This window comes from Ruditapes philippinarum, unplaced genomic scaffold, assembly GCF_026571515.1.
Source record: "Ruditapes philippinarum isolate M1 unplaced genomic scaffold, ASM2657151v2 ctg1553_1_1_1_1, whole genome shotgun sequence".
NCBI classification, from domain to species: domain Eukaryota; kingdom Metazoa; phylum Mollusca; class Bivalvia; order Venerida; family Veneridae; genus Ruditapes; species Ruditapes philippinarum.
The window spans coordinates 1-144,179 of NW_026855977.1; the positions used below are offsets into that span (position 1 = coordinate 1).

The window sequence follows — 144,179 nt, forward strand, 5'->3', positions numbered from 1 at the left end:
AAAAGAATGCCCAAAAAAAATTTTTGTAAGGAGGCAACACAGTTTGGTAAAATGGCACAAAGTGTTTTAAAAAAGGTGAAAGTCTGGTAAGTGGCATAAAGTCTTGTAAGGAGGCAAACAGTTTGGTAAAATAGCACAAAGCGTTTTAAAAAGGCGTAAAGTCTGGTAAGTGGCATAAAGTCTTGTAAGAAGGCAAACAGTTTGGTAAAATGGCACAAAGTGTTTTAAAAAGGCAAAAAGTCTGGTAAGTGGCATAAGGTCTTGTAAGAAGGCATACAGTTGAATTAAATGGCACAAAGTGTTTTAAAAAGGCAAAAAGTCTGGTAAGTGGCATAAAGTCTTGTAAGAAGGCAATACACAGTTCACAATTAAATGGCAAAAAGCGTTTTAAAAAGGCGTAAAGTCTGGTAAGTGGCATAAAGTCTTGTAAGGAGGCAAACAGTTTGGTAAAATGGCACAAAGTGTTTTAAAAAGGTGAAAGTCTGGTAAGTGGCAATAAAGTCTTGTAAGAAGGCATACAGTTGAATTAAATGGCACAAAGTGTTTTTTACAGGCATAAAGTCTGGTAAGTGCCAAAAGTCTTGTAAGGAGGCATACAGTTTGGTAAAATGGCAAAAAAGCGTTTTAAAAAGGTGTAAAGTCTGGTAAGTGCCAAAAAGTCTTGTAAGGAGGCATACAGTTTGGTAAAATGGCAAAAAGCGTTTTAAAAAAAAAAGGTGTAAAGTCTGGTAAGTGGCATAAAGTCTTGTAAGGAGGCAAACAGTTTGGTAAAATGGCACAAAGTGTTTTAAAAAGGCAAAAGTCTTGTAAGTGGCATAAAGTCTTGTAAGAAGGCATACAGTTGAATTAAAAGGCACAAAGTGTTTTAAAAAGGCATAAAGTCTGGTAAGTTGCATTAAGTCTTGTCATGAGGCAAACAGTTTGGTAAAATGGCACAAAGTGTTTTAAAAAGGCATAAAGTCTGTTAAGTGGCATAAAGTTTTGTAAGGAAGAAAACAGTTTGGTAAAATGGCACAAAGTGTTTTAAAAAGATGAAAGTCTGGTAAGTGGCATAAAGTCTTGTAAGGAGGCAAACAGTTTGGTAAAATGGCACAAAGTGTTTTAAAAAGGTGAAAGTCTGGTAAGTGGCATAAAGTCTTGTAAGGAGGCAAACAGTTTGGTAAAATAGCACAAAGCGTTTTAAAAAGGCGTAAAGTCTGGTAAGTGGCATAAAGTCTTGTAAGAAGGCAAACAGTTTGGTAAAATGGCACAAAGTGTTTTAAAAAGGCAAAAAGTCTGGTAAGTGGCATAAAGTCTTGTAAGAAGGCATACAGTTCAATTAAATGGCAAAAGCGTTTTAAAAAGGCGTAAAGTCTGGTAAGTGGCATAAAGTCCTGTAAGGAGGCAAACAGTTTGGTAAAATGGCACAAAGTGTTTTAAAAAGGTGAAAGTCTGGTAAGTGGCATAAAGTCTTGTAAGGAGGCAAACAGTTTGGTAAAATGGCACAAAGTGTTTTAAAAAGGTGAAAGTCTGGTAAGTGGCATAAAGTCTTGTAAGGAGGCAAACAGTTTGGTAAAATAGCACAAAGCGTTTTAAAAAGGCGTAAAGTCTGGTAAGTGGCATAAAGTCTTGTAAGAAGGCAAACAGTTTGGTAAAATGGCACAAAGTGTTTTAAAAAGGCAAAAAGTCTGGTAAGTGGCATAAAGTCTTGTAAGAAGGCATACAGTTGAATTAAATGGCACAAAGTGTTTTAAAAAGGCAAAAAGTCTGGTAAGTGGCATAAAGTCTTGTAAGAAGGCATACAGTTCAATTAAATGGCAAAAAGCGTTTTAAAAAGGCGTAAAGTCTGGTAAGTGGCATAAAGTCTTGTAAGGAGGCAAACAGTTTGGTAAAATGGCACAAAGTGTTTTAAAAAGGTGAAAGTCTGGTAAGTGGCATAAAGTCTTGTAAGAAGGCATACAGTTGAATTAAATGGCACAAAGTGTTTTTACAGGCATAAAGTCTGGTAAGTGCCAAAAAGTCTTGTAAGGAGGCATACAGTTTGGTAAAATGGCAAAAAGCGTTTTAAAAAGGTGTAAAGTCTGGTAAGTGCCAAAAAGTCTTGTAAGGAGGCATACAGTTTGGTAAAATGGCAAAAAGCGTTTTAAAAAGGTGTAAAGTCTGGTAAGTGGCATAAAGTCTTGTAAGGAGGCAAACAGTTTGGTAAAATGGCACAAAGTGTTTTAAAAAGGCAAAAAGTCTTGTAAGTGGCATAAAGTCTTGTAAGAAGGCATACAGTTGAATTAAAAGGCACAAAGTGTTTTAAAAAGGCATAAAGTCTGGTAAGTTGCATTAAGTCTTGTCATGAGGCAAACAGTTTGGTAAAATGGCACAAAGTGTTTTAAAAAGGCATAAAGTCTGTTAAGTGGCATAAAGTCTTGTAAGGAAGAAAACAGTTTGGTAAAATGGCACAAAGTGTTTTAAAAAGGTGAAAGTCTGGTAAGTGGCATAAAGTCTTGTAAGGAGGCAAACAGTTTGGTAAAATGGCACAAAGTGTTTTAAAAAGGTGAAAGTCTGGTAAGTGGCATAAAGTCTTGTAAGGAGGCAAACAGTTTGGTAAAATAGCACAAAGCGTTTTAAAAAGGCGTAAAGTCTGGTAAGTGGCATAAAGTCTTGTAAGAAGGCAAACAGTTTGGTAAAATGGCACAAAGTGTTTTAAAAAGGCAAAAAGTCTGGTAAGTGGCATAAAGTCTTGTAAGAAGGCATACAGTTCAATTAAATGGCAAAAAGCGTTTTAAAAAGGCGTAAAGTCTGGTAAGTGGCATAAAGTCCTGTAAGGAGGCAAACAGTTTGGTAAAATGGCACAAAGTGTTTTAAAAGGTGAAAGTCTGGTAAGTGGCATAAAGTCTTGTAAGAAGGCATACAGTTGAATTAAATGGCACAAAAGTGTTTTTACAGGCATAAAGTCTGGTAAGTGCCAAAAAGTCTTGTAAGGAGGCATACAGTTTGGTAAAATGGCAAAAAGCGTTTTAAAAAGGTGTAAAGTCTGGTAAGTGCCAAAAAGTCTTGTAAGGAGGCATACAGTTTGGTAAAATGGCAAAAAGCGTTTTAAAAGGCGTAAAGTCTGGTAAGTGGCATAAAGTCTTGTAAGGAGGCAAACAGTTTGGTAAAATGGCACAAAGTGTTTTAAAAAGGTGAAAGTCTGGTAAGTGGCATAAAGTCTTGTAAAGAGGCAAACAGTTTGGTAAAATGGCACAAAGTGTTTTAAAAAGGTGAAAGTCTGGTAAGTGGCATACAGTCTTGTAAGAAGGCAAACAGTTTGGTAAAATGGCACAAAGTGTTTTAAAAAGGCATAAAGTCTGGTAAGTGGCATCAAGTCTTGAAAGGAGGCAAACATTCTGGTAAAATGGCACAAAGTGTTTTAAAAAGGCGTAAAGTCTGGTAAGTGCCAAAAAGTCTTGTTAGGAGGCATGCAGTTTGGTAAAAGGGCAAAAAGTGTTTTAAAAAGGCATAAAGTCTGATAATTTGACATAAAGCCTTGTAAGAAGGCATACAGTTTGGTCAATGAAACAAAGTTTAAAAAGGCATAAAGACTGGTAAAGTGACATTATGTCTTGTGAGAAGACATACTGTGAGTTAAATAAAATTGCACAAAGTGTTTTAAAAAGGCGAACAGTCTAGTAAAGTGGCACAAGAGCCACTGTCGGGCAGGTGCAACCCTCGACTTTTTAGTTTTTTTCTATAGGAAACAAAGAAATGTTTGAACAAATCTTAATGTTTCCTTTTTATAAATTTAATCGGTCTGTCTTGTCACATAAGTTTTGTCTATATAATTTGTATATATAGCATAGTATACGCATTTATATATATACACATTTATATTATGTTCAAGTTTGAAGACAATCTATTCAAAAATAACAAAGTTACAGCCAATAATAGCCAAAAAAATGACAATTTCAATAATTTGACCTTCAAAGTCCAGTTCATTTATGATTGAAGGTCAAGGTCTGAATGGTTATATTAAAGGGCTATCCTTGAAGAATTATCAGCAAAGAACAAGCAAAATTTGGGCTTTTGACCTTGAAGGTCAAGATCATTTATGGATGAAGGTCAAGGTTAGTGTGGTCTACTGAAAGGTCTTGTCCCAAGGGTTGTTGTGGCCAAGTTTGAAGACAATACACCAAGAACTAAAAAAGTTATGATCCAGGTACAAGTTTGCGGACGGCAATGGCAAAGCCACCAAGACTATAGCAATACCACTACTTTTTTTTCAAAAAAAGTCAAGCTGAAAAAACCAAAGGGCAATAACCCAAAATTAGGCAAGGTAGAGTTATGGTTTGGTTCTTTTGCACAGCACTTCTGCTTAATGAGATCTTTCTACCTTCAAAATTTTAAGTTGAAATCTCTTGTAGTTTCAAAGTTATGTCCTGGACAAGAAATCTGCAACGGACCGACCACCAGCTCATGCAGCTGACTCCAGTATACCCATAAAACATCGTTTGCCGGGGGTATAAAAATTACAAGGTATAAAAAACAACAAGATATTCTAAAATTTCTTCATACTTTAATCACAATTTGACAAGACCAGTTCAAATACAATGTCACAGTATTCGCTTTACACAATCAAAACAACATTATTTAACAATAAAGTGTAGTAGATTCTGACTTTTGATTAACTTATATCTATAGTGATGGCTGCCCAGACCATGAATTTAGTGGTGCCTGCCCAGTATTTAGAACTGATGTTCAAAATAAAACGGAAGATGTCCGTCTTCTGCATCTTGGTCTCTTACAGGGCCTATGTAAGCTTCCCATAATTCTTCAAACATTCAACCTATCCCTATCTGTTACTGTACTTAAAACTTGTGTCAAACAGGGAATGTAAAAAGTGAACACAATCTAATATTTATCATAACATTAGACACATAAATATGACCAGCTTGCAGCAACACATAAAAGGCACAATAACAATGTACTGCCAGAAAAACAAAATATAGGATCATTTCTCACTGTGTTTTTATATGCAAAAAAAAACATGATGTTGTTATGGTATATTTTCAAAACAAATTTCATAGACACATCAAATGAGAACAACATGATTATGAAATAACATTGTCTAATGAAATGATTGTCAAAATCTGATCCGAACAATAACAATATATATACATAAACAAATCAGTTGATAAAATGATATGTAATGTCAATGTATGAATGCTAGCCTGCAACCTTATTGCTAATATTTTGATTTTGGGCTTTACGTCACACCAACATAGTATAGGTCATATGAAATGTTTCCAACTTTACTGATGGAGGAAGACCTCTGGTGCCCTTTTCTGCATTTTTTCAGGCATGAACAGGCATTTAAGTAGAACCACAGTAAGCTGGCTGGAAAGTTTTCAAACAAAGAATGCAAAAGCCCTGTCTGGATTCAAGCCAACAGCTGTGAGGGGCAAGTGGTTAACAACCTTAACCACTCGGCCATGGACACACCTAGAACCTTTTAGATATTATTATTACTGCGCCCCCAAGGATTAAACAACCATGGATTACAATTTATTCTCCATACAGACAGGTGCAATAAGTTAATATAAAAGAAAAAGGCTATAAACTTATCAACAAGAGATATGTATGGTGATAACCATAGCCTTTCAATATATTTTAATGTAAATTAGCCGCGTCATGACAAAAGCAACATAATGGGTTTGCGACCAGCATGGATCCTGCGCAGTCTGATCAGGATCCATGCTTTTTGCTATCAGTTTCTCTACTTGTTATAGAGTTTGTAAGGGAATAGCATGGGTCCTGATCAGACTGCGTTGATGCGCAGGCTGGTTTTGATCCATGCTGGTCACAAACCAACTATGTTGGTTTTGTCATGATGCGGCTCAAATGTAGCTGACTGTTTAATGTAGACCTACAAAACAATTATAATGTTGTCAAAAACAAAAAAGATGTTATCATATTTCAGACATTTAAATTGTTTACAGTACGACATTGAAAATGAGTATTAAAACTAACAACCTTTTTTTAAAATCTTGTGATAGAAATGCATTCAATTATTTCCATGTTCAATGAATTGATGATGATTATGTTTCAAATTGTGAATCTTGATGATGAAAAGATGATGATGACAACTAATATTTGAAATATAAAAAACAATGATGATGATAGAAATGATGACGATTATGATGATAATGATTATGATATACAAAATGATTATCTTAAAAATATGGTGATGAATATAATATTGAGCAATATAAATACAACAAATGGACTAGATTAGATAAAATTAGATACAACAACATATCACAAAACATAATTAAAACATTTAGCTGCACTTACATACAAAAATATCTTCTTCTCTGAAACACTTATTCATATAGAATTTAACACATCAACAAAATTAACTACAAAAATGCCTCTATAAATATTTTGAAACAAAAAATATGTTAATTTTCGATCACTATACCCCAAAGGGAATTATTCCACACAAAAAAGACCCAGCTTTTCCTTATTTCTATTATTTGATTTTAATTAAAATCAAAATATCTTAGTGCTTTTTGTTGTTGTTTTTTTTTTGTTGTTGTTGTTTTTTAGGAAGTTGTTGCTTAGCTACAATTAAAATTTTAGTAAAAAGGTCTAAAACGTAAGTTTGTAGACACATTAATTTAAAAAAAAATCTCTAGCCAACCAGCTGCACAGAGATTTCAACACTTGTATTAAATGGATATGAACAAAATGGACAACAGATGATGAAAAGTTACAAAAAAAAACAACAAAGCCTTCAGAAAAAAAGTTCTATAAAAAATATATTCTTCAAAAAAAAAGTCTGATTTGATAAATAGTATTTTTCATAACTCTTTTAAACTCAATGTAATTTAATACAATACAGAATCCTCTAGAACCTTGTTTCCTTGTGTGTGATTATCAAATATTCATAACCTTAAATTTTCTGTATATTTCAATTCTTATTTGAGATAGAGAAATTTGAGATAGAGAAATTTGAGATAGAGAATGTAAAATCTATCATTGTGAGATTATTCATTATTGTTTTTAACTGTCTAATTATATAAAGCTTTTATTAAGAATAGAACCATCAATAAATTATGCAACAAATATCTCAATTAATGACACAGACAGATTGAATAAACTGTTTCATTGGGTAATAAAACTAACTTTATTTAGGACTTCAAGAACATGCTGAGAAAGTAGATTGACACTTTTTATATTTAGCACTGTTATTTCAATTTTGCCACACTGCAAAATGTTTTCCTCTTTATTGATGTAACATCTTTAATAATTGAGAGACCATAAGTTTTTTTGTCATGCTCGGAGTGGCAACTTCCTGGCACAGGCAACCTTGTGTGCCCAGGCATCCAGACAAACATGCCGAACTTCTTCCCACGTTTGTTGCCTACAAATGCTCCAAGATCTGAAATGCAAGTAAATTTTCATTTTATTTATTGATTATCTTTTTCGTGAGATTGAAAATCTAAATGTATTAAAAAACTTTTGTAGAAATTTTCAGTTTTCATGTCATTTTGGCAACTTGCCGGGTTTTTTTCAATGTAATGGGTGCTTCTTACAGACTGACAAAATTTCAACTTATGCAATGTTACTTGAAAGACTTTTTTTGGACACCTGAAAGTTTGTACAAGACTTTCATCAAGCCAAATATATTTCAAACCTAAATTTAAAACTGACTAATCAAATTGCTTTTTTTTTAACTAGTGTTCAAACATTCAGTGGTCTATGGCTGAATGCTACTTGACAACTATAACTCTTTATGTAACAAGAATATTAGTAAATAATTGATTCTCCAAGCCTTTGATTTGACAATATTACAAGCACGGCCTGTTAGAAAAAAAAGGAGGAAGATTTATTTTTACCCTTAGTGACCTTGACCCAATAAATATGGAAGCCCTTTCATGTGGTGGGATATTGCCCAACACCCAATTTATACAGATGCTATGAGAAATGGTAATTATGAAGAATGGGAGAGTAAACAAGAGCTGTCAGAAGGACAGCGCGCTCGACTTTTTTAGTGCTTGCCTATAAAACAAAACTTTGACAGTTAAGGGCACACAAGACTTTAACTAGGAATTTCTAAGTACAAATCAAGAAACATTTTCACAGAGTTATCTTCTCTTGCTTACAGATAGGTCTCATGATGGCACATAAGAACTCCAACTTCCAAAGTAATATCTCAAATGGTTAGGTCAACAAGTGGACAAGAATGAAAATTTTAACTGAGTTTCTAAGTCAAAAAGGGCCATAATTCAAATAAAATCCTTAACAGAATTACCTTCTCCTGCCCATGTTTGGGACCATGATGGTAAACAAGTATTCCAACTTTCAATTTAATATCTCAACCAGTTCAGTCAAAAAGTTGACTGGTACAAAAAACTTAACCAAGATTCTAAGTCGATAAAAGGCCTTAATTTTTAAAACAAATCCCTGACAGAGTTACCTTCTCTTGCGTACAGATGGGGGTAATGATGTGAAATAGCATTAAAAGTTTCAAAGCAATATCTCAAAGGGTTAAGGCAATAAGTGGATTTTACCCATATTCAATGTATTTTCTAAGTCAAAAAGGGGCATAATTCTGTCAAAAACCTTGACAGAGTTATGTCCTCTTGTCTGTTGATGAAGGTCGTGATGGTAAACAAGTATGGTCAGTTTCAAAGCAATACCTCCAATGGTTTTGAAATAAAGTGAGGTGGTACAAAAAACTTAACCAAGCTCAATACACTTTCTAAGTCAAAAAAGGGCCATAATTCTGTCAAAAACCTTGACAGAGTTATGTACTCTTGTCTGTAGATGGAGGTTATGATGGTGAACAAGTATGGTAAGTTTCAAAGCCATACTTGTAATACTTCTGAAATAAAGTGGGGTGGTACGAAAAACTTAACCAAGGTGTGACGCCAACGCTAACGCCGACGCCGACGCCGACGCCGGGGCGAGTAGGATAGCTCCCCTTTTCATAGAAAAGTCGAGCTAAAAAAATCAGTTACTAAAAGCTACATAGTTTGGTGAAAAAAACTAAATATGAAATTTATAATAAACTGCTGCCCCATGATAACACTAATCTCAGTATAACCCTCATAGACCTTGGCCTCCCCCCCCCCCCAAAAAAAAAATAAAATATAATATTGTATCTTATACAGATTATATTTTTTTTTCATGTAGATTTATAAATCACCATATCCGCTATAATGCTTGTTCAATGTGACAGTCAAGTACAATAAACAATTAGGACACTTATGAACGCTGAAGTATAAATACCTTTGCCTTGTTGTACAAGTTTGTTCTTCACTTCCATCATTAGATTGTAGCACTCCTTGGGGACCTTTATTTGCTCAACGATAGGGATAAGGGGGTATCCACGCCAAAAAAACACAATTTGGCTTTCTCCTTTTGTACTCCGTTTTGGTGCCTTCCTCTATAAAGAAATTCTTGAATGGCATATCTTTTTAACACTGTGGCAAAGTTTCGCCTATTTTAAAAAAAAGGGAACAAACATTAATGGACTTTCTGTAAGCCAACACAACAGATCTTTCTGTATTACCATTACTGAGTAACTTACAGTAGTGAATACATTTATAAAGAAATATTTTCAAAATTATATATTACTAATTATAACTGGAAGGCAACACCATTGCAAAGTGACAATGTTCTTAGAAAGAAAACCTCTTTTCAAAAAGTTATGAAACCTAATACCTGTTTAGAAAAGTTTATACATCAACTGGGTTCACTTAAACCAAAAACAAGCCGAAATTTTTTACAGTATTCCCTTATGACCTTCAAACACATTAAATTAGTACAAGATTCTTTCAATAATCTACTTAGATCACTTACTTAATGTATTCCCCGTTGGGATCCATCTTTCGGCCATATCTCACAGGACAAAAGCATTTAGGACAGCTAAGCACTTTCTCGAAGGCGGAGCTTGACATCCACATCCAGTTACCAGAGCAAACTGACCAATCAGCATCAAGAAGGTACTTGTCAAACACCTGAAAATAAAATAATCATTCAATTATCATTGAATCATTTTACAGTTTTTGGAAAAAATATGTAGTCTAAATAAAGCTAACGGTCACTTCAAAGTAGTGGTCACTTGCCAAAAAGTGAAAAACAATTAAGTTGTTTCCATCCTGATAAAAATCCCTAGATATAAATAGCCAAGAAAAGCTGTCTGCACCCTGCAGCCTCTAGAAAAGTCTTTCCTGTGGCCATTTTGAACCAAAACAATGGTCAGTTTCACCTTCTTTACAATACATCAAACAAAAGGTGTGAAATTACAAAAAACACCATGTTGCGCATCATTAATTACCGTTGATTGTTTAGACACCTTGATTGTAACACATCGAAAATGACCTTTATAACTTTATAACTTGTCCCTTTTAATTAATAAGACACTTGCTTGTGTGAAAATAAATTCACATTTAGCACTACTTTCTTCAGGTGATAAGCTTTTAACATGCTCTTGAACCATTACTTATACCTTTTAATTTAAAACATATGTTTGACCTTTCAAAATAGGAAAAAAAAATTTGTTTCTGAGGCATAATTTGCCTTAAAAAGTATTTGTCATGACAAAACTAACATAACGGGTTTGCGACCAGCATGGATCCAGACCAGCCTGCGCATCCGCGCAGTCTGATCAGGATCCATGCTGTTCGCTATCAGTTTCTCTACTTGTAATAGGGTTGGTAAGCAAACAGCATGGATCCTGATCAGACTGCGCGGATGCAAAGGCTGGTCTTGATCCATGCTGGTCGCAAACGCACTATGTTGGTTTTGTCATGACTCGGCTCAATTACTTCTGCCCCGAATATTTACCTTCAGTCCATCTTCCCAACTTATCCAGAGATCACCTCTTGTGAGGAATGTTGACACAGCGTGTCTTGCCACATGATGAATCCATCCTTCATGCTTCAGTTGTTTCATGATGGCATCAATCCAAGGATACCCTGTCTCACCCTGAATAATACACACAAAACATTTAGTGGTGGCTGAGTGGTGAACCCATCAAACTGGTAGTTAAAGAATTGCCTGCCGCATGGGTTCAAACCATGTCAGATGCATGCAGTTGTTTTCTTAAGCACTTATGGCTTAGTACCAATTGGTTCCAGGAACAGATTTATGAACATGTCTTAAAGCTTTAGCTTTCTACACAACCATACTTAAAATTCAGTATAAGCTAACACAAGCTAACTGGTTCAGTCCAAATTCTTTATCAAAGTTAATATCTTGGTAAGTAAAACCGTTAACTTTTACAAAGTCCAAGATTCAACTCATTGTAAGGCTAACACACATTTTATTTGGTTTGGTTATACTGACTGCTTTAAAATGAATGATACTTATACAGGGATTTACAATGATCAAACTTCTTAAAAGGGGGAGCGGTGGCCTAGTGGTTAATCCCTCTCAACCGGGATCATTGGTTCGAGCCCTACTCGGGTCATGACCATGTTTCTTCATATGACACCAGTACTGGTTGGTTCAAGGAAGCAGACTCGAAAGAGATAAATATAAGTTGCAAGAACTTGTTTCACAATCAAGCTTTAAAAAATATGTTTAAACCAATGATCAAACTTCCCAGATTTGAATCTTGAACAGTTTACAGGCCTCTTTTTCAGTATTTTGGGAAAGCCACCAATACTGTTTGAGTTGTCAAGTTTAAGAAAGCACAACAACTTACATCTTCCCATTTCTTGAGTTTTTCTTCATCTTTGTACCATGGGATATTCAGACATATAGGGTTGTCTGCCATTTTGTTATAATTAATGTTGTTGACGGACATCGTGTAGAAATATTCCCGCCACATCACTTGACCTACCACTGACACTGTGAAAGGTCTATCAGCGTTGATCTAAAATGAAAAAAAGATATAATTCTGGTATGTTTAACTTTTATCTTTTAATTTAATCTAGCCGTTAACAAAACTTTGAAAAGTGATAACTACAATCTATCAGCATAGATCTTGGTTGGACCATATAGCTCATTTGCTTGTCTTTTTATAAGTAGCAAAGGTTTATAATGTTTGGTTCCAGGTTTTAAAAAGATGACTTTCTACTTGTCATCTTAAAAAAGAGCCAATAAGAGCTTGGTGTGAACAAAATGCATACAGAATTCTTGCTTGCAACAAAAGCATTTCATTTTGATACAAGCTATTCAAATCTGGGTGCACCATGAATCTCATAAGGAATTCATAAGGTTTGTATCAGAACAGTGTTACTTGGGGAAATAATCCTGTCGCCAAAGTAATTGTTGGGGAAATAATACTGTAGTCAAAGTAATAACATTATAGGAAATGGCTTAAACAGCTTATGGCAGAGTGAGCACTGGATATGGTAGCATATGTTTAAAACCAAGACTTGGTTACACCAAGCAAAGTTTTGTTCATGATGACATCCATACATTCTAGCTAACAGGTACAATGCATGTAAGATAAGGAAAAACAAGAGGGCCATGATGGCCCTAAGGTCGCTCACCTGTATGTAGGCCCCCGGAGCGGGGCCAGTTTAAACCCCAGGGCTTTTATTTGAACAAACTTGGAAGACACCTATAAGAAGACGTTTCATGATGTACACACTTATAATGAAAAACAATGATCTGCCCTCCCCTACCCCCGGCAGGGCCAATTTTAACCAAGGGCTTTTATTTGAACAAACTTTGTAGACACCCATTAGAACAAGTTTCAATGCTAAACATCTAAGCTGTAGCTCATTGTGTTTTTTTAAAGAAGATTTTTTAAGTTTTTACTATACACATATAGTTAAAAACAATGACACCCCTGGGGCGGGGCCAGTTTTGACCCCAGGGCTTTTATTTGAACAAACTTTGTAGACACTTACTAGAACATGTTTCATGCTTAATATCTAAACTCTAGCTATTTGGGTTTTTTCAAAGATGTTTTTTAAGTTTTTCCTATACACATTTAAGGAAAATCAATGACCCCCGGGGCAGGGCCAATTTTGACCCCAGGGCTTTTATTTGAACAAACTTTGTAGACACTCACTAGAAGATGTTTCATGCTTAATATCTTAACTCTAGCTATTTAGATTTTTTCAAAGAATTAAGTTTTTGCTATACACATAGATAAGGAAAATCAATGACCCCCTGGGGCGGGGCCAATTTTGACCCCAGGGCTCTTATTTGAACAAACTTGGTAGACACCCATTAGAACATGTTTCATGCTAAATATCTTAGCTCTAGCTCTTTGAGTTCTTTAAAAGAAGATTTTTTAAGTTTTTACTATATACATATAGGGAAAATCAATGACCTCCTGGGGCGGGGCCAATTTTGACCCCAGGGCTTTTATTTGAACAAACTTGGTAGACACCCATTAGAATATGTTTCATGCTAAATATCTTAGCTCTAGCTCTTTCAGTTCTTTAAAAGAAGATTTTTTAAGTTTTTACTATATACATATAAGGAAAATCAATGACCCCCATGGGCGGGGCAATTTTGACCCAAGGGCTTTTATTTGAACAAACTTGGTAGACACCCATTAGAAAATGTTTCATGCTAAATATCTTAGCTCTAGCTCCATGAGTTCTTTAAAAGAAGATTTTTAAAATTTTACTATATGCATATAGGGAAAATCAATGACCCCCTGGGGCGGGGCCAATTTTGACCCCAGGGCTTTTATTTGTACAATCTTGGTAGACACTCACTAGAAGATGTTTCATGCCAAATATCTAAGCTCTAGCTCTTTGGGTTCTTTAAAAGGAGATTTTTTAAGTTTTTACTATATGCATATCGGGAAAATCAATGACCCCCTGGGGCAGGGCCAATTTTGACCCCAGGGCTTTTATTTGAACAAACTTCGTAGACACTCGTTAGAAGATGTTTCATGCTAAATATCTTAGCTCTAGCTCTTTGGGTTCTTTAAAAGAAGATTTTTTAAGTTTTTACTATATGCATATAGGGAAAATCAATGACCCCCTGGGGCGGGGCCAATTTTGACCCCAGGGCTTTTATTTGAACAAACTTGATAGACACCTATTAGAACATGTTTGATGCTCAATATCTTAGCCATAGCTCTTTGAGTTCTTTAAAAGAAGATTTTTTAAGTTTTTACTATATGCATATAGGGAAAATCAATGACCCCCTGGGGCGGGGCCAATTTTGACCCCAGGGCTTTTATTTGAACAAACTTGGTAGACACCCATTAGAACATGTTTCATGCTAAATATCTTAGCTCTAGCTCTTTGGGTTCTTTAAAAGAAGATTTTTTAAGTTTTTACTATATGCATATAGGGAAAATCAATGACCCCCCGGGGCGGGGCCAATTTTGACCCCAGGGCTTTTATTTGAACAAACTTGGTAGACACTCACTAGAAGATGTTTCATGCAAAATATCTAAGCTCTAGCTCTTATGGTTTTTTAAAAGAAGATATTTAAAGTTTTTTCTTTCGGTTGCCATGGCAACCAGAGTTCTGCATGGAATTAAATTCTTTGAACAATTTTTAAAGGTGACCACCAAAGGAACATTCCTGTGAAGTTTGGATGAAATTGGCTTAGTGGTTTATGAGGAGATGTCATTTAAAGTAAAAGTTTACGGACAGACGGACGGACGGACGGACGGACGACGGACGGACGCCGGACGAAAAGCGATCACAAAAGCTCACCCTGTCACTTTGTGACAGGTGAGCTAACAAGAGCTGTCATTAAGGTGTGCTTGACTATTCTCAGTGCTTGATAGTTAAACAAGAGCCTAAATGATGCAAAATTTTCTAACTTAAAAACAAAAGGGTCATAATTCTGTCAAAATCCATATTGGAGATATAGGCTTTGATCAGTGACCTCCTATTATGCTCTCAAATAAGCATGTGAAGTTTCAACCAATTTCCTTTGTAGTTTTAGAGATACCAACTTGCATGCAAAAACTTTACCATAGCGTGATGCACCAGCCTATTCCTGGTGAGTACAGAAGCGTTCCCAATTCTTCAAATAGTCAAGCTAACTAAAACTCAAATACTTACTTTTGTAAAGGCATCTCTGAGGGCCCAGTACAGTTTACGAATGGACAGGCAGCCAAACCTCAGGTGAGCGCTCATACTGAGTGGAGGGCCTAAAAGATCGGGATAACTCTGGTTGGGCATTACGCTGCCACAACTAAACGCCTGTAAAAAAAAATGCATAGGTCTATATCTTAATATCAAAAATAACATTAATTTGAATAGAACTTACAGCATTGATAAAGATTAACTGGAAACTACAAGTAAATATTTTAAATAGGAGCATCTTGTATTAAGCATGCCTTTTTATCAAGTTGTTTATCATTTTGCTTGACATATGACCCAATTGATTGTAAGGGTCATTTATTCACAAAAGGCCAAATATCATAGTTTAACCATTTTCTAATTATTTAATGTAAAATTCCCTATAGTGTGGCTTAATCAACTTTTAAGTTTCAAGGTTTTCAGGCAAAACTTTTTTGAAAAAATATGTATAGAAAAATAAAAATTTAATAACCAAAACTGTCAAATGATACTTTTAATTGTGAAATACATCAAATTTGGTTTAAACCCTACCATTTCCTCCACTTTTAATCTGTGCTCAAACAGCCTCAGCGCTTGAGTCTCGCCTCCTTTCCAATTGTTTATCCTGTCATTTTGCTCCACACACTCTGGCATTACTCCTATTAAAGATCAAATTTAAATACTAATAGAGATAAGACTTAAGAGTTCCAGTTTGAAACACAAAACGCCACTTATATTTTACCAAATGTGACTTACAGCTCTAATCACTTGCATTGAAATGTTCAAGACTCTGATTGATTCAGGATTAAAAGCTAATGTTCAACTTGAAGAAATAGTCTGGGCTACAACAAAGCACATTTTTTATCTAACTTTCAACCTTAATAGAAAATTAAAATTGCAGCTGGTGAAACATAGTGCTATATGTCATGCCCTAGAATGCACTTACAGATTTGTGATCTAAGATATCAACTTGTGTGCAAAATTTCCAATTATTTGTTCACCCTGTTTTTCTAGGAAAATAATTTTTTTTGTGCAAAATAACCCAAATCTAATTTATTGATTTTAACTAAATGACACAAAAAAGATTTTCAATTTGATTCTATTTGTTTTTTTTTATCTGTTGTATATGTAATCTTTAGCAACAGTTGGTCTATATATGTCAAATTTTATGTTTTTAATAGCCTTTTAGACCTTTGGAGGCTCCAAATAAAAGTTGAAAATTGTCACATTAATTTTCCTTCTTTATCTTCATCAGTTTACCTAGTTTCTCCAGCGATGGTATACCAAATTTATCATTATGATTGTCACTCATTGGCATGGTGACCTTGGTGAAGTCTGGATCAGCACAGGTCCGGGGCGGATCCCCGACCATCTTGGCCACTTGATTGAACAGCATGTAAGTCAGGGGAGGACATCCACCATTGTTCTCAATGATACTGTGTAATAGTAATAAATAGTGTTGTTTTTATAACTGGTCTAATTTGAAAAAACTATCGTTAATTTGGACATGCATTACAGGGATGAAAAACTCAACTTGCTGTTCTTAACTTTATTTAAATTAAGAATTTGCACCAAGTTGTTTTTCAGAAACCGATTTTTCAAGAAATATTAAAATTTTGTATTTAGACTTAAATTGATAATTCACAATTGAATGTAAATACTTTTTCTTATCCCCTACTCTATTACAAAAATATTTTGAATCAAATTTAAAAAATTAAATGTGTGCTTCAACTTCATTTAATTTATGATGTCATTACTTTACTTCATATCTGACAGTTTCATTGTTTAAGGGATGACAAATATTACTTATAACTTTGATATTTTTTTCTAAAAAGTAGTGTCTACTAATAGTATTAAAGGCATATGCTAAGGTTATGTAACAAATAGACACAAAGTAGAATGAAAACTACCAAAAAAATATTTATCTAAACTTTGCATGATCTTAGAATATGGGAACAGAAACAGTTTAAGCGAAAAAACAAAACACAACAAAAAAACACTTTTTTGAGTTTTCTGCCCTTACAGGCTTTCTGGTAATGTAGTAAAAATAAAAGCATTTGCTCAAACTTACGCTTTAGGGTCCCAGAGTGTGTGGGAAATTTTCTCTACACAGTCAACATCAGAGTCTTCACACAACTTCTTCACCGCATTGTCTCTTGATGTCCAGACTGGCTCAGGGTCCTGCTCAAATGTCAGTTTTCCCACTGACCACTCCTGTTTATAAACAGTCAATCAATCATCAGTCAAGAAACATTAATTATTGATGTTTGTTTGTAAGTCCTAACTTACTGAAGACTGAATTTTAGTTACAATTTAAACAAACAATCATTGAAGAAACATTAATTATTGATGTTTATTTTGCTGCAAGTCCTAGATTCCTAGATTTTTAAAGATTGAATATTAATTACAACTTTAAACATTTTATTCAGCATAAAAGCCAAACAAATAAAGAAGCGTAACTTACTTTGAAAAGTTTAGACAAAATTTTGATAGGATCTCCATGGAATATGTACAAACGTCCACCATGTTTTTTCAAACTCTCATCTAAATCCTCGAGACTTTCTATCAAAAATCTCATCCTGTTGTAAGCAGCTGTCTTTGTCCCTGGAGAAAGAATAATGTATGTATACATGAACATGTACAAAAATGAGCTGTGTCACGACAAAACCAAGATAATGGGTTTGCGACCAGCATGGATCCAGACCAGCCTGCGCATCCGCGCAGTCTGATCAGGATTCATGCTGTTCGCAATCAGTTCCTCTACTTGTAATAGTGAACAACATGGATCCTTGTCAGACTGCGTGGATGCGCAGGCTGGTCTGAATCCATGCTGATCGCAAACGCACTATGTTAGTTTTGTTGTGACACAGCTCAAATGTAGATAATATCACGGATAAATAGCACAAACTGATGAAATGTTATTATTAAACAGTTTATACAGTGTTATATCAATTATGCAATGAATGGTTCTGTAACAATTTAACAATATCACTTATTTTTCAGTTTTCAAATACAACTGTATTTTTTTTCTTCTGATTATCAATGTCTGTCAGCAGGACGGTTACATACAATTTTCACAAATTTTATACAATTCAACGAAGAAAAATCTAATATTTGATTTTTGTTTTATTTTCTTGCAATCAGTTACTGAATTAAAAAGTAAATTTAAAACAAAGAATTTCATATTGGTCATACAATTACATGTGTTGGAGATAATCAATTTTGATTGTTGCAAGTACATGGACCTGTCAACAAGCAATTGAATGCTCTTCGAAGGTAAAAAAAACCAACAAATATATAAAAAATACCAGCAACTTCGCCATCAAATATGAAGATTGGGTAGAAATCTCCCCCAAATTCTAGAGCTTCAATCAAAGCTGGATTGTCATGAAGTCTAAGGCCATGCCGGAACCAGTGTATTGATGCTGGACGGCCACTGCTTTCAACTGTGGAACTTGCTGGCGGCATGCTTTTTGATGATTCCCCCTGAAAAGTATGAGACATGGTATTTGCTAGTACTTTGCCATAAATATTGTCTACATATTAAAAATTTCTTTTTGTTCTTACTTTTAATAAAAAACCATAAGAAAAAATTAAATACATTAATATACTTCAACCATTTGAAAGACATGTAAGTATACATGTTACAAGCTAGTTTTCCACAAAATAAAATACATGTAGAAATATATATTGTATTTTTAGGAAATCAAAACATAAATTTTGAAATATTACACTTTTAACACCTCTTTTCATCATGCTTGCATTTTGATATACAAGAGTATTGTTATTTTGTTGTTCATACTGTGACGCATGATTTATGAAACTGATTTTTCCATACTGTGAATTTTATGCTGATACACATGTTATTTGGAGCTCTGTTATACAATCTAAATTACCAGTTAAATATATGGGCCGAGTTGATCAGTGTCTGATCTAGTTTGGATAAGCTAGTCCATAGATGACTCCAGGCAAGTTAGTGCGTAAGTGCCTACTTGAGGGGGGAACCATCAACCGGACACTTTTTGAACGTTTTTCCATACATTACATATTGCACAATTTTAAAGATTGATACATGTACCTGGAAATTTTACACAGTGATTGTTACACAGCCAATAGGTGGCATAATAGCTCAGTTGGTTAGACCACTGGCTGTCACTCCTGAGGTCCCTGGTTCGATCCTGGGTAACACCCATGGGATATTTCACAAACACTTTCAGTGTTAACTGTGTTTCTCACCTAACTAGAGGTGTACTGGTAAATTAAAATATCGAGCTAATCCTCGCATGTATCAGTGTAATAAACTGGGCATGTAAGAGATCAAAGCGGTCCATTCAATAAGAGCTAGGGTCTGGTTCTCGGATTCCCTTGTATCTCAAAGCTTTCTCTGAATGTCAGACGTTTCACTCCCAAGACATTTCACTATTGAGACGTTTCACTCCCAAGACGGTTCACACCTAGATGTTTCACTCCCATTTTGTCAATTGTATGGACGTTTCACTCCCAATTTTTAGAGATGTTTACTAGGATTTTTTGTAAGTCTTAAACAATGAAATGCGAAACATGTGTATAAAATAAATTATTTTTTAAAATTATTTTCTTCATCAATTTATTAAACAGTAGGTGTTATCTCATTAGTTGTGTAAACACTAAGACAATCAACTAACAGTTTGACACCACTATCAGTTGTATAAACACTGCACTTAAGCATCAACATTCTGCTAATCAGTTGTTTATTGGACCATTAAAATATTTTTGACAACAGTTAATTTAAACACAGAAACTTCTCCATAAGTTTTGTTTATATAATAATAAATTTTAGTCACAAAAAAATGATTATGCATGACAAATATTGAAAAAATCCCATTGCATTTAATATAATTTAAAAATATTTCTGATTTCAATGGCTATTAAAATTTTTGACATATAATAAATTATATTGCAAAAGCACTATACTAGCATTAAATAATTTAACAATTTTTTATCCCATGTTTAAAATTAACAACAAAAAAACAGGTTACTCAAAGTTAATTGTTGTCACAAGATTGTTATGCTTTAAATTAAAATTGCCTATTGAGTCCATGCACGGATGTATATTACATAAATCCGTGGTCCATGTTTACAAAAGATCAAATAGTTAGTTATATTAAAGTGTTATTTTAATCAAAAATTTTTTTTATTTAAGTGAAATAATGTGATAATTGCACATATGGATCAAAGAATAGAAAAACACCTTAAACAATAAAGTAGATAAGATAACTGAAAATTCAAATGATAGAAATTAAAGTACTGAGTTTGAAGTCATTGACAAAAAGTGAAATCCCCTTTTATTAGTCCCCTACCGGTTTACCGGAGGGGACTTTAGGTTTACCCTCCGTCCGTCTGTCCGTCAGTCCGTCTGTCAGTCCGTCCGTCCACAAAACTGGATCCCGTGATAACACAAAAAGTACTGAAAATATTTTAATGAAACTTGGTATATGGATAGATGGCAGTATGGAGATTATGCACGTCTTTTTTTTTCTTCCTATGTTGAAAATTCTGGTTGCTATGGCAACAAATAGACTGAAAATATGGCAAATTTTACACATAACCTGGATCCCGCAATAACGCAAAAAGTACTGAAAATTTTTTTATGAAACTTGATATATGGATAGATGGCAGTATGGAGATTATGCACGTCTTTTTCTTTTTTTCCTATGCTGAAAATTCTGGTTGCTATGGCAACAAATAGACTGAAAATATGGCAGATTTTACACATAACCTGGATCCAGTGATAACGCAAAAAGTATTGAAAATATTTTTATGAAACTTGACATATGGGTAGATGGCAGTATGGAAATTATGCACATCCTTTTCTTATCTTCCTGTGTTGAAAATTCTGGTTGCTATGGCAACAAATAGACTGAATTTCAAGATTTCTTATTCTAGTTTTTAAGTTTTTTCACTATAAGTTCTTTATTTCTTAAGGTATTTTCTTCAAACTTTAAAAATAAGTTGCTAGTCATCAACCACATCATATGTGACATTGTTTACAACTCTAGCACAAAATTTATCAGAATTACCTCCCTTGAACTTAAAATTTTCATGAAAAAAAAACATTGTTTTTTTTAATAACTTTTTTTTTTCTGAACGTATCTACTTCAAACTTCATATAAATGTTTCTTATTATCACTCAACATTTGTGAGTGTTGCAAGACTATTTCCAGAATTATGCCATTTTTGAACTTAGACTTTTTTTTGAGAAATTGGTAATTTTTACTCCAACTTCTTCAATCATGATAGAATTTTCTTCAAACTCCCACATCATTATAATATGACAAGGTTTATAAATCTAGCATCCATATTTCCAGAATTATCTCCTCCTTAAACTTTTAATTTTTCCTATTTGTTCTTTTAACTTTCATTTACTTCAATTTCAAAATAAATATTCAATATTCATACCTTCATTACTAATTGTTCTTTGTTACAATCACATCATGTATGACATCGTTATCTCCTTTTTTTTAAATTTTGCTTTTAAAATGTTATATTTTGATAACAGGGATGTTTAAAAAATAACTTTAGACTGTCCTTCAGTCCGTCTGTCTGTCTGTTCACTGTGATCACTTTTAAAGAACTTTTTCAACAAATTTACTTAAAATAGAAACATAAGTGAATGGCCCTTCAGAATGTTGCTTGGGCTCTTACCGGTAGGGGACTTATGGATTGCTTGCAATACTATGATAATTGCTTGTTTTTATTAAATTTAAGTCAATTCAATTCAATTCAAAATTTTAGGTCTATTTTAGTATATCATAAGTATCAAAATAATTTTGGTATAAGTAAGGGAGTGAAACGTCTTCAAGACGTTTCACTACCATCTGGGAGTGAAACGTCTTGGTGTGAACCGTCTTGGTGTGAACCGTCTCAATAGTGAAACGTCTGTCTACCGCTTTCTCTGAGTCTGAAGATGAAGCCTAGAGGGGTTTGACTTTAATAGAAGATTAATCCTCGCATGATAGATAGTAAAATTACTATAAATTGCTCAACTCCTTTCACATCTTAAAGAAACATACCATTTCATTTGTTGATTTCCTGGTAATAGATCCAGATTACGTATAATTTACAGCATAAATTTTTATTTAAGATTTCTCAGGTAAATGACCTGGCGGCCTTTTTCATACATATGCGATATTTGCAGACTTTAGATCGGATAATTTCGTTGAAGAAAACTTTATTCAACAATACTCATGACTCAAACGTTTTGATTAGAGCCACATTTTCACGTAAATATTGATTTTTTTCTTTTAAAAAACAACACTTTTCACCGGAAGTAAATAACCACATTGCTAAATTCTGTATCGACACCGTACCAATTTTTACGTAATGTAACGATTCGCCCCTTAACAGTTCGTCCCAAATCCATTCACATCACTTTACATTAACATTTTGTATACATTTTGATAAAGAATCGGTTTCAGTGACATTATAATTACTTATCTTATTTGTTTATTCTTTTTAATTTTTTTTAACTTTCAGTGTCATGTTTTTTTAATAAATTGAATTGATGTCATTATTTAATAACTTATACACCAATGACTACAAAGCTTCAATTCTGCCAGTTTACAATCACAGCCGCTTTTTAATCATCCATAGAAATGCTTTACTTACGGCCCTATTTTTATGTAACCAAACTGCAAGCTAATATTATGTTTACCTTGACTGCATTAAACGCCAACAATGTCAATTACACATGGACTCGACACAGGGTTGGGATACTGTAAAAAGTAATTCTAGAAAATATATATTATATATAATATATACTGGTCGGAGAGATAACTCAGACGCATAGATAACCCCGACACTTCATAAATATAATTGTTATAACTTTGTTTTTCAACAAATAAGCATATGTTCATATAGGACAGAATGTGATGACTTTTTGAAAGTTGGTAAACTTTTTAATATTTTTCAAATAACCTAATTTTTTTTGTTGCAAAAACTGCTTCAAAATGGAGTTATCTCTCCAACCAGTAGACTATATATTATATATACATTTTTTTTCTAGAATTACTTTTTACCCTATCCCAACACTGTGTCGAGTCCCTGTAGTCAATTATAGAGATAAAAGGGCAAAATATAAATATTTTAGTCCAAAATAAGTAAAATATACGTTTCTCACTAATCCTTAATTTTCTGAATTAAATTTTTGTAAAAAGATTTGATTTACGGACTCATTTTTTGTCAGTCTGCAAAAATGTATATTATTCCAGGGTACTTTTGTAATAATGTATACTGTACTACAAAAGCTTCGCTTTATATATGTACATGCATATATTTTACTGTACAATATTTGATTGGAAACTGACAAGGTCAGTAAAGTTAAAGCGTCTAAATCTTAGAAAGCTGTCACAAGTAGGGGTCTATTAGAAAGACCTAAAAATCACAAGAACATGTTTTTTATCTGTTATGCAAATTGAGATGTACATCTATGCTCCTATATTGTGACAGCTTAACTACTGCAAATAAATATCAAAATTGAAAAATGAACTTATTAATAAGTTAAAATTGATTATTACCAATTATCTGAAGTTGATTTATTCAATTTTCTTCAAAATACATAACTGGTCATATTTAAACATTGTATGAAATTTTATGTGGTAATGTACATGTATATATTTTGTTAACTGATTCTGGGACATAAGATAATTTTATGTCCCAGACTGATTGAAAAGTGGCTGTGAAATTTTGAAAAACAGAAAAACAGAAAAAAAGTTAGTAATGGTTTGGCTATGATGAATATGAATACCTCAGGTAAATTTTCAAAAAGTTGTTGCATTTATAAGCTGGAATGATGAGATAAAGAGAAAAATAATTTTAATAATTTCACTGTCAGTTATTGCTGAAATATCTGGGACAAAGTTATTGTGTGTCTAAGATTAAATTAATCAACTATTCGTTACTAAAATCAGATTGTTATATATAGTTGACAATTGTATTTTGTAGTAATTCTTTAAACTAACAAATATTACGGCATTTTCTTAATCAAGAACATAATATTTATGAAGTACACTTTAATCGATTATTTTGAAGCGGAGCGAATCGTCACTGGGACAGATACCTAATGTAAAGTCCCTTTTTAGACCGGTTTCGCGCGCTTAATCGATGAGCATTGCTTCGGATTTTGGTATTTTTGATTCCTGATATTTAATCTGTTTTAGTTGGGTGGTTCTACTTGAATATTGTACAATCACCCTAAAGATATGTTGCCTGCTTTTTAAATCATACATGTGATATGCATGCTTCATAACCTCTGATCCCCTTTCAAAATTTCACTTTATTTAGTTCCGCCCTTTGTTTTCTCATTTTGGGCACACTCATTCATTTACTTGTGAACCACAATCCGCCACTAATAGAGTGGCACGACGTGTCACATTGAAGGTTCCATGACCACCGCCGAATAAACACATCTACATATGTTTCTAAATTAAACATTTTCTCCATTACATGCTTAAATGTTTAATACTACTTAAGCCGGTGGTAGGGTGCGTGGATGGTATAGCCTGCAAATTTTTTTACCGTCCAAGAACAGGCTTAATCGAGCCGAGCCTACAACGATTTCATTTTTCCATTTTGGGCGTTTTTAAGGGATTCTGTTTACCGGTACCTCTGTTTCATTAAATGTTTTAAGTTAAATATATTCATTTTAATATGAGTCTATAGCGAGTTTATCGATTGCTCTAGAGTCTATTTTCTGTACTTATACTAGCTTTACGACTTAAGCTATGTTTTGAGAGACAGGCGCCTTATTACTACAATGTATAGGACATTGCCCTTTGTACAAATAAAATATATTAGGAAATTCATAAAGATAGCACCCACTTAATCATCATTATCGTCGTCATCATCATCATCATCATCATCATCATCATCATCATCAGTGTATAATTTCTATGGAGCATTTGTTGCATTAGATTTATTTAAAACACGTAAAACTGGTTTTTAAACAGGGTTTTTAAAAAAATCGTTATTTTAGAAAGAAATATTAAGGAAACAATATTGACTTTAAATCAGGAATGAGCAAAGTTTGAATACATAACATTACTACTAACTTTGGACGGAGAAATAGACAGAAGAAAAATGTGAAAATGTACAATGTTATTACCGACTTGTTGATTATAATCAGTGTGACGTTGTAGAGGCGTAAGGTTTCAGAGTTTGAATAGATCACACACGCAAATAGACGAAACCTTCGTAAATTTTCAAAAAACCACCCCATGTGAGGTCAAAAATGATTACTTCCAGTACGTTAATGACTTAATAATTCTTTGACCAAATTCTGAAATATTTGATTAACATCAACAATAATAGTAACTCTTATCAAATTTGTAAGATTTTCACAGACTGCATTAGCTTAAGGAGTATCTACCAGTACTCTAACATGTCGAAACCAATTTGTCTTACTTCTATTTGACAGATATCTTTGTAAGACAGTGACTTGCGGTTACCACCTTTTAGAAAAGGACAGCCAATATCAAGCGTCGTACCAGGTTAGATTCTACACTTTGAGTTCGAATGTAATCCGCTATATACACTATGGTATGAGGAAAATCATCAATTAACAGTGACGGCATTTAAACGGTATTTCACGGACATATCTGGAAACGGAATCAAGTACGGCTTGCGTGCTAATCGGGTAGACCTCCCATATGTGCGTGCGGTAATTTTACAATAATTTTAATGTCGATCATTATTATGAATGACTTATAGATCCCAATCTGAGGCTTTAATTAGGATCCTCTATCGGCGGTTTACCATAATTTTCAGCAATGAAAAGAGATCGGTTGTGAAAATGATTTACTAGGTCTTATAATTTGGTTTTCGTTTAATCTCTTTTGTGTTATATAGCATGTCTTTTTTGTGTTTAAAATGCGCCTATAACCGTCTTATTAACCACAGAATAATGGAAGAGCGATAGAAAATTAGTCCTCTATTTCTATCAGATTATAGCTCGTTGAAAATATTTCTGTTATTTACATTATAAAGCATTAGAATCGAAAAAAAATCGTAATATTTATCAAAGAACGTTTATATCTTAAGCATTAATTATGATCTGATATTTAGCCCTTCAGTGGAAGAAAAAACACTCAATTTCCCTAGAGTACCTTCAAACGTATAAATGCCGTCTCGTGCACTTGAAATAATAGATTACGGTTAACATTCTGACTTTTTTGACATATACCCATCTTTCATACATAAAATAGATTCTGACGTAATTCAATCAAAGCAGTCGATTCTTCAGATGTATGGCGGGTCTTTGATCTTGTTCAAAACATTTCTAAAATATCAACACTATCGGCCGTCTAAGTGACTAGGAATCCGGCAAGTGTCATGAACAGTGCTTGCCAAAGGCACTAAAGTAATTCCTTTGATGTTGAAAAAGTTTAATTTCACATTCGCATTTTCACCGTCTCGGGTCTAGGTGTTACACCACTAAAACAGCGTAAAATCGTTCCGTGTTAGAGGGAGTACAATCAAATATAATTGCGGAATTTCGCGGAACTATTTCAATCAATTACCGCGCTGGAAATACAGTAAGATAAAGGGTTACATTAAGGTGTCTGAGAATTTCAAATACCCCAAACATCTTCTTCGGGGAAACGAACAGGACTTTTAAGATTGAAGAAATAAAAAAAAGTATGTTAAAATATGACATTCTCATCTAGGCCAAAATAAGACATGTAATTCTTCCTTCTTTTCAGCTTTACACACATTACACTAACTAATATACATAATATCATATGGTATAATAATGTGAATTTAATATATGTATTTTTTAAACAATTAAACATCGTTTTTCAGGAAAAGGCGTATTAAACACAAAACAAAAATGTATGATGAGTTTGTATAAAATCACTTATTTGTTGTCCCATTTCAAATTATTTAAAATAAAATCTTGTTAGTTTTCTAATTGGAAATGGTCATTAAAATATCTATAAACTGTCTATGGAAATTTTCATAAAATGTTGTGTGTTTTTTTACATTTCTTTTTTAATATTACCAGCTCAGTTATATAAAAGATACACACGTACAATTTATATCTTCCCCATATTTTTTCTTGTAACATTTGTTGAAATGAATGATACACCTAATTTAACAGAAAAGCCACTACAATAGTAGAAACTAAACCATATCTCATTTACAGAACTCATTTTTGATTGATGTAATTCTTCAAATAACAATATTGGTACCCTGGATAGGATCGTAGACGCCGCTAATTGGGCACCATGAAGTGCATGTTTAGCTACTGTTATTTTTCCTATATGTGTGGTATGGTGTAGGATTTTACAGGTATGAATATCATGCATCGAAAGGATTAAAGGAAACTTATTATAAACCACAACTACTATTTAGATGACTAATGAGTGAATCTTCGGGGCGGGATATGTCAATCAGCGCTATCAAAACACATAAAAACAAAAACACACATCATCGGGATTAGAGAGGTGCTTTAGTTATATTAACTTGAGGTATAAGGATCAATTAACATCAAAGGGGAGGATCGTTAATACGCTATAGGGCGGTACGTTTCATACCTACGAGTGACTTCCACATAAATACTCTTCATAAAAGAAAACCCAAGAAGTTGATCTGTTTAGTTTAAACTTTGACCCGTTCTCTCTTCTTTGAATTTAAGGCCAAATCACTCAAAATCAAAGTCGGAATGCGAATGTAAGAGTTGGCACCGAGCTCGGCTCTAATTAATGTAGATCAGTCATGTCGGTTTCTCTTTGATCTTGTTAAGGATGATGTTTGAGTAGTAATGTTGTTAAAACAATTACTTGGGATAGTGGCCAGGCTTCGTGTAACCCTACCTCATATCAAAGCAGCTAATGGTTGGTCAGAACATACATACATAGATGGGGAATCGGTGGTTACCTTTCATCTACAAAGTGCGCTTGATTTCTCCGTCAAATATTAATGTACAAATAATCATCAAAGCGGAGTGTTTACGATAGGAGCATGTAGTCAACATGTACTTACATTTAAGTTTGCCTTAAGGTTACCGATTATCCTTGTTAAAAATTTAGGATAAATGGAAAACATACATGCAACACACATTTTTTTCACTTTTTTTACACCGAATGCTGTGTTGTATTTCGCCTGTCACAATATTTGGTCACAAAGTTATCTACGTTCTCAAATGTATACAGGAACAGTTTGTTTTAAAGACTTTCCCTCGAGTTACCATGGAACTCTTTTAAATTTGAATGTTATGAAAGTAAAAAAAAAACAACTTCGACTTAAATTCGTTTGCCACAATTGACATATAGAATGGATGCTACCTTAATTACTACATGTTATTCACGGATATATTCATAGATTAATTTTAAGTAATCTATACTAGAATACCGTTGCTTTGTTGTTGTTGGTTTTTTTAATTACAAATAGCTGGCTATCTTGTAATGTAAGATCTGTTTTATACGTCGTACCAACACAGTATAAAAGTCATATGGCGACCTTTCAGCTTTACTTGCGTATGAAGACCTGGGATGTGCCCTCCGAGCATTATTTCTGGCACGAACGGGTCCATGAGTAAAAGTACCGACGTTCCGTAAGCTATAGCTGGATAGCTTCCTCAGATGAAAGCATCTATTAAAGTCTTTTGCGGGATTCGAACCCGCAGCGGTGAGGTGCAAGTGGTTTGAAGCCACTCGGCTACGGACTTGAAGAATTATAAACACACATAACTTTGCAATTTATGAATAATTTGTTCAATGAGTTTTAAATCGATAATAAGATTCATTTTCCGTTCCAACTATGCTATCACATTGAATTAGTTTCTATCTAGTTATTTTATCTTGGAAAATTGATTTTGTCTAGGACTAAAGACAGATTTTGCACAAACCTTATTAAAACCTTATTAAAACATTTTTTCCTGCAATTATTGCGTGTTCAGTGCCGGATTTCTTATAAATTAAAATTTCATAAAATCGGTCGGGGGGACCACCGCAACAAAACATTTAAAATGCGGCTACATGTATTTGTGTTATTCAAACTTGCAAGTCGTCTTGTACTATCTTCTTGTGTCTAACGACTTACGTAACAGCGTTGCCTTGGTAACATGTCTTGACACTGCTTGAGTAATACATAGACACTATCAAATGAACGCCATTCTATGTTCTAGTAGAATTTAGCTCTGCGTGATGGCTTATTCATTTTAGTAGCTAGCAACAACAACAACAACAACAACAAAAAAGACAACACTAACCCGAGTCGTGTTGTTGCCAGTGAAAAGGGGACAACAAACCAAAGTCAGTTGTTGTCGTCTTATCGCAAAGTATGTTTTCGCCAGATAAAAATAGGCAACACACTTAAATCAATAGTTTCGTTTTGTCGCGGGGCGTTTTGTCGCCAGTGAAATAACGGCAACAAACCAAATCTTGTTGCCGGGCGTTTTGTCGCTATCGTAATGACTCAACGAACCAAATTCAATTAAGTAAATGAGTTAGTCGCTAGCGAAAAAGAGACAAACAAGACAAGCACCGTGCAACAATATGTAAAGACGACGTTCAGGCGACAATTATAACAGCGCTTTTAATTAAATGACCACTAGTCGGGCGGCGCTAGCGAAAGACGAAAGGACGACAAAACGCATGCAGTGGGAATGCACTGTGTGCTTGAGAAGAATCACTTGCCCCCTCTTCCTTCTATAAAAAAATAATAGTAATAAAAATCAATTAATGAATAAATAAAACAGTACCATATTCATATTCTCGATTCTCTGAATTAAAAAAAATTAAAGATTTGGGTATGAAAATACTTGTAAGTCGAAATTCTGAATGCTTAAAAGTGGAGGTAAACGAAAAAGAATAAAATCTATTCTGTTGTTACTGTATTTTAACTGTTTTGTCACAATATGTGTACATATTAATGTTTTCTCCAATTTTAGAGAGGATGGCATTTAAAACGTTTGTAAAAAAAAAATTGAGTTACAACTTTCCGCGCTGCACATTTTTCAAATGAAGCCTTAAACTTGTAATTATTCAGATATTCATTCAACTACGGACGAAACTTCAAAGTATCTACGAACGGCAATTTCAAATACCATATAATTACAGCACAATATAGCTGCAATGGTCCTTCACAAGTCGCGCGCCCGTAATAAGCTGCACGTGGCAGATCTTTATCAAACTTTATCGAAAAACGTTAATCTTATCAAGATTGAACATTTGTTTCAAACATCGAAAAACCTCTTGTTCGACAAGTCAAGTGTTAAGATTAATTGTTCGGCGATCATTTTAGAGGTCTTCAATGATTTCCAACCTAGCTAAAAGGTTATAATTACCATTCTAGACCCGGGTGTATCACCTGACAATCGTTTATATGGTTCAGAAATAACATGTTAGAGGTCACTTTATCGCTGTATTCCCTATCCAAATTTTGGTTAATCAAAGTATAGTGGGAGATTTACGACCTGTGGTATTTTTTAAGCTTGTCTTTCAGTCACGATATAGTGTCTTTAACCAGGTGCAACTTGTTACAATGTTTAGTGTAATCTAGTTTATTGCACTAAATACCAAATAAAAAAGATTATAAAAATAGATTTTTTCTTATATTCAAATTAAAGAAATTATAAAGTATGTATTGGCTGCCATAACGGTTAGTTAAAATTATTTTCAATTTTGATATATGTATATTTATAATAGTTTTTTATATACAATTTATTCCTATACTGTAAAACCATCATTATTCGTGTAGCTTATTTAACGGATTCCTTGGAACAAAGATCTGCGGATTTAAGATCCGAACGAAATATAATTTCTAATTATAGTGAGTGCAAAATATTTACTGACTAAATATACTAAGTAAGTAGCGAACAGTGTAGGCTGATCTTGGTGTGCATTGGTCATTTGGGTAGTATCTGTTGCCCCCCCCCCCCCCAAGCAGGCTAAGGGTACGAATAACTAACTATTCAAATGTTATGGTATCACGGCTGTTATTTCAAGTATTTGTAATTGTAAATAAAGCCGTGGTGGTATCTATAAAAAATCAAAGCACAGAAGGCGCTGAATTTGTTTGGGTCTCAGAATGTAAGAAAGGTGCAGGTTGTGAGATTATATGTTTAGTGCCACCAATGCTTTCCAGCGTTTTAATTGTAGTAAATTGGCTATAAGACTAATTGCAACACTGATATTCAATCCAATGTTTATTTGACTTTAACAATTTAAAAAAATGAGTTACCTTTACTGGGATTTGAACTCCAGACCTCTCGCTTCCTAAGCGAGCCCGAAAACCCTTCAGCCACGGTTAAATTTATATGTGAACGGCCTGAAGAAAACCATATTATTCTAAATTAGGGCTTGTAACGACTTTTAACTGTTGTTTAACACAGATGTAAATAATCCTGAAGCTTACTATAAGCATGTATATTTATAAAGAATCAAAGGGCTTGAAGTTCTTTGGTATTTTCTGATCTTTGCAATCTAAATCGTACTGTATATCTGTATGCATTTTCCTGTATAAGTTTATTTTTATGTATTATAATTCATTTTGTAAGGCACATACGGAATTCTGCATAACTAGAGTTGCATCAAAAAATCATTTATGTACTTTTTTTACGACAGCCACACTTTATCCCTGTAAATCATGGCTACTTCCTTAACAAGAACAATTAAAAGAAGAATTTAACAAAAAAAATATTTGCTCGACTGGGATTCGAACTCGAGACCTCTCACTCTCTAAGCGAGCGCGTTACTACTGTACCACGGAGAAGTTATATAAGAATGTCTGAATAATATCAAGTCATTCTAAATTTAGAACTTCCATTGCATTCAGGTTTGTAATCCTTATTAATTTCGAGGTATTTTGTTCAGGGTAAACCTGTTGTTTAAAATTGAAGTAAATATTTTAGCGAAAATCCTCTCGCCCAAACAGTCCGACATGTAGAATCTATATATTCCACTACTCGGTTTGTGTAGTATTCGGTAATCTACATGGCTAAAAATAGTATTTTCATTGATAAAATCATATTCATCCGCGTAATTTGTGATTGTGCATTTATTGACAATTCTATAAGCCAACGCTATTGTTTAACTTTAAATGCGTTGTAATTTGTTGGATACTTGTAACAAAATAAAATATTTCTTTCTTTTAAATCGCTAGTTTTAAGCTGTTTTGAGAACTACTTGTTGTTAGGTTTGTCATAAACTTCTGTGTCAGAGATTGAATGTCCGCTTTGTATTTAGTTATTTTCGATCAGAAAATACCAGAAAACAATATTAGAAATCTTCGACCATTCGGGAATTACTTTGCTTGAAAATTGATGCGCCTGTCTTTGACCATCTTTACGCAGTGATCTCCCCTGAATTTTTCGGCTTTAGTGTACATACAAAAGGGAAGTAACCGCTTCAAAAAAGTGGACTACTTTCGGCATTTGCAATTAAGAACATTAGACTCTGAAATTTCGCTACCATTATTTGTTTGGTCTGACGACCCAAACAAATAAAAATTGCACTTAAAATGTTTCGAATAGAAAACCGATTTCATCTTAAATTAATTTTGTGAATTAATTTTATATATGATCGCAAAACAATAGAGAACTATCTATATCTATATAGTAAATACTGTTAAAATTGACACACTGCTTGAGTTAAGTGAAACATAGATTTTGTAATTATTTTAATTGAATCATTATCTTTTCTACGGCCAGTACCATATGAGCCGCGTCACGACAAAACCAACATAATGGGTTTGCGACCAGCATGGATCCAGACCAGCCTGCGCATCCGCGATCCATGCTGTTCGCTTACAAACCCTAAAACAAGTAGAGAAACTGATAGCGAACAGCATGAATCCTGATCAGACTGTGGGGATGCGCAGGCTGGTCTGGATCCATGCTGGTCGCAAACCCATTATGTTGGTTTGTCGTGACGCGGCTCATATTAAGTATTCAGTTGTTGACGTGCCTTTATTACCCTTGAAATGGTTATAATAGTGTCTTGTAAAACATTTAAAAAAAACTGTTTTAAAGTTAAAAATGTAGCTGCTGTGCCCCAAGAGATAAAAAAAACAACGTGGCTAATGTTGGATTCCAGGGGAAGACTCAGATAACAATAATTCATGTTTTTGTATACATTGCATTGTTACGTGAACGCTGGTTTTAGAGGCCAAATTCATGTATTTTAACTCTTAAAAGTAATGTTCGTTGAGCTGGACAATGCAATGAACTTTGATGAAAACAAAACAAACGCTGGGTCCAAATATTTAAAACTTAAAAGTAATTTCAAATGAAATTTAACTGGTAAGGAAGAGCATTAGTGTCAGGTGTATGTTTTTTATTAACTCGAAATTTCGAGTTTCTAACTCGAAATTTCGAGTTTTTCGAGTTACTATCTCGACATTTACAGTTACTGAGTCGAAATTGCGAGATAAGTAACTCGAAATTTCGAGTAAGTATGTCGAAATTTCGAGTTAGTAAGTCGAAATTTCGAGTAAGTAAGTCGAAATTTCGAGTTAATAAAAACACACACACACTTGATACAAATGCTCTTCCGTAAACTGGTCTTTCTTAAGCCATGGTTAGTATATTTTTATTACATATTGGTTTTAAGATCCGCTACAACCTGGATAACAATATCAAAGGTCAAGGTTTTATCCCATAACAGAGCAAACCTTAAAAAAAGAAATCAAAAGAGAACCTAAATACCTTTATATCTTAAGAATGTGTAACCTGCTTTGATTAAAATATCTAACACCTGTAATGTAATGAAACTGGTTGCAAATGTATCAAACATATGTCTTTACATTTTTGCATCATGTTTTACTAAAGGTCATGGCTAACGTATCTATATCTGGGACGTAAAACGTATCTACATTTGAGCCGGGTCACGACAAAACCAACATAATGCGTTTGCGACCAGCATGGATCCAGACCAGCCTGCGCATCCGCGCAGTCTGATCAGGATCCATGCTGTTCGCTTACCAACTCTTTTACAAGTAGATAAACTGATAGCGAACAGCATGGATCCTGATCAGACTGCGTGGATGCGCAGGCTGGTCTGGATCCATGCTGGTCGCAATCGCACTATGTTGGTTTTGTCGTGACGCGGCTCATATCTTTTTTTATTTTCTAATGTATGTTTAGAGGCTCATATATATTTCGGTATTCGTTGATATCCATTCAATGGCTGCATGTAATTAAACGTAATTGCAAAGGTGTCACCTTTTGTCTTCCGTAATCATTTATGTACCAAATTTGGGTATGGTCCCAACATTGAAAGATATATATACATAATACAGGATGTATTATCTATCTTTTCATTAACACATTATCTAAGCCACGTGTTTATTGTATGAATGGACATTCCAGCAGCATCGGGCAATGTCGGCAGCCGCTATTCGGGATACTTCTGATTTTTCCGCAATTTGTTATCATTTTTCAACCCATCAAACAACTTTGCTTTGAAGCGTATATCATCACAGAAGAACATCAAAGGTTTTCCATAACAAAGGGAAATTTCACATTTATTTTCGTAGCCTCTCATTAACAGCAAAAATAACCATCTTTTAGAGATTTTACGAAAAGTAATTGCTAAGACCTGCGTGTACTATTTAGGAATGCCTTTTGTTGAACTCTCGTTTGTTTCGCTTTGTTGTAGATTAAAATGTTTTGCATACAAAATTTCTTTCTAAAGTTGGCGACGGTTTGGAAATGACTTCATTGAAATATGAAAAAATAATTGTGGGCGGAAAAGGAACTTACGAACTTTGTCATTTTTAAAAACATTAACTATTCTGATATGGTAGACTAAATACTTCATATACACACGATGAAAGGGTAGCCTATCGTTAAATTCCTTTTTTAATTAGGAAAAAATACTAATTGCAATTTGTTTTACTTTAATATAAACTTTTCTACATTTGTTTAAGGATTTGTTACCTACTAATTTCTCCTTTAATTCATGCACATTATACTTTAACTTGATACTCATATATTATACATTTGTACTTTCAAGCAATTGTTCTGTACTCACTTTTCTGATATAAAATAGCAAATGTTTGCTTTACACGAGAACACACGAGAACACGTTACCTAAACAGTGCTCAAACACATTTGAGCCACCGCGCCATGACAAAACCAACATATTGGGTTTGCGACCAGCATGGATCCAAACCAGCCTGCGCATCCGCGCAGCCTGATCAGGATCCGTGTTGTTCGCTATCAGTTTCTCTACTTGTAATTAAGTTGGTAAGCGAACAACATGGATCCTGATCAGACTGCGGGGATGCTGGTCGCACACGTACTATGTTGGTTTTGTCATAGCGCGGTTCATTTTATGAACAGAATCTGGACTTCCTACAGATACCATACGGCTATTACAAGACAGAAAAAGTATCAATTATTTATTTATTTATGCTATCTATAGTCACCATGCTCAAAACAGCTTTGAGAAACTACTAAATACAACAACAAAAATCAATTTTCATCTTTTGTTTGGTGAATTTTTAAAATACATTTTTGTAGATGAATATTATATTGCATGAATATCTAGATAAAACATCTTTTAGGTCTAAACAATACGACCAGCATCTTTGGCATTTACAAAATATCACTTCAATGTAAATCCAACTACAACATGATTTGTAGTCGCGATTTTAACAGAAACAAAGACTTTAAAAAATGAATTGTATATTATACGCTTAACAACGCAACTACCCAAAGTCTGATAAACTCACTTCTCACCGCTGAAACACAAAACACATACGTTCCTCTTTCTTCCAAAACCAATTCACTTCCAGTATATATCTGGAGATAATAGGTAATCGCAATCAGTATTTTATGTATTTTTGCTTTTACAGACACCGAGGCTTCAATCAATTATTCGGCCCATTAATCCATCAAGCATAATGTTGTTAACAAGAGAGCCGAGAAGAGACACCAAAAACATGAACCCAAGAACAGAGACTTCCTTTTAACTACCGTATCATTACTAGTGTATTCATCTACAATTAAAATAACGTTTGATGTTTTTTTTTTCTTTTTTGGGGATTTTTTGTTGTTGTTTTGATTTGTGTTTTTGTTGAGGCAGATTTTTTTCAACCATTCATTTCATTGTTTACAAGAAGCAATATTGTTTGTTTGTTTTTGTTGATGATATTGTTGTTGTTGTTGTTGTTGATGGTGATGGTGATGATGATGATGACGATGACGATGATGATAATGATGATGATGATGATTTGTTAACTTGTATTAAAATTTGGACGGGACATCTTTTTTCTATTTAATGGAGATAGTGTTATATTTATAAACTTGGCTATAATAATTTAAGTTTCCTACACTTTTACATTTTAGATTGTTTATCTGAAGTATAATGTAAACCGGAACTATAGAAAAAATAAATATCCTTCTTTTGAAGCGCATAATTTACTTAATAAGTTTCTTAGAGACAATTATGCATTTCTGAGCTTTTATATTCCATAAAGAAAACCTCAGATGATAAGTGAAGGGGGCATAGAAATAAAGCAAATGTTTTGATAATCAATGTTGATTCATTTATTAAAACCATCAAACACTTTGGATAAGTCAACACAATGTTTAGAAAGAAATAAACACTCTTGAAACTGCCTCTTACCCGCCCTATTAATAAGCCACACACAGAGAGTTTGATTTGAGCCGCGTCACGACAAAACCAACATAATGGGTTTGCGACCAGCATGGCTCCAGACCAGCCTGCGCATCCGCGCAGTCTGATCAGGATCCATGCTGTTCGCTATCAGTTTCTCTACTTGTAATAGAGTTGGTAAGCGAACAGCATGGATCCTGATCAGACTGCGCGGATGCGCAGGCGGGTCTGGATCCATGCTGGTCGCAAACCCATTATGTTGGTTTTGTCGTGACGCGGCTCATTTATTTTTACTATCAATTAAACAAAGCTTGCCATACCACCATATAATCCGCCAATGATATAATACTTTTTACTATTCTTTTTTTCTCCCTGCAAACTCTCGTAAAATCTCGCCTTTATCTAGCCAGGTGTGCAATGGAATAATCTCTGGAGTGCTTTTGTTGTTCTTTAAGATTAATAGGTAATCAGTCATGAAATTATTATTGCCCTATGTATTTTTTATCCCATACAGTATCTTTTATTTTTATATAAACCTGTATATACTGAGAGATTTGTGATGATATTTACATTAACAAAATCCTTTTCAAAAACACTGACGCCAAGCAGGGTTTCAAGAACGTTGGAATTGTTAACAACATAATGCGTTCATACGCTGCTACAATCGTAACAACTCGGCAATCTCCGTCAAGTTCGCTTGAAGTCGCCCGAGGTGTTCCGATTGACGCTGCTAGTGTATTGAGTTAGTAGAGACTTCCGGCTTAGTATGCCTTTATCAGGGATGCACATATACTCACAAAACAGCATAGCATTTCTTTACTTGAGTATACATGTAGTACGAAATATATAAATATTTACTTTTTATTTCTCAGACCATATATACATGTTTCAATTTTCAATATACCAACGTATTTCAAATATTCTTAGAAAATAAGATTAGAATGGAAGACAAAATGACTTATTAAATTCTTCTAAAATGTGCGTAGTTATATATATGATAGGCGCTTAAATTATAACATATTGAATAATCTGAGAAGGATATAAAACAAATAAGAAATGAGTGAGTTTATATTTGAAAAAGAAAACACAGAATGTGTATTTAATGCTTCAAGAAACACAGTGTATACGTTCCATCTAATACATTTAGAATGAACGCATTTTTGGCTCGAATAATGGCAAGATGATTTGAGCCGTGTCATGACAAAACCAACATAGTGCGTTTGCGACCAGCATGGATCCAGACCAGCCTGCGCATCCGCGCAGTCTGATCAGGATCCATGCTGTTCGCTTACCAACTCTATGACAAGTATAGAAAGTGATAGAGAACAGCATGGATCCTGATCAGACTGCGGGGATGCGCAGGCTGGTCTGGATCCATGCTGGTCACAAAACCATTATGTTGGTTTTGTCGTGACGCGGCTCATTTCTTTTCAATTGGCATACGAGAGAAAACAGAATAATGTTTGACGGATTGTAATATTCATTATATGTATTTTAATGTAGAGCATGTAACAAGATATATTAATATAAAGATACAGAATAGAATAGGGATTTGAAAAGAACACAGAAAGATGTTAAGGTAGTAAATATGGGGGAAATATTAATAATAAGGTGTCTCAATATAATTAAGAAATATATAGAAATATAATGGATGTGTTTGAATGTTAAACGAATCTTTTTGTCTCTTGGATGTTAGTGTGTATATGTGAAAAATTATGATATTAATTTGGTCAAGTAGCTTTCGTCGAGCTGCGTCAGTGTGTAAAATAGAAGTTATTTTCTACTTCTTGGTCATAAAGACGATTCTGATATGTTTTAAAAAAAAACAAGATATGTTTTTAAAAAGAATAGTAGTTTAAAGAGCTAAACTTTGTTCGAAGTCTTTTATGAAGTCAGACTTCAAGAACTTGAACTTGGAAGGTTGCGGACATCGTGTGGAAAATTATTCCATTCCCTTATTGCAGAAACAGAGTTAAAAAATATAAGTGTTATTCTTGCATATATTTCCGGAACGTTGTCAATATTTCCTAGGTTATACCTATCATAAGTTGTTGTTGTTGTTGTTGTTGTTGTTGGAAGATTTGAGAAAAGACCAAAAGATAACGTGGATTTTGGCCGTTTTAAATTTTATAGAGTAAAATCATTCAGTCAAATATTTTACCTGCATATATTAAACATATAATGTATTTATTTGTACAATATACTTTTTTCTAAAAAGAAGCAAGGCAATGGAAGCATAATGCCGATCTTTTGCGTTATTCTACCTATAAGAAGTTAGAAATATTTTAAGCGAAGAAACAAAATACGAGTACATATGTAATTAGACAATCCTTAGAGACTAAAATGATTACATAATTTGTACAAATAGAGTAAAGAAACTGAACATGATATCTTCGAATGGAATTTAAGACTTTTGATGTCACAATACCATATATAGATGTTACCTCAATGACACACAGGATAGTCTTAGTTTCCTGAAAGCATGCTATCTGTAATTATTGATAAAATAACCCATATTTAAGTCTTCTCGTATGAGCAGATATGACCTTCACACACGTCCTCGTTAACTTAAAATGAGAATAAACACACTGTTAACATGTATTTTGGAAAGCCAGTGTAAGTCATCTAAAAAGGCTATCGCAGAAAACAAACAAACATATTTGCAAATGCGGGGCGGTCTTCTCAATCGTTTCTCTTTTTTTTCTGTCTCCGGTTTATTTTGTTTATTTTCGCTGCATGTTTGTTTCGAATTGATATTAATAAGGAGAATATTTTAATAAAAAAAACCAACATGATCAATGACATATATATCTTCGTATTTCGGTTATAACCAAAAAGTGCTTGACTACATATATCAAAACCATATATGGGCTAAAAGTATCAGTGTTGTTGTATATGCTTGGTTTTTATTTATTAGTGATTCCAGTAAATGTAGCGAGACTTGTATACGTCCAGGCGGTGCCGGGGAGGGGAGAGCAAGAGGTGTTGCACTTTTCATTATTTCTTATCTAAAGACTTAATAAATAATCGATTCTGCGATATTCAACTATTTCATGTTGTTGATGTTGCTCTCAACATACGTTCTATTTCAAGAATCTAGTAATACTACTGCTTTCACTATATATAATAGTGTAATATAAGTTATAATCACAAACACATACCCATCCTAGTTACATGCAAAGACTACAAAAATGTCTGCAAATTGATTTTTTTTCTGACACAGATCCGAGACATTATAAATAACAACAAAGTAGCACAACGACCAAAGCTGATATAAATATAGACGATGAAACTTTGAATTTTAATAGTCCTATTTTAATATCAAAAAGAATATTGTACTGAACATAATCAGATGTTGACTTACATTTCTCTGTGGAGTCAATAATTATTAGGTTTCTTTATATCATATTTTGACCTGACCTGGTTTTTGGGGTGTTTTTTTAATGCACTCCTTATATGTAAGTTTATAAAGGTTTTATTAACCACGGTCTTTTTTTTCTTCTTCTAACAAGACTTTGTTGTTAGCTTGACATACTAAGTAAACTTGTACGTGCCTGTAATCATATGGCATGACTTTTCTATCTGTAATGTAACAATGATTATAGCCATAGTTCTGTTTTTGCTTCTGCTTACACAAAACACTCCTTATGTATTTTAAGACTATATGTAGGCGCTGATGACAAAAAAACAAAAACAAAAAAACTTGTAAGTGGATTTGTCTTAGACTTCGTATTTTTAAAAAAAGGAAAATTGTATGACAATTGCCTCAACAGCTTTTGTTTGGTGTGTTATGGGTGTGTTGTAGTTTATTGTAATGCGTATCATGTTAGTAAAACATTCCGATATTTTAGGGTAATAGTACTCTTCAAACGATTAACTGGAGACAACATTGATGAAATATGAAGATAATTTGGAAATACATGCAGTAATATTTGACTAAGACCCTGCTCTGATTTGCTTTAAAGGTTTTTTATGAAAAATATTAGAGAATTTTTAACCTGACCTTATCGTTCGTGATAGATCTTGTTCGCTAGATTTTTTTATTTAATGTCGGTAATAATGATTTGATTCCTTGATATTTTTTGTCTCAAATTATACGTGTTTTTTCGCAAATAAAGACATAAAATACAACAACAACAAAAACAATAAATAAGCGATCATATCCTTTAAAGTCACATTAAGCTTCAGAAAAGAAATACATTTCTTTCTTTAGAAAGGACAAACATGTTTCTATTTTGTTCAAATATTGTATTTAGTGAATGTTTGTTGCTTATCCCTGGAAGAAAGTAGCACTGAATGTAAATAATGTGTTGAAAAGGAAGTACATGTTTACAACGTAAAAAAATGGTATTTTATCTTCCGTGCAAAACACTAAATCCGGGTAACTGTACTAAATGTCAAAGCGCAAAAGAAGCAAAGAATGGTCCAGTTTTATGTCCAATCAACTGTTACAGGACACCGAAGTTAAAAGGTTTTGAGAAATTAAGATATTTTTGGGGCTTAATGGGACTTAAATAAATTAAAAATTGCATTTAAAGTATATGCATCAGCGGTATTGTTCACTATGTATCAATACAGGAAATGTGTGAGTGAGGAAAATGTGTAAAATTAAAACGGCGATTTTCCTAAGAATATCTTAAACGATAGGTTAATGCAAAACTAGATGTAGATTGCCGTAAACATTGACAAGACTATAACAAAAGCCGCCGGAGTTCATACAAAAATAAAACACATTTCATATTACTAACCAAAAGCATAACATCTTTGATTTGAAATCAAAATATTAGTTGATATGTATTAAGTAATGTTGCTTTTAAAGATTTTCTACTTTAAGACGACTGAACACCGCTTAAGCCGGTGCTGTGGGGGTTAATAGACGTTGCACTTACAATTATCTTTGGTAAACAGACTCAATAAAACGGAGGCTGTGATTTCTAACTTTTGTCTTTTGTTTCACCAATTTCAATGTATCTACCTTTTTCAGAACTTTACGTAATTGTCATTTGTATGTATAGAGATCGTTTAAGCTTGTAATAAAAACATACTCTCCTCATAAAATGAATGTAGTTAAAGAAATCAATAAAAGAATCACTGTCATGTTTAATTCATTTAAATGCTGTCAAAGCAAATGAAACATCAGCAAGCCATAATATTAGAAATAGCCTTTATAATCTATGCAAATTTTCCTTTCTTGTGACTCGTATAAAACAATATTTTTGAAAATCATAACATGTTTGTGTTGTTTAACTATTTTGTTTCCTTTCCAGTGATTCACCTGTATATTTTCCTATAATAATTATTATAAAACAAAATAAAATCATACTTATCATCAAGTTCCCAAATTTACAACATTTAACTTTTATAGATATGCACGCCTGTGTATGTGGTTGATGCTTAATCTATCAATTCTGTGTTGATAAAAAAATATAGATATATAAAGAAAAAACTCTTACCGTATATTGCTGTATCAGAAACTCGGTTTTCTTTTGTTACTTCGCACGTTAATTGATTTTCTCTTCTGTGATATTTTCTTTTCTTGCGTTGTTATGAGTTCCCGATACAACTTGCGGAGACTGTGACAAACGGCGAACTGCTACAGAAATCACTTCTGCGCGTGCTATTTAAGCAGTTCTTACAAAGAGATATAGATTTTTTAATTAGCGAATAAAAAGACCTGCGTAAACTATGACATCTTTCACAATTCTAATTTATCTCTTGCAAAGAAAAGTCAAGTTCAGTACCTGTGTAACGGCCAACTGTGATTAAAAACAACATTTTACAAAATGCGTCAGTAAAACCATTTTTACATACATCTTATATTTATTCAATAAATATTTCATATGGATTCATTTAAAAGAAAGTCATAAACTTTTACATTGTTTGTAAGATGTACTTTAACTATTTGCACATGTTTGCTTTACAATTGGCATTCTTCTTATGTTATAATGAGAAGGTCAATGTCAATGTACCTAAATGGTATAGAAAACAACACATGGTGCAAAACATGTGTGCTACAGAGCCGGATTCTTTACTAGCGGCATACAGTTGCCTCTATTCCAAAGACATTCCTCAAAGAGTTAAAGGAACATGTAAAGGTGAATATGGTAATGATAGAAAATTTGTCGATTATTGTCATACATATGCCATTTCGAGCATGCGAATGTTATTGCCATATAGATATATACACTTTTGTCCTTGAATGCTCATTTGAACATTTTGCCACAAACTTACCAGTACAGTTATGGTTCTCCTTAAAGGAATACATGTTTATATAGAATATTTTATTAAATCAAAATATAATTTTAACTGTTGTTTGTAGGCATGTGAATAATGGTGCTTATTTGCGCACACGAAAACAAATACTAAATTAACCTTATATGATTTTATATATATAAGAAACAAGGAGTACCTATAAACACTGTCGGAATAGGAAAGACAATAGGAAAATATTAAAACATAATAATGAAAAATCAATTATTAACAATGTGGTTTTTCCTGTTACAAGTTATATTCTTTGATACACCCAAAACATTCTTGAAATAAAAGATCAATATAGAGAGTGAAATGTTGTTAATAATCTTTGCTTCTTTGAAAATGTTTTCTTTACATTAATCAAGAATGTCTCCGAGTTCATGTATATTTAAGATATCAATTTCATTTATTGAAGTTGCAATGATTTTTATCATCATTATCATAAACGCCATCTTGACATACGTAATTGCCACGTGCTGCGTTACTATATTTAGATTCTAATACAGCATTCATACGTTACATAGCAACATTTAGTAAGAAATGAATTATGTAAAATTCTGATCAAACTTAGATACTTCAAAAGTAATATTTGAATTATTTAATCCTAAATTAAATGTCTTTTTTGTTTTTTTTTTTCATATGGTACTTTGTCTGAGTTTTGCAGCATTAATTAAGGTACCAACGCATCATGGAGTTGAATATTGTTTATATATCTGTGCAACGCATTCATTCTTCATAACATTACAATAAGCAGTAATACACAAAGAAATATTCTTTATATAAACAACAAAAAACATGAAATGAGTCTACCTAGTAGAAAAAAGTAGATTTTTTTAAAGATTAGCTTTAACCGAGTTGGTATGAAAAACATTTGTAGCTTTAACAACAGCTTTGTTTGTCGTCAAGGTTACATTCTGGAATCGCTTTTATAGTCTAACTAAGAACAAAACCTGATAATAGAAATTCGTATAAAGACTTGTCTGATGGCACGCTATTTAACAGTTTTAGTATTTGTCTCTTTGAAATTGAGAGTATATAGATAAGAGAATGAATATTATTTTTGTGTAACCATTTAACGTACAATAAAATCATAAAGCTTCAATAATATTACACAAAATATGTCTTTAATATAATTCACTTTTAAATATAATATTCCATTTTATTGTTTTACCATTTAATACAAAGAAAATCGTACAGTTTCATATAAGTATAATGCAACATATTTTAAGCTTATCAAAACACGGTCAAAAAAACATATTGACATACATTCGCACTATTGGATTATATTATTAAAATGACAAGTTTGAATGTAAAATATTCGTGTGGCAGATCAATAAAATGTTCACTTTCATATTTTTCTGGTATTTCGGGATCATTAATTCAACCATATTTAAGTGTCGAAAATGAATACCGCTCAAGTCGGTGCTAGGGACATGAGGGATGTCGCACGTTTTCATTATCCCTCATGTACAGACTCAATTAAACCGAGTCTGCAATTATCATGTAATTTTGTTGTGATTAATGCTGACAAAGGATCACTTATTCTCCAGATTTTCAAATACTTCATGGAAAAAAGCATCATTAAATTTGAGCCGCGTCACGACAAAACCAACATAGTGTGTTTGCGACCAGCATGGATCCAGACCAGCCTGTGCATCCCCGCAGTCTGATCAGGACCCATGCTGTAAGCCTACAAACCCTATAAAAAGTAGAGAAACTACCAGTTTCTCTTCTCTACTTATCATAGGGTTTGTAAGCGAACAACATGGATCCTGATCAGACTGCGCAGATGCGCAGGCTGGTCTGGAACCATGCTGGTCGCAAACGCACTATGAGCGGATGCGCAGTCTGATCAGGATCCATGCTGTTCGCTATCAGTTTCTCTACTTGTTAAAGGGTTTGTAAGCCCTGATCAGACTGCGGTGATGCGCAGGCTGGTCTGGATCCATGCTGGTCGCAAACCAACTATGTTGGTTTGTCATGACACGGCTTAATTTTATTTAATCTGTATTTGCAAATTGCAACAGATTCACAAACTTTATGTAAAGATTGATTTGTGTTAATGGTCAAAAGCATGGTGAGATATTTATAACATAATTTTATAACATAATTGAAAAAGGATAATTTAGTAAAATATTTCCTGATGGGGGCTTTAACGGACTTCTTTATACTAATCGAGTGTTGATAATATTTGTTTATTCGGACTTAGGCAGGATTACACATTATCAGCCCTAATATTCCTGGAATCCAACATCAAGTGGTAAGGTTTTGTCTAAAGTTTATGGTTAAACTCGAAAATTGACGATATAATTACAAAATGAATTAAATTGTTAAACAAAGAGTGATAAGAAATCTAACATTATATGCTAATTTTGCTGATAAGGATAATACTGTTAAAAGTTAAAAGATGTCAGGATCGTTTTATAGAGAGCCTTGGTGATAATTACCATCATAGAGTATCTTTGACTTTGACAGTTGCTGAAATATTTTTCAAAGTTCATGAATCTTGTTTATACATATGGCTATAATAACTGTCATAAATAAGTAAATCATGATTTTGTATATTAACAAAATAAACATCTTTTAATTGTAAACCAGTGTATCAATATAATTTATCTTTCAAATATAAATATGATTATCATGAACATAACATATCACGCACATATCAAACATCTTACAATCTTTTTCATAAGAAAAAAAATGTTTATTTCAGCACAAGTTGTTTCTTCAAATAAAGACAATTATCAATTTTCAGGGTTTATATTAATCAAATCTAATGCTTCTTACATACTTCTTAAATACTATATAAATACATGTATATTACAATGATATGGTTAACTTTAGTTTGCTACATTAGAATATTACACGTTTTGAACATTAATATCAATGTTAAGTTTGACTTAAAACTACTAAAATGTTAATAAAAAAAGTCAAACAGTTTATGCTTTTTATTAATCCAAATTTAACATTACTCCCATTCTAGTATAATTCATTATCATTTTTCTTTTCATCAATAATAATTTCTTTAGTGAACCACTATAGTCACTTTTGTTGTTACCCTTAAAGCTAACAAAAACATTTTTAGTGTAATTCGTTTTGATAGAAAAGTAATTATTAAACGAGAACAGAAAAATTATAAATAAAGAAATTCCATCAGCACTTAGGTCATTCCAAAAGTTAATCGACTTTGTATTATTCGTAATAGAACAGTGATTTGTAAAGAAAGGTTTTTTTGTTTGATTTCTCATAATGCTAACGACCCAGGAGAAATTCTTTTCAGATGAAACTTAATGTAAAATATTTCAGAAAGTAACAATACAACATCATTCGGCTGTTCCCTTTGGGATTTTAGAACCGTTTGAAGTTTTATAACAATACGAGAAACAAGAAATTACTGACTTGCTATCCTCAGAACGTTTGCCAGATCTGTTGTTATTTTTGACATGGGTTTCTCCTGATCAAACAGGCCGCCTTTGATGATATCAAATGTAAATTGTCTATACTTTATCTATACTGTCATCTTTGTTGTTTCATTGTGCCATACATTATTTCGCGTTTGTATTGTGTAGTCTTTAATTAATCTTACTTTCTAGTTTGAGCGTCTGACAACCAGGAACTTATGATCAATAGAAATATATTCGTTTTAGAGTCTTAGGTATTCCGTTACGTAACAAAGGTACTTTTACATTTTACAACAGTACATTCAAACAACAACATCAACAACAAAAGCAGGATTTACTTACATCACAACGAGACGATATGTGGCAAAGTTAATCACTTGCTGAAAAAAATAGTAATAACTGGTTAGTCATCTAGAAAATTAGATGAGCCGCGTCACGACAAAACCAACATAATGGGTTTGCGACCAGCATGGATCCAGACCAGCCTGCGCATCCGCGCAGTCTGATCAGGATCCATGCTGTTCGCTATCAGTTTCTCTACTTGTTATAGGGTTCGTAAGCGAACATCATGGATCCTGATGAGACTGCGCGGATGCGCAGGCTGGTCTGGATCCATGCTGGTCGCAAACCCATTATGTTGGTTTTGCAATAACGCGGCTCATATCATAACTACAGATGCACAGAGTAGCATCTGGGGTCGACCTCCACCAGTTAAGCTGAGGAGTCGTCATATTACCAGTACTGTGCTGGTTGGTGCGGCGTAAAACCTTATCAAAATACTCTATATACATCAGTCTCACTTTTAATGAAATGGCATCAACGTGCCATATTAATTATAACCACCGTATAAAGCCATCTGCACATGTTTCTACATTGAAAACTACACAATTTTCATGTTAAAACGTTAAATTATCTTAAAGCCGGTGCTAGGGGGTGTTGACGATAATTTACACAACTCACCATTACTGTACTTAATATAACTGAATAACAGAGAGGGATACATTGCCTATCCTCCTGACATTGTCTGAAAAGTAATTGTGGTTAGTGTTATCTTCATTCTTCTGACATTTAATAATTATCATTGCTGTTCTGAAAGTATCCGAAAATATTTTTCAGGTTTTGAACCACTGTTGATCTAAGTATTTCAACGTTTATCGAACAATAGCTTTTTGCGATTCGTTTGGCAGTTAACTGTCAATGCAGACTTCAAATCTATGAATTATCACCCGTTGTGTTCCACAGTTTCTATTCAATGTATGGACATTATTGACAAATTTTTCTGTTGACTGCAAATTTAATGATCTCGTTTTTCGCAACCGAATGTAAGACATTTGCACTTCGTTTCACAGTATATGTACATGTACAAAAAATTTCACAATGGAATTCATGCTTGATGCACTCAGGGTATTTCAAATAGAATGGTCTGGAAACAGGCTTTGTAAACCCGTCTCGCTTAATTTAAACTTGTCTCGGTATATCTCGGTATAGTTTGCTATATGCAAATTATGTAAGTGCTCAAGAAAAGGGTGAAAATTAAATACAAGAGTAATCAAAGCACAGAAGGCGCTGAATTTGTTTGGGTCTCAGAATGTAAGAAAGGTGCAGGTTGTGAGATTATATGTATAGTGCCACCAATGCTTTCCAGCGTTTTAATTGTAGTAAATTGGCTATAAGACTAATTGCAACACTGATATTCAATCCAATGTTTATTTGACTTTAACAATTTGAAAAATTTACTGTTACCTTTACTGGGATTTGAACTCCAGACCTCTCGCTTCCTAAGCGAGCCCGAAAACCCTTCAGCCACGGTGAATTTATATGTGAACGGCCTGAAGAAAACCATATTATTCTAAATTAGGGCTTGTAACGACTTTAACTGTTGTTTAACACAGATGTAAATAATCCTGGAGCTTACTATAAGCATGTATATTTATAAAGAATCAAAGGGCTGCAAGTTCTGTGGTATTTTCTGATCTTTGCAATCTAAATCGTACTGTATATCTGTATGCATTTTCCTGTATTATTTTATTTTTATGTATTATAACTCATTTTGCAAGGCACCAGAGTTTGATACATACGGAATTCTGCATAACTAGAGATGCATCAAAAAATCATTTATGTTCATTTTTTACGACAGCCACACTTTATCCTTGCATATCATGGCTACTTTCTTAACAAAGACACTTAAAAAAGAATTAAAAAAAAAAAGTTTCCTCGACTGGGATTCGAACTCGAGACCTCTCACTCACAAAGCGAGCGCGTTACCACTGTACCACGGAGAAGTTATTTAAACATAGTGTGATTAACATCAAGTGATTCTAAATTTAGAACTTATGGACATTGCATTTCGGGTTTGTAATCCTTATTAATTTCGAGGTATTTTGTTCAGGATAAACTTGTTGTTTAAAATTGAAGTAAATATTTTAGCGAAAATCTTCTCGCCCAAACAGTCCGACATGTAGAATCTATATATTCCACTACTCGGTTTGTGTAGTATTCGGTAATGGACATCGCTAAAAATAGTATTTTCATTGATAAAATCATATTCATCCGCGTAATTTGTGATTGTGCATTTATTGACAATTCTATAAGCCAACGCTATTGTTTAACTTTGAATGCGTTGTAATTTGTTGGATACTTGTAACAAAATAAAATATTTCTTTCTTTTAAATCACTAGTTTTAAGCTGTTTTGAGAACTACTTGTTGTTAGGTTTGTCGTAAACTTCTGTGTCAGAGATTGAATGTCCGCTTGGTATTTACTTATTTCCGATCAGAAAATACAATAAAACAATATTAGAAATCTTCGACCATTCGGGAATTACTTTGCTTAAAAATTAATGCGCCTGTCTTTGACCATCTTTACGCAGTGATCTCCCCTGAATTTTTCGGCGTTACTGTACATACAAAAGGGAAGTAACCGCTTCAAAAAAGTGGACTACTTTCGGCATTTGCAATTAACAATATTAGACTCTGAAATTTCGCTACCATTATTTGTTTGGTCTGACGACCCAAACAAATAAAAACGAAAGTTCTAATAACATGATGTTCTTTTAAAATCTTTAAACGTGTGAAAAATATATAAATATTTCAGAAAATAATGTTTTTAGGCCATTATCTGTTGAAAAATATAGATTGCTCGCTCGGAATATTTGCCGAAAAACGGCGCCATTTTGAAAATACACAAAATTAAACATAAAATATTAGTAAATAACATCGTGCAATATTATAAAATCTTTACATGATACGATTCAATAACATTTTTTCTATGTAAAATCAATTTCTATTTTGTCATTGAACAATGCATAAAATTAAAAAAAGCCTATGAAACTCGGACCTATTTTCAAATATGAGCAGTAGATTTTTACCTTGACACCGGGAACGATAAATTTCTTATTTCATTGCAAATCTGTAAAATTGTTAGTGATAGTGTAATGCATCCAGGAATAGTTTTCAGTATTTTTTTATTGATTTAACAAAACATTAGCTTATTTCTATTTTAAAGACCCTGATGCACTCAAATGATCAAAGACACTAGACTTGCCTTATAGATTATTTAGCCTTAAATGTTTACTAAACTTTGATGACTTTCATTGGTCACAGACTCACAGCGTTCTATGAGTCCCGATATCATTATTAGATTTTTTTGTAATGCCAGATATCATAGATGACATATAAATGTTACCTTGTACATGAATAGGTATTAATAACTATAGTTTTTCTCCTGCTTATGGCCACTTAAATATTAAAACACGTCACATCCTTCAGCCCATAGCTGTAGCTGAATGCCCCTCACCATGGAAAAGAAAAAAAGAATATTAAAGATAACATAAAACCCTCTAAAATTGAGAAAATAATATCAATAATAGAAAAACCATCTTAGATGTCAGTTATCAAATCTTATTCAAGCATTATCACTTGATGACGTGTTATGCAATGCATTAAATCATTTATGCTTGTATATCAAAATTTTAAAATTATTCTTATATTAAAATTATCATGAACAATACTTTCTTACTTAGTTTCTTTATAAAATGGCATAATATAATCTTGAAAAGGAAGGAAACATAACTTGTGGCAAAAGTTTGTATTTGATAGAAATAGAAATGTAATAACTAAAAAAATCGGGTGGCCCATTTTCTTATAGACCACACACTACCGGTCTATACATCAAGTCATGAAAAAGCTGTAATGCAAATCTCTGGTAAATTTGTGAAACAAACAAAAATCTGTAAGTAAAACGAAGTAAAAAATGACAAGGATATTGTCATAAAACCAATTAATTCAAGTATATCTAAAAATGCTAGATCAATGCTACGACTTCATTATCATCGCAAAAAATCGTTCGTTTTGTTATAGACGAAAATCGTGTGACAGAATGATATCATTACATTTCCTAAAGAAGAAATCAATTTTAAAAAATTAACACAGAAATCTTTACATATCTCACAAGTAAAACAATCGTTATTACCTCACCAGTGATACATTCGTTACCGTATCTCACCAGTGAAACAATCGTTATCATATCTCACCAGCGAAACAATCGTTACCGTATCTCACCAGTGAAACAGTTCGTTACCGTATCTCACCAGCGAAACAATCGTTACCGTATCTCACCAGCGAAACATTCGTTACCGTATCTCACCAGCGAAAAAATCGTTACCGTATCTCACCAGCGAAACAATCGTTACCGTATCTCACCAGTGAAACAATCGTTATCATATCTCACCAGCGAAACAATCGTTATCATATCTCACCACTGAAACAATCGTTATCAAACCTCACCAGCAAAACAATCGTTATCATATCTCACCAGTGATACAATCGTTATCATATTTCAACAGCGAAACAATCGTTATCATATCTGACCAGCGAAACAATCGTTATCATATATCACCAGTGATACAATTGTTATCATATTTCACCTGCGAAACAATCGTTATCATATCTGACCAGCGAAACAATCGTTATCATATCTCACCAGTGATACAATCGTTATCATATCTCACCTGCGAAACAATCGTTATCATATCTGACCAGCAAAACAATCACATTATATCTCACCAGTGAAACAATCATTATCATATCTCACCAGCGAAACATTCGTTACTATATCTCACGAGTGATACAATAATATTATATCTCACCAGTGAAACAATCGTTTTTATATCTCACCAGGGAAACATTCGTTACTATATCTCACGAGTGATACAATCGTTTTTATATCTCACCAGTGAAACAATCGTTATTATATCTCACCAGTGAAACATTCGTTATCATATCTCAGCAGTGAAACAGTTGTTATCATATTTCACCAGTGAAGAAATTGTAATCATATCTCACCGATGAAGCAATATTTATCATATATCTCAACCAGCGAAACAATCGTTATCATATCTCACCACTGAAACAATCGTTATCAAACCTCACAGCAAAACAATCGTTATCATATCTCACTAGGGATACAATCGTTATCATATTTCACCAGCGAAACAATCGTTATCATATCTGACCAGCGAAACAATCGTTATCATATCTCACCAGTGATACAAATCGTTATCAATATCTCACCTGCGAAACAATCGTTATCATATCTGACCAGCGAAACAATCATTATCATATCTCACCAGTGATACAATTGTTATCATATCTCACCAGTGAAACAATCGTTATTATATCTCACCAGCGAAACATTCGTTATCATATCTCACCAGTGAAACAATCGTTATTATATTTTACTAGTGAAACATTCTTTATCATATCTCACCAGTGAAGCATTCGTTATCATATCTCACTATTGAAACATTCGTTATCATATCTCAGCAGTAAAACATTCGTTATCATTTCTCACTAGTGAAACATTCGTTTTCATATTAAACCAGTGAAACATTCGTTATCATATCACTAGTGAAACAATCGTTATAATATTCTACCAGTGAAGCAATCGTTATCATATCTCACCAGCGAAACATTTGTTACTATATCTCACCAGTGATACAATCGTTAATCTATCTCACCAGTGAAACAATCGTTATTATATCACAACAGTGATACAATCGTTATCATATTTCACCAGCGAAACAATCGTTATCATATCTCACCAGTGATACAATCGTTATCATATCTCACCTGCGAAACAATCGTTATCATATCTGACCAGCGAAACAATCGTTATCATATCTCACCACTGAAACAATAGTTATCAAACCTCACCAGCAAAACAATCGTTATCGTATCTCACCAGTGAAACAAACGTTATCATATTTCACCAGCGAAACAATCGTTATCATAATCTCACCAGTGATACAATCGTTATCATATCTCACCTGCGAAACAATCGTTATCATATCTCACCAGCGAAACAATTGTTATCATATCTCACCACTGAAACAATCGTTATCATATCTGACCAGCGAAACAATCGTTACTATATCTCACCACTGAAACAATCGTTATCATATCTCACCAGCGAAACATTCGTTACTATATCTCAACCCTGAAACAATCGTTATCATATATCACCAATGAAACAATCGTAATCATATCTCACCAGCAAAACAATCGTTATCATATCTCACCAGTGATACAATCGTTATCTTATCTCACCAGCAAAACAATCGTTATCATATCTCTCAAGTGATACAATCGTTATCATATCTCAACGGTGAAATAATCGTCATCATATCACCTGTTAAACAATCGTTATCATATCTCACCAGTGAAACAATCGTTTTTATCATATCTCACCAGTGAAACAATCGTAATCATATCTCACTAGTGATACAAACGATTGTCATATCTCACTGGTGAAATAATCGTTATCATATCACTCAAGTTAAACAATCGTTTTCATATATCATTAGTGAAACAATCGTTATCATATATCAACAATGAAGCAATCGTTACGATATCTCATCATTGAAACAATCGTTATCAGATATCACCAGTGAAACAATCGTTATCATATCTCACAAGTGTAACAATCGTTATCATATCTCGCCAGTGATACAAAAGTTATCATATCTGACCAGCGAAACAATCGTTATCATATCTCACCAACGAAATAATCGTTATCATATCACTCCAGTTAAACAATCATTTTCATATATCATCAGTGAAACAATCGTTATCATATATCAACAATGAAGCAATCGTTACGATATCTCATCATTGAAACAATCATTATCATATCTGACCAGCGAAACAATCGTTATCATATCTCACCGGTGAAATAATTGTCATCATATCTCTCCAGTTAAAATCGTTATTATATATCACCAGTGAAACAATCGTTATCATATATAACCAATGAAACCATCGTTTTTATATCTCACCAGTGAAGTAATCGTTATCATATCTCACCAGTGAAATAATCGTTATCATATCTCACCAGTGAAGTAATCGTTATCATATCTCACCAGTGAAATAATCGTTATCATATCTCACCAGTGAAACAATCGTTATCATATCTCACCAATGAAACATTCGTTATCATATCTCACCAGTGAAACAATCGTTATCATATCTCACCAGTGAAACAATCGTTATCATATCTCACCAGTGAAACAATCGTTATCATATCTCACCAGTGAAACAATCGTTTTCATATCTCACCAGTGAAATAATCGTTATCATATCTCACCAGTGAAACAATCGTTATCATATCTCACCAGTGAAACATTCGTTATTCATATTTCACCAGTGAAACAATCGTTATTATACATCACCAGTGAAACAATCGTTATCATATCTCACCAGTGAAACATTCGTTATCATAGTTCACCAGTGAAACAATCGTTATTATACATCACTAGTGAAACAATAGTTATTATCCCTCACCAGTGATACAATCGTTATCATATCTCACCAGTGATTCGTTATCATATTTCACCAGTGAAAAAATCATTATTATACATCACCAGTGAAACAATCGTTATTATACATCACCAGTGAAACAATAGTTATTATCCCTCACCAGTGATACATTCGTAATCATATCTCACCAGTGATTCGTTATCATATTTCACCAGTGAAACAATCGTTATCATATCTCACCAGGGAAAACATTCGTTACTATCAGGGAAAATATTCGTTACTATATCTCATCAATGTAACAATCGTTATCATATATCACCAATGAAACATGCGTTACTATCTCTCATCAATGAAACAATCGTTATCATATCTCACCAGTGAAATAATCGTTATCATATATCACAAAAGAAATGCTCAAAGATAAATTTACGCTAATATCTGTGTAAATGGTATCATCATACGATTTGACGAAATCAACCTTTTATTTTTATGAATTGTTTAATGTAAAACTCTTAATAGATTAAACAAGATACTGGGAAAATAGGACATTTTGGCCTGTAATTGACATAAACAGTATCGAAAATTGAGGTAGCTAACTCTGAATCCATGTTAGTTAAAATTACAGGTATACGTATAGAAATATTGGCAGAATGAAAATTTCATGAGAGAATTTATGAAAATGTTGCATTGTCTTAGAATATGATAACAAAAACATTTTAAGGAAAGACAAAGGAAGGAAGGAAGGAACGAACGAACGAACGAATATTTTATTCATGGTGATTAGAATGTTTTTAAATAACAAGTGTTTTCAAACTGAACAGTTTGGTGTAAAATAATCATGTTTTTCTGAAAAGATTTCTATTACAATTTCAGATAGCCTTTTCACAGTATTGAAGTTCTAATTTTGCACGTAATTTAAGATCTAGTTAGCACGAGCCTTAACGTGTACAGTTAAAGACTTTTGTTTCACACAGATATAAAATAAAAAGTTAATTTGAAAACGTGAAATTTAATTGATATAAGTTGGGCGTCAAAGGTATAGATAAAAGTTATATAGACATCAAGATTTTATTGTCGTTTGACAGTTGTGGCTTGAGTTTAAAACAAAATATTGTATCCGCAAAAAAGACACTGCTTTCATCTAAATACTTGAAGCTCGCAAAAAATAAGAATATTTTTTTACACGAAGACGTTTGATTGTAGTTTTATCTTAAGTTCGCAACACTTAGCCATATGTCATTAAGTGATAGTTCAACCTTTTGACTTTTTTACTGACTTAATTGATGTTTAAATATTCATAGAAATGTTGTGATTTTCCAACTAACAGAAAAATAATTACTGATCTTTCATGCTTTTCATTTTATGACGGTGGGGGAGGGAGGTAAAAAGTTTTAATTAAATGATAATAATTGATAAAAAGGTTAATACGGCGAGTGCAAATGTCAGAGTTTAGGGTATGTATACATTTGTGAATGACTTTTCTACGTATCCGAATGTACGAGTTAAAAGTCTGATTACTATCTCGAAGCTCTTTAATCTGCCTTGTTACAGGTAAATTCGCCTTTGATGTACCGCCAGTTGTGTGTATAAAATACTCGCGCTCTATATCGGCCCTAATAACTACAGAGGACCACAAAATGTGTTTAACTTAACTTTTGAACGTACGTTTAACACCGGCAGAACAGGAGAGATGTGTGAAGTGTCTTTAATTTAGGGTGTGACTTAACTTAAAAGGCGGTGCTAAGGGGTTTAAGCTTAAATACAATTTAAACTGATTGAAGACGGAAAGGACGAAAAAATCGAAAAAGTTAAGCATTTAATCTCTACACTGATACTATTATTGGAATAAAAGAGAAGAATTAAGCTTAATGTTCTTACACAAATTAATATTGAATGAATAAAAAAACACGCACACCGGAAAAAAATACAAGGGAATTTATTACATATTTCAAAACATACGTTATTTATACTCTTCAATAAAATATAGCGGATTTTGTACAATTTTTTATATTTTTTTTTAATATTATAACTTAAATTAGGAAGGATCAATATAAAGATGACAATTTAAAATATTGAAGACAAAAAAATGAAAACATTTTGGAAGTAATGCAATGTGAAATACTAACAAAGTGGACATAACATATCTGGGATAAAATAAATCGTACAACTTTAATTGACCAACCAAAAGGGTAATGATAAAAACACGGAATTATATAGGTGTTATAGTAAATAGAAAAAAGCATGGATACATTTGCAAAAGACACTAAAACATTTCTACTATATCTGTGTTCTAACACGTGGACGTAATTCTCATCTCAGAAAAGCAAATTGTAACCTGAAATTACATTCAATCTGTGGACATCTAAAAGCTCTCAGCTGATGGTCAATTTGTTAACAGGGCTTAAAAGCTGACGCGAGCAAAATGACAATAGGTTCTGTGTCATAACAGACATTTTAATAAGAAGATGACTGTCGTAGTGCTACTTTTATGGATATATGGGGCTTGTGTTACGGTCATGGCATTCTCATACTCAAATAACGACCACAGGGCTTCTAATGATATAAGTTTGGATTTTGAGCATTTGGAACGCTTAGGACAGACGGACAGTCTTATCAAAGCGTTGAAAGATATTGCACGGAGTTCACACGATTGTGGTGTACGGGATGTACCGAAATTACGGCGTAAATTCCTTACTAACGATAGTGTCACGTGCAATGATGGCTCGCCTGCAGGGTAAGCGACGTTTTCATTGATGTTTTTGTTTTTTGTTTCCTTTAATTGTCTTATTAAGGTTGTTGTACACCGTGTTTTTAAATGTATAACTGTTATATATATATATATATATACACCAGTGTTTAAATTTTAGAATTTATTTCACTAGTTGTGATGCTGCCTTAATAAATTCTTTCCAAACAATAAGCAATGACAATTTTTAACAATTTTAAACAGACAACTTAACAAGAATTTTTTGCGGTGCTTAACTTGGATGAAAAAAGTTGACAAAGCTCTTAAATCGTACTTGAATTATTCTTAATTACTCTTACATCTTATTTTTTTTGTAAATAAAAGAAAGATAATGATTTAAATTAAAAGATAAAGTCTGTGAACTTGTTATAAGCAGAGCTTTAATCATTGTCGTGATTGAAGAATGTAGAGTAATAGCAATAATGATAGGAAAGATTTATTTCAGTCTTATATTCTATATAAAAAATATACGGCCTAATTGCACCCCTTATCATTTTGATAAACAAATAAGTGTTAATCTTAAATACGTCACCGGAGTAGCGAAACTATACATTTAATATATTTTGACCACTGGTCAGATTATCCCTAATCTTGAAAACTCTTGAAAATTAATTATTATTGTTGGAAATTGACCATCGCTGCCACGATTAAAAGACAACAACAACAACAACAAATGATGCGATTTTCTTTGACCACTGCTTCAGTACACGTGCGATTAAAAACAATTGTTGTTATTTGATCACTGCTATGTCTGGTCATCTCTGTATAAAAGTAATTGGCGTGACTTGACCTTTGTCCTGTCCTGTCTCTCCATTGGTTATTAAGTACTGGTATTATGACGACCAGTATTCTTTAATTGAATAATCAAATTTGATAATTAATTGTTTAAACACTTATGTTTATTTCCTAACCGTAACAAATGTCATTTTTCTGTCCGTAGTATATGTATATGTCATATACATGTATTATGATAATATGTCCATTTGATATATGACCAGTATGGTGTACGTAAATTGACCACAATCACAAAATATTATCATGGAAAACAAAAAGTTGTACGAGTTGACCAATGTGCACTAGACCATCCCAGCACTATCTTAAATGACAAATTGGTACTGAGAAATTTTCTCTGCGATATATCTAAAAGTAGCGCGTTTGAACTAAATTTACGTTCCCTTTGATGTTGAACGGTGTATGTCAGTTTTACTGGTGGTTGTAGGAAAAACAAGTCATAGTATGAAATACCAGAAAGATGCCTGATTAACTAACTATCAGCTGCCTTCTGTTTCGATACAGGTAACCTGTAAATAAGCGAAATTGTAACAATAATTTGTAACTGTTTCCAACATATATTGGAAATAAATCAAATTCTCTGTTTGATTGAAATAGGGCTTTTGAATTATAAATTCGAGAAGATTTAGTGTTTAAAGGCCCAGGTCGACGTAGAATCTTAATGCATAATGTCGGGTGATGTTTAAAGATACAGTGTAACCGCTGTATAGCAACACCTCTTGGGAGTCAAAGAGATATATATAAGACTTACGTTTGTGACATGTTCGATATAGAAATATTTCGTCATTTGCCTTACGTCAGTATGTTTAGAAAAACAAACGAAATTTATTTCATTCTGTATACATATCGAGGGTTGACAGCAAACTGCAGTAAGTTATATGAAATAAATAAGGACTTACAGCTGTTTTGCGTTCATCCATCGATATATAAAACAACGTCTGCGTATTACAGCATTAATTTACGCAAAAACGTTTCATATTTGTTTTCAAATGCACGTTTAACATCACATATTTAAACGCAAAAAGAAATTTTGTTCGCATATTTTGCATACACACTGTATTGGTATGTTTAGACAACGAATCGAATTATTTTATCACATTATTTTAAGGTCCGGAAATAATTCGGTCAGTGTCCTGATACGGGTCAGTGGCACATTTAATGCGTATAAATTTATTCCTTTAAGTATAAACTTGGTTAAACATTGGTTAATTTTGATATGGTAAAAATCAGCAAATTTTTCGATGTTAACATTGGAAAGCAACTGTACCAGTTTTTAGCTGTGCCTCAATCAACCCACTTTTGATAATTTGACATAATAAACATCAATAATTAAAAACCGTTATATCCTTAGTTTGATGCATCAATCTAAAAAGGTTTGTCACGTTCTAAAAGGTTTGTCACGTCTTTATAAATGGATTTTTAACGGGTTTTTCTAAATTGGATAGGTAACTTTTCTCACTTAAAAGGGTTTGTCACGTGCTCTTCTGATAACATTTGCCCTCTATATTTCTGAAAAGATGTGCCGCATATGTCTTTCTAGGGTTTGTCACGTTTTTATTATAAAGGTTTGTCATGTTTTTTTACATATAAGAGATTGTGACGTTTTTTATATTTTAGGGTTTGTCACGTTTTTTATAAATGAGGGTTTGTCACGTTCCTCTTAAATATAAGGGTTTGGGACCTTCTTTTATATAAAGGGTTTCTCACGTTCCTTATATGTTAGTGTTTGTCACGTTCCTTTAAATATAAGGATTTGTCACGTTTCTTTATGTAGAAAGGTTTGTCACGTTCTCTTATATATAAAGGTTTGACACGTTCTTTTATATATAAGGGTTTGTCACGGTCTCTATCTGAAAGAGCTTATAACGTTCCTCTTTCTTAACGGGATCGCCATATCTTTTTCCTAATAGGTTTTGTCACAATGCAAATGTTATAAAAAATAGTTCTCCAGTTATTTTCAAATTTCATCATCAGTAAACATTTTAATCTCTGGTGCATATCGCAAATTTGCAACATTTAACATAAAATAAAAATCCAAACGCTTTGTTGTTCTTATCTTGTGATGAATTCATTTTACTTCAGTATGTTTTTCGACAATGATTAAACGCCAGACATATTTCTATGACAGATATAATAATTTATATATAATACAAACGTGAAATGACCTTTGTTTAAAGCCATGCAAGAATTCATATAATATTTACGTATGAACCTTTACATGAAAGAACGCAGCGATGAACATCAATGAATACTATGCGTGTATAATTTGTTTATTTGTTTGTTTTTGTTCTAATCTTTTGATGAGGGCCAGATATTTCAAATAAATTTTTTCTACCTACATAGCACGTTACTGGAATCTGATTTAGACTTTGAACCACTTCGAGCAACTCTGAGTAAAAATCATGCCAGGGACCTTGAATGCGTTCTTCGAATCTATACGTTCAACCTTATATTTTTGTATAACTTTGATTATAAGTACTCTTTATACAAGCAATGTAGCTATAACTTAGCCTGAGTAAGCAATTAAAGTTATTGTACTCTTTATGCAAGCCTGGGAAAGCAATCAAAGTTAATATTTTCTTTATGCAAGCCAGGTGTTTATTATTCAGCCTGATAAAAAATACTCTTTATACAAGCAATGTAGCTATAACTTAGCCTGAGTAAGCAATTAAAGTTAATGTACTCTTTATGCAAGCAAGATAGCTATATATAAGCCTGGGGAAGGAATCAAAGTTAATATTTTCTTTATGCAAGCAAGGCGTTCATTAATCAGCCTGAGCAAGCAATTCAAATTAATGTACTCTTTATATAAGGCAGCTCTAAATAAGCCTGAGTAAGAAATTCAAGATAAATACTCTTCATGCAAGCAAGGTATCTATAAATATGCTTGAGTAAGCAATAAAGTTAATATACTCTTAACACAAGCAAGGTATGTCTAAATACGCCTTATCAAGCAATCAAATTTAATATGCACTTTATGCAAGCAAGGTATGCCTTAATAAGCCTAGGTAAGCAATCAAAGTTAATGTTCACTTTACGCAAGCAAGGTATCTATAAATTCCCCTGATTAAACAATAAAAAGTATATCGACTCTTTATACAGGCAACTTTATACAGGCAAGGTATGTCTAAATAAGCCTGAGTAAGCAATTCACGTTAATTACTTTTTATGCAAGCAGTGTATCTCTAAATTAGCCTAGAGTAAGCAATTCAAGTATACATTTTCCTATATTTTGTACGAAGAACAATTATAAAAAAGATATGTTATTAATATGCAATTAAAAGAACACAATTCAAAGAACGAAACAGAATGTAAATCAATAGTTTATTGTACAAGTAAGTTAATAAACAAAAATGTTATGTATGTCAGTCAATGTACAAATGTCTTATGTACAAGATACCTGATACTCAATACTCAATATTCACGGGTGCTATGTATAAAGCATTCAATGTACAACTAGGCTATGGCATTCAATGTACAAATAGGCTATTGCATTTAATGTACAAATAGGCTATGGCATTCAATGTACAAATAGGCTTTGCAATTACAAATAAAACATTGTACAAATGGGATATGTAAAAGAGTACAGGTAACAATGTACAAATGTCCAATGTACAAGTAAGTCAATTCATGGCCAGGCTTTGTACAAAAAAGACGATGTACAAATGGGCTATGTACGAGCAAGAACATGTACAAATGTGATATGGGAAAAAATATGTACAATATACAAATGACCTATGAACAAGTAAGGCCATGAACAATTGTACTTAATTTGGTCAGTCACCTTTGTGAAGGCTTTTATTGTATAAAGTCGTAATACATTTTGCTTAATTCGTTGTTTACAGATTCTATATATGAGAAGTACTAGTACCTATGGTGGCATATTTCCTGCCACCAGATAACCATATAACTAACTAGTTAATTAAGAGGTTAATTAGTTACGTAACTAGTTAACCTCTAAATTAACTAGTTAGTTATGTGGTTAACTAGTTACGTAACTAGTTATTTTTTCAATAGATAAAAGATCATAACGGGAAATAAATGCATGTTAGTGCCTACAACTGCCATCCTTTCATTATTTTACAAGCTTAATATTAAGTGGTTAACTAGTTACGTAACTAGTTAACCTCTTAATTAACTAGTTAGTTATATGGTTATCTATAAATATAAATATATATTTACGACACGAGATACCAATATTAAATATATTGCTGTGAATAGTTGTATGGTTACAAGTATATTCCATGTAATGATAAATTTTACTAAAGTAAAATCCTATTAATGATATTATTACTGAATAAAGCAGTCATTGAGGTTACCTAAAGTGCACTGTTTGCATATGTAATAAGGTCACTTTAATGTCAATTAAGACCATTTCAATATACAATGCAGTAGTAGATTTTTTTTTATAATTTTGATCGTATACTTGAATGTTTATAACAGTTGAATGAGAAAAAATACCACTGGGCGTATGCCACACATTTGCAGAATCATATACTAGTATTGGTAATCAGCATGCTCTTAAGTCTCCCCTAGGTTAATGAATCTATTATAAATTTAGGCAAACATACAAAAAAATATGTTATTTGCAACCGTATCTATAAGGCCAATTAGTTTGGTACACCATTGTTGTGGTGTTGTTAAGAAATGGTGCGTAAGTGGCTGCTTAATAAAGGTGGTATCATACCGCGCCTTGTGGACAAGTGGTTTTTTGGCAATATTAAAAATTTACTTCATTCAAAAAACCAAAGTCTTATTTATTTTGGCGCCAAAATCAAGTAGATTAGGAACTGTAAAAGCGCCGACAATTGTCCAGATTTACAAACAATCCGAATCTTAAACATAACAGTAATCGTTTTAATGCTGAACCATTTAACTTTCACGCCATAGCTTTGTAAGCATTAATTTTTGGCTAAATTACAAATTTGATTACATTTGGGTTAGCATAACGCCATTTCATGTATTCAGCGCTGCTTGTGTCACATATACAAGTAAATCACTTATACAAGTAATATGTGTATGGAACTATTATTAACGTCGTATATACCTTGAATACCTATATTTCGCACTCATAGGTATTAAGTATTGCCAATACTTAGATCAATGTACCTTTTGTTTCGTTAACAAAACTTGCTTACATTGACACTGCTTTCCGCCATATGTTCAAATAATTATTCTATAAATGAAGGACAAACTCGTGGATACTAGTTATGTTTTGTCTTAGCTGATTAAGTGAGGGATAATATTAAAATTTACATTGCATGTTATTTTATTACGTTTATAACGTAAAAAAAATCTACATTATAGAACAAGTGTTGATAAGATAATAATCATTTACACAAAAGAATAAATTCAAAATACACGTCAGAGGAAAGCCGTTGTTTCCTTGGGCAAAAACTTTACATTCGTTGCTTAGAACTATTTGGTTCCAGGAACGGATTCGAGAGTGTTTCAATAAGCTTATAGCTTCCAACATAATCGAACTAAAATAAATTCATGTAAACTTAACTAACAACTTAAAGTTTATGTGAAAATCTATGATGATTTCCACCAAAAAATACTTTGTACGTATCCTCCTAGAGGCCATAGGACCGCCAATCGCTGAGGACAATGAGTCGCAAATCTAAGAGGTAAAAGAAGTGCCAATCCTTAAGGCCAAAGAACCGCCAATCGCACAGACAACAAGCAACGTTAATACATGTTTTCTTGTTTATTTACAAGCTACAAATGCGTATGAAGTTTGATCAAACTAGCATTGCGAGGAGATATTTACTACACTAACATTGTTAAAATGATTAAACGAAGGTACATAACATTCTCGTATTCAGTGCAAACAAATAGTATAGTAAACATAAAGGTGAAAATAGAGGCGACAATGAAGTACTCAACTTCAAAAAGTAAACACAGCTTTGATGTCCAGATTAGATAGATAGTGTACCATCTTTGATGATAAACCGTGAAATAATGGAAATCGAGTGTACAATTAATGTGTTCATTTATATAGGACCCCGTTAGTATATATACAATCTAGTTTGTGATATCAGGTCTTGTCAAACAGCGTTTGAAGACACTGTTATATTCAAACATATGGTAAACTAAATATCACTTAATATGCAAAACGTTCTAAATTTCACAGAGAATATTTACATTATGATTAAATAATTAAAAATTAAACCAGGGTAGGGTGTAGAAATTGAAATTAATTAGCCACTTTCTTATATATCAAAAGGGATGGCGATTTCTTTGATGATATTTTTATCAGGACTTTCTGTTGTTGTTGTTTTTTTTAACCAATGTATTAATTATTTTACTGCCTTCGACTTGAAGTATATACATGTAGTGAAAATACAAGGCTTAAATAAAACTTAGGGAACTGGTAAGCTGAAATGAAACTTTACCGGACACAGTGGTGGAGGCTGATGTCAAAAGGGTAGCATTGTCCTACAGATAAATGAGCCGCGCCATGCATAACCAACATAATGCGTTTGCGACCAGCATGGATCCAGACCAGCCTGCGCATCCGCGCAGTCTGATCAGGATCCATGCTGTTCGCTTACAAACCCTATAACAAGTAGTGAAACTGATAGCGAACAGCATGGATCCTGTTCAGACTGCGCGGATGTGCAGGCTGGTCTTGATCCATGCTGGTCACAAACCAATTATGTTGGTTTTGTCGTGACGCGGCTCTAATGTTTCTGCCTCTGAACCCATGAATCTTGTGTCCAGTCGTGTTTCCTCATATGGTACCATCACTAGTTAGTTCCGAGACGTGAACTTGTGAGTGGTTTGAAAAAAAATAGAAATTGTCGAGCTTAGAAAAATAATGTTTCAATAAACTTCAAAACCACCTCTTCAAAGGGGACACGTTTTCACGCACTGCTTCATTTTATTGAGATCATTTGTTAACCGTACAGGATTACACATATAAAACAATATAAGTAAGGTACTGTAATGGTAAATATTCAATAGTTTTGTTTATTGTCCAGTCTTTTTCAATTCAAAAATAAAATTATTTCTTCCATTCCATTAGTCTTGTTGTCGTTTGAAATTCAAATATGAAGAAGCTTTAGAAATAGGTAACATAGGTTTGCAGTTCAGCTCAGGCCTTTTATACATAATGAACAGTTGGACATCCGAGATCTTTTGCAGCGCTACACATAAAAAGTGTCCGCACGTCCCTAATAGTGGTTGTTGTTGCTTCAACCCCAAGAAAAGGAAGAGAGATTGTCAATATGCGAGCCTATGCATAAACACTTACACCCCAGTTACACAGAGCCATCGGTGATTGATCGGTAGTTTTTTTAGCCAAATTATGGAGTGAACCGATGACAACGTATTTAACACCGATATCACCTATTGGTCACCTGTTTTCCACCTATCAACTGCTATTGGGGAAAGATAAGTTTCATCGGTGAAAAATTACCGATTGGGATTTTTAAACACGTTTAAAATTCTCGATCGGTGAAAATATTTTAAAAATAACCGACGGCAACCTATATCACGAGATATGCAAGCTCTTAATCACCGATATCGCCGATCGGACAAAGATAACCAAATATGAATCACCGGCCATATCTGACGGAAAGTGTTTAACCACTGATGACTAGCTATCAAACACCGATTAATCAGCGTTACGCCCGATTTAGCTCCGATTTACAAACGATAAAAACCAAAAGTATTTCAGCATTTAATCATCGACCCATTCCCGTTTGAGTTTGCTTTCTGTCACCGATGGCCGTTTACACAGAAAACCAGAAATAAAATCACGCATGACAACCGATCATAACAGCGAGTAAATTTAAAATTAAATGACCGATTGGGGACCGACCGTCTGTGTAACTGGGCCCTTAACAATACTATTATATTTGTTATGTAAGAATCTGATATAGAAAATTGCACCAATATGGCAGGGGCCTGCTTGCTTGCTTGTTTGTTTGTTAGAAAAAAAATTGTTTACGTGTATTTTGTTGTTGTTTACATTCAATAACTTTTCAGTTCTGGAACCAAACAACTTAAAATAACTTATATTTGACCAAAGGATAGTTGAGACCTTGACATGTTACCGCACAAGAGAAGGGATAGTTGTTTATTTCAAAGACGTTGGTTCTCGATAATTGAAATTATCGTAGAATGGTCTTATTATCACATTTCGTCTCAATTGATCTTGAACTTGTAAAACTTGACAAGATTGATTAGCGAATGAGCAATGTGTGCGTGTTCGCTACATTAGTACGGAACTCATATTCATAAAATATCATAGGTTAAAGTTTCTTCGTGTATTGATACATCAATAGGTTACTTAAAATTTATATAACTGATATATAAATGTAGATAAAGCGTGTATCATTACAACGTGCTTGTTTTCCTTCCTTTGGAATGTACATGTAACACTTATGACAGAGTCCGATTTTGGGCACATTCCGGTGAGCAATCTTGATTGGTAAATTTACATTTTCTAGCACGAACGCTCGTACTAATTTGTTTAATATTTTTGGAAAAAAACTAAATTTGGCGATAAATGTTATAGCTCTACATTCACAGTGTTTCTATAATATGTTTCTATAGTCTGAAAAGAAAATATTTTAGCGAAAGGTTAACGCACAAGGTTTTAATGAGATTACAATATAAATTAAATTATAAAACGTTACGTACCAATATATTCAGTGTAAGTACGTGTGTACTTTGGTATGATAAAATCACCACAACGGTTTTCACCAAATTTTACTTGTTGGTTACTATGTTCAAATAGCTCATTGTGGTTGAAGTGTTGCCTTTTAAGGCTTAGGGTATCAGAAGTGTAGCCACCGTTTATCCCTGCGTGATCGTAAGAGGCGACTAGAATTACTGGAGTCTATGGATCTCTTAGCTTCAGTAGGTGGGTGGATTTGACCCCTGGTATTGCTTTAAGTTTGTAACACCCGAGGTTAGCCTGCTTCGGCGCCACATGATCTAAATTGTGTTAATGCGCCGTAAAACCAAACAAAAAGAAACAAATGTTCAAAAAGTCCAATAAGCGACAAATTATGGGAAACTGTGACAAACTTGGAACTCTAAAGTAAGGACGACGTGTTCATTCTTTTGCAAACATACTTATCGACCAATACATCTGCCTTTAGCGGCTCGGCTCCCTCGATAACATCTTAGTTTGATAACGACGGACGAAGGTGTTTCCCCTTCACAACATGATGGTATGTAAGTGTTACAAACAACACATTCTGGTGCTTTCACTCTCAAGACACATACATGTACATAGGATAATAAACATCTCAAATGTATTTCAAAATTGTCTGATGCATATCACCGGGTAAAAATACCTAATTTTATTGCTACTTGTAATAATATCGCCTTTTTTTAATTTCATCTCCATTTTAATCAAACAGATTGCATGTTTCGGTCTAATTTTTTTCTCACTGACTTGTTTTTCTAAATTTGTTTCCATTCTTTTTTAACTACAGCACGGATTGTGATCGGACGGACTCAGTTCGTATCCATTCATCTTACACTTAAATCTGTTTTTTTTTTCTTCATATGAATGGACTGTTTTCACATGAACTCTAATTAAAAATTACCTATGGTAGAAAAAAATATCCCGATTTTATTTTTTTGAATGAAGAAACATAGTATGATTTTACTTTTGTAAAAGTTCTTAATCTACGAACTAAAGTCTGAATGGCCTAAAGGGCAAATAATGATTTACTTAACTTTAAATGTTATAATATAAAAGGGTTATTCGACACAGTAATTATCTATTTACGAAACTAGGAAGGGTACATATTTACAAAAACTGTCAGGAGTATCCCGAATGAATCGCGTGCTTATTATAATCAATTCAGACATACTCCACTCTTAATTGGAAAAATTAAGATTTAATATATTGTGAACAAAGGGTTATTTACGTGGCTAAGTACCTTAAACGGAATAAAATTCAAAATAAACACTTTCGTATTTACTGAAACCTGATCTTAAATTAAATACATTAAACCTTTCATTAGACAATTTCTTAAAACCGCACCCATGAAAATGAATTGCACGAGCTATTTATAAAGGGTCTTAAGAGCCTTTGTTTCAGATAATGTTGCTTCGAGTACTTCATATATTGAAAATTACTAAGAGTAAATTACATATAGTAATAATCATTGAAAAAAACAGGCTGTACCCTTACAAATGATCGAGCAAAATATATCATATGTAAATAAATAAAAGGGAAATAATAGACCTTTGTCCTAAAGTGGTGTCAGTAGTGATAGAAGATGAAAAAAATTGCTTAATAAGCATTTTAATATGTAAAGAAAGAAAGTAAAATAGAATAACAGTTCAAAGAGGACGCGCCCAATGAGAAGTTCATTGAAAACAGCAGGTTTCGCTCTTATTCGGGATTATTTGTTTTGCACTAAAGTAGTCCTAGGGTTAAATATCCTAGACGGCATTGTCCTAGAAACATGAATTCGATCACGTTTACAGGAAGAAATAGGAAACATTATTTTTTCCTGTTGGAACAGATTTTGTCACAAGCATTCTTGTAGTCTGACAAGTGGCCATCCTAGGGCATTGTTTTGTTGGGTTTTTTTGTTGTTGCTTTGATGTTGTTGTTTTTGGTTTTTGTGTGTGCTTTTTTGTTGCTGTTGGTGGTGGTGGTTGTGGTCGTCGTCGTCGATTGTCGATCATTACTTCAAGTTTTCCTCAAAGTTTGTTAAAAAATCTTTCACAAGAAGAGCGAACGTGATTTCAGAGATTGTCGACATTATTACGACAACGTTCACGAATTTAGGCAACAAAAACACAAACGTATATAACAGAAACATATGGTTTACTTTCACCTCGAAACAATTACAAAAAACGAGATCAAAGGAAGACATGAAGACTGCTGCATTCTAAAATGACATTATCCGTTTGCTTTGGCACACAAATTAATAAAAGTATATTTCATGTTTTGAATAAATTAAACCACATACACACTGTTACAATGTATCACTGCCTTATTTATGTTACGTGGTGCGAGCATGCGCATTTATCACTTGCTTTGTACAATGTAACCTATTGACTCTTCTTTCATTTGTTACATCAAAATTGTCTTAAATATGACAGTACTAACGCTTTTGTATTTTCATTTCGCTCTTCTTATCTATTTATTTTGATACCTTTCCGTTAAAAGCGGCACTTTCCACTCAAGATGAAGTGAAGGTGACATGAGAGGACTGAACGGTTGTAAATTTATGTAATGTGCTGAATCCTTTCATTTTAAAAGAATTGGTCACTTGATGGAAATAAATCTTTGTAGCCTTTTGTAATCAAAAGAAATGGGACTATGCAATTTAATCATAAATGAAAAACCTTTTTGGTGTCATAAAACCATTGTGTACGTAGTTCTTTGGCTCAATCAAACTAAATCTGCAACATTTTCAATTTCGTCGTTCATATAGTTGATAACGGATTCCGTTTCCCTTCAAACTTTAAATATACATATGGCTCTTCCTTGGCGATTTGTCCCCCCCCCCCCACCTCCGCTCCCCGCCCCATCCCCAGCATTTTATCACGTGATTTATAGAATCTAACATTCGCTGTTAATTCATTAAATACTTACCTAGAATTATTCTCAGAATTGTCACTAACCTCGCTAGAGGCTCGCTTAACAACCCTTTCAGACTCGTTTAAAATACCAAAATTTAAGTAAAATGAAATCTTGTGAAATATCTTATACTAGCTATTACAGGTTTGTTGGCCAACAACATTGAATATAAATGCATTACTTATATAGTTACATTACCAAAACTGTACATTATATATTATGAGTACTGTTTAACAGTGAAACCAAACCAATAAAGAATAAATAAAAAAAAAATAAAAAAGCAGATCTAAATATAAGATATGAAAACATAATTTAATTTAGGATCCAGTCTTATATGAATTAAGTACTTATTCTAGGCCATTTATACTACATGTATTCCATTTTTTAGATATTCTTTTTTACGTTTTTCAAGTATTCTATATTTCTATGATTAAAACTTTTCGTCTTCTTCTTCGCATGTATTTTTATTTAGATTGTAATGAGTTGAAAGTTTTAATGGTTTTATCATCTATTTATCTATCTTCATCAACATCATTATCATCATCATCATCAACACCACCATCATCATCATCATCATCACCACCATCATCATATTTTTTATTATTATCATCATCATCAGCAGCAGCAGCAGCGGCATCACACGCATCTTCATCATCAAGATATTGTTTAACTGATATAATAATGTTTTATTCTGGACTTACAAAATAACACAGGTGTTATGCAAGGAAGTGATCTTTAACTAATGTTGTTGTCATACATAGTGTTATCTTAATTTTCGTTATGCATTTGCGTTTAAATTTCAGAAATAAATAAATGAAATAAAATAAAATAAAATAAAATAAAAATAAAATAAAAAATAAAATAAAATAAAATAAATAAATAAATAAATAAATAAATAAATAAATAAATAAATAAATAAATAAATAAACAATAACACGTTATCTTATATTTCTATCCCTAAAACAAAATTTAACAGTCAGCGCTATAATATTATTCTTCCGTATCGTACCGGATCGGGCGGATGTCATACGTGCGTGTATATCATATTTGGTCTTCATTCATAAATTAGAAGTCAAGAGCCAAAAAGCGTTTAATGTACTTTGACAGAGAATGACTGAAAACATTAAAACAATCTTTTGAACTGTTGATATCAAAGTAATCATATGTTTCCAGGACCTTTGAGTGTAATATTAGATTACACTAATACATTTGGATAAACATATTCCCTTTAGTATTCACAAATAGACGTATTTAAGTTTCGCATTTGATTATACATTAACAAGTTAAATCTTTAATCCCCCTCTTTAAACTCCTTTGATATTTCTTTGCAGGTACTTCATTCGAAAATCATATGGAAGCAAAAAGTGGATTATTTTTCTCGAAGGTGAGTGGCCTGATTTAACGATCTGTTAGGAGATCGGCTTTACAAAATTAGAGGGTAATGTGCTATTTAAAGAGAACAATAAGTTCTCTTTTTTCATAAAGAAATCAAGGCCTTCTGGCTAGTTTGTGATTGGTTGATTTGTAGTTATTTTTTTCAATTACTCCATACGCTGAGCTGACTTAAACGAAGTTTCGCAACTGAAGTTTGAATCTCAGAAGCGGCACTGGCACTAGAATTCTTATATTTGTTTCCTAAAAGACACAACCCCCCCCCCCCCTCGACTTAAAAAGCATTATTTACCTCTTCATGTAAAAATATGGACATATTTTATTTTGCGAGGGCCTCGAAATAGCATGGCATTGCAACACTTTGTTTCTCTGAGGATCAAATTTTGCAACATTTTTTTTAGTAGAACAGAACTGAAAGGACTGAAACTAACCTATTCAGCGATTCACTTATTAATAGTATTTGCCTTTGAATATATGGTTGGAAGCAACAAAATATTTTGAAAATTAATTAAGACTCCTTGTTAGTGGGTGATTGTTTTAAAATTTGAAAGTTATTTATATACAACATCATCAGCATTTGATTTATTTCTTTAAACCGTTATCAATGTCGCAAAATGTCACGTGATCATTAAAAAGCATTCAACTGTCAGTACGTCAAATCAAATAGGAATACAAATACATAGGAACATTATTTAATACATGGCAAAAATTAAGAGGCAAGAATTTAGAATGACTGTCATATACTTCAGTAATGCATAATGAACTTTCGCAGTCAGATCACTTAGAATCGTGCACATTTTATTTTAGCAATGTATCAGGAATACTTCATAATGCTTAATCAAACATAGAGCAACATTTTTTTTATTTTGTTATAGCGATCCTTTCATTAAATATGAACTCTTAACCTGCAACGAAGTAAAATGTCAGACCAGCCTGCGCATCCGTGCAATCTTACCTGGCTCTAATACATTTCTTCTTAAGCCGGTGCTGGGGGGATGTGCTAACCTCTTCCGTCCATAAACTGGCCCAATCAAACCGAGTATGCAATATTTTCGATGTTTACCGTTTTGCGCGTTGTTTAGGATCTTCGTTTGTTTCTATATTATTAGACTGTCGGTAGCTCCTTGTTTGTAGTCTCATCTGAAACCTGTAATAATGAACTGTTACGAAAGAAATTTAGGAGATTTAGGGTTAACAACTTAACAGGATCCTAGTGTGTGGTCTTATCTGCAGCTATAGAATGACTATATATTATATAAATTAACATGCATTTAACATATTTATTTCGTTTACAGGTGGATGGTACTGTTTTGATAATGTCAGTTGTCAAATGAGATGGGCTAGCAATATGAAGAAATTTATGAGCTCAAAAGGCTGGCCGAAGAAGAGAAAAGGTTATTTTCTAATATACATTTGTATATATTATGGATCAATGAGTTTATTTGTATTGTGTACTGATAATAGTATTTTTTGGGGTAAAACAATTTTAAAAAAGATAAAATCTTAAAAGTATGTGACGGAAAGTTGTGCAATAAATATGTGATAAACGATTTTATACATACATACTAGGGTATTTGCCGTTTGATATTATATTAAAATAAAAAAAAATAATAAGATAAAATAAAAAACACATTTTTTTTTATGAAATATCTAGGAGCATGCGATACAGTTCCAGTGAAAATCTGCCTGTGGTTTAACAAAATCCAAGTCATTTAAAGTGTTTTGACATATGCAAAAGTGCAGGCGTTTCGTAGAACTTGATCATGTTTTAATTTGATCAGTAATACTTTTGCATATATCTTATAACGTATGATTTATATAATACAACATAATGTTAAGTATACCTTATGCAATAAACATGTAATTTTGGATTTTAATTAGGATCAATACTATATTAAAACACTGTCTTTTCTGTTAAAAAAATATGACAAAGGGGGTAATAATTAAAACATTATTTATGTTAATGTCTATAAACCCTTCAAAAATTAAAATATCAAACTATTTAATTGTATCGACTGCTTTTATCTTTTGCCGATACGGCGAGATCAAAGAAAATGTCGGTGTATTTTAATTTTGTTGCAATCATGTCTAAAAGGTTAAAACAGTAAATCGCGTTATTCAAAAAAATCTTTGGCCCTTCGTATAATTCTATTTGACGAATTAACTGAAATCAAATAAATTCTTTAATTGTTGTAACCTATATAAAAATCTTCACGGCAGCTGATAATCCGCACTGGCTTTTTGGATTTTTTTCACTTCAAAAGTACCATCAAAGGGCCACTGAAACAAGTGGGGTACGATCTGATGTGAGCAGTTCACAGACGCTTTGATCTCTAAGTAATCATAAAACTATTAGTTGATGGCAGACAAATCAATTTATCGATAGGGAAAAAAAAGAGAGAAAGAAGAAATCACACACGATACATACATTCTTAGATGAAACACCACATTGAGTGGGATATATGATATGTAAAAATACTCAAAAGATAGTATTTCTTTGATATACAAATTGACTACCTGTTCCATCAAACGATTTTCAGATATATCTCAGAATATCATAATTATAAAATTCTTGCTGGTGCATTTTCTTTTGCTCTTTTCAAGAGAGACGACTTTTTACTATAGACCAATTTCCAAATTTTTGGTTCCATTCCTCTTTGATAAGATTCAAAGGATCCGCCAGATTGCTTGGAAACATTAACGTATCGTTAAATGAGCCGCGTCACGACAAAACCAACATAATGCGTTTGCGACCAGCATGGATCCAGACCAGCCTGCGCATCCGCGCAGTCTGATCAGGATCCATGCTGTTCGCTATCAGTTTCTCTACTTGAAATAGGGTTTGTAGGCTGGTCTGGATCCATGCTGGTCGCAAACGCATTACGTTGGTTTTGTCGTGACGCGGCTCAAATTACACAAAAAGGCACATTCAGTACTTCACAAGTATTTACGGAACATAACGAAAAAAGCTCATTTTCCGGGTCAGTTATCTAACAGTAGAATCTGATTACAGTAAATCATATGTTTAAAGGTTGTGGTGCCTGTCGTAAATGATATAATGAACAGAACAGAACTGAACAGAAGTTTATTTGTGATATGTATATAATACATATAGCATATCATGACATGCAAATATGATGATTTCAACGCAATTTTATCTTATATACTAAAACAATCGCTTATTCGAAGCACTGCTAAAACGAACTATTACATGTACCCAATGTTGTTAAGTTTTATTATTATTATTATTATTATTATTTTTATTATTATTATTATTTTTATTATCATTATTATTATTATTATTATTGTTGTTGTTGTTGTTTTGTATATCACGTATTGTTCGTTATAACCGGTGTGAAATTTAAATATAACAAATTATAATACGTGTACAAAGACGTTGTGATATTATTATTGAAAAATTCTTTTTTACATCAAGCAGGAATAAAATCCTCGGCCTGTACATTTTCTAATTTCGTATTCTGACCAGGTCAGAATCAAACCTGGAGCTAGTATTTGACCGGGGGTGAAAGATTGGTTTGGTGTTTGCTGGGGGCAAAACACTAGATTATTTTTTAAACCATGTATTGTAAAACGAGACACTGTATATCTATTCGGAAGCATTTTACTTATGTTATAAAATGGCAAGAACGTGTTGATATTGAAAACAGTTCATGTTTTGGTTTGGATTTTATAAAGTTTATATGTGATTTACTACAAAAGAATGTCATAAAATAAGCTTTCCCATTCCATTCTTCACTTTAAATGTGTATTGACTGCAAATTGATAGAGCGGGGGCCTCGGTCGCCCTTTTGATAAGTACCCCATAGAGCGCCGTATAATATCTTCGGAGCGCCGTACAATATGTTCAGCCATTACTACGGGCTTTTCGCAGTAGGCGCATGCTTAACGAACGCTTAGTAGACTTACAGCTCTCTCTGAAGTCTTAACTCATGGGGAGTTTCTATATAAGCTTATCATGTTAAAATTCAATCTGATTTAATATGATCTAATTAATTCCTTTGATCCTTTCTCCGCCTTTGCAATTGTTAACCAACTACCGCGGCACGATCTGGTATGTTGTCAATTAAAATTTGGCTTATTTTGTCGGCATTGAAATGTTGCGCGAATTGTTCCGATTCCACGGTCTTTATCGCGTAAGAGGCTTAATTCCGTCTTGTGACGGTATATGATACCGTACATAATCAAGAGTCAATTTACGAAATTTAAACAAATTAAATCTGTTTGATAGATTAATCACGTGGGTTGGAAACCAATGATTTAGATTCATGCTGCGTTGGATATATAAATAAAGAAAGCAATATTAAAGGCGGTTTTAAGTATAAACCCAAAAATCTGCAACTGATAAAGAAAGAATGCACTTTTCCCACACGTGAAAACAGTGATTCAGCTAAATTTAAATATTTTTTTTCTGTAATAGTTATAAAACACAATAGTTTATAGAAAAAGAAGGAAAACAATCCTCATGCATTTATGAATTAACCTATTTTATAAATTCATATAAAGGTATCAATATCCCAATGACAGTTTTCTGATAGATTGGCTGATCAATACAGTTGAGTTTCATCTAGTTATAAGTTCCAACTAGATACTCGTTTACTACTTGTTTAAAATCACATGCAAGTTACTTCTTTTATTAACATCTTTTCTTAAACATATCTTTGAATGCCATATCTTTCAATTTTTCTTTTATGTTCTGTCCACATCAGCAAAGGATTTACAAATAATTTCTAACAAATATTCTCTTATTCCACTAATGTATTTGAGTAGTAAATAATACATTTTACATTCGAAAAGGTAGATCGGTATGCGCCTTTAATCCCTGTTTTGTACTTTTGCGTTACTAACGTTTTTCTCCTGTTTAAAATGCAGACGACTATTCTGCTGCTAACTGACGACACTTTCTCTTATTAATAGCAGACGACAATTTCAGTTGCGTACGCAAATATATTATATATTTTTTACAACCGGAAGTAAAATTAGGCTGATAAAACCTATTTTACACCTGATACACTTTAGAAGTAACAAGTGTGTAATTAACCCGTTAACAGACATTGAGAAACGCTTTCATGTTTAATTAACTAATTGAATGTATTTCAACATCTTATTATTTTATTGCTTTTTTAAGATTGCGGTAGTTTATTGGACGGATCTCAACAAAAGCGTCTTCTTCTCTCAAATAGATACAAAATAGATACATTTTGATAATGACGAATCTTGTATGTGTTTTTCCTCATATTTTAAATTAAGGATAGTTCAAAGATAGATGGAATCTCTGAGGATATGTGTGGATCTAAGTAATTGCTCTCTCCATGTTCGGCTTCTTGTTTGTGTTTACTAAATATTTCGAAAATAACAATTATCACTTTAATCCCTTTTTCTTATATAACAATAATTTTTGTTTGTCCGCAAAGTTGTGATTGAACTTTTTAAAAAAAAAATGCGTCCAAATTCGAGGTCACGCGAACAGATATCTATTCTGAATCGGAAAAGTAATCAGTGTTTGGTTTGGGTTGAGGGGGAAAAGCAAGACTTTTCGTAAAACTCATTGCACTAACCAACATGTATATAAAACTATTGCGTTTCATAGAGGGTCAAGGTCAATAAGGGGTTTCTATCATATTCGATGTGTGAAGATTATGGTTCTCGTGGAGACGAACGTTGTACCTAATTATAACCCTTAACCTGCCGGAACCGGAAGTGGTGAACCTTCGCCAAACTGATCTGCGCATCTCTGCAGTCTGGCCGGCTTAATACTGTTGAAGGATCAAGTTTTGTACACCCTAAAACTTTGAATGGTTGTTCGAAAATTAAGGCAGGGTAAAAAATTATATCAACTCAGTTGAAGGGTTATTAACTTAAAGCATGAAAACGTTATTGCCAAGATTAAAGCTGTATACAGAGAGATGGATGAAAGACAATAAAATACTACGACAAAAAACATTAAAGGGACTCCACTGAGTATTTTGTTTTTGTTTTTTGTTGTTGTTTTTTACGTGATGGGACTTGAAATATTTTTTCGATATTTACGTACCATTTGTTGTAGGTCTAGATCGATAATGTGTGTGCAATTTTTCAGATCATTTGCTTACTCCATTCTTTCAGAATAATTATTTTAATCATGAAAACTAAGCCAAATAATGAAACCGCTACAACGCTTTTCACTCATGTCGGGCTGAGTATAACACAAAATAATACGATTTTTCAATTTATTACTGGGTATGTTTCTATATCATATTTTGCATTTCTTCTGCTTTAAGTGCCCAAGCTAGTCTATGTAAGAATTTCAATTTTTTATGATTTTAGTCTGTTTTACCTCAGCGATGTCCCTTTAAAATGATTTGGTGCGCATTGTCTCTTTACATTTATTGTATATATTTTAATTTTCTTACGAACGCAGCTTAAAGTTTAAATTTTGTCTAATTATCCATTTATCTGCATTATCAAATCGTGCGCTATGTCAGTCATTTTAAATATAGTCCTTAAATAACTTAAATGGTCTCAATATATACAGAATATGACCATTATTTTATATACAGTTTGAATAGAAAATTAAACGAAATTATATTTAATTTATTTTTAGGACAACGGTTTTGACGTAAGTTTTTTTTAATTGCTGAATTCAAGCGTAAATTTTAAACTAAATAAAGGCTGTCTGGTTTCTAAAATCATATGTATCACTGCAATTAAGTTAATCAAATTAATTGAGCATATAACATAAAGCAATAAATGAACAGATAAAAATCAATCATTCAATCAATTAATCAATCAATCAATCAATCGATCGATCAATCAATCAGTTAATCAATCAAAAGAAAGCATACTTGTCTAAAGTTCAGATTTTTTATAGTAATTTTTACAGTTTGTATGAGGTATTTAATTATGTTTGCATCTTTAGGTTTTAGGAAGCATTATATTTAAGTACATTTAAGTTTGAATTTCAGATTTTTGAAAATATCATTTTTATTATTTTTATTGATGACTTTAAATATCCGTAGTTCTAAAGTTATTTAAAAGTACTTAAATCCTTTTTAGAGTCTCTATTCATTATGGGTCACGTGTGTATTCGGGACTTATCGTCATTTTCCGTAAACATCAATGAGTGAGACGGAGCATCACACTAAATACCGTATTCCGTTATATACCGGACAAGGCGCTGGAATGATTAAATACTAAAATCTCGCCTTTTCACCCTCCGAAATTCAGTTTAAAACGTCTAATTCATCTATATACGACAATGAATGTTAAAAGTATGAATCTGCAGGAAAAAAGAAATGTTGCTACTTTGTTATCATGATTTCTACAAGCGTCTCTAAAACACGACATGATCATTAAATTCATGGTCATTAATTAAAGCGCTGAATTATTGAATATTTATTGAATTATAATCAAATCGACTGTATCAGAATAAACTGTTTGCTAATTAGGGCGATTATCTTGCTATACATTTTAAGCGGCTTTGTAAGTGATATGGAGATTGATGTATACATTATTAAATTAAAACAACATACACTGCATTCCATACACGCTGGAATGATAGGTAGCTGTGTTCCAGGTGGTAAATTTATATTATTAACACATGAAAGTGATTTACAAAATACCAATTCTGACCTACAACCATAAAATGAGCATCTTCACAGCAAACGTGCCGCTATCATTGTCTATGTAGTTATTCTAACAAGCTTCATACACGGGCAATATCGCAAAGGTGGCGACATTTATGTTTTGTTGGCAATACCGTCATTCCGCAATACGTGTAATTAACATCACCGGTGCGTTTTAACGTAAATGAGATCAAAGGCACGTGCTAATTAGCGACATCTCCAAATTTACACCTTTACTACGGTAGTTAGTTGTTATCACCGACATATTCTAACATGAATGCTGACACAAAATGCGCTTCCTCAAGTGAACCACTAGTTAAACTTAGAGGACTTCAAAGAAAATAGTCCGCCACGTCTATATTCATACGTCAAACAGTTTCTTTTACTACGATAAAGTAAGACAATAATATTACTTTTATTGTCTTTGATGGACAGCCGATTAGTTAGCTTTTCAGATGTATGAGAGCAATGAAATAAAAGTATCTTTTTGTAATAAGAAAAAATGAGCCGCGTCACGACAAAACCAACATAGTGCGTTTGCGACCAGCATGGATTCAGACCAGACTGCGCATCCGCGCAGTCTGATCAGGATCCATGCTGTTCGCTTACCAACCCTATTACAAGTAGAGAAACTGATAGCGAACAGCATGGATCCTGATCAGACTGCGCGGATGCGCAGGCTGGTCTGGATCCATGCTGGTCGCAAACCCATTATGTTGGTTTTGTCGTGACGCGGCTCATATATCTTTGAAATAATTAAAACTGCTATTAAGCCGACGTATTTGTTTCATAGTATTTTATTTATATTTTATACAAATATTTATATATTTTCATCAAATATACAAAAGTTATTAGCTTAAAATTTTTGAAAGATTATGGATTGGGTAGGGAATGGGTTAAGCTAGGTTGCCCCCTGCAAATACTGAATGTCCATTTCTTTCAAAAAAGTGTTCGTTTTGGTGTAAAATACGCAAGTGAAATTTCTTTTCATTCAAAAAGAAAGAATATTCACTAGTTAAACATCACGACTATGTCCTGTTTATATTCATATGACTAAGTTCCATCAGATTTATGTTCATTTTCTGTACATGAGCGAGCCATTAAAAACAAATGTTCAGTTCAGTTCTGTTCTGTTCTGTTCATATTTCCGTTTCTCTCAGTAAACAGATATATGTTAAATGCTGTTGAAGTCACAAACTTCAAAATTCAATTGACATATATTTAAGATAAATATTGCAAGTAAATGCAAGTAACAACAAAAAAATCTGAAAATGGGAATAGATACATCACGATATCAATTTATAAATAATAGAAATACATGTATAAGTAATGATTTGCATTTTTATTAATAGTGAAACAATCGTCGGTGAAGTAATTATTGTTTAGTGCCAAATATTACGTTCTGTGACATATTACATTGACCTCAATCTCATTAACTGTAAGCAAGCAGTTTTAGTTTTCTTTCTAACTACATGTTGCTTGCTTGCGAGACTTTGCTTTTTGTTTAGATTTTAAGCAACACCGACAATGTCAATCCGATTTTCAGCTTTAATCGTGAAGGAAGACTTCATTTGCCCCTTCGTGCATTATTTCAGACACGAGCGGGTATTTGAGTATAACCACCAATTGTCCTTAAGCAAACTTGATAGCTTCCCCATATGACCCTGGTGGAATTCGAACCCATGGCTGTGAGGGACAAGCAATTTGAAGTCGATGACCACACGGCTACTAAAGGAAGGTCCTACCCAAGAAACAAGTCTTGCCTTAACAATCCGTGCAGGCAAATCTGGCGGTTTAGACCTTTCCAATTTAATATTGTTGCTTGTTAGCACTTGCCTATTGGTAAGAGTGTCTATATCTCAAACAAGAACTCATCGTGTGTTCGAGCACTTGTCGGGTAACGACTTTGTGTCCTCCCGTCACATCAATACTTTATTGTCTTATAAGTTCCAGGAAGTGGACTGTTGGTTGCAAGAACGTGCTTCCCAATCAAGCTTTTTTTTATTTTTTTTACAACATTCACTAGTTAAATATCAAAACAATCATCCCCGTGTGCTTTAAAAGCCAAATAATATGAAGCGAACCATCCAACTCAATGCATATCTTTGTGCGGATAACGTTACGTCGGAGACATTACTGAAATAAAACTGAGCATTTATTGGTTTTTAATCCATTTAAAACGGACAAGTATTAATTGTATTCACATATCTTAGTTAACCTTATGTACATAAAAGAATATCAATCAAAAGATGAAAGAAAATATTTTTAGCATTTATGATCTTTTTGTTTCTTTACTAATTGTGAATATGCAATTCTTAAGTGACATTCATGTTAAGTTCGTCTTATATATGCTTAAGTGGAGATAGGTATAAAACGTTTCGGTATAACTTAAAACGATAAAGTATAATACATACAAACATGGACAGCATATATGTACAAGAAGAAAAGAAGAACATTTATAATTATTTATTATTATGACATGCTTTACATGTATACAGTATATACGAATATAGAACGAACACAAAACAAACAATCGCCCGGCCCCATGTACTTATAAGTCATTGCTAATACAAAAAATTATGTGTATCAATCTAGTAGATTAATTTGGTTCAATTTCGAGAACAAGTATGAATGGTTTTAATATTAATATTGTTATTACAATGTAAAGAATGTCATCAGAAAACATTATTTTTCTTAAAAATACTGGAAATTAAATTAAGTAACACAAATTCAAACATTTATATATTTCTATAAATGGCATAAGTAGCTATAAACGCGAAAGCGGAGATCCTAAAATACATGTACAAAAATATTCATAATCATGCGCAATGGCAAATTTTCGATCAATGATTGACAATAAGCACGACTCCCAAAAAAGTGTCATAGTGTGTAAAACCATATCATATCTGCAGGAATATATTCTATGTTAGTTGAAGCACAGTTTATAGTCCAGCCTCCAAAATATGTACAGCTTATAGGCCAGCCTCCAAAATATGTACAGTTTATAGGCCAGCCTCCAAAATATGTACAGTTTATAGGCCAGCCTCCAAAATATGTACAGTTTATAGTCCAGCCTCCAAAATATGTACAGCTTATAGGCCAGCCTCAAAAATATGTACAGTTGATAGGCCAGCCTCCAAAATATGTACAGTTGATAGACCAGCCTCCAAAATATGAACAGTTTATAGGTCAGCCTCCAAAATATGTACAGTTTATAGGCCAGCCTCCAAAATATGTACAGTTGATAGGCCAGCCTCCAAAATATGTACAGTTGATAGACCAGCCTCCAAAATATGAACAGTTTATAGGTCAGCCTCCAAAATATGTACAGTTTATAGGTCAGCCTCCAAAATGTGCACAGTATATAGGTCAGCCTCAAAAATATACATAGTTTATAGGCCAGCCTTCAAAATGTGCACAGTTACCCATACTATCTTTTTCAAATGGATCAAAATTACAAGTGCCATAATAGGCAATAAGATAAAGGCATTTTTAATAGGATATCATTTAAAGAACGCTTCATTTTGATATAACAGTTTTTCTTTTCAATATTCATTATCTAAACTATAAGCAATGTATCTTTTATATAGTTACAGGTATATTGTCCTGGAACCCAGAAGAAAACCCATATTACTTTCATTCCAACATTGTGTAAGTAATCGAAATATTTTTCTCTGTTTTAAGAAACACGATATTTGAGTTTTTGTTTTAAAAAAAGTAAAATGTCATGTACTTCACGAATATTTACTTCAGATATGTTAAAACTTTAATTTTTTTGGACTATACTAAACACGTAATGAAAAGATTGACATGATTTAAATCCAGAGACATCTACCCCATTTGAAATAATTTTAGCTTAATGGGCAATCGTAGGATTCACAAACTCGTGCATAAAACATACTAATTAATCTTGTAATTATTTTTGTTGCATTTTTGTGTGTTTATATATGCATGCTGATATATGTGACAATATTTTATGTGTTTATGTATATTTCCCTGAATAAATGGATACGATGCATCTCTGATAATTGTAAATTCGTTGGCTCTCTTCACATGCACAGATTACTGAATACAACATAATAGAAATAATTAATATGAATGTATTTTCTTATAGACTGTTGTTCCGGAAATACAAACTAAATTTAAGTGATTTCTTCAGTAAGAATTTGAAGTGACCTAAAACCACGTACTACTTTTCATTAGAAATTAAATCTTTAATAAATAATCTCAATAAATTATCAATTAATATTGTATATCATAAATAAACCATGCTTGTTTGTATCTGAATATATTTTATATATTATTTATAACAGATATATTCCATATTGTTCAAGTGACACATGGAGTGGCACTGCATCGATGGGAACCAACGGAAATGGTGAGTTTCGAATTACGTCATTGATATCGTTCTAAAAATAGATTGATATGCTTCTAAACCATTGAAATTTTTAATACATTTTTCACAAATCAAATGATGCAGAAAATGTCGTTATTTACACCAAATTATTGCATTAAACATCATAATGACAATATTTCAATAATATATGTACCAGAAAAAAATCCATTCCAAATTTCTTTATTTTGATTTTGTCTCTGTTTCAGAATTTGCTTTCATGGGTTCCCTAATTTTAGAAGAAGTGATTAAAGATCTCATTCCACGTGGTCTTAAACACGCCACAAAATTAATACTCACTGGCAGCAGGTAATCATTTCACTTATACACTACAGTTCGTGAAAATTGGTACATTTCGTCATTTGTCACGTCTAATTAGTATCAAATGAGCGCCTATATGATCCAGAGCAACAAAAAGATGTCACATGACTACTTTCAAACGGATGTTAACGAAGTTTGCCGAAATAACAACGGAAACTGATGGATCAAATATTACATTTAATAAACTGTGCCATGCATGTAAAATGTAACTGGACTTGTAAAACTGTCTTTTTTGGGGAAAAAATTGTACCAAGACTGTTTTTGGCTTAAAAAGGTCACGTGATATATCTTCTGGAGCATAATTATGTCTTTTTAATTAGAGAAATATACTATTTCCCTACTTTGTCTGCCAATGACAATTGTAGTAATTTATTTATACATATAATCATTGTTTTTTATTAATTTACTTTATTTCTTTCAATTTTGATGTTAATAACAATATTTCCATTACCACATTGAAAGTGCAGCTGTCTTTTTTTGTAAAGTATCTTTAAGGCAAACAACTTCACTCACTAATTACTTTTTTCTACAAATCTAAATCAATGAGTATATATCTTTCAGTGCGGGCGGTACGGGTGTTCTTATCAATTTAGATCGTGTAGCCAATCAGATGGCAAAGCTGGCACCGGAAGTTGAGGTGCGCGGTATTGCAGACTCAGGCTGGTTCCTAGATTATCCACAATACAGATATAAAGACTGTGTTGAGGCACTGTCATGCGCACCAACGGATGGAATAAAGCGGGGAATCAAGCAAGTATATACTCATAGTAATTAAAAAGGACTAAATCTCAAACTTTGTTCAAAGTTATGAATTAATAAAAAACAAGATAATGTGTTACTAGTTTTGCTGGTACTAGAAAACGAACTTTGATTGACATCTGATATTAAACAGTTCAGAGTTGATGTTACAAGGGCTCAAAGCGATAAATGCAAATATACACTGAAGAGTTCATTGTAAAATTGCATTTATAAGGTGAAAGACGGTTAATTTGATGCACATGTGTAATTTTTTATATCTTTTTTTTATTTATTTTATTTTTATTTTTTTGGGAGGGAGCATTGACACATTACCTTATCTGTTTTTAAAAACGAACCCGAAATAAATACATGCCACATAATTTCATTTCGTGGAAAGTTTTTAAAAAATAGCCCTGTGTTTGTTCATTATTTACAAACTCGTGCATTAATCAGCAAAAGTACGAAGCATACTACTGCCGATCTAACTATTTAAATGAATATATGACTATATTCGAAACCGTGGCAAAAAAAAAAAAAGAACGAAACGAACAGCTTTTGAAGTAGCACACGTTTTTCGTTTTTTGTTGTTGTTGTTTTTTTTTGTGAAATTAGATAAATAAGACGTATTAGAATGACTTGACATATTCACTGAGGGTTACTTTACGTCTGATTGATACCGTGTAAAGTATATATTGCTTATAAATGACATTTCGTTAATTACTGGTCCAGTTCGCTTAAATAATGTTAAATGATATTTGTGGTGTAATTAGTCAATTTATTAGTTGTTATGTAGAAAATTAACCGATTCATTATGGCTAAATGTTTTTTTTCTACCGATCAAGACTTAGGTAAGATTAATCGAACGTATTGGCCTTAATTTGAGCTTTTGATAATTTTGATTTTTTCCCCTTTGATGTGCCGATAATGAATTCGATTGCAATGTTTATAACAAAACAGGGCAATAACATCAAACTCTTTCACGAAGTATATGAAAAGAAATGTATCCAAGTCAGACGTAAACTGGTGAAACGTTTAAATAATAACGTTGATATTTGCGATAGTTTTAAAAAACACAATACATAATTGTTAATATATAGAAGACCACCTGCGAGCTATAAAGGTAAAGTTAAAGCGCACGGCCTCTTTGATGTGAACGACCATTGTTAAATTTGAGATTTTGCGACTTAAATTAGCTTCGTGTATCACACCTGTTACTTTAGTTGATGACTATGATCAATTGACCAGTGGAGTTGTCGCAAGTTTCATATCTATAGTATCCGAACTTGAATATTTCTGTGCGAATTTATGAAGAAAATCAGATAAAATAACTCAAATATCTATACTGCTTTATAGGGACCTTGCATTTTTCAAATATTTGCGCGGAAAAGTGAAAAATGAGACTATTTTATGATGTAATAATGTTTGTGTTATGTTAATTGATTTAAACATGAAAGTAATATATGCAAAATAACGTTTTGATATTTTTGAAATATTTACATAAAGCATTTAGTTAACAGTCCATATTCTGAAAGGTGAGCAATTACATGAACATGAAAATAGAAGGTGAAATATGACTGAAATCGTATGTTACAAATACAAATATTCTAAAGTCGTTCAGACAATAACACGAACGTATTCCTGTCTTAGATACCAGAAAAAACTTCTAATTAAATATTTTAGATGTTGCTCTTTCTTCTTCTAATTCTTCTTCTTTTTCTTCTTCTTTTTCTTCCTCTTCTTCTTCAACGTCATCTTCTTCGTCTTTTTCTTCTTCTTCTTGTCGGTGTTTTTGGTGTTTTCTTGCTCTAACGAGCTGTCTTTTATTCAATCACGATTAAATATAACTGATTTAGATCTAACAGGAGGAAAAATCCATTTTTGGAAGAAAGAAATGCACTTACTATAAGTATACTATCAATCACACCAGTTTCTGCAATTTACAGTGCCTCTGGCCCATTTATTTTCAGACTGTGGTTTCTATTTGATTGTGTAAGGGTTAAATTACACCGTCCCCGTCTAACACTTTTACAAAATGTGGAATGGGCGGGTACCAGCAACTTGTATACATGGTTCCCGTCTAACACTTATATCTTTCTTTTACAGAATGTGGAATGGGCGGGTACCAGCAACTTGTATACATGGTTCCCGTCTAACACTTACATCTTTCTTTTACAGAATGTGGAATGGGCGGGTACCAGAAACATGTATGGAAGAATATACAGAGTCTGAACATTGGAGATGTTATTTTGGTTACAGGCTCTACAAAACTTTAAAAAGTGAGCTTTAAACTTTTGAGTTATTGCCCTTTACTTAGACTGTGATGTTTTCCTTAAATTAGACATAATTTAATATTTGTTATTTTGTCATAAGAATGTGTGCTCAAAAGATTTTTTCCCTTCATAGAATGAAGCCATGATCAGCATCTTGTCCAATATATATGTATTTTGACAATATAGATTAAATAATACTAGTATGCAGAAAATCATGTTCGAAATAATCTATGCACTATAAATCTATTTTTTTATATAGAATTACAACCTGACCGCGGGTGTATTTTTGATAACTTTGATTGTATTTTGTTTTTGTTTTTTTGTTGTTGTTATTTGTGTGGTTTTTTTTTCAATACAATAAAAAACATGAACATACGTGAAAATATTGTTCGTGACGTCATACATTTTCTTATAGACCCCTGCTTCTTTGGCACAAACAATTAAAAGGTTCGAGTTATAAAAAAAACAAAAATGATTGAAACAAGTATAGGTTAGAGTGCATATTGGGTGTTCTTCGTAAATAAGAAAGCTAAAAAGGAGCGGAGCTTGCGAAGCGACTGTAGCTTTCTTATTTACGAAGAACATCCTATATGCACTCTAACTGGCTAAGTGCTCCGCCCACTTGCGTTTTATAATAAAAAAACGTCCAGTTTATATAAAATCTGTTCTATTAAGATTTGTAACCTGAAAATTTGAAAAATTGATTACTACATGTAGAAATTCACCTTTAGTCGCTACTGGTCACTCATATAAGCTACTATATTTGGATGAGCGTTATATTGTATCATATATTAAATTATCAAACAGTCATTTTTCACTCCATCCACTGTGTATGATCAGGCAATATAACGTGCACGTGTATACCTTATTATACACGTAACCTCTGTATAAAGTTTCGCCCATATAACTAAGGATAACCATTCGGGATAGGCAGGGATGTTGCGTTCTTGGATAAGTAGTTTTCCCATTTTTCCAGTGTCATATACATCAACGGATATCATATTTTGTGCTGTTTTCTATTCCAATTACGATTATATAATTATGTACATAAACGACATCAACTAGTGAAACATGTGCCTCAACAGGCAGTCCCAAGTTTACTTAAAATTTTCCCAACTATTAATCATATGTACTCTTTGTATGTTACACAGTTATATAACAATGTCACAGGGGGTTTCTCCACGTTTAACACATTGATTGTATAACTGTAAAAATTTTGCTTATATAACTTGTTTATTAGAAAATATTTTCATAATATTTAAAGGGATTGTTGACCTGCGAAAATATTTCAGCGCTATGTCTTTAAACGGTGCTTTTATGATAATTTAATATGTATGAAGATTTTTGAAACACACAATATCTCACGTATACATTCAGTGTCCATGGAAACCCGCTTTTTTGTTAAAGACTGTACTAAATTTCAATACATGTATATCAAAGTTCATGTTTTAACAATGAAAATCAAGTGATTTCTAATTATCCTTTCATCCACAGAAAAAGAAGTACATGTAGATTAAAGTTTTCCTTGTCAATAACTTGATGTTTTATACACCTGACAAAATATTTGGAAAATATGATGTCACCAAATACCTATTTCCGATTTTACTTGTTGGCAAATCATCATGCATAAATCATGACACAATAAGAAACGCCAAAAACAGTCACTTCTTAGCGTCTTTTAATTTGAAAAGTTCTTTTAGAGCAATGACTGCCGAATATGCGAATTACTTACGTTTCCGGTCTCGCTAAAATACAGCTGTATCACTAGTAAAACGTTAATATCACGTGACATTATAAGTGCACATCTAGGTGATTTTAAATAGTAATTTAATGATCAGACAAATAACCGACCGTAAACTTGCCTTATGCCACTGTAACATATGCCTGGAGCGAACATTTGTACATATTAGTAAAAACTCTTCAAGGTAACCCCTTCGGAAGACAAAGAATTCGACTGTTGTTAAGGTGTGTTGCACTTGAATGTTTTAACTTAAATTTGGAAGAATCAACAGTTTTACTGGAAATAATTTAAATTGTTGCTCTATATATAGGGATATTCTAACGAGGTTACACTGTAACACACAAAACAACCAAAACACTTAACCCCATTTACTGTTGCAGATCCCCTATATGTGATACAACATTTGTTTGACGAGGCTCAGATTCTGGTGGACAACGTATTCGAGCAAACTCAAATCAAGGGAGACAACTCCGCCGCTACTGTCACAAAACCTCAATGGGAGTATCTTCACAAACTTGGCCAGGAAGTCAGAAAAACTTTAGAAAATGTGTCGTAAGTTTCGATAAATTGTACTTAACACTATTGCAGATTGTAATGAGAGTTTTTTTCCAGTTCAAAATGATGTTAAGTAATAGGTATAACTTGACAACATGTTTTTTCGTAAAATGAAACAAATTGTAATGGAATGTTTTGTCTTAGAATATACTAATTAGGAAGTGGATATCTAGGCAAAGCGTCTCAAGATATCTATGCAAAACGTCTCAAATGGAACTGAATCGATGGTATATACAGAAAAGTTGAAATTGTGTTTTACAAGATGCATTGTAGAAGCATACAGTCCTTTATTCATTTAAGAAATTTATTCAACTTTTTTTAAATAGTGTATCATTTGAGAATTTGCTTATTCTGTCCGTTATATGTGTGCATTAAAATTGCTGCAAACTGTCACTTGTGTCAAACTGTCACTCATTGCAATATTGGCAATGTAGATACAATCAGTCAAAAAAATCAACAGATTTCTCAACAATGTAAATACCATCTTTCATTTCTGAAAGGACCATGATTTTCTGTCGTTTTACATATGAAAGAGATACAAAAAAACAACAACAAAAACACTGTTTTTTTTTGTGTCCCGCAAATTACAATTTGCATCGATTACCGTATAACGCGTATTGTCTATTAAATACGGCATTTTTGGTTCTAAATACTTTCTATAAATGCATAATGCAATATTTTTTCTCTCTGAGAGAAGATAATTTGAAAAAATACCTTTTAGAAAGTGCCACGAACGAACTATTAAAAAATCAATTCGATATCACCAACTTCCTGTTCTATTTATAGTAACACATTTGAATGATTTTCTTTCAGAGCTGTGTTTGCTCCATCCTGTCTGTCACATGAGATATTGACGCGATATGATTGGTTTAACGTCAGTATAAATAGTATTAAACTAGGTCAATCTATCTATTGCTGGGAAAACAGCTACAAGTACGACAAATGCCTCATAAAAACAGCATCAGTAAAGTAAGTATACAAACATGTTTTGTTATTCATTTATAAGCCTTTTTGTTAAAATGGAAAAAAAACTCTTGATGAAATTTAATTTAAATATATACAGAATTGGAAATCAAATAAATTCTTAAAAATCGCTGAATTTGATTCAGTAAATGAAATATTCTAATGATTGAAATATACTGAGATCGCTTTTCATCCTAAACAATACATTTAAGAAACTTTAGCTTACAAGTCAATATATGTATACAAGAAACGTTGCTATCAAAATGGCATTTAATGGAAAGGAAATTGTTAACAGCATGAATTTATATTTATGAAAATAATAATTTATACAAATGGAAAGAAGTACACTTACACATTTTGAACATCAGTGCGATTATTGAAGGCCTATGCCACCAGCTTTGGACAATGTAAGGCTTTTGACATACATTTTGTATTTCTGTATTCTGACCAGGTTTTATACTTTCAACTGTTTAACTGTAAAAAAATGTTTTAGAATCTGAAATTGATAATGCCAATTCATGAATCTAATATAGAAAACCACAGGACATAGTTAGTCCCAGTCCTGTAAGAAACAAAATGGAACTATAAATGTTTCAAAATGTATAATTGTGACGTAACTTGGGTAATTTTTTGACAGAGAGAAAATTTTGGACAAGAAGGTGAATTGTAAAAATGGTCTAAATGTTTTGGTGAATATTTATATTATGATACAAACATGGTGAAAAATGTTTTGTCCAACTTTACAGTGCTCTAGACACTTTGCAAGGTGATTCGCCAAAGACAAACGATTCCAAAGCTACGAGAAGAAGGAGAAAGAATAGAAAAAATAAGAAGAAAAAGAAGAAGAAAAGAGATAGAGAAAGGAAACGAGATAATCGTGCAAACTCTAAAAGCCGGAAAGGCAGGAACAAAAAGAGAAGTAAGGGTATGATATTTTTGAAATCGCTGTAGTCATTATATACCATTGTGCAAATATTTAGACAGGTTTGGTCAAACTATGATACAACTACAATATGTTTTCAAAGGCACATTATGCGTCAATATCATGATTTATTCAATTTCGGACATCAGTGCATTCACTTATTATTTTCATGAATATGTTGTAAACAATAATATTAGATTTATGTGATTTGACCACAAAACACGAGAGTTTATTTGATACAACCATTTTCCTTTTCTTTTTTCTTTTTTCGGCTAGCAAAATTATTTTCATAATTTTTAATATTATAAGAAATTAGGATTCAGTCATCAAAATACACTATAAAATGGTATACACTATAAAACAGGTATTATAAGTCCTATTAAACCCCAGTCACACTAGAGCTTACGACTACTTGCGACTACCTGCGACGTGTAAAACCGACGATCATCGGCGATTGTCTGCGACCAAGCCCTCTTAGAATAAATTAACTTCTGCGATTATAATACGACCAATCATCATTGACAATCGCACGACAGGTCATCAGCAAACGTACGATGGTCTCAAGATTGCCTGGGATTACTTACGACTACCCGTGACCTGTCATGCGATCACCTACAACTTGTCGTACGACCATCACTATTACTAAAGACTGCTCAAGATTATCAGTGACTAGTGGCAATTTGTAAAGACTGTCGTAAGAATATCGCACTTTCGAGCGACGATCGTGCGACAGACTAAGACCTTTAAAGATCACTAGCAACCTGTTTGATCGCAGAGAGGTTTTTGTGCAAGCTCAAAAACCTCTCTACGACTGAAATTGGTCGTGGGACCTAAATAAGATAACCTGCGACCGTCGAAGATCATCGATGACCGTCGTAAGACGTTTTAAAGATTGTCCGCGACCAGAGGTCACTGGTGATCGTGAACTGGTCTTCACTGGTCGTAAGCTCTAATGTGACTGGGGCTTTAGTCATACAAAGTCATGCCAGTTAGAAACTTTCTTTTCACACCATTTGTCTTTATGTTACTGTTTCTGTTTCTTTTCTGATTACAAAAAAAATACATTCAAATTACATTTCTGTTTACAGGACGACGAAAAAGTAGACACCGACGTCATCAGCATCCTAGTGGTAGTTGTTTCCACCATCTTATTGACTCATGTCCACTCCCACAATGCAACGCATCATGTCCTAAATATAGAAACAGGTTTACTGGTGACGAAATGGACTTTTTTCGAATGTTTATACGTTATGGAATAGATAAAAAGGACATTGCGTCTCTGCTGGGAAAGGATGTTTCTGTCATTCAAAGAATGGACGATAGCACTCTTACAAGACTTATCATGGATTTTGTTGGAAGGGGGAGCTAGAGCTCAGTCAACGTCAAATGGTGTTTGATAATAAGGGGAGAAAACCGCGTTAAACCAAAGATTAAACTATTATACAATCTACATGGAAATCTTGTGTATTTTTTACCAGCGATGGCTACAAAAAAATGGCCAGACAATTAACAAATGTGTTTTGCGTCTTTGCTTTGGATGGGAAATATTGGACAGTTAAAGTTCCATGACAATTTAATATTACCTCAAACATTTTGTTGTAATTTATATTTTGTCTGTGCAGCTTTTGATGCATATAGTTATTCACATATTTTGTGAACATGTTTTAATATTTGTAAATATGTATACATATATATATGATTATAATTTTTCACTCATAAAACGGGATATCTGTAAATACGGTTTACCAATTAAGACCAGTATTCGACGATAAAACGGGATATTTGTAAATAAGATCATCATGTTTTCACGCTTATCTTTTTATGATTATAACCCTTACCCCACAAAATATCTTAAATGGACTTGTCCATTTTTTTAAACGGAACAAGACCATTCATTATTTTTAGGGAATTTTTTAGAATAAGTACCGACTAATCAGCGAACAGATGCAGGCTATGGTTTTGATCTGCGCTGGTCGCATGCGGGTAGATTCGGTCGCCGGTTAAGATAGGACATCAGTATATACAATTAACTGCATTTTACCATTTTCCCACATATCACATGAGATATATATAGAAGCAGTATGATATTCTAACTTTGTCTTACTTTTGATTTGCAAATTAATTTTTAGGTATAAGGTTTATCTTTCTATAGGGAAATTGTGATCTATCATTAATGACTTACGTCTGTATGATGACTTTTTTTCAAAATATGAGGTTATTTTACCACAAATCTTCTGTCGATGAGCCGTCTTTATAAAAAAGATTATTTACGAAAGAAAGAAACTTTTGTCCTGTTAAACTTTTTATCATTATTTGTAATAGTGTCTTTGTTTACTAGATATTACATATTTTTTTCAATTTTTTTTTTATCATATTCAGTTTGTTAAACTATTTGATACAAGTTTAGTGAAGAATTTGATTTTGATTTAAGTATAATGGACTTTTGTTTCTATTGATTTACTGTTGTGCGTCCGACTTTTGTTTGATGGATCTTTACGGAGACCGTGTGATGTAGAAGTTATCTGTCTCCATAGACCGGCAAGATTAGTCTCCCTTGTTTGAAGATTTACTATATGCATAGATTTCCTTCCGTCAATGTCACTTCACTTTGCCATTCTTCATACAATTATATTTTTACATCAGCATTACATATCTAAGGTTAATATATGAAAGGGTAATTATATATGATAAAGTAAATTTGCAAATCCGGGTTGAACGTACAGCGTGTACTGTTAATTATTCGAACCAACCAGACAGTTTTAATAATAACTGATTCTTAATGTGTGTTAATGTCTCATTTGTCCATGAATAAAATCGTTGTTGGTGTATTTCTTTATATGTATATAGTTATATTATTATTTAAAATTCGCATAACAATAATTTAAAATCCGGGTTTTTCAAGTGGAATTAAGAAACTATTTGAAAGACCCTGGTAAAATGCATTTAAAGTATATTTTGATGGTTTCATGTCAACTCTCATCACACAATAAAAGTGGATGATTTAGTAAGATTTAGGTTACTGTCTTAAGTCTGTTGAAGTTTACAGTTTATATATTCATTAATGTCAAGGTCACGGATATTTGATACTTGTACGTGTTTTTGTCCAGTACTTTTTAAAGAGAAAAAATTTAAACTCAGACTGAATATATTAATTTTCTTTTACGGGTATTTTACATATGTATATTTTGTGTACATAGTAAAATTCTTTTGAAAATAAACAAAAAAGTCGTGTTTTATATCCGTGTTTGTTTTTCCTAATGTTGACAGTTTATCGTTGTATAGCTATTACAAATGAGCCTCGTCACGACAAAACCAACATAGTGCGTTTGCGACCAGCATAGATCCAGACCAGCCTGCGCATCCAACTCTATTACAAGTAGAGAAACTGATAGCGAACAGCATGGATCCTGATCAGACTACGCGGATGTGCAGGCTGGTCTGGATCCATGCTGGTCACAAACGCACTATGTTGGTTTTGTCATAGCGCGGCTCAAATGCTTATTAATCAAAGCGGCGAGGGCACTGAACCCATTCTGGTCAATTGCTTATAACTCCCAGTAGGCCTACTCACTTTATTCAAATCAATGTCTGTTGAATACTTAAAATTAAATGAAGATATCTAATATTAGAAACGCCGTATGACCAAACTTAGAAAAACTCGATTGAAATACCCATGATAGAAACAAAAATACATTTATACACAAAACTGTACAGGTTGCCTTTTTGTTCAACGGCCATTTTGATTATTTATATCAGGTAAAATAGTTACATTATGACAAAGTTTGACGTTTTAAAAAGTGTCTTATCTTACAAAATTTAGTTTTTGTAGTAGACATCAGCATCTTTAGAGTGACATTGAATGTATTACCACTTAAAGTACTTCCGTTGTTAGCACGTGGTTAATAAATATTTGCTGCCTTCTTCCGTGCCATGTAAGTGTTACATAAGAGTCTGTAGAAAAACTTTTACATATCGCTTTCAGTGTAAATGTAATGCATTTTCTTTGATTTATTGTTGAAGGCCCATATTAAATGTTTTTCTCATAAACTTATAAAAATAAAGCTTCTATAATGTTTTGTTCTGGAGTCATTGATGGACCCACAATCAAATATGGGGATATAAATAGTAAGATATTTTAGAAGTTTAATACAGTGTATTTAATTAATCCCAAATGCATTTTCCACTTTCTGTATGATACTATTTAGTATTGTATACACTCAGTAACGCCTTTCCTACTCGACAACATTTTAAGAGAAACCGGAAGTAGGAAAGAGTTATTAAACAATGCCTGCGTCAAGATGGACAATTAAACATTTACGAGCGTACGTAAAACTCTTAAACCATCTTGAAATATGCTCTTAACTTTAAATTCCGTGAATTATAAGATTTAAGTACTATGTTGAAAATACTTTAATTAGTAACACTACTTTTGAATTAATTGTTTAACCTTTGACATTTAGGCGTAATTTCAGCAGTGTTTTATAGATTGTCCAGTTTTATTAAAGGTCCTGCTGATACAGAAATATCTCGATTTTCTTCTCAATTGTTTGTTGTTTTTTTCTCATATTTGAAAGTATATAAAATTAAGAAAATAGCTTATTTTACGATAAGAAATAATTTGGCGCATTCAAAATATCACCATACTTGACACGGCGCGTGCCATGTCAACGACCGGAAATTAGTGCAATGTATTTGAATAAACAACTCATTAAGCGGCAATGATATGCACGAAGTGGCTCTTACCACAAGAATTACAATTTGCCGTTGCCAACGTATACATAGGAATCAAAGTGCTTAAAGCACTGAATGCGACGGACTGGAATACTTGGTGTAGCATTTTATATTACCTTAATCTTCAGGACTGTGAATGTGATATGTCAACGTCTCACAATTATTTGTATCTTCTACAAGGATCAATCTTATAATTATAATAATGCGAAAAAGTTTCTACATTTCATGCTTCAACGTTAGATCAGAAATTCTCCAAAATAATGTACCCATTTGTATTTCAACCAAAAGTTGAAAAAAGTTTTGTTAAACATTCATATTTAACAAGAGGCATTGCTAATCTTGTCGCAAAGATAATCTTTTTTTAAGACTTTATGTTTTTTATTTTATTTTATTTAGGGAAATAAAATGACAGAATGAATGTTCAGTAAGTGATGTCATACTTCCCACCCCAAATCCCCATCCTTCTGGGTACTTTATTGTATTTAAAAATATCGTTCTTAATCGTCTGATGTTCTTAAATATATATTCAGATATCTAGATATTTACATATCAATCAAGAAACCAAGAGATGCGGAGTCTTTCTAGGCAGTCAATGTCGATTAAAGTAACTCAATGTTTGAGGGGAAAAGCCACTTGACAGAGGTTCAAATTTATATTTTTTATTGCATGTTGCAATATTATTAATTTATCGTTGATGACTACGAGGCGTGTTTAAATATGAATGCAAATAAGTCAATATCTCGCTTTTTATCACTTTTTGCGCGAACTATGTACATATATCGCATAGATGGTTGTATAAGCTCTCAAGTGATACAATACACGTGTAAATGAGTTCAGTCTAGCAACGCTATCTACTAGCTAAAATGGTTTTTCACTGACCAAATACGGTCCTATATCAAGAACCGCTGTATTCTTGGTATACAGGCGAAATACATATTTAATGAAATGTGTCATGTTTATGGGAACAATGAACTGTCTTTTTCATCCGTCACACAGTGGTGTTAAAAATTCAAAAGTGATTGAGTAAAAGATGCATCTCATGCACGCCGTCCGAAAAACTACAACTTCGCCAAAAATGGTTGAAAAGTAAAGGATTTGATTGCTACTGATGCAAGATTTACAACTAGGTATATAGCTAAATGCGTTTGTATCTCTGTTGAAGTCGCTCATATAACTATCAGACGTAATTAAACAAGAGCTGTCGGTAGGACAGCAACGCTCGACTATTCTTAGTGCTTGATAGTAAAAACAAATGCTTGATACAGATACCTCCTCCTGTTTACAGGTTGGGGTAATGATGGTGAACAAGTGTGCAAAGTTTCAAAGCCATATGTCAATGGACTTTGAAAATATTTGAACTATTACAAAAACTTTAACGTAAATTCTAAGTTGAAAAAGGGGCATAATTCTGTCAAAATGCTTGATACAGTTACCTCCTCCTGTTTACAGGTTGGGGTAATGATGGTGAACAAGTGTGCAAATTTTCAAAGCCATATGTCAATGGACTTTGAAAATATTTGAACTATTACAAAAACTTTAACGTAAATTCTAAGTTGAAAAAGGGGCATAATTCTGTCAAAATGCTTGACACAGTTACCTCCTCCTGTTTACAGGTTGGGATATTGATGGTGAACAAGTGTGCAAAGTTTCAAAGCCATATGTCAATGGACTTTGAAAATATTTGAACTATTACAAAAACTTTAACGTAAATTCTAAGTCGAAAAAGGGGCATAATTCTGTCAAAATGCTTGATAGAGTTACCTCCTCCTGTCTATAGGTTGGGGTAATGATGGTGAACAAGTGTGCAAAGTTTCAAAGCCATATGTCAATGGACTTTGAAAATATTAAAACTATTACAAAAACTTTAACGTAAATTCTAAGTTGAAAAAGGGGCATAATTCTGTCAAAATGCTTGATACAGATACCTCCTCCTGTTTACAGGTTGGGGTAATGATGATGAACAAGTGTGCAAATTTTCAAAGCCATATGTCAATGGACTTTGAAAATATTTGAACTATTACAAAAACTTTAACGTAAATTCTAAGTCGAAAAAGGGGCATAATTCTGTCAAAATGCTTGACACAGTTACCTCCTCCTGTTTACAGGTTGGGATATTGATGGTGAACAAGTGTGCAAAGTTTCAAAGCCATATGTCAATGGACTTTGAAAATATTTGAACTATTACAAAAACTTTAACGTAAATTCTAAGTCGAAAAAGGGGCATAATTCTGTCAAAATGCTTGATAGAGTTACCTCCTCCTGTCTATAGGTTGGGGTAATGATGGTGAACAAGTGTGCAAAGTTTCAAAGCCATATGTCAATGGACTTTGAAAATATTAAAACTATTACAAAAACTTTAACATAAGTGGTTACGCCGACGCAGACGCCGACGCTGACGCCGACGCCGACGCTCGGGTGACTACAATAGCTCTACTTATTCTTATCGAATAGTCGAGCTAAAAATGAGAAGGATAAGTGCAAGATAGATGCTCCATCTCCTTACAAAAGAGCAAAAACTTGCTCGGGCAAGAATCTCCAAACAATGAGAGACAGTAGTGAATAATCTCCCCTGAGTACTCCCTATAAATAGATAGGTCCTAAGCTATTGGATTACTCGGACTTTATCGCCTATTTCTTTGTAGCAAACTAAATTAATTAGGGCTAATTATGATCATTTGTAATATTCAGATTAGATATTGCGATAAGATGTAGAATCTGTTGACATAAATGAAACCTTTTTTTCTTAAGGTTTACATATTTGTTGATGCATGTGGAAATAATTGATTAAGACATATCAACCTGTCTTACATAAAACTCAACGATAAAAACAAAGGATTCCAAATATTTGGACCTACTTACATTTTGGTTAACCTCGGATTTTATCAAGAGAAGATAATCCACTACTGTCCCTCATTGTTGAAACAGTTCCCTAAATACAACAATCGATATTTCGTAAATAGCATTCCTGGCGATGAGATGCGGGTTCACTTTTATGAGCCCAAGCGAAAGATACATAACATAATATGGGCAATCGATGGTAATCAAAGACCTTGCATAGTGAATAGCACCATGAGCGTCAAAATGTCATATATGTAATTTTTTTTACCAATCAAGGTCCTGCTATTCAAATTGCCCGTACCAAAGGGTAAATCTGTAAATGCTAGGTATTTCATATTAAATTAAAGTAATATTTAAAAAACCGTCGACCAGCAGTTGGTCTCCGTGGTGTCAGGTTGTTGCATGACAATGCTTCATCACACAAAGCGGCCACTGTACACAGGAAAAGGTTGTCGAGCTTCCCCAACCTCCTTATACGCCAGATCTGCCCCTTGTGACTTTTTTCTATTTTCGAGGCTAAAAAAACACCTTGCTGGAAGAAAATATCAAACGCGAAAAAATCTCGGTTCGGCTATTTTCCAGTGTCTGACAGTATACCTCGACAAGATTATGAAAACGCATTTAAAAATTGAATTAAAAGACGAAAACTTTGTTTATCACATGGTGGTGAGTATTTTGAAGGATTGAAATGATTGTTTTGGCACTGTTTGTTAAGCACTTCTGATAACTGACACGGTTGCATTCATATTTGAACACCCCTCGCACCGTTAACTGTCAGATTTGAATATGAGAGCTTTTATAGTCTTCAACTAGGTACACTGTTCAATAAACGTTGTGCTCAATGTTGTATCTTTGCCGTTTTGAATTCTTTCGATGGGTAGTTATAACTCTTTTTTATTTATACTTTTTCAATATATTCATGTGATTTAGATATATACTCGTCCTATTTTGCAAACGATACTACGGTCCTGAAATATTAGCATTAAGTAAGAAAGACAAAAGTTTACAAGTGCTACATTATCGACGAATTCATCTCCGCTTCAACATGTACTTCTCGACCAATTAAAAACGCGTACGATCATTTGCCCTTGATTGAGATAATATTCTTATCATACCTTTAATTACTACTGAAAGGTGACGAAAAGAGGGAACATTTCCTAATTGAGTAGAAGAATATATCGAATTTTGTTTATATCAATGTAATAACTTTTTAGAGTAGTTCTGCACATTTCCTTGTACATTTTATAATTTTGACGTCTCTATATGCTAAAAATACAGAGAAAAATAATGATCGGTAAGTTTAACTATGTACCTTACAAAACCCATGGCCTGTATGATAATGCATCCGTCATAAAGATAGAAAATGTCAATGGTTCCAATGGTGTAACAAAACTGGTCGTATTAAGCTTTTTAGCAAAGCATATTCATGAATTCTATAGATATTATTAGAATTCTAAGTATTTTCTAACCACTAATGGGCTTGGAACAAACATGCACATCATTCATTTTGTCCGGTCTATCTAGTGGTGCCAAGCAAGTTTGCTTTAACCGTTAGGCCGGCCTGCAAGCTGATGGAATAATTTGTCAAGACCATAGTAAATAGTAGTCTAAGACCAATATTGACTTCCCAAATTTACATTGAATATATGTACAAAGTTAACTCCCCGTTTGTTTTGTATCATTAATTGCATTTGTTATAGAAAATCTAAGAATTGCAGCCTCTCTATTAGCCCAGTTTAAATCGTTTCTTTTCCACACACATAAATATGGTGTATCACCCCATCTTGACAATAGTAAGATTGTAAGTTCCTTGTAGATCGCATGTATTTTGTTGACCTTATGTTTATAACCTTCACTGATAAGTCATTTTCTTGTACAGAATATTTTGTCCTAAAACAATTTGGACAAAAACATTATAGCCTGTTAGTAAATATCCGGATATAACACACTTTAAAAACGTGTTTAAAACAAGAAACAGCTCTGTATTAATCATGGTGTAATAATGAATTATGATAAAACATCATTACTTTGGTATAGATATTATATTCTTTATGCATATTTCGTTATTTTTTCATGCATTTTCAAAACGCCAGTACATGTAATTCTTTTAGCTAGTTAAACTAGATACATTTTGCATCTCTTAAAAAGTATGACATCATAGACCCGGACAAAACAAAACTATCACACAGTCAAGTGGGACCGGAAGTTGTAGTAAATTTGAACAATTTACGAAATTCGAAGTTTCTATACAGGAAATACTAATATATGCACCAGTGTTTAAACTTACATCAGTTATATAAGGCTAAACCATTTTATGTTGTTGTTTTTTCTGTTGTTTTTTTGCGGGCGGGGTGGGGGTGACTGGCTGGTGCAAGATCATTAACATTTCTAATGGCTTCTAGTAAATCAATGAATACATTTTTAAGACTACGTTCTCATGCTTATTTTATTGTCAAATTGTCAAATGAAAATAAAAAAAGAAATAAGAGAACATGTATATGAACTTGATAATGGGATTGCAAAGATATTCTCAACACCTTTCTAAAATGTGTACACTCACTGTTGTGTGTGTAAAAGATTTGCGGTCGTTGAAAAAATGCCAGTAACTACTTTTCAGTGTTTGGTAATTTTTTCTGGGTCCTGGGGCTCATTTTTTCAATTACATTAAATTATGAGAATAAAATACCGCTTAAACCGATGCATGTGGAAGGGATGTTGGGAGTGAGAAAGAGAAGCACTATTAATTATCTTTCATGTTTCATTTTCATCTCAATGAAAACTAGCGCAATACACGTGCATTTGGTCATTTACAAATACAAAACAACTTACGGCAAAAATACAAGTAAACTTATAAACAAATAGTAAATAACATAACTAAATTATACTTCGGTAGTATAAGATCACAAAACAAGTAAAAAATGATTTTCAAAATTCATGAAGAACAGTCTCAAATAAAGTGAAGCCATTTGTTTCAGTTGGGCACAGGTTACTATGTCTATGTGAGAGTTAATTAAGTAACATTTTAACACGAGAGTGGTTTTTAAATTGTTAAAATGTTCACTAAATAAAAAAAAACTTAATGTTTAACCTCATTTGACACCGCTGGAACGCCTAATGGAGATTATTCTTATATCAAAATAATTTGCATCCGTAAATATATATGGACAAGTCTTCGAAAACAAATGTTTACCAAAGGTGCTAAACGGTCAAAGATAAAACTATTCATCGTCTTCTTATACCTGAGAGGAGAAGACCAGAAATGCTCACACAATAAAAGTCCCCCTCAAGTTTTGGACAATTGATCAACTCATAATACCGTATTACTGAGTATAAACTAACCATTTTATTGCTTACTATGACCCGTCGCCGGAATGCACGCATTGGTTATGATGATTTTCTAATTGCTAGCCATAATATTGTTTTGGTCACATGTTACAATGGAACGCGTTTCACGGACAAAAAAAATCGAATTTTCTTTATCATAATAAGTCGATCGAAACACAACCCATTGCAATATATGTGACGCTGTATATACTAAGTTATACAATAAACAGAAAAAGACACACAATTTATTTTACGTGGTCTGCAGACGTCCATAACCTTTTTTGTAAGTTATACAGTTATTGGTAATGGATACACATTTAGTGCATCGGTATGTTTTGGTTAAAATCATCAGTGATATTTAAGTAATAAATTCATAGTTGTAGATTTCACTTTTTTCTCAACTTCAAACTGCATATTACACAGTACAATAATACCAAACCAGTATGTCGCAAGGATTTGTAAGTCTGCGATTCAAGACCCTTGACCATAAATACCGACTGTTATTACTATTACACAAGGGTAAGTTGCAAATGTTTCTAAATCATCAACCAACCAAAGACCCGTAACCATAGATACACAACCGTTCTACTTTATATACAAGGGTTAGTTGCAAATGTTTCTAAATCATTAATCAAAGACCTTTGACCATAAATACCCAACTTTTATTACTATTTCACAACGGTAAATTGCAAATCATCAACCAAAACTCTTGACCATAGATACCCGACTGTTCTTGCTTACACAAAGGTACGTTACAAGTGTTATTGAATCAGCGACCAACCAAAGACCCTTGTCCAAAGATACCCAACCGTTCTAACTTATTCAAAAGGGTTAGTCACAAATATTTCTATATCAGCGAGCAAGCCATTGCTATTCATCCGTCCTTTTTATTTGCAATTGTTCGTTAAGCTGTGTTTTCTACTTTGCGATATTACACTGCGATTAAATGGTACGACACGACACGAGTAAACTAGTGTTTTTTTCTGAATCTGTGCAGAACCTAAGTATGTAGTATAGATCCTGTATGTAATGATAGTAACGTTTCCTGTCATTATGAGTGGACTGGAAGACTTACATTCTTGTCACGTGCACTAAAGATTAAACAATTTTAAATCACATACTGTTTTCATATCTTAGTGTTTTGTTTGAAATATGAAATACAAAATGGACAAAAGATCAATTTGTTATAGAAAATTTGACGTTGGTGTATGGGTGAAAATTGCATTGTGTTGCGTTGTTTGGACATATCTCATAGATCTAGGTAATTATGAATTTAAACAATAATTCAAATGACTGACACCATATTTTTTAAAGATTTTTTTTTCGTGAGAATTTTGAACATTTTAAAATATCTGTATATTGATTACAAACATTTTTTTTGTATTCAACGGACTTTTACTTTCATATTTTTTACTTAAAATTAAATAAATTAAAAAAAAAAGAAAAATAGTTACGACATACGAGTACATGGGTCATGTCACTTGTCATATATATTTATGTCTCCCTTTTTTCACAGAAATTATTATGCACTGAGTATACAGCATATATTAAATCAAAAAAAATATTTTGCTCAAAAATATATATACTCAAAGATACAACTACAAGTGTATCAGAAACTTACAATGTCTGGTTTAACATCAACAAATATTTCAATTTTACATGTATATAAAATGATAATTTATATTGTTAAAACAATGAATGGCATTATACATAGAGGATATTGAATGAGTGTAAGTTCAATACTGAATTTATTGCACGAGTTGAATAAAATTATATTATGCGAGCCTCAGGCGAGCATAATATTATTATATTCAACGAGTGCAATAAAGTCAGTAATGAACTTACGCGAATTTAATATTCTATTTATCACATACCCAAAATAAAGACCGTTTAAAGTGAAATAAGAGTCATTTTCCGTTGACGCGCCTACAGTAGAACGCTAACATTTAGCGCGTCTTTACACTATGTTTGCATAACGCTAATGACATCACGTCAAAATATATGCACGGCCGTGCAATACCATATTTACGGAGTCGCAAAATCGGCACGGGTGTGTGATAAATACATGTATGTAACTGTTTATGATAAAATTATATACATGCAGTGCAATAATCAACCAAAAGCAAAAGTGACTTTAAAAGATATTTTGAATAAATAAAAACAAAATGCGTCATAGAAATAGAAATATTAAAAAACATAAATTAAGTGGTAAATGTATAGATGTAAACATTTATAACGGCTCTTGATCTTTCAAGTGCCAAGACAGCAAGTTCATAAGCTTAAAATAGCATCATTTATATACATGTAAGTACTCAGTCACATCATCAGTATGATACATTTGTATGTATTCAGACAACAGTTTCATAAAAAACTCATTAAGTTAAAATTGATTCATATACACATTCAGTATTCACTCAGAACAAAAAAAAACATTTATAGTTCATATACGTATTTACATTTTCATGAACATACATTTGTATTTACAAAAGCTTCATTTTCAATAAGGTCATAACCGTTTTACTCAGCATAAAACCGCTCGTTTTTTTTGTTCGTTTGATTTTACGGAGGACCAACTCAATTTAGGTCATAAGGCGCAGAAATAAAACCGCTTTACACACATATATAGTTACTCATTCTATAATAGCTTTATTTAAATAATTACTGTTACATAAGCTACATTGCTGAATGTAGTCAATTTTGTTCATGACTTATGTGTTCTATGGGTAACTGACAAATGTTCAACACATTTGAATTATAAATCATTTTAAAGTTAGTGTAGATAGTGTCTACTTCATTCAACAGTTTGAGTAATATATCTGAAATACTTGAAGTTTATTAAATAAAAATTCCTACCATATCATTTGATTTACTTTTTACTTTCAGCATATTCCGGATGTGCAACTTCGCTCCCAGAAAGTCAAGGTAAACACACATTTATTTTATACATTATTTCTTCTAAGATGTTTGAAAAGGATATTTTATGAGCAAATGGAAGGGTTTTTTTTATATCAAAAATATTTTATATAGTTACTAGTGTTTCAGAAATTTGTTTTATCCATTCATTCCGTTTGACCGAGGTAGTATAGTTGGTTTTGCATGATTTGCAGAGGATTTTTGACACTTTTCATTATTGCACACTGCCTATTGCGTTGACCTCCGTCACAATGCTTTAAACTGGTTCCAGTCTTACCTTTCTGATATATTTCAATTAGTAAATGTACCGGTATCTGGTGATTTAGTCAGGCCTTAGTCAAATGTGGTGTACCACCAGGATCTATTCTTGGGCCCTTCATTTTAAATGTATGTAAATTGTCTGCCCTTGTTTATATCAGCTTTTATTACTCGTTTATGCTGATGATTAAGAATTCTTGTGTTTGAAAAAGATAGCAGATTGAGATCTCGTAAGATGGAACATGCAAGTGAATGGCTTGTTGAAAACAAGCTGTCGTTGCACCTTAGAAAACTGAATCAATTCAAATTCAAGATCTCATTCAAGTTTAAATATTCCATGTAATGGTAATATTATCGAGGCTATGAAAATCAATCACATATTTTTTATATCATCTTTGATCACAGTATGTCCTCTGACACTTTCGATAAGACTTATTATTCAAAAACAAATACCCATTTAAAATTGTTGTGTATGAAAAAGGTTAAGTGTTAACTAGTTATACAAGAAAATAAGTGATATCTTAACTTATTGGCAAAGCATATAATGAAAATCTATAAGAAGCACTTTATCCCTTAAGTTTTGGTGTGTTTGTTCTTGTTCCAGTGCCTTGTTTCAGTGTTTTACATTATGCAACACGATATGTAAACAAGTCTGGGTTGTTGTGACATTAACATCTGAATTTTTTATTTTCCAACTTGATTTAGTGCATGAAATCTGTCAGACAGTCAGCATTATCTTTGCATAATTCTTTCTTTTTTATACCCCTTTTAGCTGTTTCTCTATTGGCAATTTTGCAATACTGTAATGATGGCAATGTGGCATTTAGTGTACGAAATATATGTTATACAGCATTGATTTCTACACAGGAATAATATTACGTTACGCATAATTTTATATGTTTTCTTCCACTCTTTAAATATTATGTAAGTTAATGTCTGTAATAAATATACCTTATGATGAAACAACGCCTTAAATGATGCATTAGTAAACAATAATAGAATCAAAGTATAAGTTTTCATTGATGCATAATTTAATCATTTGCGTTAATATACTAAGTATTATTTACATATTTTCTGTTTGCATACATGCAAATGCAAGAGAAAATACGCTAATTGCAGTACATACAATTAGCCACGTGCAAAGCAATAAACTTTATCACAACTTTGTGTTGGTCTCTGCAAAACTGACCATATATTTTAGCGAAATAACAAAGACAAAGAACAAACAAAAAACTCGTCATCAAGATAACAACTATTATTCAGCTCCTCGTATCTAATGCAATATTTACGAAATAATTATTACTCATTTCATAATTATATCTTTGTGATTCTTACAGCTCTTAACGTCGATCATCATATTAAGTTCAGCACGAAATTTATCAAATCTGACAGTTTTGTCGTTTTCAAAACAATACACATTTCTAAAACGTTTTGAATGGCAAAAATCACCACAGTATTTCTTCTCTGTACTAATTCAACCATTTTAAGATCACATTGAGCAAAAAAGAGATGTTTTGACATTCTCTCTTATCCAAGTTATATCGCAATTGATATAATAAAATTATATAAATATTTCAGTCAAAATATAGAATTTGGTAATCGTGAGTCTTATTAAATGATGATTGCTACACAAATGTTGGTCATAGAATTAAAGAATTACAACATAATGTGCATAACTTGAAAAACAAGATCGAAACTGTATTTGCTTAAAAATATTTTACTTCAATCTCCAATATATTATATAAATGATATATGGTTGTTTTTTGTTGTTGCTGTACTTGTTGTTGTTGCTGCTGTTGTTGTTGTAATGTAAGTCTAAACCCGGACATAACACTTTTCATTTGAAATGTGTTGATGTGCAGTTAACAGTACCACACGATCTCTATGATGCGGTTTTCATTTCTAAGTGTTGAGTACGACTTATTAGAGTCAGAATAATACAAGGTTGAACACAATGTGATATTCCCTTCCTTTTTAAGTTTGTCAAGCAGAAAACTATTTTGATGAACCGCTGTGTATTAAATTAAATAAAGCTGCTTTTAGTACGAACATATGGCACTATGCCCATTCAAGGGTGTATAGTGAGTGAACAGGTTAATGACAACAGAAGTTTACATTTTGCCATACTTTCTTTCAATTTTATAATTTACTTCGCATGAACCAAATGCTGAATGAAAAAAAAATTCACATGGCCCATGGGAATTTCTGTAAATAATCATCGGAATTTACCTGTTACATTCAATTTATGAAAAAGAGTGGGGCAGTCTTTTCGTATTTCTTACAATTCATCCTAAAAATTTTCCAATATCAACTGTTGATCAATCACCATTACAATCACCATTACAGTCAATCGTTTGAAAAATGTAGTCAATTCAGCTATACTTGACAATGACAAAAATGAGCATAATGTCACTTTAAACAGTTGATAATAAGTAAAGGAATAAGTTACATGGTAACAGCTTTAAGGATTTTGATAAAATATGATCTACAATGGGCTCTAGTTTCTAAATGATATTCTTTTAGTGATGTTGACATTCAGTTCTTACTCATAATAAATGCAGTCACGTGTATCCTTTGGTCTCACAAAATAGTGTATTTAAAGGCCGCTTAACCAAATATGCTATATTTTTTATTTCTCAAATACTTTTTGTTGTTGGTATCTCGCTACAGCCCCCCTTCCCACCACCTAAAAAGAAAAACAGCAAAAATTAATTTTGATTTCTGAGAAATGATGCGCCTTTAAGGTGTTCAAAGAAAATATGTGTTGAATAAGTGAAATATTTGGTCTAGATATTATTGAATCTCGAATGTGAAGAAAGTTCCTTAACCACTATGTTACTGTCCCCCACCCATCCTCTTCATATAATTTTTACATTATTACTATCAACAAATAAATAATGATTTGATTCAAACAAAGTTATAATTTTGGAAGCGAAGTATCCAAAGTGTCTTTACAAATATATACTTATAAAGTCGGTAACACCTTATTATAAGTAGTTCTATTATCTTTTTTCAGTTGCTTATATGTGTATTAACAGTGAAGCGACAGGTCAAACTGTTTATATCGATACAACAAAAGCAAAAGCAACAGATAATTCATCCGGGCCCCTTTGTATCTGTAATGCTGTGATATCCAATGCAAAATTTGTGAATGTCAGGGTTCAGGAAAAAACTGCAACATGTGGTTCCAAACTCAAATTTAATTTTACAAACAAACAAGTTGAGTCAGATGAGAACAAGTGCCGGTCAACAAAAGAATTGGTTCAAATAGAAAATCAACAAGAAGTGAGATTGTCGCTTGAGAAAATAAAAACACCGTACAGTGTTGATTTCTGTACAAAAATACAAATAGGTAAAAAAAAATGTTAATTGTTTGGCAGATTTATTTTTTATTTTAGAGATATGCCATAATTTTAAGATTCAATTTGTAAAAGGGCATTTAAACCTACATGTACATGTATATTATTGCATGCGTGTCATTTGGGAGAAGGTTTTTGAAATAATGGTGATAAAGGTTTGAAATTAAGTTTGAAAGGTGTTTACGTCGCATCATCACAGTATATAGTTCATGCATGGAGGAAGACCTGAAATGTCCTTCCGTGAGATATTTTTAGACATGAAAGGGCACCTTAGTAGAACCACCAACGGTTCCCTAAGCTAGCTGAATAACTTCCTCGCATGAAAATATCCAAATTCCTGTCGAGATTCGAACCCACAGAGGCGAGGGGCAGGCGGTTGGAAATCAACGACCTTAACCACTTGGCCCCTTTTTGCATTTTTTGTCAATAAACAATTCACAGGTTTTCCACTTAAAACACGCCTCTGACGCGCATGTATACAGTCACGTACGTGCACGAAAGGCATCAATACCTTTATATAAATACAGTGGACTTTAGTATAATATAAAATTATATACTATTTGCTCTCTACAGAACTGTGTGCCAATCCAGATGATTACCAGTGCAACACTAATGCTGAGTGTATTGCCAAAACAAACAAATGCGACAATTTTCCTGATTGCATTGATTCTGACGATGAAGATCCAAAGAAATGTCAAAACGGTTAATATTTCTTTACCATTAAAATAGTTTTGAAAATGCTCGCAAAACTTTATTTAAACAATATTAATACAAGTATTAATGGTACACTCATTTCACGCATTTTCCTTTGCATAACTTAATCCCATTAAGTCTTGAGTGGCATGTAAGCACCCTTGTACAGAACTCGAGTAGGCGTACTGTCCCTTATGAAGCTCTTATAAGTGCAATCAGTCAATCTTAAGAAATAAAATTTCCTGATTCTGATCACGGTCCTGCTGGAAGTAAATAAACATCGTTACCATTTTATTTTTTCAACTCACAGAAACTTGTTTCAAAATAAATACATTGAGTACACTAAGAACGTTCATTTTATCTTTTTGCAGATGACCTACAAAACCTTTCTTTTTATAATAAATGCAATACGCAAACCATTTAAATTGTGAATCCATTCTTCGCATTATATGTGAAGAATCGTTCTTCCTGTTTATTTACCCAGTTATCACTCAAAATAGTTTGTTAAGCAGTTTAGACCCTTTCCTTTAGATGAAATAAATATCTTGCGAAGGAGTGGAAACACATCGATTCAAATTGCATTGTAAATTTTGCAGTTTCGCATCGTGAATATTTTTTTCTTTGTATTGTCTTATTCTTATTCACCCTTAGACAGACTAAGTTGAATGTACCGTGTTTCTTGCATATCGCATTCAGAAGATTACAAAAGCGAAAACACGATTATTTCACTGTTTAATCGTGTTAATGTCTTTTTTCCAAGCATTCGCCAAAGTGTGACAAAAGTGTTACAAAGATATTGTTATATTTGTATTTTCTATTTACCATTTCGTCAATAAGAAAACAAGGAAACAAGTTAAATATGCGGCGGAAATACGATATCTAAAATGTGAAGTGTTTCGCAACACATCTGTCGTGTACTTGCTTGTTTTGCCATGACACTCAAAAAAAAAAGACGAAAAAGTACTTAAACAGCGAATAAATTTGTTATGAGTCAATGGAAGAATTGTCACTGACTTTGGCACGTATCAATATGTTAACAAAACAGGAACAGTCAAATGATTAAGTGAGCAAAGGAACCAAAATAGTACCCTTTTTGAACTTTTTCCGTTGACCTTAACCAAACTTGATATTTAGAATATTTAGGCTGAATGTTCCGCCAATTGATTTCTTGTTTCTGGCATACGCATTCTTTTTCTTGGGGACCATATGCCGCTTTTCGATGGATGGCAGTAACGTGCCAGCTTGAACGTTCCACTGTAACCACCGTTTGAACACATCTAATAATGTTTAAAATCTTAAATTTTACCATTTTATGTTCTGCTTAAGCAGGTGCTAGGGGGATGGACTGTAAGTTTCACTTTCCAGTACCGTCCATTAACAGGCTCAATGAAACTGAGCCTGTAACATTTTCAATTATGTCGTTTTAGGTTTTCTTTAGGGATTCTATTTATCTCTTTTTTAAATGATTAATCATGCTTTATCCTTTAGACCGTGAATGACCATGCTGAACAATTTTCATCACCAGCCAAATCCCTTTTGCATTTTCGAACCTATTTCACGTATCCATTTATATTATGTGCCAAATTTTTTTTCATAAGAATTATATTATTGTAGCTATGTGCTCGGAGGCATTAAAACCTTGCAAAAATGGAGCCCAATGTTATTCTGATGCGGATAGATGTGATAATGTGTCTAAGTGTGATGACGGTACCGATGAAGAAGGCTGCTGTAAGTATGTTGAATAATAATGAGGCGGTGTACCAGTGTGGCAGGTAATGGTTGGCTCACACAATACTAGTAACACATGAACAGGTAAAAGCAGATTGAACAATACAACATTCCAGTTTAGCTGTGTTAGTCATCGATATAAAATCAATGATTACAATTCCTGTTTTTTTTGAAAATATATCCGCGCAAGGCCGGAAAATTTACACTTTAATTGGGATTTTCCTTGGTTTTACTAGTTTTCCTTGTACTTCGACCACCAGTTTTGGAATTTTACGTAACAAAATGGAAAATTCTTCAAATTTACTACTTAAATAAGGGCTGTAGATAAATTATATTTGTCCTATTGTTGCTAAATGCACACCAAAAGCATTTGCAGTGGCCGGCATTCAATATCATGTACAGTATAAATCATAAATCTAAATCCTAAATCTTTTTACAGTTCTTGGCCAGGAAGTGTTTGATACATCAACGAAAGGTAAAATGCTCACCAATTTATAAATATTTAATTTAAAGAATATCATTTATGGTGTTAAAAAATGCAGAGGATCATTATTAATTTTCTTCAAACAGAGATTCTTTGACCAATACATTTTATTTGATAAATATAATACTAATAACAGATGTCAAATATAGCTTTTTTACAGATTAAGAAATTGACCCGATGTGTTTGTAGAAGATAACCCGTAATATTTGCTGATATTATTAATCACAGCTTTGAGTTCTAATCATGATTTTTGTAACTTGAAAGCACAACGTACGGATCCTATAATAAGCATCCAATGTTATGAAAGTACCAGGTTCTCGACAACAACAACAACCACCACTACCACGACAACCACCACTACTACCACCCCACCAACGACGACAACAACAACTACCACAATGGCGCCAACAACCACGACAACAACAACACAGTCGACATCAACAACTCCTACAACAACTCGAGTTACAACAATGGCTCAAACTACAACCACAAAAACAACAACGAAAACAACACCAACAACAACTTCGACAAGTACTGTATCTTCATCCAGTACGGAAGGGGATGAAACGCTAAGCAGCATGGAGTTAACGACAACACATAACTTTAAAGGAACAACAGCCCATGTAAATAATACTCCACACGAAGAAACTAATAAAGATGAAGATATCTTAACCACACTCAAAAAACCTTGTAAGTAATTGGCAAATAATTACGCGACAGTATTTTAGCTAAATTGCCAGCAACTATCAAACTGTCAACATTGTGACCAAAACTTTTGTACAATGTACATAACGTGTTAAGGAAACAATGGCAATTTATCAATTATTCTATTCTTGAAACATTTCAATTTTCTTCCATTTCACACGATCTTCGCCGTGTATTAAAACATTTTCACAAAAAATGAAACATTTTTTTAAAGATAGAGAGCATTCTCAGAGAAAATAGAAATTATCAAGAGAGGTCGGGCAACCGAGAATATTCTTGATTAAAGTGTCATAAATTTGTTAGGATTTTTATATTAACTAGGGAAATTACTTGTGATTTGAAAGCACTGTGATGAGATGACGACCTAATTGAGATAAGAAATAGTAATTTGATAAGGAGCGAAATCGATTTATTAAGCATTAACCAGTACATTTTTGAATTTAGTTTAGTCTAAACCAAATTATTGAATGTTGTTTTTACTAAAATGAAAGTGTTCATAAACATGACATTATGTAGCCAAATTTTTAACAACGTTTGTAACCGCAACGTGCCTGGATGATAGTCTCAATCCTTCTTCTCATACTACCAGCAGACGCCAATTGAAAAGCGATTTTGAGGAAAATTTTGCCATTCTTGGCACAGAGCTTGTTCCAGTTGTTGCAGGTTGAATACAGGTGGTTCGTACCTTTGCCCAAATAAAATTTAAAATTTTAGTTGTGGTCATGTCACCTTAGAGGTAAAATACCGGGTGTGTTAACTTATTTCCAGGTGTATAGCTTGTTTTATTTTTCAACTTGTCATTGCAGATGTCATAGCCGGAATGGTAGTTGGTGCTTTGGTCCTTATAGCTGTCACAACATGCCTAGTTTTAGCAGTGAGGCGAAAACAGAAAAAGTATATAAAGTTTATTTTATGCATCCGTAAAATGTAACCATGCTCCCCCATCCTACTCTACACTCCTTACGCAGGAAAAGAGGGACTTAACTCGTTTGGCATAAATCCAGTTTCCGATAAAAGTCAGATAATATCAATTGCCCTAAGGCAAATTGGTAATGTCTTTTCCTATTTGACGCAAGACAAAACCACCGTACCAATGTGACACTGCAGGAACAGGTAGAATCTTGGTTCACATATTCATAATCCATCACGCTATCCGTGGTTGGTTATGATCGACTGTACGAAGTATATGGAGAGATATCCCACTCCTTTAGTCGTCTGCGTCTTTTTTATGGCGTCCTGTATTTAATTTTTCAAACGTGTGGTCTCCTATTACTGCTATAGGTCTATAGGAACAATATTATCCAGATCATGTCTATCTAAAAATAGAGAAATTAAGAATCAACACGTCAAAATTGAAAATGTTGCAGGCTCGGTTTGATTGAGCCTGTTCACGGACGGTACTGTCATGTGCAAACTACCATCCACGCTCCTAGCACCGACTTAAGCAGAATTCAATATTTAAATATGAAATGGTAAAAGTTTGAATTTAGAAACATCCGCGGATGTGTTCATACGGCGGTTTTCATGGAATCTTCAATGTGACACAGTAGTGCCATTCCATGAAAGGCGGCGTATGGTCCCTAAGTAATAAAAAGCGTGTGGCCTAAACGAGAAAACAATGGGCGGAACTAAACAAAATGGAATTTTGGGATCAGAGGTTATGAAGCCTGCATATCACAGATACAACGTCAAAAGACAAAGTTTAAAAAGCAGGCAACATATCCTAAAAGACATTATTTAATTTTCATTATAAACTGTTCGGAAATTACTTAATTTTTGTTTAAATTTCCTTACAATATCTTAATGATTGTTTAAATTGCGTTAAAAAGATAAAAACATTCACTTGTTTTGTATTTAAAAACAAACTGCAAATCACAGTGGAGCACAATTTAAAAAAAAGATGCGCATATATTTTAAATACACAATAATTTAAATCAAAAGCTATGTGTATTTTGAAATGCAGCATTGTATTATGAGGCATAAACATTTAGAAATTCTCGGCATACATATTGTAAAACGAGCTTCTTTTTTTCAGATCTGATTCTAAGGACATAACAAACGATATGTGGATTTCTGGTAAAGATTCTGGTTCTGGGAAAGAACTTGAACCGCTGAACACGTGAAGCTTACGTGAATGACAATTTGTGTTTGTACAGCAGTTTTTGTGAAATGTTATCGTTTTTTTTCAACGGTAATTTGGTGGAGATTTGTGCTTGAAAGTTTGTGTGCTTTTATGCTTGACAATTTAGTAGTTTCGCAGAATTGACTAAGTAAATATTTAGACAAGAGGACCATGATTGCCCTGAAACCGCTCACCTGAATACAAACAATCTCCATGACAAGGAACAAGTAATATTGTAAACTTACTATCAACAAAAGCAGATGTGAAATCTAAATCTTAAACTGATATCACAAAGTTCATATTTGTATCTGTAATAGTACATGTTTAAAAACATTGCTAAGGGAAAACAACAGTTCAAAAAGATGTGTACAGAACAGGAAATTCAATGACCCCCTGGGGCGGGGTCAATTTTGACCCCAGGGCTTTTATTGATCGACAATCACTAGAAGATGTTTCATGCTAAATATCTAATTGCTAGCTCTTTGGGCTGTTTAAAAGAAGTTTTTTTTAGTTTTTATTATATGCATATAGGGAAAATTAATGATCCCCAATTGCAGGGCCAATTTTGACCCCAGGGCTTTTGTTTTAATAAACCACGTAGACCCTCACTAGAAGATGTTTCATGTCCAAAATCTTAGTTCTATTGAGTTTTTATAAGAAGTTAGTTTTATTATTATATACATAAAAGGACAAATTTAACCCCGGGGATTTTATTTCAACAAACGTGATAGACACCTATTCGACGATGTTTCATGCTCAATATCTAAGCTCTAGCTCTTTGGTATTTTTACAAGAAGATTATTAGTTTTAACTTTATACATATAAAGAAAATCAATCACCCTCCCCGGGCAGGACCAGTTTTGGCCCCAGGGTTTTTATTTGAACGAACTTTGTAGACACTTACTAGAGGGTGTTTCATGCTAAATATCTTACCTCTAGCTCTTTGGGGTTTTTTTTAAAATGCATATATGGAAAATCAATGACCCCCTGGGGCGAAGGCAATTTTGACCTCAGGACTTTTTTTTGAACAAACTTGGTAGACACTAACTAGAAGATGTTTCATGCTTAATACACTGCTCCTAGCTCTTTGGGGTTTTTAAAAGAAGATTTCTTTAAGATTTTACTATATACATTTAAGGAAAATCAATGACCCACCGGGCCGGGTCTATTTTGACCCAGGGCTTTTGTTTGAACTTTGTAGACACTCACTAGAAGATGTTTCGAGCAAAATATCTAGCTCTATTGGTTTTGTAAAAAAAAAATTCGTTCAGTTACCAACCAGAGTTCTGCATGAAATTAAATTCTTTAAACAATTTTCAATGGTAACCACCAAAGGAACATTCCTATGAAGTTTGGGTGAAATTGGCTTAGTTGTCTATGAGGAGAAGTCGTTTAAAGTAAAAGTTTACTGACGGACAGACGGACGGGACTCCGGACGAAAAGCGATCACAAAAGCTCAACTTGTCACTTTGAGACAGGTGAACTAATAAAGATGTGTCGTTGGAAGGACGACATAAAAACTTGGTGCTGTGTGGACGGGCATATACCTTGAGTTTTAAACTGATTTGTTATTATTATTATTTTATTTTCATGCAAATTTGGATTATATTATGTAGAAAATGTATAATATATGTATATATATAAGAATGTAATATTATTCAGTTATTCTGACAAACATTACGTATATGCCATTATAAAACAGACATTGTATTAGCTTACCACTTAATTTTACAATAAACAAACAATAAAAAATATAGGTTACTCCGATCCTCGACCACACGATTGATCTTTGTTAAGTGATGACATATTATACATAAATGTTTACAGAAATACTTGACTTGACATGAACATATTGTATTTAAATTAAGAATATGTTAATAATATTCAATTGTATTCATATATGGTTAACTCCTCCTGTACAATAAAGGTTAATTATCTATCAATCTATCTACCCACTTTCCCAACTACCTAACTAATGGTCAGTTTGTACCGTATAGTGATCAAATGTTCAAGTAAGCATTTCATATGCTATTCACAGTCTGTCCGACTCCATATGGACGAAAGTAGAAAATTTTCCTAAATGAGTAGAAGAATATTTCGATTTTTGTTAATATAAATGTAAATAGTTTTTAATCAGATTCATGTCACAGAGTTGTTCTGCACATTTTCTTGTACATTTAATAATTTTGTCGTTTTTATTTGCTAAAAATGCTTGAGAAAAATAATAATCGCAAAGTTTAACTATGTATATTACAATCCTCATTAAGTCCTCGATTTTTATCTTTAATAATTAACTACATTTGTTATAACATTACAATCTCTCTATTATCCCAGTTTCATATAGGTGTATCGTCCCATCGCATAACGTTATAAACCTTCATTGATAAATCTTTTTTGTTGTACTGAGTATATTGCTTTAGAGAATTTGAAAAGAAAAGATAAAATTTCAGCCCGTTAGGATATATCCGGAAATCCGTACACTTTAAAAACGTGTTTAATACAAGACAACGCTCTGAATTTATCATGCTAAAATATTAAATTGTGATAAAACAATTTTATTCTGGTGTTAATATTTGCTGGCAGATTTTAAACTTATTTCGTTTATCATGCAATTTCAAAAATGCCATTATATGTATTTCTTTTAACTAGAAATGAATTACGCATTAATCTAGTTATATTTGCATCTCTTTAAAAAGTATGACATTATAAGAGCCGGTCAAAACAAAACTATTACAAAGTAAAGTGGGGTTAATTTGAATGATTTATGAAATTCTATTTTTCCATGAAGGAAATATATGCATCTTGGTTAACTAAATTTACATCCATTATATCAGGCTAGACCATTTTATTTATCTATTGTATTTTTTCATTTTTTTTTTCGTGGTTGCTCTTGCTGTTAAAATAACATAAACATTTTTATGGCTTCAAGCAAAAAATACAACTTAAGGAGCACATGCTCAAAGGCATGCTTATGTTTTTGGCATACATGTATTTCCAATTGAATATACAAATGTATAGAATAGATAAATTAGAGAAAATATAAATGCACTTGATAATGCAGTAATTGCAGTTACAAAGAGATTTAAATCTTCTTTCATGTGTGTATACTCACTTGTAAAACCATGTGCGAAATGATTTGTCGTAGATGAAAAAGCCATCAATTTCATTTCAGTGTTTGTTAAAAACGTTTCATGTGTCTCTGGGATCAATTATTCTAATTTTTTAAGTACTGGGGATTATACACCGCATAAGCCGGATATATAGAAAGGTAGGAGTGGGAATGAGAAAGGGGGGCAATACACAGTTTCCAAGGCTTCTCGGCAAACAACTGACTTCGCCACAATCAAAACCTAACACACACGTCTGTAATCACATACCTGGAAAAAATGTATTTCATATTTAACATAAACATATGTATCTCACAGCAAACAATTAAAAATACATGTCCACCTTCTTGTTTTCTGGCACAATGCCCTGTGTTTTTCATTGTTTTGGTCGCGAAAATCAACGACAAAAAGAGTGGATTACCCCTATTTGCAAAATAACAAAAAAATATATTAACGTCAAAAAATTAAATCACAAGCTATACCAGTAGTGTTTCTTCCTTCATAAAAAATGCACAATCTGAAAATAACATCCAAACGGGGAGTCATCCACCTTCTTTTTTCACTATTCTAAGTCTTCTGCATACCCTTTTAATTGAAGAGCTGATTCACCGGCTAGCTCCGAAAACCACACATTCGCATCCGACAGGTACTCTCTCAAAATGCAAGGGTCAACGCCACTAAATTCAATTTTACTAAATTAGTGAGACACAATACAAGTCACAGAAACTTGAAATATAGTAACTATAAATATTTAGAACCTCAAATATCAACTTCAATTTCAAAACTGTCTCTTATTTGTAAATTTGACCCTGGCCAATTCGAAACTAAATGACCGAAACTGTGTACGTACTGCATCCAAAGAGTAGCACCATTTATTAGCTTATACGTTTAATTTTCAGCTCTTTGATAATTACAGCAAAACACTTGCCTTCTGTTATTTAAAAATATAAGATAACTAAGCTACAAGTAAACATATAAACAAATAGTCAATAGCATGTGTATAGAAACTATAAGATCATAGACAAGTAAAAAAAATATTTATGAAAAATTGTTATCAAGATTCTAAATTCAAGCATAGCTGCGATTTTCAGCTATAAGTTTTCGTTGAGGAAAGGTTTCTTCTGGAGGTCTTACTTATATCCAAAAGATTTCCTTCCGATTTCATCCGCATTTGTCCTCAAACACAATTGTTTATCAAAAGTGCCAAGCTGCTGAACATTTTCTGGTAAAAATGTAAAACTGATCATCGTCTTTTTGTATCTGAATGAAGAAGATTGGAAATGTTCAGACAAATAATTACCACAATTGCTCAACCGTTTATACCATATAACTGAGTATTTTCTAGTGGGCAAAACTGAACATTTCATTTATTTCTTTCGTCGGAATTCTCGGTTTACATTCCGTATGTACTATATATATATAATAGTTCTGGTAAATGGTAAGTAGCCATGGTTACCAAGGATGAGTATAACCGGACAACGCTGCCGGACGAATGTGTTTACATATCAGTTATTTGGCTTTTCTGCTGTTCCTTATTCAAGTATGTTCACGTCTCAATGAGTTATAACTTTAGTGTGATACCTCAATTTTTTCACTGAAGGTATCAACTTCACTGTAAGATAAAGTCGCAAAAAGCATTGGTTATAATGATTCTTATTTTCTAATTACTAGCCATAATATTTCTTTTGGTCGAAATGTATTACATTGGAAACGTGTTTCACGGACAGAAATAGACGAGTTTTCTCTATCGTAATATGTCGATCAAAATGCAATCCATCATAATAAACGCGCCGCTTATTGTACTATATAGTTATACTAAAAAACATAAGGCTACAAAAGTTATTAAACGTTGTTTGCAGACGAATCAATATAACTTACAGTTATTGGTAATGTAATAGAGATAGATACATATTTAGTACATTGGTATTTTCTGTCTAGCTAAAATCTTCAGTGACTACTAAGTAATTAAATCATAATCTTTCGTTACAACTTTTGCTTGATTTAAAGACACATATAACTCAGTACACTAATACCAAACAAGTAAGTCGCAAGTCTACGACACAAGACCATTGGTCATGGATATCAAAGCGTTCTAACTTACACACAAGGGTGTGTCACAGGTGTTTCATATTCAGCAACTCAAGGTTCTTGACCATAGATACCCAACTGCTCTTGCTTATTCTCTGAAATCAGCGCCTTAAACCTTTGACCATAGATACCCAACTGTTCTTGTTTAAACAAAAGTCGCAAATGTTTCTAAATCAGCGACCAAGCCATTGATATTCACTTGTCATTACTTATATGCACTTGTACGTTAAGCTAATATTTTTATTTGTGATGTTTACAGTACGAATAAATAATACGACCTGACACGAGTGAACTAGTGTTTATTCCTGAATTTGTGCCAACCTAAGTATGCATTATAGATGTTGTATGGAATGATAGGACTGTTTCCTGTCATTATGAGGAGACGATAAAGATTTACTTTCTTGTAACGTACACTTAACAATTCTATATCATCTAATGTTTTCATATGTTAGTGATTTGTTTGAAATATGAAATACAAAATGGACAAAAGATCAACTTGCTATAGAAAATTTGACGTTGGTGTTTGGATGAAAATTGCATTGTGTTGTGTTGTTTGGACATATCTCATAGATCTAGGTAAATTTGAATAAAAAATATATAATTTAAATTACTTACACCATATTCTAAAGATTTTTCCTGAAAATTTTGAAAATTATGATAACTGTATATTGATTACATTTTTTGTATTCAAGCGACTTTTACTTTCTAAGTTTTAAATTGAAAATAAAATAAAAAATAAGCAAAAAAGTTACGACATACGATAACATGGTTTATCTATTTCACTTGTCATATATATTTATGTTTTTTTTCTTTTTTTCACAGAAATTATTATGCACAAACTATACAGCATATATTTTGCTATATAGAAACTTACAATGTCTGGTTTAACATCAACAAATATTTCAATTTTACATGTATATAAACTCATAATTTATATTGTTAAAACAATGAATTTAAATAGTAAAAAAACATAAATTAAAGATCCAGTATCACATTTTTTATGGTTTTATATCATAAATATGATCCTCAAATTAAGACTGGTCAATTTGGAAGTTCCAAAAGCATTATTAAAAAAGATATTACCGAATTTAACATTTCAAGTAAATTAAGGTAGGTAATGAAAAATTTATTTTCTATAAAGTCCAAGTCAAAGTTTTCAATAAGAAATGAATGCATTTAATTTAATGATTACATATAATATGTACAAATATTTGCAGTTCATTTTTTACATATTCTCCGATGAAAATTGTTTTATAAGCATAATTATATACATATATATAATTTCACTTAAGTGTGGTATACGACCTCAATTACAACATACAGGATCTTTAAGTGGTAAATGTATAGATTAACAATTTTATAACAGCTCTTGATCTTTCGAGTGCAAAGACAGCAAATTTATAAGCCTAAAATGGCATCATTTATATACATGTCAGTACTCAGCCACATCATCAGATTGATACATTTGTATGTATTCGGTCAACAGTTTCATCGAAAAACTCATTTTCATATACACATTCTGTATTCATTCAGAATTAAAAGCATTCATAGTTCATGTACGTATTCATACATTTGTATTTATTCAGTCTACAATAGCTTCATGTTCAATAAGAGCATAATGATACGTTTCATTCAGCCTAAAAACCGCTCGCTTTTGTTTGTTTGTTTGTTTGTTTTTACAGAGGAACATGCAACTCAATTTACAAGGCGCAGAAATAGAACCGCTTTACATTAATATATAGTTAATCATTCTACAATAGCTTTATTTAACTAATTACTTCTACATAAACTACAGTGCTAAATGTAGTCCAATTTTCATAACTTGTATGTGTTCTTATATGGACAACTGACAAATGTTCAACACATTTGAATTATAAATCATTTTACAGTCAGTGTAGATAGTGTCTACTTCATTCAGCCGTTTAAGTAATATTATTGCAATATTTGAAGTTTATCAAATAAAAATTTCTACCATATCATTTGATTTAATTTTTCTTTCAGCATATTCCGGATGTCTATATTCGCTTCCAGAAGATCAAGGTAAACACCTATTTATTTTGTACATAATTTTTTTAAGATGTTTGAAAAGGATATTTTATGATCAAATGGAAGGTTTTTATATCAAAAATATTTCATATAGTTACAAGTCTTGCTTAAGTGTTTCAGACACTTTGTTTTATCCATTCATTCCGTTTGACCGAGGTAGTAGAAATAATTGGTACGGTTTTCTTGATTTGCAGAGGGATGTTTTCACAGACTTTAATTGCAAAATAAAATACCCCTTTTTCATTCTTTACTCTGTTTTTTCTTTTTGTAAATACATGTAGAAAGGGTTAGTTTTTTCTTGTCATATTACTTGTGTGATATCTTACTTTCTTGGCAATGCAACATCATGGCAATTAAAATCTATAAGTAGCACCTTATCTCTAAAGTTTTGTGGTGTTTGTTCTTTAACCTTGTTTCAATGTGGTTGTTCTTTAGCATTGTTTCAGTGTGTTTGTTCTTTAACTTTGTTTCAGTGTGTTTGTTCTCTAACCATGTTTTCAGTTTTTTTTGTTCTTTAACCCTGCTTCAGTGTGTTTCTTTCTTTAACCTTGTTTCAGTGTGTTTGTTCTTTAACCCTGTTTCAGTGTGTTTGTTCTTTAACCTTGTTTCAGTGAGTTTGTTCTATTCCTTGTTTCAGTGTGTTTGTTCTTTAACCCTGTTTTAATGTGTTTGTTCTTTAACCATGTTTCAGTATATTTGTTTTTAACCATATTTCAATGAGATTGTTCTTTAACCTTATTTTCAGTGTGTTTGTTCGTTAACCTGTTTCAGTGTGTCTGTTCTTAAACCTTGTTTCAGTGTGTTTGTTCTTTAACCCTGTTTCAGAGTGGCTATTTTTAACCTTGTTTCAGTGTGTTTGTTTTTTAACCCTGTTTCAGTGTGTCTATTTTAACCCTGTTTCAGTGTGTCTTGTTTCAGTGTGTTTTTCTTTAACCCTGTTCCAATGTGTTTTTTCTTTAACCCTGTTTTAGTGTGTTTGTACTTTAACCTTGTTTCCTATTTTCTGTTTGCATACATACAAATACAAGAGAAAATACATTAATTACAATACATACAATTAGCCACGAACATAGCAATGAACTATATATAGCAATGAACTATATCACAACTTTGTGTTGGTCTCTGTAATACTGACCATATATTTTAGAAAATAACAACGACAATGAACAGCCGATAAAAAACGCGTCATCAAGATAACAACTGTTATTCAGTTCCTCGTACCTAATGCAACATTTACAAAAAAATTATTACTCATTTCATAATAATATCTTTGTGATTCTTACAGTTCTGAACGTCATCATATTAAACTCGTGCTGACGTTTTGAATGGCATAATCACGACAATCACGACAATCTTCTCTGTACTAATTCAACCATTTTTAGAACACATTGACCAAAAAGAGATGCTCTGTCATTTTGGCGATGTTGAGTACACTTTTGACATTCTCTCTATCCAAGTCTTATCTCAAATCATATAATAAAATTATATCAATATTGACACAATATTAGTGTAGAATTTAGTAATCGTGAGTATTAACAAATTATGACTTTGCTACATAAATTTTGGGCAAAGAATTAGAATATATTGTGCTTGAGATATTAATAAATAATAGATAATAAAAAGATTGAAAATACATTCGCTAAAGATATTTAAGTCTCCAATGTATTACATAGAGGATATGTGTTTGTTTGTATATGTTTGTTCGAGTGGGCTTTAAAAACAGTATTCTCACGAGTTGCGTGGCGTAGCAACGAGTGAGAATACTGTTTTTAAAGTTCCCGAGATGAAATAAAATTACATCTTCCACAACAAACAAACAAATTTTCTTTTCATTTAATGCTTAAAAACAAGTTAAAGCGAAATTTCCTTAATATCAACGTTAATATTAAAATCTGTTTTTCCCCATCGAGAACCTCATTTCTCATTAAAAAAAGTAAAAAGCTGAAAATAAGGTTCGAAAATCAACGTTAAATGGCGGTGATATTATTATATTAAAATAAAAATATGAATGATCGCTTGTTTTTATTAAAAAACAAAACAATTGTAGCAGGAGAAAAAGTCCAATCATCCATCCATATTTCTGTTACTTACTGCGAATATATATTAGACCTGGCTTTGCTATATGTAAACGACCGCCATTTTTAAAAGTTGTGTATTTCATGGGAGGAAAATAATTGTGTTTGATTTCAGGGATTTCATTTGGATTTGTTAGTCATACACCTTTTTTAAAAGAAAGAAAACTTATTTGAGGATTGTAACAGACAAAAAATAAGTGTTGATGGAAGTGTAAACATTTAAAAAGCGACTAGGAAATTGGAAAACTTGGAAAGTTGAAAGGCTGCCTAACGAAGGCTGGGTTGTTTTCTTATTCTTTGGGCTGATGGCAGTCATTGCTTTTCAAGTTTTCATAAAGCTTAAGGCAGTTATTGCTCGTAGGATACTTAAATATGCCCAAATGTCATCAAGAGCAGTTTTGCATGTGGAAGGAATGTATTTTTCAGTTTGTAAAAATGAAAAAAAAAAAATAAGAGACGATATTTGGTGATTGGTAATTTGAATGAATAGAAGTAAGTTTCTTCTTTTTATTACTTTTGTTTTTTATCAATTTCAGCTTTGCTTTTCTCTGAACAGCCTGACATTGTCAGAATTGTCAGCAACAATAAAATTGAGGTACCACATGGGGAAATCTTTAGAAAGTAGTTTCGTCATTGAAAAGCGTTAAATTATATTTTGATAATTTTCACAGTGATATCATCAAATATAATTTTCAGGGACAGATCAGTAATCCACTGAAAAGCATGAAATAAATAAATGATATATGTTTTGGCATTTTTTTGTTGTGTATAATGTTAGTCTTAACCCGGAAAAACCACGTAATCTCTATAATGCGGTTTTCATTTCTGATTGTAGAGTAACGTTACAATGATTTTTAGAGTCAGTATAATACAACGTTAAACACAATGTGATATTTCCTTCCCTTTTAAGTTATGAAGCAGAATACTATTTGATGAGCCGCTGTGTATTGAATAAGATAAAGCGTGCTTTTAGTTAGAACATATAGCATTAGGCCCATTCAAGTGTATATAGTTAAAGACAGCAGAAGAATACATTTTGCCATACTTCTATCCTTAGATTTCCGTTAGAATTTACCTATAACATTTAATTTATAAAAAACGAGTTGGGCAGTCTTTTCATATTTCTTATAATTTATCCTAAATATTTTCCTATATCAATTGTTGATCAATCACCATAATGACAGTCAATCTTTTGGGGAAAAAGCCAATTCAGCTCTACTTAAAAATGAAAAAAAAAATGAGCATAATGTCACTTAAAAGAATTGATGATAAGTAAAAGAATACGTTCCATAAAAATAGCATACAACTGGTTTCTACTTTTTCAACGAGATGCTCTTAGTGATGTAGGCATGCTTACTCATAAGAAAATCTATCAAATGTGCCCTTGAGTCTCACAAAATAGTGTATTTAAAGGTCGCTTAACCAGAAATGCTAGTTTTTTATTTCTCAAAGACTTTCTGTTGTTGGTATATCGCTACAGTCCCTCTTCCCATCTATAAAAGAAAAACAACCTATAGATGACTTTTTTTGCAATTGATGTATTATGTTGTTTAAGTATTTTGTATGGAAGTCAAAATATTACTTTGTTAACAGTTTGCTACCTAAACGACACACTATTGCATGTTCAGGGATACTTCCTTCTCTATATATCTAACATGCTCTAAATCCATTATTAAAACATAATGAAGGACATATATGACCTATCGAAAGAAATTTTGAAAAAATATTGATTTCTGAATATAATGTGCCTTTAAGGTATTCAAAGAAAATATGTGTTGAATAAGTAAACTATTTAGTATAGATATTATTGAATCTCGAATGAAAATTCCTTAACCACTATGTTACTGTTCCCCCACCTACCCCCTTCAAAATACATAGTTATTAGATAATTACTATCACACTACCTTGAGAACAATTAAATAATGATATGATTCAAACAAAGTTATTATTTTGGAATCGAAGCATCTAAATTGTCTTTACAAAGATATACATATAAATACCTTGTAATAAGAAGTTGTATCATTTTTTTTCAGTTGCTTATATGTGTATAGACAGTGAAGCGTCAGGCCAAACTGTTTATATCGATACAACAAAAGCAAAAGCAACAGATAATTCATCCGGGCCTCTCTGTATCTGCAATGCTACGATATCTAATGCAAAATTTGTGAATGTCAGTGTTCAGGAAAACATTGCAACATGTGGTTCCAAACTCAAATTTGACTTTACAAACAAACAAGTTGAGTCAGATGAGAACAAGTGCCGGTCAAAAAAGGAATTGGTCCAAATAGCAAATCAACAAGAAGTGAGATTGTCGCTTGAGAAAATAAAAACACCGTACAGTGTTGATTTCTGTACAAAAATAGAAATAGGTAAAAAAATCTCGATTGTCAGATTTATTTTTTATTTTAGATATGCGCCAAAATTCGAACATTCGATTAGTAAAAGGGCATTTTAGCATTCATGTTTATTACTGCAAGCGTGTCATTTTAAAGATGTTTTAAAATGAAAACATGGTGTTAAAGGTTTAAAAATTAAGTTTTAAAGCTTTTTACGTCGCACCAACAAAGTATAGTTCATGTTTGGAGGAAGACCTCAAGTGTCCTTCCTTGCATCATTTAACACATGAACGGGCAGCTTAATAGAGCCAAAGACGATCCCTAAGCTAGCTGGATAACTTCCTAACATGAAAGTATCCAAATTCCTGCCGAGATTCGAACCCACAGGGGTGAGGGGCAAGCGGTCGAAAGTCAAGTACCTTGACCACTCGGCCACGTTTTCTCAATTTTATGTCAATAAAACAATTCACAGGTTTCCACTTAAAAAAACACCACTAACGCGCACGAATGTACCAAACTGACATCTGGAAAAATAACATCACTAAAAATGATTTTTTTTCAGTTTAGACCACTTCCTTTAGATGAGAAAATATCTTGCGAAATTGCGAAAACATATCAATTCAAATTGCATTATAAACTTTGAAGCTTCGTATCGTGAATATTTTTTCTTTGCATCGTCTTATTCTTATTCGCCCTGAGACAGACTGGGTTCAACGTACAGTGTTTCTTGTACATTTCATTCTGAAGATCACAAAGCGAAAATACGATTATTGTTACCATTTAATCGTGTAAATGTCTTTTTTTTTCAAATATTAGTCAGTGTGACAAAAGTGTTACAAAGATATTCTTTTCTTTTTATTTTCTATATATCATTTCGTCATAGAAAACAGGGAAACAGGTTAAATATTCGGTGGAAATAGGATATCTAAAATGTGAAGTGTTTTGCAACACATTTGTCGTGTAGTTACTTGTTTTTTTTCCATGGCACTAAAAAAACAGACGATAAAATACTTAAACATAGAATAAACTTGTTATGAGTCAATGGAAAAACTGTCAATGACTTTGGCACGTTTCAATATGTTAACAAAAGCAGAAACAGTAAAATATAATAATGAGCACAGGATCCAAAATATTAAAAATATTTGGGATGAGTGTTCCGCCCATTGATTTCTTGTTTATGGCACACGGATTCTCTTACTTGGGTCACCATACGCCGCTTTTCGATGAATGGCACTTACGCGCCAAATTCAAGGTTATGATAACGGTCATTTGAACATAACTAAGGATGTTTTAAAATTATAAATTTTATCATTTCATGTTAAATGTTGAATACTGCTTAAGTCGGTGCTAGGGGCGTGGACAATAGTTTTCACTTTCAAGTACCGTCCATGAACAAACTCAATTAAACTGAGCCTGTAACATTTTCAATTATGTCGTTTTGGGTTTTCTTCATTGATTCTATTTATCTCTTTTTTAAATGATTAATTCATGCTTTATCCTTTAAATCGTGAATGACCTTGCTGAACCATTTTCATCACCAACCAAACCCATTTTCGAACCTATTTCACCTCTCTTTTTATATAATGTGCCAAAGTTTTTTCATAAGAATTATATCATTATATTTATGTGCTCAGAGGCATTAAAACCTTGCAAAAATGGGGCCCAATGTTTTTCTGATGCGGATAGATGTGATAATGTATCTAAATGTGATGACGGTACCGATGAAGAAGGCTGCTGTAAGTATGTTGAATAATAATGAGGCGGTGTAATATGGGCGTTTAAACAGTGTGGCAGGTAATGGTTTGCTCACACAATACTTGTAACACAGGTTAAAGCAGACTGAACAATACAACATTCCAGTTTAGCTGTGTTAGTCAACGATATTAAATCAATGATTAATAATACACATTCTTGTTTTTTGAAAATATGTCCGCGCAAGGCCGGCACATTTACATTTTAATTTGGCTTTTCCTTGGCTTTACTAGTTTTCCTTGTACTTCACCACTAGTATTGGAATTTTACGTAACTAAATGGCAAATTCTTCAAATTTACTACTTGAATCAGGGCTGTAGATAAATAATATTTGTCCTATTGTTGCTAAATGCACATCAAAAGCATTTGCCGTGGCCGGCATTCAATATTATGTACAGTATAAATCATAAATCTAAATATGTTTACAGTTCTTGGCCAAGACGTGTTGGATACATCAACGAAAGGTAAAATGCTCATCAATTTACAAATATTTTATTTAAAAAATATCATTTATGGTGTTTAAGAATGCAGAAAATCCTTATTAAATCTCTTCCAACAGAGATTCTTTGACCAATACATTTTATTTGATAAATGTAATACTTATTACAGAAGTCAAATATAGCTTTTTTACAGATTAAGAAATTGACCTGATGTGTTTGTAGAAGATAGACCCATAATATTTGCTGATATTCTGTATTATTAATCACAGCTTTGAGTTATAATCATGACTTTTGTAACTTAAAAGCACAACGTACGGATCCTATAATAAGCATCGAATGTTATGAAAGTACAAGGTTCTCGACAACAACAATCACCACTACCACGACAACCACCACTACTATCACCCCACACGAAGAAACTAATAAAGATGAAGATATCTTAACAACACTCAAAAAACCTTGTAAGTAATTGGCAAATAATTACGCAACAGTATTTTAGCTAAATGGCCAACAACTGTCAAACTGTCAAAATTGTGACCAAAATGTTTGTACAATGTACATAACGTGTTTAGGAAACAATGGAAATTTATCAATTATTCTACTTTTAAAACATTTCAGTTTTCTTCAATTTAACACGATCTCCGCCGTGTATTAAAACATTTGCACAAAAAATGAAACATTTTTTTCAGATAGAGAGCATTCTCAGAGTAAATAGAAATTATCAAGAGAGGTTGGGCATCCGAAAATTTTGGCAATTGTTAATGCCATATCAATGTTTTGTTTGCTATATATTCTTTTGATAATGGCTTCTTTTACACGGTATATTATTTTCCTGATTAAAGTGTCATATATTTGCTAGGGATTTTTACATTAATTAGGGAAATTAGTTGTGATTGAAAGCACTGTGATGAGATGACGACCTAATTGAGCTACGAAATAGTAATGTGATAAGTAGCGATACCAATTTATTAATCATAAACCAGTACATTAATGAATTTAATTTAGTCTCAACCAAATTATTGAATGTTGTTTTTTACTAAAAATGAAAGTGTTCATAAGTATGGTGTTGACGATTTCGTACCTAAAATGACATTATGTAGCCAAATTTTTAACAGCGTTTGTAAACGCAACGTGCCTCAACCCTTATTCTCATACTACCAGTGAGGCGTCAAATGCAAAAGCGATTTTGAGGAAAATTTTGCCATTCTTGGTGCAGAGCTTGTTCAAGGTAATGCAGGGTGACAACAGGTGGTTCGTACCATCGCCCAAAAAAAACATTAAAATTTCAGTTGTGGTCATTTCAAAATTAAGGCGAAATACCGAGTGTGTTTAACTTATTTCCGGGTGTATAGCTTGTTTTATTTTACAACTTGTCATTGCAGATGTTATAGCCGGAATGGTAGTTGGTGCTTTGGTCCTTATAACTGTCACAGCAGGCCTAGTTTTAGCAGTGAGGCGAAAACAGAAAAAGTATATAAAGATCATTAAATGCATCCGTAAAATGTAACCCTGCCCTTCACTCCTTACCCGGGAAAAGAGGACCTTAACTCAAGTGGCATAAATCAAGTTTCCGATAAAAGTCAGATAATTAAATTGCCCTTAAGGCAAATTGGTAATGTCTTTTTCTATTTTGGCGCCAAAACAAAACCACCGCAGCAATGTGGAACAGCAGGAACATTTACTCATTATCCATCACGCTATCCCGTGGTTGGTCATGGTTATAATAATCTCGACTGTACGAAGTATATGGAGAGATATATCACTCCTTTAGTCGTCGGCGTCTTTCTTTCTGGCGTCCTGTATTTAATTTTTCAAACCTGCGGTCTCCTATTACTGCTTTTGTTCCATAGGAATAATATTATCCAGATCCTTTCTATTAAAAAACATTATTTAATTTTCATAATAAACTGGGCGGAAATTACTTAATTTTTTATTAATTTTCATACAATATGTTAATGATTGTTTAAATCGCATTAAAAAGATGAAAACGACTTTCTCTTAATTTCATGATTAATGCAGTTCATTCATTTGTATTGTCTTTTAGTCACTGTGGTTCAAAATTTAAAAAGAGATGCGCATATATTTGAAATACACAACAATTTATATAAAAAAAATGTCATTTGAAATGCAGCACTGTATTATGAGAGCTTCTATATTTCTTTTCAGTTCTGATTCTGAGGACATTATAAACGATATGTGGATTTCTGGTAAAGATTCTGGGAAAGAACTTGAACCGCTTAACATGTGAAGCTTACGTGAATGACAACTTAGTGAAATGTAATCGTTTTTTTTCTACAACGGTAATTTGGTGGAGATTTGTGCTTTAAAGTTTTTGTGCTTTTGTTCTAAACAATTTTGTAGTTTCGCTGAATTGACTACGTTAATATTTAGACTATGATGACCCTGGAATCGCTCACCTGAATACAAAAACTCTCCATGACAAGGAACAAGTAATATTGTAAACTTACTATAAACAAAAGCAGATGTAAAATCTAAATCTTAAAGTGAAATCACAAAATTCATATTTGTACAATGTATCTGAAATAGTGCATGTGTAAAAACATAACTGGTTGCTATTGCTAAGTCCATAAGATGTGTACATACTCAAAAAATCAATGACCCCTGGGGCAGGGTCAATTTTGACCCCCAGGGCTTTTATTTGAACAAACCTGATCGACACTCACTAGAAGATGTTTCATGCTAAATATCTAATCGCTAGCTCGTTGGGCTGTTTAAAGAAGATTTTGTTTTAAGTTTTTATTATACGTATGCATAAAAAGAATATCAATGATCCCCTGTGGCGGGGCCAATTTTGACCCCAGGGCTTTTATTTTAATTTACAAGATAGACACTCACTAGAAGATGTTATATGTCCAAAATCTAAGCTCTAACTCTTTTGAGTTTTTATAAGAAGTTTTTTTTTTCCATATACATATATGGAAAATAAATTACCCCCTGGGGAGGGCCAAATTTAACCCCAGAGATTTTATTTGAACAAACTTGGTAAATACCTATTCGAAGAATGTTTCACGCTCAATATCTAAACTCTAGCTCTTTGGGATTTTTACAAGAAGATTATTATTTAAGTTTTTACTTTTTACATATAAGAAAAATAAATGACCCTCCCCGGGTGGGGCCAATTTTGATCCAAGGTTTTTTTGTTTTAACAAACTTGGTTGACACTTACTAGAGGATTTTTCATGCTAAATATCTAACCTCTAGCTCTTTGGGGGTGTTTTTTAAATTATAAATATGGGGCGGGGCAAATTTTGACCTCAGGGCCTTTATTTGATAAAACTTTGTAGACACTCACTAGAAGATGTTTCATGCTTAATACACTACCGCTAGCTCTCTGGGGTTTTTAAAAGAAGATATTTTAAAGTTTTTACTATATACATTTAAGGAAATTCAATGACCAACCGGGCCGAGCCAACTTTGACCCAAGGGCTTTTGTTTGAACAAATTTTGTAGACACACACTAGCAGATATTTCTAGCAAAATATCTAGCTCTATTGGTTTTGTAAAAGAAAATTTTTTTAAGTTTTTTTCTTTCAGTTGCCATGGCAACCAGAGTTCTGCATGGAATTAAATCATTTGAACAATTTTCAGAGGTGATCACCAAAGGAACATTCCTGAGAAGTTTAGGTGAAATTGGCTTAGTGGTCTATGAGGAGAAGTCGTTTAAATTAAAAGTTTACGGACGGACGGACAGACGGACGGACGTCGGACGGACAGCGACCTCAAAAGCTCATCTTGTCACTTTGAGACAGGTGAGCTAATAAAGATGTGTCGCTGGAAGGACGAATAAAAAAATAGTGCTGTGTGGACGGGCATATAGCTGATATTAGTATTATTTTATTTTCATGCAAATTTGGATTATATGAGAATGTAATACCATTCAGTTATTCTGACAAACATTACGTATATGCCATTATAAAACAGACATTGTATTAGCTTATTACTTAATTTTACAATAAACAAACAATCAAAAAATTGGTTACTCCGATCCTCGATCACACGATTGATCTTTGTTAAGTGATGACATATTATACATAAATGTTTACAGAAGTATTTGACTAGTACATGTATATATTGTATTTAAATTAAGAATATGTTAATAATATTCAATTGTATTCATATATGGTTAGCTCTTCCTGTACAATAAAGGTTAATTATCTATCAGTCTATCTACCTACCTTCCCAACTACCTAACTAATGGTCAGTTTGTACAGTATAGTGATCAAATGTTCAAATAAACATTTCATATGCTATTCACAGTCTGTCCGACTCCTTATGGACGAAAGTAGAAAATTTTCCTAAATGAGTAGAAGAATATTTCGATTTTTGTTAATATAAATGTAAATAATTTTTAATCAGATTGATGTCACAGAGTTGTTCTGCATATTTTCTTGTACATTTTATAATTTTGACGTTTTTTTTTGCTAAAAATGCTTGAGAAAAATAATGATCGCAAAAATTAACTATGTACGTTACAATGCTCATTAAGTCTTCGTTTTTATTTGTTTGGGTCGTCAGACCAAACAAATAATGGTAGCGAAATTTCAGACCCTGATGCTGTTAATTGCAATTGCCTAAAGTAGTCCACTTTTTTGAAGCGGTTACTTCCCTTTATATGCACACTAACGCCGAAAAATTCAGGGGAGATCAAAGCGTAAAGATTGTCAAATGACAGGCGCATTAATTTTCGAGCAAAGTAGTTCCCGAATTTAAACTTTATAAAGATGATATCAAACCAAATATTTCTTTCTTTAAATCTTAAAACGAAGAGGTATATATCTGATAACGAACAAGCTTGTAAAAGACAGTCGTTTAAATACATCCGCCAAAATGAAAATATGTGAAACGATATTATTATAAAAGACCATCAATGGTAAATTTATTGAACTGATTTCTTCTAATAATAAAATTATACCTACGAATCTAACTAAATATTAAAGAGAATTGATTCAAATCAGGAACACTTTTGTTAGTACTAACAACTGAATTTTGAAATTTTCTTACATATTTATACTCAAAATTCAATTGATGTGTTGTACCAAATATGTTTATACTCTTCATAGCAAATTGTTTCTAAAAGGTAAAGGTCTTGTTTATTATAGTGTCACCCCTACTGAAAGGGCCAGCCATTTCTGACTTATGAGACACTTTTTGCTCTCCTAACTTCTACCACTATACCAGGTGCCAGGCGCATAGAAAGTGATTATTTTCTTAATCCATTACTGTTCTCCAGCAAAACGTGAAGTTCAATACTACATTTTAAATCCTAAATTATTTGTTAAATAGGAACGTAACATCTTTACAATTTGTATATTTATATTGCAGTGATGATGTACTATGTACAAATCCAAAATAAAATTTTGTTCTTTTCTGTAATGTTACAATGGGGAAGTCGATGCATAATAAAATCATAATATAAAATCTTTGAGTTACGTGTGCATATTAGTAATTAAAAGTAATGTTGGTATCTGTTTAACGATGTGATTGACTGTAATGCCTTCCGCATAATGTAATGTCTTAGATTTTGAAGTATTGCCTATGTTACATTCTGATTTATAACTGGTGAAAAAAGCATTAAAAACCACATGATAAAAAACCAGACTAATCAATATATTGCTGGAGGTCCATCTTTTTATTTTATTGTCTTAGAGACGAGTGTTGAGGTTAACTTGTAAAGTTGTTTTGAAGAAATATTCGAGTAAATTGCCAGATATTGGAGTTTCAGATGTGTTTTCAAAGATTTCATATGAAACTAATATAATATACTCTTCATCTGCGTAATACATACTTTTCGCGATCCAATGAATTTCAAATTGATGGACATAGACACTTTTTAAGTGTAAAATGTTGAATGTTGTTACCAACATGACCATGTTACAAAATTTAACAAACTTAGCTTTATTGTTAACATATGTATAATCATGTGTGATTAATTTGCATTTAACAGTAATGTAGAGTTCCCATTTTATTTTGTCAAAATTTTGTTTTCCGGGAGCTAAACATAAACGCAATTACAATAAAATTGTAATATTTTATTTTAAACGAACTTCTTCATTTACAATTAAAACGAAAATTCTAACACTCACGTGATTTTGCCACTATAGACAAAGAAGGAAAAAACTGGTGTTAAACTGCCAATAAACACCGGTTAGGGACTACTTGTATATGCGCTGTTATGTTTTCACCCTCGATTGTATAGTTTACAAAGCATTTTAAAGCAACAATAATAAGCATTTTTATTTATATTTTCAGTTCGTATAATGTTTTCTTTTCATACAATACCGAAATAATATCTCATATACACTAACGCCACATAATAGACCCATAATATATATATTTTGATAAAACGGCGCCAATCCGTAAGAAGCGCAATGACGTCATCCTAAGTAAACAACTCATTCATTAACAAGCTGACGTTATTTCATACATACAAGAATGATAAGGGGCACTAATGTAAACAAAACAGCCGCATATACAAGTAGTCCCTAACCAGTGTTTATTGGCAGTTTAACACCGGTTTTTTTCCTTCTTTGTCCATAGTGACAAATCACGTGGAGTGTTAGAATTAAGAAATAACATCGGCCTGAGAGGTGTATATCGGCCTTCGTGGTCAATTCCTACGCATCAAAACTCCAAACCGGTGTTAAATAGCCGATATACACCTCTCAGGCCGATATTATTTCTTAAACAAAGTACACTAATTGATTAATACACCACATAAAAAGTATGTTTTGTCCAATAATGAGACCTGTAAGCTAATATTTTCTTAAACCCGTATCTATAGAATATTTGCAAAGTTTCGGGGAAAGCAATTAATATAAAAGTAGAATTATAATATTAAAAGTTCTGCTATGAATAATATGATTATTATGATATTATATTTATGTAAATATTTTCTGCAATATAAAGTGATATACACGAAATAAGAAAGGGTACTTAAAAAGCTTGATATCATACCATAAATGCACTATCACGATGTCTTAGAACGGTTTGTTACAGCCGGTTTTGCAATAAAACGAGTTTTACAATAATTTACTGCAAAACTTGTTGCGATGACATAATTTTGTCGCAAGTTTTTTACACCCGGTTTTGCAATTAAAACGAGTTTTGCAATTAATTACTCTTATATTAGATTTGATATCAAAATTATCCTCTCAACATTATTATATTCATCTTTTTATATAAGGACTGACATGCAGTGAGTTTATATAGTAAACTTGTATATATGATTTAACATCAATTTCCATCCTAAACTCGTCTACTTTTTATTGCAAAATGTATGATAATTAAATGTTTTTTTTATTTAACATGATCACATTTAACACACCTTTAAATAGTCTCTTACATGTATTCCTTACCTAAAAATGCCAAGCACAAGCCATTTATTTTGAGCTTTGTGTTACAATTGCATTAAAAACTATTTGCTAAAAATATTAATTTAATTAAATTGAATGCCAAAATAACAAATTTTCTTAGACCCCTTGACAGCCTGGATGTTCCGTCCGTAAACATTATGTAAAAAAAAACAGTAAAACTGACCGAGATCTTTGGAATTAATTTCATAACTTTGCAACCAAATGTAATGAATTCCAAAATTCTGTTTTAATGTCTTCCTCTGTACTCGTACATCTGTTAATAACTAAAAAGTATTTTGTATATATCTTATTCAGTTTCACAGGTGTTTTTACTTTTTTTCCTTAAGCTGCTTTTTCAAAAGTATATTGCATCAACTTAATCCTGTCTATGATTATTATGACAAAACTCTTGTTACGTTTTGACGTCTTCGCTATTTACGTCATGTGACGCTCACATAATGTTCCTGTTTATTGCTTATAATTATTTATGTACCCGGAAAGGCTGTTTAGCCGAAATGTTGGTACATCAAAGAGATGTTGTAGTTGACTACATATTTTTTACTATAACATTTTTATAGTTCTTAAAAAAATTTGAAGTCAAATGCTTTTGCACAGAATTATATTTGTACTTCTTACTTATTTAGCAAATTCGGCCAATAACTGTTTATAAAACATGTCAATTTGAAATGTCTTTGCCTCACTGTAGAAACACAAGATTGTGATTGTAAAAATGTGTTTTTAGTTATCTGGAGGAAAGTTCGAATTTGTTGTTTTTAGTTGTTTTGTTTTTGCTATTTTATGTTAGACTAATTTTTTTTGTTGTTAGTTTTTATGTGATTAGTTTCATTTTCCCCCTTATGGTATAACTAGGGTTGAATAACTTAAAGTATTATACCAATGATATTTTGGTGACATTCAAACGTTCTGATAAAAAGCAACAGTTGGTATGTAATTTGCCAATAATTTGCTTCGTAATTGCAACACTTTCTAAGCGCACATTAATATGCATTATGTAGAACCTTTAAATATTAATAGAGGAAGATTAATGGTATTGGAATTGATAGAAGGAGATACAAAATTTAGCGAAATGTAAATCGCTGAATCGTTAACGATTTCTCTAATGGCAGGGCAAATAAGGTAATGCTAAATTTTGATATTCTAAACACTAACTAAAATTATTGTCTTTCTTTTGGTTTTCATGTCTGGCTATTATTCATTGCTATATCGAAAGGTTACATTTTTCTAATAGATGAATTTTCTTCACCTTATTGCTGAAGTGGCTCGGTATGCAAACAGATATTTGTTCAATGTATTCGGTAGGGGAAGTTACTCTTCCGAACCATTAATATCCATGTTTATAGTTCAAGATACTTCTATAATAACCCATTCAAACCCTTATATACGTTGTCGAGTTTAAACAACATTTTCAACAATAACGTTATTGGTAATATAATGCCAAGAAGTACTTGTAACTTTCCACATTGTTACAAGATCAAATTTGCAAATCACCTAGTTTTGAGCCATTTCTTTCTAGAAGCAAGTTCCATTTTCATATTTTTCTAAATGAATTTGTCCTATTTTTTCTTTAAATTTCAATAGCAATAAACTGTGTTTGTACGGAATACGCTTAATCTCTCATAATAAAATCAAGTGATTCGTAACTTTTATTGTTAACTGTTTGATGACGTAAAATATGATGTCATTGTTTCAGTTTTTGCACGTGCATATGTACAGCGGGCTGATAACTAGATCACGTGACACTCATAATCAGTTGAAATCATAGGCGATTCATGACTATATATAGTAACAAATGTATCAACTCGTATCAATTGCAAAACTGGTTTATGTCAAGTTTTGCAATAATATTGTTAACACTTTCTCAAAAGTACTTGTAAGTTTCGACATTGTTACAAGACCAAATATATACAGTATATCACAGAGTTTTGAGCCAAAGTATTTGCAAAACTAAAATTGTTGTTCATAAAGTAAATTTGCTGATATTCAATAAAAACCTCATTCGATTATCATCTATTTTGCAATATTAAATAAATTAATCTAAACTGGAAATTGATTTAAAATCATATATACAAGTTTAATGAATGAACTCATTGCATGCCAATCCTTATATAAAAAGATTAACATAATAATATTTCGAGTATAATCTTTAAATCAAATCTCATATAAGAATAATTTATTGCAAACTCGTTTTTATTGCAAAACTTGTTATGAAAAACTTGCAACAAAATAATGTCATCACAATGAGTTTTGTAATAAAATCATTGCAAAACTCGTTTTATTGTAAAACCGGTTGTAACAACGGTTTACTTTAGTTGCCAAACCTCTAAAAACCTGACAAAATAGTCATAACTTTCATTGGATAATTCTGGCAAATACGAAGGCAGATTTGCTCATTGGTTTCATTTGCGGTTATTGTTAAAAGGAATAGAAAAAATAACCATCTTAAAAGTTCACTTTTGAGTTTGTTTTAAAAAAAAAGCAGACAAGATAATTACAACAATTATTGAAAAAAGAATAGATCAAAAATTTATTGTTACACTAACATGATCATTTTGTTTATCACAAAGGTTTATTTTTAAGTAAATTCAAATACATGTAATCGAAAATCTATAATAATAGTTTTCAACAGTACAATTGAATTTTATTTAACAAGAGAATAGCGATGGCTTTTCATAAAAGTAAAATAAGCTGATCCAAACTAGAATTTATTATTTTATGTTTGCACTTTTTTGTCAATGATTGGTTCTATTATTAAACTTCAAAGCACATATATTTGCACATTAAAAATCAAGTGTAAAATCAACTTAACAAAATGTACTATATAACATTTATAAGGAATTGCGCATTTATACGCTACAGCTAACAGCCAATGAAAACCGAAATGATCTCGAAAATGAACTCACACATATTTGATAATGACAGATAAGAATGTTAAGACTAAAATTCACCAGTGATTTCAACAGTAAATTACAGATATTTTTCTAGAAATGTATTACATTGTCAAAAGAAAGTTCAATAACCTTTAAAATTCTAAACAAAAATCAGGTGTTGATTTAATGGTCAAGATGTCCGCCTTTCAACAAAGGTATAGCGGGATCAAGCCCGTCCATGTAAAAATTGTTAGTTACACAAAAAAACCATAACGCTACAAAAGTTATTTAACGTGGTCTGCAGACGTCAATAACCTTTTTGTAAGTTATACAGTTATTGATAATGTAATAACGAGATAGATAATGTAATTGATATTCCCTTGTTTCATATTGTACGTTAAGCTAATATTTTTATTTGCGATGTAACAGTGCGAATACATGAGGTTCAACAATTTTATATCATGTGTTTGTGATATGTTTGAAATATGAAATACAAAATGGACAAGAGATCAACTTGTTATAGAAAATTTGACGTTGGTGTATGGGTGAAAATTGCATTGTGTTGCATTGTTTGGACATATCTCATAGATCAAGGTAAATATGATTTTAAAAAATATAATTCAAATGATTGACAACATATTTTTAAGATTTTTCGTGAAAATTTTGAAAATATTAAAATTACTGTATATTGATTACAATTATTTTTTTTGTATTCCACTGACTTTTACTTTCTAATTTTCAAATTGAAAATAAAATATAAAAAAATAAGCAAAATAGTTACGACATACAAGTACATGGTTTATGTATTTCACTTATCATAACTTTATATATTTATGTTTTTCTCTTTTTTATTTCAAAGAAATTATTATGCACAAAGTTTTCAGCATATATTAAATCCAAATCCAAAAAGAGTGTATCAGAAACTTACAATGTCTGGTTTAACATCAACAAGTATTTCAATTTTACATGTATATAAAATCATAATTAATATTGTTAAAACAATGAATGACATACATACATACATACATACATACATACATACATACATACATACATACATACATACATACATGCATGCACATACATACATACATACATACATACATACATACATACATACATACATACATACATACATACATACATACATACATACATACATACATACATACATACATACATACATACATACATACATACATACATACATACATACATACATACATACATACATACATACATACATACATACATACATACATACATACATACAATACATACATACATACATACATACATAACATACATACATACATACATACATACATACATACATACATACATACATACATACATACATACATACATACATACATAGCTGTTTGAATTCGAAGATTACGCGTAATACTACTCCTTAAATATTTAGATTTGATAGTATATAAATAATTTTTAAAATCAAAATCTGTTTTTGATGAATATAAAGAGTTTTTAAAACATTATTATTGTTTAACTCTGGTTGCCATTTTTGTTTAAAGCAATCCAAAACTCTTCGTTTAAAATGTAACAAAAATGCATTTATATTAATGTCATTTGGTTTCAAAAATAAATCTGCAAATCCATAATTTTCTAATAATATTTTAACATTGTATGTCCAATTTTTGACACCATTTACACATTGTTTTAATGAATTATTATATATATCATATTTAAAATAATATTATTTGTATTTAAAAAAACACCTTCTTATGCTTCATTATTCATGGGTAGACTAGAAGAGCAATTTCTTAACTCTACTTATGTAAAACCTGATGTCTGGTTACGTTTCCTAGATGATATTTTTATGATTTGGAATGATTCTTTGGAAACGCTAAACTTTTTTATAGATTCCTTAAATAGTTTCCACCCGAATATTAAATTCACTTACAATATTTCTAAAAGTTCGGTACCTTTTCTTGATGTTTCTGTATCTAAAGACGTAACAGGAAAAATTGTTACCGATATATTTTGCAAACCTACAAATATGCATTTGTATTTAGATTTTACATCCTCTCATCCTTTATCATGTAAGCGTGGTATCCCGTTTAGTCAAGCTAAACGTTATAGACGTGTCATTTCCGATGACGGTACTTTTAAGCAGTCTTTAGATACGTTAAATAGATATTTTTCTGATAGAAATTATCCTAAATCTATTATTGAGAAAGCGTTTTCTAAAATTGAAGGCATGTCCCAAAATGATGCTCTAAGTCCTCTCGTTAAAAATACTAGTTCAATAATATAGGGTTAACGCACGTTTTTCCGTGTTATAACGTCTGCAGAGTCCCGAGGAACGGTTGGTGCCCGAGCCCGGTAGGGCGAGGGCTCCAACAGTTCCGAGGGACTCTGCAGACTTTATAACACGAAATAAACGTGCGTTGACGCTATTATAGCATAAAATTTTCAAACAGATTCGTGATGTATAGTTTATACAAAACACAATTACATTAAAGTCTTGTGCTTGGACGGTATTTATCCAATACTATGTTTTACGTATGCGTTTCATTTTTCCGGGGCCAACAACTTGGAAAATTCTCGGAACCGAACGAAATTTTGAATTTTAATTAATTTAACAAAGCTTGGCCTTTGGAGATTTATTATCTCAAGAAAAAAAACGTTACATTACTCTACCCTCTACCCAAGACAAAACATGACCCTCAGAAATTCTTAGAATGATTTCAGATTGACGGTAGAAAAAAGATCAGTGACATCAGAATCGGTTTTTTTTTTCAAGCAAACAAGTTTATAAAAAAATCAGGCACTAAGCATTATTCTATCAAAGAAATATAAAGAGCATTTATCAACATTAACATAAATAAAAAACATTTTCTCATATTAATTTTGTGTTATCTAGTTTTGTAAGTTAATCGGAGTGTTAAACTGAATGACAGGTAGATTCTACTGTATTTGTTTACATTGACAACTGTCCGTTTCTTAGAAAGGGCGACAACCAAGATTAGCACCGATGTCTATACGCCGTTTTTCCGGCATAGTTACTTGAATATGCGACTGAGGCCCTCGAATCAATAAATTTCAATATAACAAGAGCGCATGACTCTTCGCCAAACAGGCCAAATCGTCATTTTTTGTTTGTTTGTTTACTGGGCCCTGTATGTATTGCGCATAGGTGAAACCGGGCTATAACAAGAGCGCGTGACTATGTTAACACATGGTTTTTGTCCCGTTATAACATGGGCAAAATAGGGGAAAATAGCCGATTTTATGCTATAATACCTTTTACTGTATGTTTTAATACATCTCTGCCTAATATTGGTGAAATCTTAAATAAATATTGGGATCTATTACTTTTGTCTGATAAGGTAAGCGTTAAAAATATACATACCAAGTTCAAACCTATTTTAGCATATAGACGTCCTAAAAACATTCGAGATTATCTTATGAGAAGTGCTTTACTTGATCGCACATTTTTATCTAGCCAATGTTTACGAAGTAGATGTTCACATTGTAACAATATAATTGTTGGTTCCCAATTTAATAGCAGCATAACAGGTAGTTCTTTTGATTTACACAATGATGTTAATTGTACTACGCGTAATGTAATTTACCTCATTACATGTAAAGGCTGTAAAAAGCAATACGTAGGTCAGACTAATCAAAATGTATCATGCAGAATGAATAAACATAGATTTGATATAAGAAATTGTGACGTTAATCCAGTTTCACATGTTGCGATCCATTTCGGATCAAACGATAATAAGTGTTCATTGTCAGATTTTTTCATTTTTACCTATAGAAATTATAGACAACAACATGGACCGGTTATGTAAAGAATCTTTTTGGATCCATAAATTAAATACTATGATTCCAAATGGACTAAATAATAAAGTATTGTTTGATTTATAATAGGTTACATGAATATTAATATGTTTGTCTATTATCTTATTTTTATTAACACTGTCTAATAGACATCTGTATCACTGTTGATCCATTTTAATTCATGTACCAGCTTTATTTATAGCATAAATATTTGTTTCTACATGTTATCATAGTTTTGCCGCTAAACGCCATAACGTTTTTCGCGCGTTTAACGCGTGTTCCGTTATGACGTCGCTTCCGGTAATTTTATTATGTTTTGCACTGATGAAGGCATATAGCCGAAACGTTTGCAATTAAATTAAATTACTAAATGTTCGTGTTTGTGTGGCTTGTCTGATTATATTATTTGTATTTGAAATTTTCAACCAATATTTTATCGTTTGAACAAATATGTTTATTATCTGTTTATATATAAAGGGTATCTTCCTAATTCTCCGTATACAGCGCTATTGCTGAAGTAAGAACAGAAGTAAATAGTTTTCCAAAGTAACTAATGAGAGTTATTATGCGATAATTTTCTATGATATTTTTTGGACCTTTTAATGTAATGGCGCTACAAAACCTTGAGACCAAATTTCGGAAAAGTGACCAGAATCAAAAATCTTATTGAATAAATCAGTAATATGCCCAACGAATATGCCTGCCGTAAAGATAAAACATTCGTTTAACAAATTTTCCCTTGGGCAAGATGATTTGTTACTTTTAAGACGTTTTATTGCTGACAGTACCTCATTACAAGTAATAAGAGTATTTGATTCCTAGAAATTTGCATCATTGATATTAAAATCACTAATGCTATTGAAATTTTAATCTTGGTCTATAAATGTGCTTTGAATATCAAAACAATTCCTTTAAAATAATCGCGGAAATCATTAATAGGAATTTGTGAGTCAGTAGTCTCTCGCTTGTTTTTAAAATGCTTCCAAAAATTTTGTTTTACTGTTTTTCAGACGGGTAAGTTCATTTGCCATTTTAATTTTGTATGCGCGTTTCTTTTTACGTATCAAATTTTTATAAGATTTTGTTTTTATTGCAAAGTGAAAACCTAGATTCAGTCGATTTATTATTATTAAATATAGCTAATGCATCTTTATATATACGTTTCGCCTGAGCACACTCAGAATCAAACCATTTGCTCTCTGAATATGAACGGTTGTTACCATTACTAAAAGTATGCTTAAATAATGGATCTGCTACATCGGAAACTAAATGTGAAAATTCAAGAATTATTTGTTCTATTTCAATAGAATTGGCAGCATTGCTTTTTAAAATATCGTTAAATCGCGGTAAAATTCCTATATTACCACGTCTAAACTGATCCTTACAATCGACATCCCATTTAAAATAAACACCTTGTTGGCTTTCATCGATACCGGGTGAAGCGTCTTTTATCGTAAATAAAAGTAATGCATGGTAACTTTAAATATTGAATTCACTTATTCTAAAATCGTGTATTATACTAAAATCTTTTTCTTGTAACAAGAGATAATCTAGTGTACTGCACGTCTGACGACAATAGTATGTATACGAGCCAGTGGCAAAATCATCTCCTAATCTACCGTTAGCTAATAACATACACGTTGACTTACACAAATCGAGCAACTTGATTAAGCCCCTTGTGTTACATCAGTATCGGATGAGGTCCGTACTATAGGTTTATCGGGGTCATAATTTTCACAATCAATTTCTTGAATATCCCGATCACATAAAATATAATCATGTTTTATTTCCAACTCTACAGTTCCAATCACCTGCAAGCAAAACTGTACCTAATTTTTCGAAATATAAACTATTTTGTTCAACTATATCAAAAAGATCTGCATTAATAATATTACATATAGGTGACTCATCCGACCACATTTAAACATCGTCAATATAAACATCATTAATAAAAAAAACAGTTTATCTAACTTTCACCAAAGTATCGTATCAAAATGGTTTCTTACTATCTTAACACCAGATTTAATAGAATTGCGAATCATCCACGGTTTATTTTACATTTTTTTGTGCCTAAATTTACGAAAATAATTGTAACAAGTAAAATTAACAATATCTAACTTTGAATATATACATGTTGTAAAATAATCATAATACAACAAACAGCAAAAGTGACTTAAAAAATATTTTGAATAAATAAAAGCAAAATGCGTCATAAAGGAGAAATAGTAAAAGCATAAATTTAAGATCCTGTAACACATTTTTTATGGTTTTAAATGATGAATATGATGCTTAGATTAAGAAAAAGGTCAATTTTGTATGTTCCAAAAAGCATTATTTGTAAAGATATTACCGAATTTAACATTTCACGTAAATAAAGGGAGGTAATAAAAATTATATTATATAAAGTCTAATACAAATTTTCAAAAAGAAATGAATGCATATATTTAATGATCACATATATATATATTATCATGCTTATAAAACAATTTTCAAACATCGAAGAATAAGTAAAATATGTACTGCAAATATTTGTACATATCATAAATATTATGTGATCATTAAATATATATACAATTTCACTTACGTGTGATATGCAGCCTCAATTACGATATACAAAATCTTTAAGTGGTAAATGTATAGCTGTAAACATTTATAACGGCTCTTGATCTTTCAAGAGCAAAGACAGCAAATTCATAAGCCTCAAATGGCATCATTTATATACACATGTCAGTACGCAGCCACATCATCAGATTGATACATTTGTATGTATTCAGTCAACAGTTTCTTAAAAAAAACTCATTTTTCATAGACACATTCAGTATTCATTCAGAATAAAAAGCATTCATAGTTCATGTACGTATTTTCATTTTCATGAACATACATATGTATTTATTCAGTCTGCAATAGCTTCATGTTCAATAAGGTCATATACGTTACAGCCTAAAACCACTCGCTTTTGTTTGTTCGTTTGTTTTTACGGAGGACCAACTCAATTTAGGTCATAAGGCGCAGAAATAAAACCGCCTTACATGCACATATGGTTACTCATCCTAGAATAGCTTTATT

General features: G+C 32.5%; 5 protein-coding genes across 10 annotated transcripts in view; 4 read left to right on the top strand and 1 right to left on the bottom strand.

Annotated features, from left to right (window-relative positions):
* Positions 1 to 9,796: 9,796 nt before the first annotated feature.
* On the bottom strand, positions 9,797 to 42,143 carry LOC132745024 (cryptochrome-1-like). 3 transcript variants are annotated; one of them, XM_060733851.1, is made up of 10 exons: positions 42,010 to 42,143; positions 18,263 to 18,440; positions 17,419 to 17,558; positions 17,026 to 17,168; positions 16,215 to 16,390; positions 15,507 to 15,613; positions 14,955 to 15,095; positions 11,666 to 11,836; positions 10,804 to 10,944; positions 9,797 to 9,974 (listed from the first exon to the last, which is right to left on the bottom strand). In XM_060733851.1, exons 2-10 carry the CDS (start codon positions 18,420 to 18,422, stop codon positions 9,813 to 9,815), a joined length of 1,341 nt encoding a protein of 446 aa, XP_060589834.1. In that variant the 5' UTR covers positions 18,423 to 18,440; positions 42,010 to 42,143; the 3' UTR covers positions 9,797 to 9,812. The 3 variants fall into 3 exon arrangements, with proteins under 3 accessions (XP_060589834.1, XP_060589833.1, XP_060589835.1); XM_060733850.1 differs by lacking the exon at positions 42,010 to 42,143 and adding an exon at positions 22,007 to 22,273; XM_060733852.1 differs by lacking the exon at positions 42,010 to 42,143 and adding an exon at positions 19,033 to 19,055.
* A 13,446-nt stretch (positions 42,144 to 55,589) lies between these two features.
* Positions 55,590 to 93,318, top strand: LOC132745026 (palmitoleoyl-protein carboxylesterase NOTUM-like). Of its 2 annotated transcripts, none has more exons than XM_060733853.1 (12): positions 55,590 to 56,756; positions 70,458 to 70,510; positions 71,814 to 71,912; positions 81,731 to 81,791; positions 82,454 to 82,518; positions 82,743 to 82,842; positions 83,416 to 83,604; positions 85,768 to 85,868; positions 87,984 to 88,155; positions 88,972 to 89,127; positions 89,868 to 90,046; positions 91,132 to 93,318. In XM_060733853.1, the coding sequence occupies exons 1-12, from the start codon at positions 56,488 to 56,490 to the stop codon at positions 91,410 to 91,412; spliced, it is 1,725 nt and encodes a 574-aa protein (XP_060589836.1). In that variant the 5' UTR covers positions 55,590 to 56,487; the 3' UTR covers positions 91,413 to 93,318. The 2 variants fall into 2 exon arrangements, with proteins under 2 accessions (XP_060589836.1, XP_060589837.1); XM_060733854.1 differs by having other exon boundaries at positions 55,591 to 56,756; positions 89,868 to 90,040; positions 91,132 to 93,317.
* Positions 93,319 to 101,931: 8,613 nt separating this feature from the next.
* On the top strand, positions 101,932 to 114,710 carry LOC132745028 (mucin-5AC-like). Its single transcript, XM_060733863.1, has 9 exons — positions 101,932 to 102,197; positions 103,820 to 103,858; positions 107,124 to 107,459; positions 108,040 to 108,168; positions 109,774 to 109,887; positions 110,327 to 110,362; positions 110,636 to 111,061; positions 111,883 to 111,970; positions 113,112 to 114,710. The coding sequence occupies exons 1-9, from the start codon at positions 102,089 to 102,091 to the stop codon at positions 113,197 to 113,199; spliced, it is 1,365 nt and encodes a 454-aa protein (XP_060589846.1). The 5' UTR covers positions 101,932 to 102,088; the 3' UTR covers positions 113,200 to 114,710.
* Positions 114,711 to 118,634: 3,924 nt separating this feature from the next.
* The window catches only part of LOC132745027 (mucin-2-like), a 94,802-nt gene continuing 69,257 nt past the window's right edge, over positions 118,635 to 144,179 (top strand). The window contains exons 1-3 of one of the 3 annotated variants that reach the window (XM_060733860.1): positions 118,635 to 118,969; positions 120,395 to 120,433; positions 124,548 to 124,883. In XM_060733860.1, coding sequence (XP_060589843.1) covers positions 118,861 to 118,969; positions 120,395 to 120,433; positions 124,548 to 124,883 — 484 coding nt within the window. In that variant the 5' untranslated portion in view covers positions 118,635 to 118,860. Of the gene's footprint in view, positions 118,970 to 120,394; positions 120,434 to 124,547; positions 124,884 to 137,689; positions 137,898 to 144,179 lie in introns of those variants that run through there. The other 2 variants (XM_060733861.1, XM_060733859.1) reach the window with 2 other exon arrangements.
* On the top strand, positions 126,450 to 131,219 carry LOC132745029 (uncharacterized). Its single transcript, XM_060733864.1, has 5 exons — positions 126,450 to 126,586; positions 127,031 to 127,066; positions 127,348 to 127,503; positions 128,425 to 128,512; positions 129,209 to 131,219. Exons 1-5 carry the CDS (start codon positions 126,475 to 126,477, stop codon positions 129,288 to 129,290), a joined length of 474 nt encoding a protein of 157 aa, XP_060589847.1. The 5' UTR covers positions 126,450 to 126,474; the 3' UTR covers positions 129,291 to 131,219.

Bases quoted from the DNA above. Each gene is read 5' to 3' on its own strand.
- LOC132745024 (XM_060733850.1), bottom strand. The intron at 16,391-17,025 runs GTAAGTTTGAGC...ACTATTACACAG, and splicing joins ACACTCTGGGACCCTAAAGC to TATCATTGAGAACAATGGTG. The intron at 9,975-10,803 runs GTAAATATTCGG...TTTTATTTTCAG, and splicing joins GTTGGGAAGATGGACTGAAG to GTGTTTGACAAGTACCTTCT.
- LOC132745026 (XM_060733853.1), top strand. From the start codon at position 56,488: ATGACTGTCGTAGTGCTACTTTTATGGATATATGGGGCTTGTGTTACG. The intron at 56,757-70,457 runs GTAAGCGACGTT...ATTTCTTTGCAG, and splicing joins AATGATGGCTCGCCTGCAGG to GTACTTCATTCGAAAATCAT. The intron at 88,156-88,971 runs GTAAGTTTCGAT...ATTTTCTTTCAG, and splicing joins AAAACTTTAGAAAATGTGTC to AGCTGTGTTTGCTCCATCCT.
- LOC132745028 (XM_060733863.1), top strand. From the start codon at position 102,089: ATGAAATACAAAATGGACAAAAGATCAATTTGTTATAGAAAATTTGAC. The intron at 107,460-108,039 runs GTAAAAAAAAAT...TGCTCTCTACAG, and splicing joins CTGTACAAAAATACAAATAG to AACTGTGTGCCAATCCAGAT. The intron at 110,363-110,635 runs GTAAAATGCTCA...GTAACTTGAAAG, and splicing joins GTTTGATACATCAACGAAAG to CACAACGTACGGATCCTATA.
- LOC132745029 (XM_060733864.1), top strand. From the start codon at position 126,475: ATGTGCTCAGAGGCATTAAAACCTTGCAAAAATGGGGCCCAATGTTTT. The intron at 127,067-127,347 runs GTAAAATGCTCA...GTAACTTAAAAG, and splicing joins GTTGGATACATCAACGAAAG to CACAACGTACGGATCCTATA. The intron at 127,504-128,424 runs GTAAGTAATTGG...TTGTCATTGCAG, and splicing joins AACAACACTCAAAAAACCTT to ATGTTATAGCCGGAATGGTA.